The sequence below is a fragment of the Patella vulgata genome, chromosome 6, assembly GCF_932274485.2.
Source record: "Patella vulgata chromosome 6, xgPatVulg1.2, whole genome shotgun sequence".
Lineage (NCBI taxonomy): Eukaryota > Metazoa > Mollusca > Gastropoda > Patellidae > Patella > Patella vulgata.
Window position 1 is genome coordinate 46830030 of NC_065884.2, and position 113302 is coordinate 46943331.

General features: G+C 33.9%; 1 protein-coding gene across 10 annotated transcripts; it reads left to right on the forward strand.

Moving 5' to 3' along the window:
* The first annotated feature begins 34036 nt into the window (after positions 1-34036).
* Positions 34037-110966, forward strand: LOC126823496 (LIM domain only protein 3). Of its 10 annotated transcripts, none has more exons than XM_050552373.2 (6): positions 34037-34152; positions 60164-60232; positions 66633-66800; positions 103689-103908; positions 106170-106295; positions 107538-110966. In XM_050552373.2, the coding sequence occupies exons 3-6, from the start codon at positions 66641-66643 to the stop codon at positions 107734-107736; spliced, it is 705 nt and encodes a 234-aa protein (XP_050408330.1). In that variant the 5' UTR covers positions 34037-34152; positions 60164-60232; positions 66633-66640; the 3' UTR covers positions 107737-110966. The 10 variants fall into 10 exon arrangements, with proteins under 10 accessions (XP_050408330.1, XP_050408335.1, XP_050408331.1 ...); XM_050552374.2 differs by lacking the exon at positions 34037-34152 and adding an exon at positions 51028-51047; XM_050552378.2 differs by lacking the exons at positions 34037-34152; positions 66633-66800 and adding an exon at positions 40731-40749.
* The last annotated feature ends 2336 nt before the right edge of the window (positions 110967-113302 follow it).

The following is a 113302-nucleotide window of genomic DNA, read 5'->3' on the forward strand; positions in this document are numbered from 1 at the left end:
GTCATTAGATAAGAGAACACGAGGAAAATAGAAATAGTCCGTACATTCCCTTGTTCATATTCATTCTATACCTTATAAAAACATGGTAATGCACGCACTTTTTCTGTTTTTCTTTCGTGTTCTCTTATCTAGTGGCAGTCAATTTTTTTTATGAATTGTCAGATATCCTCTCACAGTCTCACACAACTTTTGGTCTTGAAAGGAATTATTAGTGAGCAGAAATTCGCCCATGTATCTGTTATCGCTCGTCACTTCAGTCAGTTATATAGAGGGGTGACTCGTGTTTTCCTTTGGCGTTCGTTATTTCCGATTCAGGAAACCTGTATTACTCAGCTATCGTAGCAATGGTCTCTGTGTTAAAATTATATTTGGAACGTGTTTAATTAGTTCTACCACATATGTGATAATGACTGACACCAATATTGTCCTTTAATTCTGGCCTCTTTGCCCACCTCCAACTTTCCCCCAAATTTTCGTTGGGCTAATGCTTTTCGCTACAGACAAGAGGAACAAATGGTCATGTCGTTGCACTAAAATTTGTATGAGGTTGACCACCAAAATTTTGAGATAAATAAACTTGAAGAAGCATACTAAAAACATGTAACTAGTTGTCGTACATATCACCGTAGCCAACCTGATAACCCCGTTATCCTTCCGCCTGTAATATGAATGTATATAATAAACTGATTCACATTCAATCGTTTTCGTTAATTTCAAAACAGTTAAAATGTATGTTCGGCAAAATACGCCGGAATTCTCAATCAAATGTCAATTAGCATCTGATTATTCCAGTCTACGCCGATAGTTTTATGGCGCATGCTCTCCAGATAAGAATATGGCGTCACCGTTGGACATGCCTTGTTGAATATGTCTAGCCTCTACTTCGAGTCCCTTGTTACAAATAACGCTGAAACGGATTATGATACACGAATCGTGTACCAACGTTAAAATGTTTATTTTGTCTTAAATACTGGAAGCCCATCTTTTCCTGGTAAGATCACACATCATTGTTGATTTAAATTGACAAATAATTCGTGTTTTCGGCGTCGAAGACCTTAGATGATACTATGTTAGAGACTTGGCTACTTTAAATCCTATTGAATACAAGCCGACCCTGGTGTTTTGATCTTGTCTCCTTTATATGTTAAAGTTACAATTAAAAATCTCCACACCGGAAATAATAACACAATAAGGCTACCTCCCAATTACCTCCCCTGTTTTCTTATTCCCCATCCCCACCATGGACTAGCTATCTTCAAACGTTTGAATTTGAAGTTGAAAATGATATTTTTGCCAATTTCTCAACTGGAAATAGTGATTTATAGGATTAATAGGATTTCTCTTTAACAAGGTAGGACTGTTTAGAGAGAGAGAGAGAGAGAGAAATATGAAATGAAATGAAATGGGGTTTAACGTCCTACTGTTCTGCTCCTATACTGGGCTAATGAAGACGGGCATACGCCATACAGTGTGATATGAGGGAAATTTTGCCCGGGCAGCGGCACTATCGCCTACTCTCATATCGAATTCCAACTGCCAGGGGATCTTTTACGTGCATTCCAATATATACACGGGACCTCGGTTTTTCGTCTCATCCGAAGGACTAGACAGCTGTTCTTGGGAAACCACGTCGGAAAATCCTCGGCCAATGCAGGGATCGAACACCCGACCTCCAGGCTAGCGAGACAGCGTCTTAACCAACTAGCCACGTGGCTCCAGAGAGAGAGAGAGAGAGAGAGAGAGAGAGAGAGAGAAATGGGGTTTAACGTCCACTCGACACAAACTAGGTCATTTCGGGACTAACATATGGTTTAATTTTATTTACATAATTCGCTTGCGCGTAGGGGTCTTTAGCAGTGGGAGGAAACCGGAGGACCCGGAGAAAACCCACGAGGCTGGACAGGCGACCCTACTCCTTGTCACGTACAACCGGGGATTCGAAACCACGCCAGTCGACTCAATGACAGACTTTTATGATACAGCGCGCGCACGCTAACCATTCAGCCATCCAACCCCCCCGACTGTTTAGATACCATCTATTTTAGGGCTTTATTTTAATACATTTTATCATAGAAATCTATGATTTTATTAAACAGTCTTTGAAGTAAGCCTAAATTGAATTTCGCAATTGTACACAGTACCGGGGGGGGGGGGGAGTATAAAAATATGGAAAATTAGAGCAACTAATTAATTTCTGCGTGGAAATACGTATGATATGCTAATGAGCCAACCCCCCTTTAAAGAGCAACAACACGTGACCGATTCCCGAAGGAATCATACGGGTACCGGTATGCTTATTAGCCAATCCAGCGTTCCGAAGTTGACATCACGTGACTGTTATCGCTCTCTTAGCACAACGAAAAAGCGCGAACTGATTTGTCTACGATATCACCTTAGGTGAAAGTGGACGTAAAACTCCAGAAACGAACGAACGAACGCGAACTGACAGCTAGATTCCAGACTATTGGCTTCAGGTAAGGACCTGTAACTTTTTTAGGTTGTTTGCGGATAAATAACTGAGAAAATTAATTATTTAATTGGAAGTGGTTTTGCTTCCGGATAGTACCTGTTGGAATCTTCGTCTTTTAAGTCAAATAATTATCATGAAAATAACGAAGCTAGCTAAATCCTACGTACGTTTGAGTTCCGTAAAAACATCGGAAGATGAAATTGAAAGTGCAAGCGAAGACCAACACTGGCTGACACGTTTCTTGACAGACTAGTGTCTGCTAGTGCTAGCATTAACCAGAAATTAGCAAACAGGAATAAATATAGTTCAAAAGAATGCCAGTCAAGCCGCCCACACGAAAAATCTGGTTAAGTCGTCCACACCCGTTGGTGGAGTCGTCCACACGACTTAGTATACTTTCTGGATATAGTAATACGTTGGTGGAGTCGTCCACACGACTAAGAAATGAAATGAAATGGAGTTTAACGTCCTACTGTTCTGCTCCTAACCTGGGCTAATGAAGACGGGCATACACCATACAGTGTGCTATGAGGGAAATTTTGCCCGGACAGCGGCACTACGGCCTACTCTTAGTCTTATATCGAATTCCAACTGCCAAGGGATCTTTTACGTGCACGCCAATGTGTACACGGGACCTCAGTTTTTCGTCCCATCCGAATGACTAGACAGCTTTCCTTGTCAGCCCCTCCGTCCTGCATCACTGACAAGGGAGAACCATGCCGGAAAATCTGGATGAACTTTCTCGTCCAATGCAGGGATCGAACACCCGACCTCCAGGCTAGCGAGCTAGCGTCTTACCCACTTAGCTCGTGATCCCCCACACGACTAAGCATAATTTCTGGATATAGTAATACGTTGGTCACCCTTTCTCCCGGCAAATAACAACAAAGTAAATCACTTTATTCAATAAATAACATATTCATAAACAAATTTAACAAATTCAATAAATAATCATTAATATAACAAATTCAATAAATAACAAATTCATAAACAAGTTCATTAATATAACAATTTCATTAATATAACAAGCCCCATGCACAAATGAATTCCTATACCGCTACCAAACGACCCACGCCCATTAAAAGCCCCGATACACTTTTTCCCCCTGTTGATACAATTCCCGTAAATGTATTTTAAATTTCTTCCTTTGTCGCCTCTTTAATTTATTCTCTAAAACCAGTCGTTGTTGTAGTTCTGCCGTTTTAGATTCACTGTGTAACAGTTTGATTAGAAGTTAAAATTGAAGGTTATTTCTCGCTGCCTAGTGGTTTATTCTCCGATCCCTCGACGCCGTTGTTGGTTCTAATTGGTTGTAAAAATACACACCAATTTTCGACGTCCCAGGAATGCACATTTCATTCGTCTGTTTCTTACGCTACAAGACCAGTAGGTTGTTTCTCCCCTTTCCATCTTACAATTATTATGACAGTGAGTTGCATTTAGCTAATCTTCAATGGGCGGCGTGTTTAAACTTCAGACAAATCGTGGCTATAATCATAACACCAAATAATAATCAATACTTTATTACAAAAACATTGATAATACTAATCAAACAAACAAAAATGCTAAAATCATAATGCCAATTAACAAACATTACAATAAACTTTATTACAAAAACATCGTTAATACTAATCAAAAATGTTACAATCATAACGTCAATTAAAAGCGAATATACTTTATATAAAAAACATCGTTAATACTAATCAATCAATCAAAAATGCTAAAACCATAACGCCAATTAACAAACAATACAAAATACAAGTATACTTCATTGCAAAAACATCGGTGAACAACAAACTAACAAAACAAACAATAACATCGGCGTTTTGAGTACGAGTAAATTGTGTACGAGTCTTATTCTTAGTTGTGGACGACATCACCAATAGTTGAGTAAAAGTAAATTGTGTACGAGTCTTATTCTTAGTTGTGGACGACTCCACCAATGGGTGTGGACGACTTTGCTTGTGGACGACTTCACCTCTTAGCACAATGGGTGATCTGCTCTAAACACGTGATCAATTCTGTCCACTGGTCGCCGTCGATACTGATTTATAGTAGAAAACACGGAGAACGCTCTAACGCCAAAAATTATCATCCAATTGTTTTAAAATTGATATATGTTGTTTATATTAGTGAGATGAAGAAGCCTATTTAATTTCAATAATTTCCGTTTATTACGTCTCGAGTTATGGCCCTTGTTTCACTTTGTTGAACCTTTGTCATGTGTACGCTCTATGCTAATGCCAAAAGTTAACATACAATCTTTATGAAATTTATATATGCAATATTTAAGTTAGTGCACAGGATTCTGACCTTCTATCCGTATATATATGCATACACCGTGTCCAACCAGACAATATATACCGGTAGTGCTCCTACGACTAGTCGGATAGCCGTAAACGGTTAGAACTGGACGGTTAAACGGTTTGAATTCAACGGTACGGTTATTCGGAGATGTCCCCCATTACATAGAGTTGTGTCTGATTATATTCCTCTTTATAACAAAACTTGCCCGTTGTAATTTTGTATTTGATGTTTGAAAATTTTAGAATGTAACAGTCGTCCAACGATGTCGACTGCTAAACAATGATACTATTAATAGCACTCGTCGTAGTCACACGGCAAAGTCAACGGACCTTGTTCGTCTTTTGCTATTGTTAATCCAATCTAAATACTTCTCGGCATTTCTAACTATATTCTACCTTGTTTATTATTTACTTCAAAACGTAACCACCATTCAAAATATAATCATAAAGGCTAGAAAATGACATTATACTAGATTCGTTACGGCATTGAACACGTTTCATATCTCGTAATTTCTCGAATGAATTCTACTTTGGTTTTCAGTTAAATTAACCAATCATAAAAATTCTACTTGCATGCGAGGAATTATTTCTTTATTGTCCAATCAATAGACACCTTCTAATTTACTTTATTCTATTCTAAGTAACATTGTGTTATCGTAATATTATCGCCGTCTGTCACGTACGAAGGGAAATTGAGTATTGTTTTGTATATTATCGTTATATTGAATTAAAAAAATGTTTCAAATGAACCAAGTTAACCAGGTAAATAAATAGCTACGGTCTTAGATAGTTTAAATTTTCATTAAAGAATTGTTCATGTCTGAAAAAATTCCTGAAATTTTTGCGCGTGTAATGCCTTTTATAAGGCGAGTATAGCGTGCGCACGAGTAATGACTCGTAGCTCCTGACAAGCTCTGTTTTATGTTTAAAATTGATACCATACGGTTAACGGTTACTAACCGGTTAATAGCTACGGATATTCGAATAACAAAAAGTCCTAACCGTAGGAGCACTATATACCGGTAATAAAAAAAGAACAGGTATGCAATGCCTGTTGAACTTGAAGACTCGATTTTACCTACTCTCGCTTCGGCTCGTTTTTTTTTCAACAATTCGTAATGTCAGGCAATCAAACCTCTGTCGATTCACTCAGATATGTTTTTTCTTCAATCTAGTCGTTTTGATTTGCATAAATACTCCCACAAACCGATATCATAGCCACTTGTTTACAATATTTACATTACTTTCGTTCATTTCCATTTTGTCACTGCCGTCATGCGCTGACGTCACACAAAAACCTAACCAACCTCTGAAATCTTGTATACTTCTGCTCAAAATGATGAATATTCACCCAAACCTAGCTGGCAGATAATGTATATGCAAACCCTCTTCTTCGATTCTAATCCCAAAAGTCAACAAAATCGCCATGCAAAAGGGGGAAAATATCTTTGGCACTTGTTTCAATGGTCTAGTCACTGCGGATTGATTTTGTGTGACGTCAGCGAAATTTACAGGCGTCATTTAAATTAGTAAGGAGAAGAATCCTATTGAATTTCCGTTTATTACTTCTAAAGTTATTGCCCTTGTTTAACTTTGTTCAACCTTGTTAATGCTCAATTGATGAAAGTTATCATCCGATATGTATGAAATTTATATGCATCATTTAAAGCCTGTCAAATTTCAACAATTTCTGTAGATTACTTCCAGAGTTGAGACCCTTGTTTCAATTTGCAGAACCTTGTGAACTCTCAAAAGACAAAAATTATAATCTGATGTGTATGGAACTGTCTTGTAAAGGCCCCCAAATTACCGACAAAGGAATAAATATACGACGACCCTTGTCAACCGCTCGGAAGATTTAGCTGCTGTGGGCGTATGTTTCGTTGCATAGCAACCTATCTTTGAACTATGGTAGCACAAATGGCTAGCACACAATGCATCCTTAAATAATGTCATTTTCGTTGATTGAACCAGAGTTGGATTAAATTTTCAACTTGATTTTCAGGTACATGTAATCCAATAGAAAGATTGTTTCATTTGAGCATGAAATGAAAGTGTATTGCAGGAATGTTGATGTCTTGACATCACAGTTGAGAAATGATGCAAAGCATCTGAAAAAAGAGTTTGAGGATGAAGAAAGAGAATTTTGAATTACTGCATTCAAAATCTCAGCCAAGGAAAAAATTAGAAGTTAAGTCTGAAAATGACAGCATGAAAATGGAACGTTCAATGTTTTCATTCGATGAGTCTGATCTTAACGAAGATATGCAATTGTCTTTAAGTCAGGCATCCACATTACTAGATGCTAGTAGTGAAGAATTGGCATCAGTAAATATTACTGAGCCTGAAAAGAAAAAAGCAAGAAAATCTTCATTAGATGAAGAAGATATTTCTAACATTACTAAATTAAATAATGTTTGTATTTTCAGTGTTAGGATGGAAGTGGAGGAAAGTATATTAGATTCAGAAAGTGAATCAGTAGTAAATGCAGGGTCCACTAATACTGGTGTGACCCAGCTAGAAAGGAAAGATGTAATTGGAAATACTTCTGGTGAGGACTTATTACAAGTTCTTATCAGCAAGGTAGAGTACAACGCAGAAATGATTCAAGGCTTGCATGCAAATCTTGAATCAAATGAAGGTAGGGATGCCATGCTTGAAATTTCTGTAGCAGGCCTCGAAGTAGAGACAAAAGCCATAAAGGATCAAAATGTTGTTCTTAAGGCTGAAAATGAAAGACTTGAGGCAAGAACACAGCTCCCAACGCCACCTGTAGGCAATGTTGGTAGCTATTTTCAAGAAATAACGCCGAAATTTAAGATGCCTGCAAGCACACATTTTGCAGGTAGACAAGTCAGTCAGTTGAGAGATGTTGTGCAGTTGCCGATTCCAAAAAAAGGCAACAATTTCTGTAGATTACTTCTAGAGTTGAGACCCTTGTTTCAATTTGTAGAACCTTGTGAACCCTCAAATGACAAAAATTATAATCTGATCTGTATGGAACTGTCTTGTAAAGGCCCCCAATTACCTACAAAGGAAAAAATATGCGACAACCCTTGTCAACCGCTCGGAAGATTTAGCTGCTGTTGGCGTGTTTTGTTGCCTGGCAACCTATCGTTGAACTTTTTTATACGCCCACATAGATATGTGGACGTATATTGCCGTCCGTCCGTCCACCGTCCACAATTTCTTGTGAACGCTCTAACGCCAAAAGTTATCATCCAATTGTTTTAAAATTGATATATGTTGTTTACATTAGTGAGATGAAGAAGCCTATTTAATTTCAATAATTTCTGTTTATTGTGTCTAGAGTTATAGCCCTTGTTTCACGTTATTGAACCTTGTGAACGCTCTAACGCCAAAAGTTACCATCCAATCTTTCTGAAATTTATATGCATTATTTAGATTAGTGAAACAAAAAAGTCTATTGAATTTCAGCAATTTCCGTTTATTAAGTCTAGAGTTATGGCCCTTGTTCCACTTTATTGATCCTTGTGAACGCTCTAACGTCAAAAGTTATCATCTGATCTTTCTGAAATTTATTTCCATTATTTAGATTACTGAAACGAAGAAGCCTATTAAATTTCAGCAATTTCCGTTTATTACATCTAGAGTTATGGCCCTTGTTTCACTTTATTGATCCTTGTGAACTCTCTAACGTCAAACGAAGAAGCCTATTGAATTTCAGCAATTTCCGTTTTTTACGTCTAGAGTTATGGCCCCTGTTTCACTTTATTGATCCTTGTGAATGCTCTAACGCAAAAAGTTATCACCCGATCTTTGTGAAATTCATATGCATGATTTAAATTAGTGAAATGAAAAAGCCTATTGCCCTTGTTTCACTTTATAAAACCTTGTTAATGCTCGATTGATGATACAGTTCCTCCCAAATTTTTTGGACCGAAATCGCCGCGACGCGGTGAAAAAAACCTCTCGGAATTCTCTTAGATTTCACGGTGAAATTTTGCTTGATTCCGCAGCGATTTTTCTCTAAGATTCGCTAGGAATTCACTGTGTTTCTCTAGGAATTCGCCGTGTTTCTCTAGGAATTCACTGTGTTTCGATAAGAATACATTGTGTTTCGATAAGAATACATTGTGTTTTGCCGTGCTTCCCGCAAGGAATTTGAGAGCCTACCTTAAGCTAGGGTCAAACTAATATTGTCTACAATAAATTAAAGGAGTTGTAATATAGTAATGCTCCCGGGAAACGTGTACATGTATAATGTACAGGCAGGTTTGAATAACAAATGAGTTAGGTAATCTCGGGAAGACATTTACCGGCATTCTGTATCGGTTAGGATTTTTTCCCCAACGCACTTTATACATACATAACGCCGGCCAAAATGTATGCAAACTATGAACAACTTACAATTTTTTAAACATATCAATTCATCTTCGTTTATAACTTAGATGTAATCCGTCAATTTGGGGCTGCTATCAAATCCAAACTTTAAATTATATACGATGAGCTTTTACACATTACTTCATTACTCGCAGCTTCGGTTAATCTATATCAATCATCCATACAGCACGTACAGTAAATCACTCCGCGGGTCGCTTAACGGTATGTTACGTGGTCAGAAACGCGCCAAAAGATTGGAACTACATGTATATTCTTACGCTGTTTTACTCGGCGAATAATATCCGCTGTTCCGCTGTGACAATATACATCTACTTTATGTCACCCAATTCATTTCGGTGGGAGCAGATATTGAATAAAGCCATTTCACACACACATACGTGTACATTACATGCGCCTCATATATTTATACAATATCCACGAGTGTGTTAATTCTCGTCTTCACCCCGTTATAATTTACTTATTTTGAGTACACTTTCTGAATGATTCCATTCTTTTGTACGTCCAACTTGTCGATTTCCTACTGCATATACATGTACCCTGCAGTCCATGCGAAATGATATTTTTTTCACTGGACATTTGGTCAGGTATTATTCCAACTATTGCTGGACCGAATGAGATTTTACTGGTCCAAAAAAGTTCATACCAAAAATATGCATAAAATAAGTAATAGTGGCCTAAAACTCGAAAAACAACAAACAGTATTTTCATTCTATTGTTACTTAATATTATCTATGATACACGTAAATCATTATTATTTTCTATCAACAATAGCTTGGACTTTTTTTATCGCGCCAATATTTACAATCGTTTTACTGTTCTATAAATAGACCGCGTAAAGAAAATATAATCCCTTAGATGACAATCGAGTCTACCAGAAGCCAATGTTATTAATACAATAAAAGGACTTTCGTTTTAGTCTGGATTAACCTAGCCTACTACTTACTAGACTAGCTCGATATGTACAAAAACAATATAGTTCACCGATGTTTTTGTAATAAAGAACAATAGTATTGTTTGTTGATTAGCGTTATGATTTTAGACAAAATGGTAAGTTCACCAATGTTTTTGTAATTAAGTAGACCCGTATTGTTTGTTAATTGACTTTATCCCATGATTTAAAAAATTGGCGATGGTTAATATTGGCTCAAAAATAATTCCTTAAATTGCGCCGGAGCCCCTTTTAGATTAATAGAATTCGCATAAAAACAACAAAGAGTGGCTACGTGCGATTTTATTCTTTGATACACGGGACATTTCTGTTATTCAAACAAATCTGCACGAGAATGATAACATCCAAGTTGACAGTTACCATTGGTTTGGGGTTCATGAAGAATAGGCTTTTCTATCGAGCCTACAGTTATTCTTTTCTAAAATAAAATGAGTGCCTTGGATTTTTGTGTGGATTTGATAGCGGTTATACTTTACTAATATTCTCTGACATCGGAGACTTGTGTCCGCGTTCATTTCATTTTTGCGGTAAGTACGAGCTTCTTATGTCTGATTTGAAAGCACTTTCGACTCCCGTTGCAAGTTCTATTTGTCACTTTTGTGACTTTCGCAGGGTACCTCTCCCACCCATATTATTTTAATACGTCATAATACATTATTATCATATACCGGTGACAGTCAAGATTTGCTAAATACTTTTCGCCAAGTAACACAGCGTAAGAATATATTAATAGTCCCTGTGTCGAACCCAACATCTCATGTTTTCGCGCGTTTCAGACCACGTGACGTACGGTTAACCGCATTGCGGAGTGATTTACATGTATGGCACTGTGATTTATGAATGGTTGATTTAGATTAACTGAAGCTGCGAGTAATGAAGTTATGTGTAAAATCTCATCGAATATAATTTAAAGTTTGGATTTGATAGCAGCCAATAAGATGAAATGATACGTTTAAAAAATTGTAAGTTATTCATTGTTTGCATACACGTACATTGTGGCACCACGTGTGTTAGAAATACGACCGTAGCTGCCTTGCCAACGGTTAACATATCTTGTATTCAACTTAAATAAATTACATTTTTCGTCATCATGCTTACATCGGGATGATATCGGCACTCAAGCGATTCACAGCGAAACACCCTAATTCACCGTGAAACACCCTATTTCGCGGTGATTTGGCTAGCTGCCGTTTCGCTAGCGATTCTCCAAGATTCCACCGTGAAATAGAGTGTTTTTCCGCTGTGTTCGGTGATTATAGTCCCAAACTCTAGCACTGTAGTGTAGTTATCATCCGATATGTATGAAATTTATATGCATCTTTTAAATTTGTGAAACAGGTCTATTGAATTTCAGCAATTTCCGTCAATAATTTCTAGAGTTATGACGATTGTGAACATTTGAATGACAAAAGTGAACATGTGATCTGTATGAAATTTATATGCATTATTTAAATTAGTAAAACGAAAAAGCCTGTCAAATATCAGCAATTTCTGTAGATTACTTCCAGAGTTGAGACCCTTGTTTCAGTTTGTAGAACCTTGTAAACCCACAAACGACAAAATTTATAATCTGATCTGTATGGAACTGTCTTGTAAAGGCCCCCAGTTACCTACAAAGAAGTAAATATGCAACAACCCTTGACGACCGCTCGGACGATTTAGCTGCTGTGGGCGTATGTTTTGTTGCCTGGCAACCTATCTTTGTTGATTGACTTGATTTTCAGGTACATGTAATCCAATAGAAAATGTAGATAAATGTAAGCTTGTAATGAGTCATTTAGATTCATTTGAATCGATGAATAAGGAAAGAAGCGAAAAACTTTGAGCTCGTATCTAGAGCTACAAGATATAGTTTGAGCAAGAGAGATCTTTCAACTGTTGAGAAAGATTGTTTCATTTGAGCATGAAATGAAAGTGTATTGCAGAAATGTTGATGTCTTGACATCACAGTTGAAAAATGATGCAAAGCATCTGGAAAAAGAGTCTGATATAATGAAGAAAGAGAATTTGGAATTACTGCATTCAAAATCTCAACCAGGGAAAAAATTAGAAGTTAAGTCTGAAAATGACAGCATGAAAATGGAACGTTCGATGTTTTTATTCGATGAGTCTGATCTTAACGAAGATACGCAATTGTCTTTAAGTCAGGCATCCACATTATTAGATGCTAGTAGTGAAGAATTGGCACCAGTAAATATTACTGAGTCTGAAAAGAAAAAAGCAAGAAAATCTTTATTAGATGAAGAAGATATTTCTAAGATTACTAAATGTAAATATAATTAAATAATGTTTATATTTTCAGTGTTAGGATGGAAGTGGAGGAAAGTATATTAGATTCAGAAAGTGAATCAGTAGTAAATGCAGGGTCCACTATAACTGGTGTGACCGAGCTAGAAAGGAAAGATGTAATTGGAAATACTTCTGGTGAGGACTTATTGCAAGTTCTTATCAGCAAGATAGAGTACAACGCAGAAATGATTCAAGGCTTGCATGCAAGTCTTGAATCAAATGAAGGTAGGGATGCCATGCTTGAAAATTATATAGCTGGCCTCGAAGTAGAGATAAAAGCCTTAAAGGATCAAAATGTTGTTCTTAAGACTCTAGATAATAAATGCAAGCTTTGTGGGAAAGTTGGTCATTTGGAAGCGTGCTGCAATGCTCGCTTTCTAAAATGCTTCATTTGTGGCAAGCATGGCCATTTCAAAGAAAGATGTACATGTAATAAAGGGGAAAACCAAACTGAAACTTCCACTGCAATTGATGAAGAAACATCAAGAGTTCTTCTGATGAATAGAAAGATGTAGAAGTATGTAGTTAAGTCCCTGAAGGGACAATATTAACCACATAGAAATGAAAACGAAAAAAATGTAGTTAAGCCCCTGAAGGGGCATTATTAACCACATAGAAATGAAAATGAAAAAAAATGCCTATTCCCTAACAACTTTAAATTTATCCAAATGGTCTTCATACATATACATATTGTTGGTTACAACTTGAATATAGCCAATCTACAATGTATAATCATAATCAGAAAGTTCTGTTTAGTTATATTATAATTTTTATACGCCCACATTTTCATGTGGACTTATATTGTCGTCATCCCTGTCCATCCGCCTGTCCGCAATTGTTTGTGAACACTTTAGAGGTCACAATTTTTATACGCCCACATTGAAATGTGGACGTATATTGCCGTCGCGTCCGTCTGTCGGTCCGCCCGTCCGTCCATCGTCCACAATTTCTTGTGAACGCTCTAACGCCAAAAGTTATCATCCAATTGTTTTAAAATTGATATATGTTGTTTACATTAGTGAGATGAAGAAGCCTATTTAATTTCAATAATTTCCGTTTATTATGTCTAGAGTTATGGCCCTTGTTTCACTTTGTTTAACCTTGTGAACACTCTAATGACACAAGTTAAACATACTGCAGGTCTTTCTTTAGGCCTGGAATGTTGTCTAAATTATTAATTGGACATTAATTAACCTATCCAGGCCATATCAACTCTAGATGGCAGCACTGGCCTGCGATCTTTAATGGATTGTAAGCCGATTTACTGCATAACTTTCCTTCTCCATTAAACGATTAAATGGATAATCGAGACTATGCTGTTTATCGTACTGACTTTAGTAATGATGACCGAGGCTTATGGGAATTTCAGTCGCTTAGTTCTCGGTTCATCGTGGATCAATTTGAATGAAATTTTCACCAAATTGCCTTTACATTATCTAGTTTTTAACTATTATAGTGAGAACTGCCAACTCGTTACCGAATCTCCCATAATGTATCTTTAACATACGATCTTTGTGAAATTTATATGCAATATTTAAGTTAGTGAAACGAAGAAGCCTATTGAATTTCAACAATTTCTGTTTATTACGTCTAGAGTTATGGCCCTTGTTTCACTTTATTGAACCTTGTGAATGCTCTAACTCCAAAAGTTATCATCCGATCTTTCCGAAATTTATATGCATTATTTAGATTAGTGAAACGAAGAAGCCTGTTGAATTTCAGCAATTTCCGTTTATTATGTCAGCAATTTCCGTTCATTACGTCTAGAGTTAAGACCCTTGTTTCACTTTATTGAACCTTGTGAACGCTCCAACGCCAAAAGTTATCACCCAATCTTTGTGAAATTTATATGCATTATTTAGATTAGTGAAACGAAGAAGCCTGTTGAATTTCAGCAATTTCCGTTTATTATGTCTAGAGTTATGGCCCCTTGTTTCACTTTATTGATCCTTGTGAATGCTCTAACGTCAAAAGTTATCACCCGATCTTTGTGAAATTCATATGCATGATTTAAATTAGTGAAACGAAAAAGCCTATTGAAATCAGCAATTTACAATAATTACTTCTCGAGTTATTGCCCTTGTTTCACTTTGTTAAACCTTGTTAATGCTCGATTGATGAAAGTTATCATCCCATATGTATGAAATTTATATGCATCATTTAAATTTGTGAAACAGGTCTATTGAATTTCAGCAATTTCCGTCAATAATTTCTAGAGTTATGGCGATTGTGAACGTTTGAACGCTCTAACGTCAAAAGTTATCACCCGATCTTTGTGAAATTCATATGCATGATTTAAATTAGTGAAACGTAAAAGCCTATTGAATTTCAGCAATTTACAATAATTACTTCTAGAGTTATTGCCCTTGTTTCACTTTGTTAAACCTTGTTAATGCTCGATTGATGAAAGTAATCATCCCATATGTATGAAATTTATATGCATCATTAAAATTTGTGAAACGGGTCTATTGAATTTCAGCAATTTCCGTCAATAATTTCTAGAGTTATGGCGATTGTGAACGATTGAATGACAAAAGTGATCATGTGATCTGTATGAAATTTATATGCTTTATTTAAGTTAGTAAAACGAAAAAGCCTGTCAAATTTCAACAATTTTTGTAGATTACTTCCAGAGTTGAGACCCTTGTTTCAGTTTTTAGAACCTTGTAAACCCTCAAACGACAAAATTTATAATCTGATCTGGATGGAACTGTCTTGTAAAGGCCCCCAATTACCTACAAAGGATTAAATATGCGACAACCCTTGTCAACCGCTCGGACGATTTAGCTGCTGTGGGCGTATGCTTTGTTGCCTGGCAACCTATCTTTATTTGATTTCAATGAAACTTGAAATATAGGTGTATCACCCTAAGATCTCGGTTCCTTTTGATATTGGCATGTATCGGACTATAACTTCATGGATTATGACCCTTGCTTGTACGAAAAATCACGTTTTTAGCTTGTGAACACTGTAGAGGTCACAATTTTTATCCAATTTGGTTTAAACTTGAAATATATGTTTATAACCCAAAGATCACAGTTCCTTTCAATATTCGTGCATATTGGACCATATCTTTCTGAATTATGGCCCCTGATTGTGGACCATATAGAGATCATAAGGATGACAGAGTTCGAATTTCGTGAAAATCGGACCAAAACTGACAAAATGACCGCCCATCATTCTCAAATAGCATAAAAAATATGGTATATCAATGTTGTGGACCCAAAAAAGGTCACAATTTTTATCCGATTTTGTCGAAACTTAAAATGTAAGTTTATAACCCAAAGATCTCAGTTCCTTTCCATATTCGCGCATATCGGACCGTATCTTCCTGAAGTATGGCCCCTGATTGTACGAAAAATCGCGTGTTTAGCTTGTGGACCCTATAAAGGTCATAATTTTTATTTGATTTAAAAAAAAACGTTTGAATAGATCACCATTACACCCTCATATCTTTCAGCTCATATCTAGAGCTACAAGATATAGTTTGAGCAAGAGAGATCTTTTAACTGTTGAGAAAGATTGTTTCATTTTAGCATGAAATAAAGTGTATTGCAGGAATGTTGATGTCTTGACATCACAGTTGAGAAATGATGCAAAGAATCTGAAAAAAGAGTTTGATAGGATGAAGAAAGAGAATTTGGAATTACTGCATTCAAAATCTCAGCCAGGGAAAAAATTAGAAGTTAAGTCTGAAAATGACAGCATGAAAATGGAACTTTCGATGTTTTCATTCGATGAGTCTGATCTTAACGAAGATACGCCATTGTCTTTAAGTCAGGCATCCACATTATTAGATGCTAGTAGTGAAGAATTGGCACCAGTAAATATTACTGAGCCTGAAAAGAAAAAAGCAAGAAAATCTTCATTAGATGAAGAAGATATTTCTAACATTACTAAATTAAATAATGTTTGTATTTTCAGTGTTAGGATGGAAGTGGAGGAAAGTATATTAGATTCAGAAAGTGAATCAGTAGTAAATGCAGGGTCCACTAATACTGGTGTGACCCAGCTAGAAAGAAAAGATGTAATTGGAAATACTTCTGGTGAGGACTTATTACAAGTTCTTATCAGCAAGGTAGAGTACAACGCAGAAATGATTCAAGGCTTGCATGCAAGTCTTGAATCAAATGAAGGTAGGGATGCCATGCTTGAAAAATATATAGCTGGCCTCGAAGTAGAGATAAAAGCCTTAAAGGATCAAAATGTTGTTCTTAAGGCTGAAAATGAAAACTTGAGGCAAGAACACAGCTCCCAACGCCACCTGTAGGCAATGTTGGTAGCTATTTTCAAGAAATAACGCAAAAATTTAAGATGCCTGCAAGCAAGCATTTTGCAGGTAGACCAAGTCAGTCAGTCGAGAGATGTTGTGCAGTTGCCAGCAAGAAGGCATGGATATTCCACAGCGCAATAGTGTACAAAATGTTATACACTTAGGTGGCAATGACATTTCAAGATGCAAGAATTAATTTGTTAAATTAGAAAGCGACAGCTATTGAATTTGCAATTGACTGGAATGGGACAAACCAAAAAGTATGTATTAAGTGTGGTAGCAAAGCACATAGATATTGCGAGCGTGCCGAGACTCTAGATAATGAATGCAAGCTTTGTGGGAAAGTTGTCATTTGGAAGCGTGCTGCAATGCTCGCTTTCTGAAATGCTTCATTTGTGGCAAGCATGGCCATTTCAAAGAAAGATGTACATGTAATAAGTGGGAAAAACAAACTGAAACTTCCACTGCAATTGATGAAGAAACATCAAGAGTTCTTCTGATGAATAGAAAGATGTAGAAGTATGTAGTTAAGTCCCCGAAGGGACAATATTAACCACATAGAAATGAAAACGAAAAAAATGTAGTTAAGCCCCTAAAGGGGCAATATTAACCACATAAAAATGAAAATAAAAAAAATGCCTATTCCCTAACAATTTTAAATTTATCCAAATGGTCTTTATTTCTAAAATACGTTACCAAATTCTATACATATTGTTGGTTACAACTTGAATATAGCCAATCTACAATGTATAATCATAATCAGAAAGTTCTGTTTAGTTATATTATAATTTTTATACGCCCACATTTTCTTGTGGACGTATATTGTCGTCGCCCCTGTCCGTCCGTCTGTCCACAATTGTTTGTGAACACTCTTAGAGATCACAATTTTCATCCGATTTCAATGAAACTTGAAATATAGGTGTATCACCCTAAGATCTCGGTTCCTTTTGATATTGGCATGTATCGGACTATAACTTCATGGATTATGGCCCTTGCTTGTACGAAAAATCACTTTTTTAGCTTGTGAACACTGTAGAGGTCACAATTTTTATCCGATTTGGTTTAAACTTGAAATATATGTTTATAACCTAAAGATCTCAGTTCCTTTCGATATTCGTGCATATTGGACCTTGTGGACCTTATAGAGGTCATAATTTTTATCCGATTTAAAAAAAAACGTTTCATTATATCACCGTTACATCCTAAGGATCACTGGGCGAATTTCGTGAAAATCGGACCAAAACTGACTGACAAAATGGTCGCCCATCATTCTCAAATAGCATAAAAATATGGTATATCAATGTTGTGGATCCAAAAAAGGTCACAATTTTTATCCGATTTTGTTGAAACTTAAAATGTAAGTTTATAACCCAAAGATCTCGGCTCCTTTTGATATTCGCACATATCGGACCGTATCTTCCTGAATTATGGCCCCTGATTGTACGAAAAATCACGTTTTTAGCTTGTGGACCCTACAGCGGTCATAATTCTTATCCAATTTAAAAAAAACTTTCTTTTGATTTTGATAAAACTTGAATTGTAAGTTTATAACCCAAAGACCTTGATTTCTTTCGATATTCACACATATCGGATAGTTACTTACTGAATTATGACCCCTGATTGTACGAAAAATCGCGTTTTTAGCTTGAGGTTCCTCTAGAATTCACAATTTTTATCTGATTTAAAAAATGTGTGAATAATCGCGGATACCTGAACTTAACTTCCTGGATTATGGCCCTGATTGTTTGAACAATGGCATTTTTATCTTGCAGATTCTCTAGAGGTCACAATTTTTTTTTTCTGATTCTAAAAACTGTTTAAATATTTCGCCATTCCACCATAATGAAGGTTGAATTCGAATTTCGGGAAAATCGAAATGAAACTGCACAACAAAATGGCCGCTCTTTGTACGCAAATTGTGTAAAACAATGCAATACGAAGGTTGTCGACCCTCTAGAGGTCACAATTTTTATCCGATTCTGATGAAACTTAAAATATATCTTTATATTCCAAAGATCTCAGTCCCTTTTGATATTTGCGCATTTCAGACCATAACTTTCTGGATTATTGCCCCTGATTGTACAAAAAATCCTGTTTGGTTTTAGCTTGTTCTCTATTCTGTTTCTTTGAAATATTAGGTATATTGTTGATGAAATATTATATTGTTAGGTTGATTGACACTGGAGGTTACACAAAGGGGTCAATTACCATTTTTATACGCCCACATTTTCATGTGGACGTATATTGTCGTCGCCCCTGTCCGCCCGTCCACAATTGTTTGTGAACACTCTACAGGTCACAATTTTTATCCAATTTCAATGAAACTTGAAATATAGGTTTATCGCCCTAAGATCTCAGTTCTTCATATATTGGCATGTATCGGACTAACTTCATGGATTATGGCCCCTGATTATACAAAAAGTCACGTTTTTAGCTTGTGATCTGATTTGGTTTAAACTTGATCTCGATTCCTTCCGATATTCGCGCATATTGGACCATAACTTCCTGAATTCTGGCTCCTGATTGTACGAAAAATCACGTTTTTATCTTGTGGACCATATAGAGGTCACAATTTTTATCCAATTTAAAAAACGTTTGAATATACCACCATTACACCCTAAGAATGGTTGTGTTCGAATTTCGTAAAAATCAGACCGAAACTGACAGACAAAATGGCCGCCCCTCGTTCACAATTAGTGTCAAATATCTTAGTTCCTTTCCATTTTCGTACATATCGAATTATGGCCCCGTGATTGTACGAAAAATCACATTTTTAGCTTGTGGTCCCTCTAGAGGTCAAAATTATCCGATTTTAAAAAAAACGTTCGTATATATCACCGTTACACCGTAATTTTGGCTGAGTATGAATTTCATAAAGATCGGACCAAAACTGCGGGACAAAATGGGCGCTCCTCGTATGCAAATAGTGTAAACATCTAGTATATCAAAGTTGTGGACCCTCTAGAGGCCACAATTTTGATCCAATTTTGATGAAACTTGAAATGCAAGTTTAATACCCAAAGATCTTGGTTCCTTTCCAATATTTGCGCATATCTGATTGTAACTTCCTGAATTATGGTCTCTGATTGTAGGAAAAAACTTATGTCCACCCCTTCTCCACTATGAGAATCCAGTGTCAATTCAAAAATATCTTAAATAAGCTTATGATTTAATGTAGCCCAGTTTTCTTAATATTACAATAATATAGTAATTTATTCTGTGCTATTTAATTGTATCTTCTAAATAGAGCTTTCTGATTTCAATTTCATAATAAGGGAACAGGCAAAAGCAATGAAAGAAACTAGCAATCTTAGCAATACTGAATGATGATGTGGTACGGGCGTAGGAGTAGGGAGCCTACAATTTTTTTTTTTTTTTTTTTTTTTTAAATTTTGAATTAAATGACCATACACCATTCACATTTTTGAAACCTCAGCTACAACACTGTTAATAGCTTTGAGTTAAGGTCATGGTAATATTTTTGTTTTGAAAACTAATTTTTTTGGCAATAAAACTACAATTTCACAGTTTGCATTAGATCCATGCACCCTTTACATTTTGGAATCTCTGCTACAAATAATGCATATGGTTATGGCTGTTTTAATATTTCTCTTTAATAGGACAAAGAAACCCACAAAATTAATCTTTTTCTTTCAGATATATTGTTTTCTACACCAGAAAAAAAGAAACTAAACTTAAAAGAACTTTTTTATACGCCCACATAGATATGTGGACGTATATTGCCGTCTCCCCCGTCCGTCCGTCCACCGTCCACAATTTCTTGTGAACGCTCTAACACCAAAAGTTATCATCCAATTGTTTTAAAATTGATATATGTTGTTTACATTAGTGAGATGAAGAAGCCTATTTAATTTCAATAATTTCCGTTAATAACGTCTAGAGTTATGGCCCTTGTTTCACGTTGTTGAACCTTGTGAACGCTCTAATGCCAAAAGTTAACATCCGATCTTTGTGAAATTTATATGCAATATTTAAATTAGGGAAACGAAGACGGCTATTGAATTTAAGCAATTTCCGTTTATTACGTCTAGAGTTATGGCCCTTGTTTCACTTTATTTAACCTTGTGAACGCTCTAACCCCAAAAGTTATCATCCTATCTTTCTGAAATTTATATGCATTATTTGAATTAGTGAAACGAAGAAGCCTATTGAATTTCAGCAATTTCTGTGTATTACGTCTAGAGTTGTGGCACTTATTGGACCTTGTGAACGCTCTAACGCCAAAAGTTATCATCTGATCATTCTGAAATTTATATGCATTATTTAAATAAGTGAAACGAAGACGCTTTTTGAATTTCAACAATTCCTGTTATTTTGTCTAGAGTTATGGCCCTTGTTTCACTTTATTGAACTTTGTGAATGCTCTAACATCAAAAGTTATTTGCCAATCTGTATGAAATTTACATGCGTCATTTAAATTAGTAAAGAGAAGAATCCTATTGAATTTCAGCAATTTCCGTTTATTACTTCTAGAGTTATTGCCCTTGTTTCACTTTGTTCAACCTTGTTAATGCTCGATTGATGAAAGTTTTCATCCGATATTTATGAAATTTATATGCATCATTTAAATTTGTGAAACGAAAAAGCCTGTCAAATTTCAACAATTTCTGTAGATTACTTCCAGAGTTGAGACCCTTGTTTCAATTTGTAGAACCTTGTGAACCCTCAAACGGCAAAAATTATAATCTGATCGGTATGGAATAGGCCCCCAATAACCTACAAAGGAATAAATATGCAACAACCCTTGTCGACCACTCGGACGATTTAGCTGCTGTGGGCGTACGTTTTGTTGCCTGGCAACCTATCTTTTTTTTCAGGTAAAGCTTACCAGCACAAGAGATTACAACCAGAACATAATTTTTACTTTAGATAGGACCAACATGTCTTCGAGATCAGACACATGCTACTTATTGACATCAGTAGGAACCCTACTTTTTAGAACCTAGTTTGTAGATATATCTAAAATCTATAAACAAACTAATCAAATCTATCTTTATTTTCTTTTGTAGATGAAAGGTTATTTAACCCACACAGCGGTCCTCTAATCAAAACTTTCTTTCAGTTCTCTAAAGATATCATTATTCCTCTGCATAATTGTTTAGACTGTTTTAACTTGGTTCATCAATACTCTGGATACCAAGTGCTAGGTTTTCACTTTCAGATACCACTGAGACTACATTTCTTATCAATGGCCAGATGATTTATTATTTTCAGATTTTTATACGCCAACATTGAAATGTGGTCGTATATTGTTGTCGCCCCCGTCCGTCTGTTGGTCCGGCTAAAGTTAATATCAGATTGACTTTAAATTTATACACAGTGTTTAAGGTCATGAGACAAAGAACCTATTGATTTTCATCGTTTTCCGATAATTACTGTCAAAGTTATGGCCCTTGATCACTTGGAAAAATCTTGTGGACGCTCTAGAGGCTAAAGTTAATATCCGATTGACTTCAAATTTATACACAGTGTTTAAGGTCATGAGACGAAGAAGCCTATTGATTTTCAGCTATTTCTGATAATTGCTGCCAGAGTTATGGCCCTTGATCACTTTGAAAGGTCATGAGACGAAGAAGCCTATTGATATTCAGCGATTTCCGATAATTACTGCCAGAGTTATGGCCCATGATCACTTTGAAAAATCTTGTGGACGATCTAGAGGCTTACGTTAATATCCGATTAACTTTAAATTGATACAGTGTCTAAGGTCTTGAGATGAACAAGTATATTGATTTTCAATGAATCTTTATGACTTAATCCATGATGTTAAAAGTTTCGTATACTAAACATTAGCATGGGGCAGAACAAATTCTAATGGTTTTCTGATAATTACTTAATGAGTTGTTACTCTTAATCAGATTTTAATGTATTATAAATGTTTCATTACCGAAAAAAGTAAAAATATGCTGCCAGAGTTATGGCCCTTGATCACTTCGAAAGGTCATGAGACGAAGAAGCCTATTGATATTCAGCGATTTCCGATAATTACTGCCAGAGTTATGGCCCATGATCACTTTGAAAAATCTTGTGGACGATCTAGAGACTAACGTTAATATCCGATTAACTTTAAATTGATACAGTGTCTAAGGTCTTGAGACGAACAAGTATATTGATTTTCAATGAATCTTTATGACTTAATCCATGATGTTAAAAGTTTCGTATACTAAACGTTAGCATGGGGCAGAACTTTATAAAAACCAAACAAATTCTAATGGTTTTCTGATAATTACTTAATGAGTTGTTACTCTTAATCAGATTTTAATGTATTATAAATGTTTCATTACCGAAAAAAGTAAAAATATGCGACAACTCTTGTTGACTGCCCGGACGATATAGCTGCTGTGGGCGTATGTTTCGTTGCCTGGCAACCTATCTTTATAACTTATTGTTCTTAATTTCCAATTCTGAGACATCTTTAAAATTTTCTACCTGGCAAGAGAAGACCTTTCGGCTCCAGTACACTACCCAGAGCAGAAAGGTCAGTAGCACAAAAGAAGATGGCTTATCTAAAAGTTATTCTACCATCACCTTTGTCAAACAGGCCTTTCTGTTAATACTTCAAAAATCAACAAACGACACAAGATCATCAAAATAATCCAATGTCAACTATTTAAGAAGGTATTTCATACAGTAAATAGTTGATTTTATGTACATAAATTTAAATTTGACTCGCAGTGGAGTAAACAATACATGGAAACTATTCCTTTTCCTAGATTATTTCAGTGAAATCAGTCCCCCCCCCCCCCCCCCCCCCGAGAGCTCAGGGACTCTACAAGACAATAAATGCTTATGGCTGGCCCTCAGATATCAGGGCTTGCCACGAAACGCGGGCAACTGCTCGCGCTCGCGCTGTGCTCGCGTAAATCTACATTTTAAGAAAACCCTGTAAAAATAATCAAAATATTGACAAGTTTATTGCCGAAACTAACCCAACAATGTCAATAACGTCATAAATTCGTCTGTCAAACTGAGATTCACCCAGCTGCACGCGGCATTTCCTCCTGAAATTTGATTGGCTAATAAAGTTACTCGCAACTTGTGTTACTAAAAATACACTTTAGACCTGAACGTCATGACTGGTTTTCCTACGAACACCAGTAACAAACACGTGATAATCGAGTCTAAAGTAAAGAATGTTTACATCCGGCATTTGGCATTCACGCTAAATGAACACGTTTCAAACTAATAATTATCGGTATTTCCTATTTTATCAGAACTTCGGTTTTTATTCCATTGTGCAGTCGTATAATTTTCAATCTAAGCGTAATAATGGCCAAAGGCAACCTGATTGCCCTATCAACATTTATTTCGTGGGGTGAAGAAATCCATACGGAAATTGGTTTTAATAAAGAAGAGTACGTATGACTGTCAAAAACAGAAAGCGATGGGCACACATGTTTACTGCAAACTTTGTGCCAGGAATAGCAATTTTCTTATGATTTTAAATTGAAACAATGTTACAAAATGTGTGCTCACGCAAACAACATTTTGCGTGAGCAATTTTTATTGCTCGCCCAAACCTAAATTTGCGTGAGCAGTCATCTGCTCGCCATCAATTTATTCGTGGCCAGCCCTGGATATTATTTGATATATTTGCATTGATGTTTTATCAGATTTTGTTTGTGTAAGATGTAGTCCTCCTAAACTTGTGTGTGCAACAACCCCACCCACCCCACAAACCAAACAACCACATGAATTTGCCATTTACCTTTATTTCAACCAATCAAATTTTTAACATTTAACTGATGTATATTTTCCTGTTTCTTTCAGAAAGTTCTGGTAACCCAATATTTTAACACACCTACATAATAATTAATCATTAATGTGTCCATTTTCTTTATTACTTATTACATGTATATTTAAAACATTTCATGTTTATTTAAATAAATTCAAAAATTTAATTAAAGATATTCTCATTTATTATTTTTACTGCAAATCCCCATTGACAATGTCTCTCTTCATCCAAATCGAAGCATGCAAACTCACCTTATAAATTACAAATCTAAATAGGCCATGTGGACTTGAAAAAAATTTTGCACAATTGAAACAAAATATTGTGACAAGGGAGAATGCACCATTTCAATTTTCAACACTGTGTAACTCTATTCAGATAGTTAAGGGGGGGGGGGCATGGTAAACACATGCTGGATCAAAAGATCTGTCATTGAGTCTGTAATTTCCTGTTTGTAGGTGATAAAAAGTACAGTTACCCGTCTAACTTGTGGATTTTATCTGTGTCCTCCAGTTAACCACCCACTGCAGAAAACCCTCGATAAGCAAATTATTGAAATAGAACCCAAAGCTACTTTGTATCTTCTGGACATTGAACCTTATATCCCGGGGAGCCACAGTGGCTGGTGGGTAATATCCTGACTCGCGAGCCTGGAGGTTGCATGTTCGGACCCTGCATTGGCTGAGAAAGTTCATTGGAATTTTCTAAGTTGGTTTCCGCTTGTCAGTCCCAGTATACATTGGCATGCACATTAAAGATACCTTGGCAGTTGGAATTCGATACAAGACTTGGCCATAGGGCCTAACTAGTTAAAGATATCTTCAGATATTTAAGACAAAATACATATTTTAACGATTTGTGTGCCAGAATGTGTTTGGGTGCCAGTTCTAATAAGGGACTCAATGAACAAGGCTAAACATAACCCAAAAGTCAATGCAATACAAATTATAGATACTTGATCAAGAAAAAGAAGATCATGCAGAATGCTAGATTGGAAACAGTCCTAAACATTTGACGTCATATGGTGGAAATGGTTAGACTTGGTCCAGGGTTAGCCCTATTAACATCTCTACACTTTGACGAAATCTGCGGATCATAACCCAAATCCACATATAACGGCATATGTTCTGAAATGTACAGGACGGTCTCCAAACTAGCGTTCTCCGAAAGCGATTCATTACGAACTCTTAGTATATATCGTCGAACATAACTTATTTGAAATTAGAGTAATAATAGAAACGATTGATTATATGCATTGCAACCCATTAGTGTCAATTTGTCGATGTAATATCAAGATTTTGCAACCTCTACAGTCACAATTTTTGTCCTTTCGATATTTGCAAGTAGTAAGTTACTGGATCATGGCCCCAATTCTCTGAAATATCTTATATCACAATTTTGATCCGATTTTGATGAAACTTGCAATACATGTTTATAACCCAAAGATCTTGGTTCCTTTCGATATTCGCGCTTATCAGATGGTAACTTCTTGAATTATGACCCTTGACATAGGCGTACGTGGCCGAACTTGTTTGGGGGGGGGGGGGGGAGCATATTTTCCCGTCCACGAGCGCCTGATGGTGGGGGTCTGGGGGGCCTCCCCCCGAAAATTTTGAAAACCAGGCGGCCGTAGACGCGATTTCCAGGCATTTCGAATACTTTCTAGTAATTTGGAGTGGATAGTAAATTATGTCAGTTGCAGCATAAAAACTGGTAAAAAGTCATCTTTAAAATACAAGCTCTATTTTACTACGAAAACAAGAACAAGTCGAACGATTTACTTTTGCCACATTTTTCATTTTAGGAGACTTCACATTTTTTATCCAGATCTCAGAAGTGCAATGCACTACTATCTATAGTTCACATAAACATGTATATATATGTTGTACTGGTTGGGGCAGTGGGGGGTATCAGTGGTATCTATCAATATCTATATCTCCTCCTCTGGCATCGACAGGTAGCATATGAAGTGTATGTATGGCTAGGGAAAGCATAAACAGAGGGTTTATACTGCTTTTCAGCTGCTCACTTCTATCACTATGGGCTCGTCCGGTGCATGGAGTTGGATGCCAGTATACAGGAACACAGTACTCAAGTACTGAGAAAGGCCATGTGTACGTGCTAGTTCTATTCAGATGGCGTAGGTGTTCATCATTGACTGGACTGCTTTCTTTCCGCTTCCATATTATTAAAAATATTCAAAACCCGACAGATGGCGCGACGCTTCCCAACAAACTGAGCATTCATTCCCGACAAGACCATAGCCTTCCCCGACAAGGCCATACCCCTACCCCCACTCCATTTTCAAAAACTCCTCGGCTAATGACCGATCTCACAATTCTGAGCTCTTTTCAGATTCCTATTTTTTTTCATGATATTTGTGCATTTCAGACCATAACTGTCTGTATTATTGCCCCTGATTGTACAAAAAATCCTGTTTGTTTTAAGCTTGTTCTCTATCCATCTCTTGCAAAATGTGGGTGTATCTTGCCTGGCAGCCGCTGGTTATAACATCTGTTTCTTTAAAATATTAGGTATATTGTTGATGAAATATTGTATTGTTAGGTTGATTCACACTGGAGGTTACACAAAGGGATCAAAGATCTTGGTTCTTTTCGATATTCGCACGTATCAGATGGTAACTGCCTGAATTATGACCCTTGATTGTACAAAAAATCACGTTTTTAGCTTGTGGTCCCTGTAGAGGTAACAATTTTTATCTGATTTAAAAAAAGTGTGAATATATCACCATTACACACTAAGATCTCGGTTCCTTTTGATAATCGTGCATATCCGAACTTAACTTCCTGGATTATGGCCCCTGATTGTTCGAAAAATTGCATTTCTAGTTTGCAGACTCTATAGGTCACAATTTTTTTTCCGATCTTAAAAACCGTTTCAATATATCACCATTCCACCATAATGAAGGTTGGAATCGAATTTCGGGAAAATCAAAAGGAAACTGCCCAACAAAATGGCCGCTCTTTGTACGCAAATTGTGTAAAAGTATGTACTACGAAGATTATGGACCCTCTAGAGGTCACAATTTTTTTATCCGATTGAGGTGAAACTTAAAACATATCATTATATCCCAATGATTTCAGTCCCTTTTGATATTTGCGCATTTCAGACCACAACTTTCTGGATTAGGCCTATTGCCCCAGATGGTACAAAAATTCCTGTTTGTTTTTAGCTTGTTCCCTATCCATCTCTTGCAAAATGCGGGCGTATACTGTCTGGCAGCCACCTGTTATACTTGAATGTACAGTCTGTACATTATAATAATGTATATTTTTGACTTTTGAAATTTATGGGAACAATCTGGCTTATTGTACCTTTAACTGTTTTAAATTGCATACGGCTTTGAGGTAAATACCTTACCCAAGGTGAAAATTAAGACTATAAACTGCTGTTTACGTAAATTGTTTCATAGTATTTAGTAATTGAACTGGGCTATACTTTTCACAATTCTATGGAATACAATTACTGAGCAACGTTTCGACTAGGCATCTTTAGTCATTATCAAGCAATGATAAAATATAAAATATGAGACAATATATAGATGTTAAAACAACACTTGGTTAAGGCTGGCCAACCAGACACCCTTCTAATTACCCTGAAGAAACCTAACTTAAAGTAGCTAAGTCTCTACCTTAATATCATCAAAAATCTTCCATTGAAAAAACAAATTATTTGACAATTCAAATCAACATTGGTCTTGTGATCGTACAGGGAAAAGATGGGCTTCTGATATCCAATATTCTAGACAAAATAAACATTTTACGAATCGTGTACCATAATGCGTTTCAGCGCCATTTGGAACAAGGGACTCAAAGAACAGGGCTAGACATATTCCACAAGTCACGTCAAATGGTGACGCTATATTCTTAACTGGAGAGCATGCACAATAAATACCATCGGTGTAGACTGGAAAAACCAGACGCTAAAGATTGCCATTCACATAAGACTTCTGGCGTATTTCGCCGAACATAACTGATTAGAAATTACAGTAAAAACAGAAACGATTAAATGTAAATCAGTTTATATACATTCATATTAATTTATTATATGCGTTGCGACCCATTTTTGTCAATTTTTAGGTTCCAAATATTAGCGAGTTAGCTCCTTTAATTTAACTGATAAATTGATAAGTAGGCCCTTCGGTGCTATACCGGCATCTCTGCCCTGCATCAAGAAAGTAAGATTGTTACATATTTACCCTGTCTTTTCTACTGCCACAACCCCATACTGATGTCTGATAAATGTAATTGACCTGCTGCTGTCAAGTATGTTACTTCTTGTTCAGTTATGCTAAGGAAAGTCAATAGCTTGAACACAAAAATTCTTTAATACCTCCTTTAATATAATCCAAAGTGATCTTGGGAATCCTTTAACTTGTAACTCAGAATAAGATTTTTTTATGTACCACTACACAGGTTATCTCCCTTCAATTGTAATCCAGAGAGAAAAATAGGTTTAACTCCACTCGACACAAACTAGGTCATTTCAGGACTAACATATGGTTCAATTATAATTCAAGAATTCGCTTGCGCATAGAGGTCTTTAGCAGTGGGAGGGACGAGATTGGAAAAATTGTAATCCAGAACAGCGACAATATTGTCATCAAGATAAAATATAATGCAGTCATATAATGTCATATAGGTATATAAATATTTGTATTGGATGATGTATACATACTCTTTAGCAGATATTATCAAATGCATCAAATATTCAAAATATCCCTAAGACACAAGTAGTGCAGATTTTCTTGAATATCACCAAAAGTTGTGTATGAGTCATATATAATAATATCAAGATTTATATAATGCATGATTACTAAACACATAGTTCCCAATTAGCTTTCAAGTATATATTTTTTTACCAGGAAATAGGCTCTAAGTGCTACCCATCTGGTTCGTTTTGGGGATGATCTTCGACAAAAAGCTAAGGCTCTGTCAATTCAAGTTAAGTTTTGTAGCCGTAAGGTTAGGGACCAACTACTTTAATATTGTGGCTCTGTGATTAATGTGCTGGCTTACTAACCAGGAGGTCGGGGGGGGGGGTTTAATCACAGTGTTTACCAAGAAAGTTCCTCTGTATATTTCAGCACGTTTTCTCCTTGTCAGTAGTGTAGAACGGAGAGCCTAATGAAAAGGGAAAAACAGTCCTGTGGCTGACAAGCGAATAACAAACGAGACCAAAGTGTACACAGTAGGGATGCTATTTTGGTGGTATATGCCGGACATTTCCTACGTATATTGTAAAACGTGGGTATAACTATTACTAATCTTGATTGTTGTTGATAATAGGAATGAATCATTAAGTGATAAGGTGATCAATCCTTGTTATATGTACACCTAGTTTAATCTGCTTTGATTATATTAACTTACTTAATCTACATGCTTTCCTTTATATATTAATCATGAAAACAATCTGTGGTTAATCCTTTGTCGAACATTTTAATCCCCTTGATGTCGGTTGACGAGACTTTGAAACTAGTCAAAGATGATTTTTTGTCGATATAGTACGTCAATTGTAGCCTACTGATACCCCTAAATTATTTCCTGTAAACATGCATTTGTTCATGGTTTGATTCAAGGTATTGACAGAGAAAAACCTTCAGGAATTTTCAAGAATGGTTCCCAGTTGTCAGTGTAGCAACTACAGGGCTGACAATACCTTTATAGATAGGATTTGCAAAGACTAGACGAAAACGTAGCAGTTCATACTCAATTCTACATTTTGCTTCTGAAAGAAAATTAACCATATGTTAGTCTCAAAATGACCAAAGCATTGTGTTAAGAGACAAGAAACCTCATTCTGTTTCATTTCAAAACTTATGCTGAAAAGAAAGCGGTTTTAATTCTAGGTCAAAGAAACATTGACTTGAAAAGGGAAACATTCACAAGAAATAAAATTAAGTGTAGAGAAAGTAAAAAAGCCAAAGAAATATGAGGACATTTATTTTCGGAAAAAACAGACCAGGATCCTAGGTTTTCTTTCCATCAAACTGTAAATAAAATGAAGTCAAGAAAAGATGAAAGAAAGTGTTGTTGCTTGCCCGTTAATGAGCATTGTACCATATGTTTCATTGATAATTCAGGCAGAAAATTGGCTATAATTAAATTGAAACAAAGACATGATGTATGCAGTAGGCCACAAGATTCTAACAATGATTAAATAGCTTCTATTTGTAGAGTTGTCTAATGAAGCTGTAAACCTTGGGTCTTCACTACAACCTGGTCTTATCTTGTAATTAGTATTAAATTCTCCAAGTAAATTACAGATTTTGATGAATCAGGAATGGATTGTGAAATCAAATGACATTAAAGAAGTCATGTAGATGTAAAAAGTTAATAAAAATAGTTGAAATCTTAAGTAAGGACAGAAGAGTTTTTACCCCCCCACATTTAATGTGGGCATATATTGTCATCACCTGGTGCCAGCTTTGTGTCAGTCAATCCACCTTTCCTCTGCAAGCACAGGGACCACAGCTTTTGTGAGATTTTTTTCAAATTTGAAAAGATTGTTGATTTCAATCTGATTAAAACACAGATCCTATTTCGTTTGGTTTTTTATAGTTCAAAATTTCGTTTCACTACACTAGGATCTGGAAAAGTTGTTATATAACCCACATTCTGGATGTTGGGATTAGCAAATGAAACGGTCAGTTACAGCGAGTTTTTGGCGTGAGGTGTATGGAACTGTGGGTAACCGACTAGAAACATCAACGCTGATTGGTTAATCAAATGTTTGACGTCATAGCGTCAAATCAGTCAGATCTCCATGTAGTAGCCTACAGGCCATCGAAAGTATAAAAAAATGAAACAAAATTATAGATCTGTATTTTAATCAGATTGTTTTGATTTGGGCCGATTGAAATTCGCAATCACAAGTCACATAGTTATCCCAGGTTTATATTTATATTTATAAAAGTGCTACACAACAGATTAGGGATATTGCTCATATGTGGTATAGGAAAAAACCCATTTCCGTTAACAATGGAATTCACTGAAAAATTGGTGGGATTGTTCATAGAGGCACAAGGTTGAAGCCTAGCTAATTCAGAATCCCCTCCACACCCCCACCCACACACACTTTCATTTACTGCAAATTTATCTTTTCCTCCACATTTTTATGCTGTATTACCTATACCCTCATTAACAAAAATTTGTAGTAGTTCAGAGGTTTTTTTATTTTTATTTTTTCAAACTTACTGAGTAGTAGGGGAAATTATTTCTAAAGTATTAATTTGGTGTCAAGCTTTATAAATGACTTGGACGACTAAGCTGCTAATGGGAATATGTTTCCTAGATTACTTTGTTAGGGTTGTTTTACCAATATTGTTGTTTTTTTGATTTTTTCCTTTAAGCTATTTCTCTGATCTTGAACATGTCTAAACCAAGATCAGTATATATAAAATACTATTTGATCATCGCAAAATTACAAAACAAGCATAATTATTTTTTTCTATATTTGTAGTATGCTGAGGGTGATGCTTAGAGTTGTGGTTCACACCCTTAAGAGTTCCTACTTTGGTTTGATTAGAGCCTACAGGTCAGGAATGACATATTTAATCATATTAAAAATATATATCAATTATTATTTGTAACATGTTATTTGATTTTAATTGGGAAGGTAGGATTCAGGGGTGAGAAATTCTGTAGAAGGTATTTTTATTCCTTTATCTGGTCTTAAAGGTATGTTATGACCCTTCAAGAGACTGTTTTATCATCTTAAAATGTCTTACCGTATTTGGAATTTTTATACGCCCTAATTGAAATGTAGTCGTATATTGTCATCGTCCCCGTTCGTCCACAATTGCTTGTGGACACGCTAGGGGAGAAAGAGAAATGGGGTTTAACATCCACTTGACACAACTCGGTCATTTCAGGATTAATATATGGTTCAATAATATTTTTTTATAATTCGCTTGCGCATAGGGGTTTTTAGCAGCAGTGGGAGAAAACCGGAGGACCTGGAGAAAACCCACGAGGTTGGGCAGACGCTGTAAAGTTAATATTTGTACACAGTGTTTAAAACCATGAGAAGAAGAAGCCGATATCCGATAATTACTGCCAGAGTTATAGCCCTTTTTCTCTTTGATTATCCTTGTTCACACTCTACACCAAAGTTATCATAGTGTTTATTGTCCTGAGACAAAGAACCTTATTGATTTTTTTTTTAACAATTTCTTATAATTAGGCCCTTGATGACTTTGAAAAATGTTGTGAATGTTTGAGACCAAAATTATTATTCGATTGACTTAAAATGAGATGAAAAAATCTGGAACAGCCAAATTCATGATGTTCAATGTTTTATATACTAAACGTTAGCATGTGGCAGAACTGGTATCCAAACAAATTATAATGATTTCTCATAATTAGGTAAATGGGCTGTTACTCTTAATCAGATTTTAGTGTGTTGTAAATGTTTTCATTACCTACCAAAGAAAAAAAAATGTGACATGCCTTGTTGACTGCTCAGACAACTTGGCAGCTCTAGGCGTAAGTTTCATTGCCTGGCAACCTATCTTTTTTTTACAATTAAAGGAAAATTCCCTGATTTCACTGGGTATCCGTTGATGCAAGTTGATCTGAGATTGCTAATCAATGCCAAAATATAAAGAATTAGCCAGTCTGAAAGCTTCAGCTCACAATATTAAACCATAGTATACAGGTCACAATTCTATGGAATACAATTACTGCTTATTACTGAGCGACGTTTCGACTAGGCTTCTGTAGTCATTATCAAGCTATGATAAAAAAATGAAAATATGACGGGACAATATATACATGTACACAACAATACTTAGTTAATGCTGACAAAACAGTTTAATATTAAACCAATATGAAAATACTGAATCTGGTTTGTACTAACATAGTGAGTTGTATTATAAATTGCCTTAGATTCTAACCATGCAAAATGTATCATTAAAATGATGATAAACACTTTTATTAAAAGTTGAGAAAAATATCAGATTGTTCTTATATATCTCAAAAATTTTAAATATGTACTATTTAATTTTGTATATAAAGACAGTGTGTGTTAATATGCAATTAAAAGTATATCCAAGTATTCTATAAAAAAAAAACTTCCATGAAAATTGGGCTGACTTGTACGAAAAGATATTATTATCATTACATATGTCTAAAAAGAACTAGAAGGTGTGGTGTGAAATCAATAGGAACTAATGTAAATTTTAAGAGGTCATAACATAAGTCAGAATTTGTCAATTTGTGTCATATTTTTTTAAATAGAAATATTTTTGATTGTGTATGGGATTAAACTCTTTAATTATAATTGATTCTGTCATGGTGGGGCTCTAAGTTGTTGAATCAAATACCATTTCAATAAAAACCTTATAAATAATGGACTTCTAAGGAGAACAGAGACATTGAAATGCTCTGACCTTCTACTTCCTAAATTTATTTTCATAGATTCAATAATGTGTTTTGGATAAAAACATGGAAGAAGACAATGTTTTGATGCCATGTCATATACATTTCAGATAAACAGTGGAATAAACTGTAATGAAACAGACAAGGTCTCCTGTCATGATGTCATAATAATGAAATTGTTGAACAAAGTGTCATCTGATACTTTAATGGGCTTACAATGTTTTTATTTGGTTGGATGACCACTGCCCAGTGTCCACTTCCTCTTGGACATTTGAACACAACACTTTATATAACAGACCTAGGATCCTCCACAAGTCAGAATGCACTTCACTGCTGACAATAATAGGTAAGTTTTCTCTTTAATATTTGCTTTAAAAGGAATTCAACATATTGTTGTGATTTTGCCCTGTACTTTCCAGATTAGATATTAAGTAAGTTTTTTGGATTTTCTTTTTGCACAATTACATTTAGTATTTAAAAATGTCAAAATTATATGCCAAAAAACAACATAATAATATAGCATTTCTTTACATAGCCAAGGGGGCTCAGTGAGTAAGACATTGGCTTGCTAACCTGGAGGTTGGTTGGCTAACCTGGCTATTGGCCGGGAAAGTTCAACAGGATTTTCCGGTGTGGATTCCCCCATGTCAGTAGTGCAGGACAGATGGCCTGGCAAGGGACAATGTTAAGTTGTTCAGATGGGATGAAAAACCTAGGTCCCATGTCATTGGCGTGCAAATAAAAGATTCCTTGGCAGTTGGAATTCTATATTAAAGCAGGCCATAGAGCCACTGTCCATCCAAATTACCCTTATAGCACACTGTATGGCGTATACCTGCCTTCATTAGCCTATTTAATTTCTACTCATTGGCATGTAGATGGTATTGGGCTTAAGGTACCGGTACTCAGAAATATGAGAAAAGAAAACATTTTAAATGTCAAACAATTGAAAAAAATATTTTATTCAAATTAAGTAGGCAGCTTACACAACAAAGTTAACAGCAATTATTTTAAAAAGCTTTATTAATTTCACTCTCTGAATGGATGTCTCTCTGACATGGATGCTTGTGGCTATCACCTCCTCTCTTTTTCTTTTACATACTCTTTCTATAACATCTAGTTGGTTTTGTGCCCTAGTTAGTTTTTTCTTTAGCATACTCCACCCAGAACATCCGATACCCCATTGTACTAGGCTTTGTGTTTGAACAAAAAACTAGGACATTGAACTCATTTGATAGCAATTCATTAAAAAAAATTAATGTGTTTCAAGGTCTTAAATAGCATTTTCTTAACATTTAAGACAAAAGGTTCTTACCGGTATTTATAATTTCAAACATGCATGCTTTCCAAGCAATTCTGATGTAATTTGTTTCAATATGTTAATTTGTCAACTGTAATTGTTTGTGGATTAAAAGCTTCTTATGTAGCCTACAATTTATTTTGGAGATAATCCTATTGTTGTCAATATGTACGTAAAGATTGTAATCTATGGATGATTTAATGTTACATACATCTGAGTAAAGGGAAGAAGGAAATGACCCATGGTTCAATACCTTCTGCTGACAGATGTTTAATCAGCCGTGAACTTCACACCATGCTTTCTTCATCTTTCCTTTCTTAATCAGTAGAGTCCAGTGATAATTAAGATAACAGAATGAAATGGAGTTTAACATCCTACTTCTCTGCACCAGCTGGATTAATGAAGATGGGCATACACTGTGCAGTGTGGTATGAGGGCAATTTAGTTCTTATAGCAACATTAATTCCTACTCTTCATCGAATCCAGACCTTCAGGGGTTTCTTTTACATTAAGATATCAGTTTTACCATGGACCTTATAATTCATTATAAGGTCCATGGTTTTACCCATCCTTAAAATTAGTAAATCCCTGTCTTATGTTTGATTTTCTCATCGGATAACTAGCTTTTATTAAAATTTGAGTCTTAAATATGAAATTAATTTTATTTAAAAGTTTTCATAATGATATATCAGAATGACATTAATCAATATTTGTCTACTTACTTACCCTATTTCCTAAAGGGACCTCTTTTGACCTAATTCTTGCCGGTTGGTTTCAAAGTGGATTTGGAACACTGGGTCTAACATGTCTTGTAGTGACAAGGAGTAGGGTTGCTGCCTAATCTCGTGGTCTCCTGCCTAATCTCGTGGTCTCCTCCCACATAATTAAGACCCCTACACATAATAAATTATTGTGCAATATGTTAGTCCCCAAATTTCCCAGTTTGTGTTGAGCGGGTGTTAAACCCCTTTTCTCTCTCTTTAAATTGTTCAAGCTAACGAATAGAATGATGAATAGTATGCATTAGCCACCCAAATTATTTCTTTGTACTCAATTTTTATTGGAAATCAGAGATATTTTACATTTTGCAGAAAGATTGGTCAACTTTTTGGCGGTTGTCAAAATGAAAGATGTTTATATATCGTGGGAAAATAGTTTGTTATTTTGAGTAAAAAGGAGGAATACATAAAGAATAGGAATCAATGTTGCAGTGTATTTTAGAGGTTACAGTGGTGTTTTGTACCCAAGTAAAGTTTAGATATGACATGTTTGTGCGGCCACACGCGATCTGTTATTATAGCTTGCGATATGTTAGTTCAGCAGTGAAGAAACCTGCTGTTAGATGGCAGAAGTAAAGATATTCCCTGCTGGAGGTACAACTCCTCTCCAATTCTATTTGCTTTTGTTTTCTTTTGTGTCTTATTATATTTTCACTCCTTATGGTGGAAATTTGATCAAAGTCACTTTTTTAAGGATAATAATGTATGATCTGGTGTAACTTTTAGTATAATTGTGCATACTTACAATTCCCCAGTGATATCAATTTACCTCATAATGTGGGATGACTGCATCCTATAATTTAACAGGTTGCAAATGTTCAGCATTTTAAATGACAATTTAGGGATTAGATTGACGCCTCAATATAAATTTATTTAGCTGCTTTGCATGATAACAAATAAAATATCATTGATTAGAAATTTTAACATTTAGTCAGGGATAAGGAATTATAAGAATATCCAGAAGCCATTTTGATTAATTTGATTATATCATTTAAAGCCTCAACATGCCAGAATCAATCTTATATATAAGCTATTTACAAGTGGTTATACAAAGGGTTATATAAACCTATTTTGACAATTCCTTTGATCTTTAGAAGTTAATCTCTTGGTATGATAATTCCAAATATGTGTATACATGGGGTCTTTATTCCCCATAACCCAGTTATTTTTATATGCCCACATTTTCATGTGGACGTATATTGTCGTCGCCCCTGTCCGTCCGTCCGTCCACAATGGTTTGTGAACAGTCTACAGGTCACAATTTTTATCCGATTTCAACGAAACATGAAATATAGGTTTATCACCCTAAGATCTCGGTTCCTGTCGATATTGGCATGTATCGGACTGTATCAGACAGAAATGTCAAATGCCGATATCGATGAAGTGACGGTCATTTGGGGTGATATTCCTTTTTAAAAGTTATATTTATATTTAGTTTGAACACTGCTGCCAACTAGACTATATTTGCATTCTATTGTTTTTTTTAAAAAAAAAAAATCTTAGGGAATATTTGTTCACGTTATTTTACCATTATTTTACAGAGAAAAGTCGTAATTTTAGTGGAACTGACTTTTCAATATTATTAATAGTAATATAATTGCCACTTTGTACAATTGTATTTCATATCATTGGAAAGAACACCACATTCTGTACATTTTTGTAACAGAGTATTTCTTTGTATAAAAAATATTTTTTTAGTTATTTGCAATTTTGTAGAGGGTATTACGATTAACAATAATCCACTAATTGGCTTAGGGAGATGGGCCCTGCTGATTTAATGAGCTTAGGGGTAGGTAGCTAATCTTTTAATTGGCTCTAGGGTTAAATGGTTAAGGTTCATTTTTTATATGTTAATGTTGCCTGTTCTTTAGAGGCCAAAGGGTATGGTGGCTTCATAAAATATTTATATAATTAAATATTAATTTCAGCAGCTTGGCGAGTTCTAGGCAACCTGTATTTTTTTCAAATTAGATCTACAATACCAGTGTATCATTGACAAGGTATTCTCAAAAAGTGACATGATATATTTATTACTAGATTCTATTACAAGACTTCTTAATGAACAAATTTTCTGAGAGCTAGATACTATGGTGAAAGTATTCACATCTTAACAACTCAGTCCTCATTAGATATCGGGAGGCAATAATCACCTATGGTGTTTGGTAGGAATTTTAGCCGAGTGATAATTAACTTGATCTGTTCACTTTCAACACATCATTAGGCACAAGTTAACCAGCCACAAAAACTTGTTAATTCTTTGACCAAAAGATGCCAATTGAAGTTGACATCTTTGAGTCAATCTGCGGGTGGATGTTTCAGCTAATTAACGCAGCCTAACTACCCATTTGAAGGTGAAGTTAGCAAGAACATTATTATTACACACACCAGACAAGATGAACTTCCATTATTGACACAGCTACCTATTCTCTTTCTTTTCTTAATTTGAAGTCGTCAGCAGCACAGGATTCCATTTTGTACAGAAATAATAAGCAAATGATTGTGACATTGTATCATTAGATGGTAATTGCCAATTAGTAGCCTAGTTCTTTTTGGTCTGTTTATAATGAGAAATTTTAATTATAATTCTATCAAAAGGTCTCATTAGTTCATGTTGAGAGAGAGAGAGAGAGAGAGATGGGGTTTAACATCCACTCGACACAAACTAGGTCATTTCGGGACTAACATATAGTTTAATTTTATTTTAATAATTCACTTGCGCATAGGGGTCTTTAGCAGTGGGAGGAAACTGGAGTACCCGAAGAAAACCAACGAGGTTGGACAGGCAACCCTAATCCTTGTCACGTACAACCGGGGATTCGAAACCACGCCAGTTGACTCAATGACAGTCCTTATGATACAGCAAGCACATGCTAACCATTCGGCCATCCAACCCCCCTTCATGTTGAGAGCAAAGCCATGATTTTGCAAGGAAAGTCTTTTATTCCAGAAACTTATCCTCTCACATCCAAATTTAGGGGCTGATGAATCCAAATCCCCTTGAATCCGCCCTTTGGAAAATGCAACTGCTTTCAACAAATGGAACAATCAGTATTACTCATCGTGTACTACCCATGTTTTTATGCTCCCACATCTAATGTTGACATTGACATATATATGTTAGTCACCTGCATCCATCTGTCTGTCCAACTTATCTTTTCAATTCTTTGGTTGAAAGGAAGAACTATATCGAAATTTGAAAGTTTTTGATAGCCGATGGCAGAGTTTCCACCTCTGTAATGTTATGAAAACTTTTGAACACGCTACAGGGCAAATGTCTTGATGGAATGTTTTAGAACTCATTGGGATTGTTTATTAGGGTATAAGGTAGAACATTAACCCTTTTTTTCTGATTTATATTCCTGGTTATATTTCGACTTTTAAAAGCTTGTGGAGACGATACAGGACAACGGTTTCAATGAAATATTTTAAGATTTGAGTGGTATTGTTCAGGTGGACCTCAATTTTCTGTTCCATCCAAACAACTAGACAGCCCAAATGCACTTAACAATCTTACTTAAAAGTCAGAAAAGTTACTTGTCATCAAATTCAGACTTTTTTTGATGAGGTCACATAGTTGATATTCTTGTAATCAAATTAGGTAGAAATGGTATCAAGTATCAAAGTTAAATCGTTGTTGAATGACTGTTGAGAGAGAGAGAGGCAGAGAACAAAAACTAGGTTCAATTTTATTTCAATAAATTGCTCAAGCATAGGGGTCTTTTGAGGAAACTAGAAGACCCAGATAAAACCAACGATGTTGGACACACAACGCTACTCCTTGTCACATACAAGCAGGGAATCAGAACCACGCCACTTGACTAAAATGACAAACCGTATGATCTAACATGCACAATCAGACCATTTGGCCACCCAAACCCCCTAATGACTGTTGATGACTAAACAATTAACACTAGATAGTCATTATTTGGCTGGATTTCACCAAAACGTCTTGGTTCATGACAGGATTTAAACACAGGACATTCTAGTCGTGAGTCCTGCACCCTAATTGCTCTAGTGTACAACAGACCCTCATTAGAAAGGTGAGTTGACAATTAGCATCTGTAAGAAATTTACTTTTACATTCTGTAAGAGATTCCTATAATAATTAATCATTTTTATACACAACAAAACTGGAGACCTACAGACTTGATAAATATATGTATCCAATTTTCATTACTAAACATTTTCCGTCACATTTTAATTAGAAAAGTCTGGGATCTAACCATATTCTGAGACTTATTAATTGTGTTGATGTAGATGAGGTTATTTTCTATGTATGTAATTGTTAGATTACCAGGACTACCTTGAATGTCTAATGATGACATTCTATCTGTGTTCTCCTTCAAGTGTACAGAATCAATCAGGCTAATTTCAGACCACACAAGCCTAGTGGCGACCATGGAGGATGAATTTCTTTCGGGATTAAGAATACTTTTCTCTTTTTCTAACTAACTGAAAAGGATGGGGAATAAATGAATGAGTTGAAAAAAGCCATTATACATATCAAGTCTTGTCTGATTTTGATGGCAATTTGGCCCGTTTCAGCTGGTAATAAATGTAGTCTAATGAAGCTGTGTGTTTTAATGAGGTGTAGCGTGTGTGTTATGTGTTACTGATACAGGAGAGAAGAGGGAGAAAGAAAGCTTGACTAATGAGAATCATTATAAACCAACCTTAGAAGACTGCAGGGAGTACTAAGGCTTGTTTCATCCAAGTCTGGTCATACTAACAACTTCTAAACATCTGGAGTTGTTCCGGAGACAATATTTCATTCAGGCAGTCGCCAAACTGGGTTTTTTTTTTTTCTAACAGTGGAATTTATGTGGAGTCAGCGTTTTTTGCCCTGTTATCTTTGTATTTTACGGTAAGACAATATTCTAATTGTACATTAAGATTTTTTTAAAAAAATACTGTTTATAGAAAATAGAGGAATGTTGACATGATCTTTATTCTATAGCATGACTTTCGTTATAAATGAAATGAAATGAAATGGAGTTTAACGTCCTACTGTTCTGCTCCTGACTGGGCTAATGAAGACGGGCATATGCCATACAGTGTGCTATGAGGGAAATTTTGCCCGGGCAGCGGCACTATAGCTGACTCTTATATCAAATTCCAATTGCAAGGGATCTTTTACATGGATGCCAATTTGTACACAGGACCTCGATTTTTCATTCCATCCAGTCGACTTGACAGCTGTCCTTGTCAGGCCCTCTGTCCTGCACCACTGACAAGGGGAAACCACTTCGGAAAGTCCTGATGAACTTTCTCGGCCTATGCGGGGATCGAACACACGACCTCCAAGCTAGCAAGTCAGCGACTTATATTAGCCACCGTGGCGCCTACTTTAGTTAGAACTCTGCCTTTCCAGTAGTGACTGGTGTAGTGCATAAAGCTGAATGATTTTAGAACATATTTTTATATCAACTTACTATATTTTTGTACACTAGTCATCACACTATATATTTATGTTCTACATTATATATAGCCCTTTTTGTACTCCCACATTATTACATATATTTTCTTATCAGTGTATCATCACATACATGATCTCTATCCCATCGAGAGAGAGAGAGAGAGAGAGAGAGAGATGGGGTTAACGTCCACTCAACACAAACTAGGTAATTTCGGGACTAACATGGTTCAATTTTATTTCAATAATTCACTTGCGTATAGGGTTCTTTAGCTGTGGGAGGAAAGCGGAGGACCCGGAGAAAACCAGGGAATTGAAACCACACCAGTTAACTCAATGACAGATCTTACGATACAGTACGCATGTTGTACCATTCGGCCATCCACCCCCCCCCCCCCCCTCCCCTATCCTATTAAGAATTGTAGGGTGAGAGAGAAAAGCTTAATGACCCCTTTCCAAAAATCACATAGTTTTATTTTATTAAATTGATGGAAGTTATCAAAAATAACATGGTTTTATTGTATTATATTGATGAACCCTATCAAAAATCACAGGGTTTTATTGTATTAGACCCCTCAAAATAATATCTGTGTTTACAGTTACTTGGCCAAAAGATAGGGTTGGTCAGTTGGATTATCCATCTTTTTCATGAAGTAGGGGAGGGGGTAAAAAAGAATAGAGCTATCTAAATTACTAACCCTATGTAATCTGGTGACTTGACTCTGAATGGAATGACTAAGTCTATTTTTTTCATTTCATATTGAATGAATGAATAAATTTTAAAAATATATACATTAAGTTTTAATGTTGAAATAATATTAATTGATATGCTAAAGAGTGTGATAAAAGAACAGGAAATAGAAATTGCTGGAGCAGACATCATGAATATAATGTGTCATTGAATCAAAACAATTACTGGTGTATAAATATAGGGGTTTTTTTATCTTTGAAGTATAAACAATTGTTCTTTAAAGCTGCTGCATGATGTATATATCTGATAATGAACTGATTATTGCAGAAATTGAGGTTTCAATGAACGTACATATATATATGCTATTTACTGTTTACATATGTCACACATGGTAGGCCAAGTGAATAATTCATACCCAAATTTGAGCCATCTTCTAAAGGTAAATTAATCTTTTCATCTCAATTGGTACAATTATGACAATATCCTATGACTGTTAAACCATTAAAACTTTTGTGTTCAAACAATCTTTCAAATACATCAACTGCATTTTTCTGATATTATTGAAATGCTATTAAATGGGAGAATGGGGAAAAACAACTGTAGTTTTTGGTTGATGCAGGTTCGACTTCAAGTCTACAAATTCCAGACTGCACCAGTGCCTGGATTAACTATGTCTGTATATTTGCAAAAGTCATAAGAGTGACCATCACAATTGTCAAAACCAACAAACATTTTTCATTCAAAATATTTTCTTTAATGAGCATTTCTACCTAGGTTGATTTGGTGTACTTTAATTAAAATGATCTACATACTTATTACATTCATTCATATATACATTTGTATCATGGGCAATTAAAAACATGAAATATTGTCTTAAATGGCAACTGTAAAACTGGAATGTGAAAATGTTGGAGAGAATTTTCTAATTGGTATGAATATAACTGTAGGGGAGGTGTCAATTTCAGAATCTTATCATCCACTCCTATCTATTGGCTGTATATAGCACTAGGCTCGGGGCAGACCCTGTCGAAAACTTGCCTTTTGAAATACCAGTAGTGTTCAGATTAGCTTGATTGTTTCTGCTTAATTAACCTATAAGACATCTACACCTGCCTTTTAATAAAATTGTATTGTATCAGTGTTTGTCTTTCAAGAGATGTCAGATCAAGAAGATGGATTTTAATGAGTTGAAAAGGGTGTTTGGGCAGGATGTAAAAACTTTGAAAGTTAATAGGATAGGATGTTCATTTTCAAAAGTTTTTCTATGATATCAGATGTACTATGATAATATTTGTAAAGGTTTATTGAGGCTTCATCATTTAAAACAATAGGAACATATGTGTAGAATGTAGTATGTTGGTGTAAGCAAATAGTTTTACATCATTAAAATAATATTTGATTTTGTTGTAGAACATTGTAATTAATGTCCAGTTTTACCATGGAGTTAAAACATGTTTATTTTAAAGACAACTTTGAAAACTTTCATTCTTAATTCCTTCGCAACTAATAATATAGCATTTGTTCCCATTAAATTAAAAGCTATGGAGAAATAAACAATGGGTTACATTCAAGAATAATGCTAGTAGCCTACCATAGCTTAAACTGTTAAAATAACTTAATTAATAGGAATATTAAAAAAAAATAACTTAATTAATAGGAATATTCAAAAATAAGTATGATCAACATCTTATTATAAATTAATGAAGACAAATTTGATGAAGTTAAAATAACTCATGCAACTAATCAGAGTAGGATCATTGACACAGCAGAATATTATCAATTTTGGTTAAAATTTACATTTTAGTTTAAATTCATTATATATGAAGTCTAAAGCCATGGTTGTAACCATAAACAAGAGTACTACTATAGTTACTACAGAGTAGGGTGGGTGACCGAATGGTCTAATGAGTGCACTTTAGATTATAAGGTCTGTCATTGAGTTATAAGTGTGGTTTCAATTCCCAGCTTGTACGTGACATAGAGTAGGGTCGAATGGTCAATCTTGTGGTTGTCCTTACACTGCTAAAGAACACTAGGCTACACACAAGCGAATTATTGAAATAAAGTTGAACCATATATTAGTCTTAAAATGACCTAGTTTATGTTGAGTGGACACTAAACCCCATTTCCCGCTCTCTCTCCCTTTAAACTGTTTATTATGTTGTAGCTAATAATTGAAAGAGAGAGAAACAGTGATAACATCACTGAATTTGATTATAGAAGGCTGTAGGGTAAACTTAAATTATATTCCAAAAATCAAAATTGCATTACAGTCTGAGCCAGTTTTCTATCCTTTTGATAGTGTTAAAACTGTTTAGTTAAGTTTTAAAACATAGGTACCCTTCCAGTAATGGCTGATGTGCAAAACTTCTGAAAGTTTGATATTTTGATTGCTGCTGGGAATTACAGAGATGAAAGAATATTTTTGGTCCAAACGTTGTCAGTCTACGATCTCCTGACAGATTTCCCAGCACGCTTAATTAGAAGGGCAAATATTGAATTAAAAATCTGCGTAATCAAGGAGAAGTTGTTATTATTGCATTTGTGTATGTAATAAACATAATTATCTTTTTAAAAAACAGACATAAGGTGGAATTGAAACACAAGTAAGTGCCAATTAACAATGTTGAGTATAGAATATACACAATGTAAACTAAAACTGTCTCCATAGCGTGTCCACAAACTAAAGAAATTATATGTATATTTTGTGATAGTTGGATTACATAGGTCAATTTGCCAAATGAAGAATAATAAATATGTCTGTTAAATCTAATTTTTGTCCTAAATGAGTTAATTTGTCGGAAACAGAAGGGCACAGGAGAATATAGTTGATTTGTACTATTTTGATGTGTATTATTGATCACCTACAGTGGACCACAAATACTTAGTTACTTTCATTTAAACTTGGATGATCTGGAGTGGGAAGGAGAGGAAAGACACTGTGTTCATCAATGAAGAAGTATTATTATACAAAGAACAAACATCTGACCAACAGATTACAAGTCATAAACAAGTCATGACATACATGTTATGTTCGAGGAAGACAGACAAACAATGAATGTGGTCTTCTCTAATACTCCTAAGTAATATGCAGCTTAACTTATTAACTTGGAGTCCCCTTAACCTGAAGTATAATGTTATAATGCTTAATATATCCAGCCAGTTGGGTTTAGTACATTGACATAAAGAATATTGTCATAGTTGAAGATAAGAATTATCAGAAACCATTACATTTTAATGGTTCTGAGTATTAGGATTTTGACTCAATGCTTTACCTAAATCTCAGAAAAGTCTGAGAATAATTTCAGAATAATTATGTATACCATCATGAATCTTTGATACATCCTCCTAGGGCCATGTGCAGAAAAATGAGTAGTATGGGGGGGGGGGCATTCCAACGTGACTGACCATCAAGCCTTGAGGGGGGTATGGGTTCTCCCCCAAGAAAAGTTTGAAGTCAACATCCTAGCATCTGAGGCCATTTTTGTAGGAAAGTTACTCTTTTAAATGTATAATCTCTCTCCTGGGTATCTCTTGTATTTGCTCCACATGAGCAAAAGGGGGTGGGGGATCTGAGTTTTAAGGTAGACATAAGCCTGGTTAATAAGTTGGAAGTTATAAAGGTATGGCATTAGTATGGCCAGATATTTGCTAGGATGAATATATTTGTATATCAAATTTGACCATATACAAATCCCACCGGTTACAAATAAATATGAGAGAGAGAATTTCAACAATTAAAGATACATTATGGGAGATTAGATAAGGAGCTGGTAGTTCTCACTACAATAGTTAAAAACTACATAATGTAAAGAGAAATTGCTGAAAATTTCAGTCAAATTGATCCACTCTGAAACGAGATTTTAGCGATTGAGTTTTTGGCCTAGCCTCGATCATCATTACTAAAGTTGGTATGATAAAAAAACATAGTCTCGATTATTCATTTCATGATTAAGTCATGAATGAAAATTGAGCAGCAAATGGGATCCTAATCCAGTAAACATCGCAGGCTAGCATTGACATCGAGAGTTGATTATGGTCTGGATAAGTTAATGTCTAATTAATTATAATTTAGATAACATTTCAGGCCTTGCATAATGTATGTTTAATTACAAACCAGAGGACTCAGAAAAAAAACATGAGGTCTGTCAGGCTACCTTACTCCATGTCATGTTCAAGCTTGGAATTGTAACTACTGTACTCGACTCAATGCCATACCTTCTGATCTAAAGCGCACAGTTAACAGGTTGTATACAGAGACTGGCCAATAAAGCTTTACCTATAGCATTCAACAGACTTGCAGAGATCTAAAGAGAGCCAAAACTAAAGCCGTTCTGGTAGGAAGAGGCGGTTACACAATAAAAACTTTCTATCTCTATTTGCATATTATTGTGACGTTGTTGTCATGACATTGTATTGAAGTTTATTTGCAACCCACACAGAAGTTTTCCATCAATCTTAGTAAAATCGAAATTAATAATGGAAAGTCGGTTGCTGCATTTATGCATTTTTCAAGTACACACAAAAATAAAATCCAGTAAATGAAGAAAAATATGTCTTTGTGTCCAATTGTTTTTAATGATTCTACCTTACGACATTGGTTGTGCATTTATCTTAATATTATGTTACCCATAATGAAATATCAAAATTTTCTTAAGTTAATTATAAAAGAAATAAGAGGATTTTTGCTTGTTATTTTCCAATTGTGAATTTTTTTTACAACATAAGAAAACTTTTTTTTTTAAATATGTCGGGCTCATATACATGGTTATATGGCTTATTTTTATGTCGTAACCACATTACCTAAATGATATATACATGTACGCATTCCCTCATTAGTTTACTTGTTGGCTATCCAATTAAGGATTTGAATATCAGCAACTTGCAGCCTAATTGCGTTCATTACACAAGAACCCAATAACAGGGAGATTTTGTAAATAAGGCTTATTTGAAGTCATAAAAAGGCTACTTTCCACTTATTGGATTTGTTTTCAAGGGTTCTTATTATAAATTGAACCAAATTATGCTTCATGTTGCAATTCTTCTTATAAATTAGCTTGGTTTTCCCCCAATTACTTGGAATAGATTCTAACAAGACCTGTCTTCTCTATAATTATCTATAGTCCATCTGATTAGTCTTTTACAAAATAATCACCAGGCATATTCAACCCATTTGTACTTATTCTTTCTTATACATTATGAATATTAATCTTGTATATGTTTATTTCTGTCCTATTTGGTCATACTGAAATATTATTTAATCATGATTTCTGAGATGCAAAGTATATTAACAGGACAGGAAGCCAGTGCATATTCAAAAATATTTATATGGATTCCAGTCTTCCATTTGACATTCCATCTTAAAGCTATTGTATTTCTCCCAAAATCGCCCTTGGTCAGGTAATGGATCAAGCAAGAACTGTTAAGCAAAGAATCAAATCTTTAACTGCAAATGAATAAAACAAAAGGAAAATCTAGTTCTGAAACAGCCTTGGAAAAGATGTAGGTGTGGGTGGCCTAGTGTTCATACGGTCTGTCATTTATTTAAATGTCATGCTTATATAGTAGAGTCTCCTAGCTAATCTCACTGGATTTTTCTGGGTTTCACTCACTTATTAAGACTCCTGGAGAATTATTAAAATAAAAGATCTAAATTTTAGTTTTGAAATAACTTAGTTTGACGGTGGATAGTTTATTTAAAGGTATTCAAAATGACCATAATGAACTTCTCCGTTGAATTAATTTTGTATTGCCTAAGGTGAAAAACTAAAATATTTTAATGTACTTTTTAGAAAGTTTTTATTATTGGTGAGAAAGGATTTTGTTTAGAAGAATAAAATCATTCTAGATTCCAATTAAAGTAATAAATGATCAAGCCATTTTGTCACTTCTGCTAAATGGAAGAGATTTCCCAAAGGATATAATCAGTGAAAATTAAGAGAATCAATCAAACCTATATTTTTTTCTTATTCTAAATCCGCCACTAGCTTTGACCTGAATACAGCACTTAATTGTATTTATAAAGTATTTCTTTATGTCTTAGGGTGCACATCCAGGTTATGAAATTAACATCTGGTTGCTTATTGAAGCTCCTGTCATCATTAGGACTTTAAACCCAATATCAGTTGATTTCTTATTGAAGCTACCAAATATACTTCCTTGGAAGGCAAGGAAAAGCCCCTGGTAGTTGGCATTTGAAAAAGTTGGCAGAAACACTGCCGTCTAGCCAGCATGGCAAAGCAAATGCCAGAGAGAGAGAGATGGGGTTTAACATCCAATCAACACAAACTGGGACTGTTTCAATAATTTGCTTGCATGTCTTTAGTAGTGAGTAGGACATTAAGCCCTATTTGATTTCATTATCTTTGGAAGTGGGAAGAAACCGAAGTACCCAAAGAAAACCTGTGAGATTGGGCAGACAACACTACTCCTTGTCATATACAGGCTTGGGATCAAAAACCATGCCATTTGACTCAATGACAGACCTTGTGATCTAAAGCACACACATTACACCACTCAATCAATCAAAACCCCCCTTTTCAGGATGCACTTGATGATCTAATTAACATATCTTCAAATGTGGGATTAATGAAAATTGAAATATTCGCAAAGAAAATATATAAAGAAAATATATTTAAAAAAATGACAAAAATGTATAAAGAAAATATTTATATATAAAGAAAATAGTTATATATAAAGAAAATATATAAAGAAAATATATTTAAAAAAATGACAAAAATGTATAAAGAAAATATTTATATATAAAGAAAATAGTTATATATAAAGAAAATATATATATACAAAGAAAATACATAAAAAAAAATATTTATAAAGAAAATGAGACAACTTGACCGAATTATCACCATTTATTGACCATTACATATAACTAGACATCTCTTTGTTCTCATGAAACTCCCTACAGAGGTTTTCTCTTTTGAACCAGGTCATCTTAATTTTACTTTTGATTATGCAGCCATAATAGGACCCTAAAACTTTGTAATGTGGGATATGTCATCCAAAGAGGGAATGTGTACTGGATACAGGAGCCAATTTTATGATTATTGTGATAACTCTCAAGTATAAGACTTGACAATCATTGGAGTGTCTGTAAAGAAAGTGACACTCAAATTTTGACAATTTGACAAATTTATCATGTCTTATTAGTGCTTGGTTGTATAATGTACAATATGTCAGTGTAAACATTATTGTCACAATGGCTGTATAAGCTTGTCGTTTTTAAACAATGGCCAAAGGCTAGTTCCACTATAGCTCTTGATCAACAGATAAACATATATATCTTTTATGAAATATTTTTCTGCCTTAATGATTTGCTACACTTCAAATATTATGATTGACATTGATTGGCAGGTAATAAGGAGGGTCAGAGGTTGATATTTATGGCAAAAGATCAAAAAGGTTTAAACCTGCAGGCATGCTGTTTAGGAGGCTGGGGTTTACCAAGTTGTTTTAAGATGTCCCAAGGGGAAGAACTCCTTGTGGATTGAAATAGGCTGGAGGGGTGATAGACCCCAGTGTTTTATGACCAGACTGTTTAAAATTTTATTGCAGTGAAGGTTGTCTGCCCCATTTAAGGATCAGTCAAGTGACAGATTTCCTACCTTTTAATGTTATTTAGAAGTGACCAATAGAATTTCAGTGACATTGAGATGCAGAAAACCTATGAAAGATGATTTATATTATTAGGATAAAGTAGTTCATTATCATGCCTGAAGGCCTGGAGTAAGTAGGCTATTTTACAATTGTCCTCATAGTGTAAAAGGATCAATGGTTACAGACTTGACACCAGTCACCAAACAAAACTATTAGGACATTCATCATTCATTTCTATTCAATTTATCATATAGTGGGCTGTACAGGTGGAACTATAGACAGTCAATATTTGGTTGTAGCAAGAAAGTTTTTGTGATAATAACTTAGAGGGGATTACACCATTGAGATTTCACAGGAACAGTAAATTATTAATTAAATCATTATGGAAGTTAAAATTGAAGGTAGGTAATTACTTTATTTTTTAAAAGTCAAGTAGCTGTCAATAAAAAATGAGTTGGTTCGGTCTTGCATGTGTACAATACACAAGGGGATGTGGTTACTATTCAGTGTACATAAATTAGAATTTAAAATGAAAAACTAATTTCCTTTTACATGACATGAATTATTTGTTTACGTTTTCAATTTATAAGGGCTTTCGTCTGCGAATAGTGGGGTTGGATGGCCAAATGGTTAGCACGTGCATGCTGTATCATAAGGTCTGTCCTAGAGTCAACTGGTGTGGTTTTGATTTCCCGGCTTGTACCTGACAAAGAGTAGGGTTGCCTGTCCAAACCTCGTGGGTTTTCTCCGGGGGTCCTCCAGTTTCCTCCCACTGCTAAAGACCCCTACGTGCAAGCGCATTATGGAAATAAAATTAAACCATGTATTAGTCCCGAAATGATCTAGTATGTGTCGAGTGGATGTTAAGCTCTCTCTCTCTCTCTCTCTCTCTCTCTCTGGAATAACTGAATTTTTTTTAATTTCTTTTTTTTTTATTTTCAATTGCATATATAATTAAAATATTTTTGTTTTTTAATTCAACTAAAAGTAACTGGTAGTAATAACACTTTCATATTCTTTCTTTTTCCTATTAAACTGAGAAATTAAAACAAACAGCTACATTACATAAATAAAAAAAATGGCTTAATCTAACCATGGAATATGATTTGCTTAATGCACTAATTATTAACAGTTGAACTTTGATTAAGACTAGAACAAGATTTTGCTTTAAGCTTCATTCTGAAGTACCCAGAATAAATAAATTTTCCAAAAGAAAGTGAGTCACTAGTTGTATTCTGTTTAGTATTGGTAGTAGTAGTGTTTATATTTATTACTATTGATTACCAATGAATCCGTCTGCCTTTATTTTGAGCAGAATTAATGAAGAGCTTACACATTTTTCTCCTCCCCCTATTAAAGAGCACAATACCCACTTGAAATGAAGCAGACGATACCGTCAACACTCAAGATGGCTTTCTAATGAAGTGATTGAAAGCTAAAAGAGCATGTAAGATAACAATCAGAGTACGCGTGGCTGAATATGTTAGCCAAACTTCTTAGAATGTGTCATTTCTTTTCAACGTCTGTCCCATTCTTTGAATTGATTCAGTAGCCATGCGAATAGATTTGCCATTAAACTCATTAACTTTGAACATTAATAGATTAAGAGATGAATATCCACCGAGGTAATTCCTTGCATTAATTGCCAGTATTGACAGTTTTATTTCATGTCTTCTCAAAACCTTTTACATGTTCACGCTCTGATTGAGAAATTAGCTGCCTTTGTCAAACAAAATCTTTTCCATTCTTGATTGGTCTTACTCGAATTTCATAAGAACTAGGCTTGTGTTAGAATTGTTTTAATCGTGGATTAAGCAGTTTATGACATGGTTCTCAAAACATGTTGGAATATAATTGTGACCTGAAGAGTTCCTTTTACATTTGACAAAAAATTATTCATAAACAGAAACAGCATTTGGTGACCATCTGGAAAGCACAATAAGGTACATTTGAAACTGTATTATAAAAATGATATCAATATTATGTTGCTTTCATTTGTCTAATGACAAAAATGTCAAAATTGATCAGGTCAGGTAGACTCAGATGATTTTTAAAATTAAGAACTAATTATTTGATGTGACGAAAAACTAAAATGGGTTAAATTTTCCTTAGATTTCAGATTAAAAGGTGTGTTATTTCATCTGTTCTGGTATAGCTCAGATTCTATATTGTGTATCTATGGAACTGTATTTATTGATACACCCACATTCTAGAATGCCTCATATTTTGTGTATGATCAGCTGGTGATCTGCTTACATTCTTTTGATTTCTGTCTTGAATAGGTGGTGATCACTGATCAAGAATAACCACTGAAATTGTTCTGTGCCTATCTAGGAAATCTCTGAAAAGATGGAGGTTTTAGTGAGCTTGCTTAAGTTTCCTATCATTAAAATTGTGAAAGTGGAATCTCTAAATGAAATAGAAGTTCAAAAATGGTTTAATTCCATTCAGTGCTTAAAAGATATGAGGGATGGAAAATTTTGCTACATTGCACATCTGCTGTATTTGAGTAAAATCTTTTGATATGGGTCTCTTTTTAAGCTGATTGAATCCAAGCCAGGAGATTATCGACCTTTGATATATTTTTTAATATTAATTAAATGTTAAATAATCAAATTATGTACATCTTAGGAATGATTAAACTTTGAAAAAATTAGATATTGTCTAGAAAATGCAATTGAAGATCAACCGCCTTAACTCTCGACCCAGCTGTAATCTGTGATCTAGAGTTTATAGAATGCCTTTACTGGGACAAAAACAGATGTGCTATTCAGTAACATTATTAAATATATAATATATAATATACAATTCAATGCAAGTTGGAATTCTTTATTGAGAAACTGTCAGTAATAATCATTTTGTTATGAAGAAAACTTACATTTTTAATTAAATGATGAGATCAGAGAACAACTAATCATAAAAAGCAAAAAAATTATCACGATATTTCATTAGAACTTACTGATGTTAAAGATTTTTTCTCTCTCAGTTATTCTAAAAGTAAGGGGATTTCTATAGGAAATGAAAGCTCTCTTTGTTAAACTGTTGTTTGAATTAGACTGATTGTCTTCTCTTACTTGGGTTTGTACTAAATATGGCAAGAGGTATAAAGATGGTAGAGATAATACAACTCTTTTCTCGTTTTAAAGTCAGGAAATTGAAATTTTTCCACTTGCCTTGCATCGAAGTTATTGGGATATGAAGCATAGATGCTTAGTTTGTTTCTCCATTTTGCCGGAAATAACATTTCCTCACTAGTTTGCATTCACTTCTGACACCATTCAGCAAGAAATAATTGAATCTTCGGCTATCATTTTTTCATCACTCGTACATCAAAGAAGTCAATTTTGTTCCGATTGTTACATATCATAAATCACATTGGGGTAGGTTAGCTTTTTTACCCGCTTTTATTAGAAAAATCCATTCTGCCATTAAAATGGTCAAATAGACAGTTGATTTACATCAATAGAATCTGATGAAGTGGGCAAGAAAAAGATGATGGATTTAATATACATATTGTTAAAGCACTTAAAGTCCGAGAACATTTCCTTTTTTCTCCTCCATCGATCTTTCATTTTTGTCATTGAAAATATTTTCGCAGACAAAAGATTTGGTTAAGATTATAAGTATAATATGTAATTTAAACTTATTGTTTTCAAATCATTTCAATTCAAATGAATGAATGAAGATCGGTGACCATTCCGGATAAATTTAAATCAAATTGTCTAGAATTTAAGGCATTGAATGCATTTGAATAACCCTTATTCTATAGCTGAAGTCAAATATCAGGTTTAGACATAGATTGAAAATAGATATGCTAGAAATAATTACTGATTCTCAAATATTATGTTTGTAAAAAATTAACATAGAAATTCAATTTCACTAATGGAATGGCGTTTAAAGTTTCACCAACATAATAATATTGAGATCATTTTGAAACTAATAATATAAGGTTATTTTCATTTTTGTTGTTACGTTTTGCATAGAAAGCCATACTTCGGTCTACTCTTCCTTGAATTCTGCCTGGTAAATGTGCACACCAATGTGCACACAGGTACACACTGCACAGTTTGACAAGTGAGATCCTTGTTTGAAAAATCATGAAGGTTCTTCTCAGCCCATGCCAAGGTTTGAACTCGAGACATTTTAATCAAGACCAGTGCGCTACTTCTTGACTATAGCAACGTATCGGTAATCCAAAGTAAGTTCTGTGCATTATGCCCATGTTCTTTTAATTTGATGCCTTAGAACAACCTGAATACTTCTACTTTTCACCACAAGATTTAGGATGAGAAATAAAGTTTAAAAGACTGCCAAGGTATGGATTGAGATTCAGAGTAAAAAAATCAACTTGTAATGTATGTGTAATGCAACATGCTCTTGGATGAGACATTCTCATGTGCCTATCCAATGTTTTGCACAGGGGGGCCATTATCAGAAAGAATTCATGGAATTCAAATAATATAAGCTTCAGCTTATTTTCAAATCCATTATATGGTCCGGTATTGTATACTCATGTGGTACTTGAAATACATGTAAAATATAATTTAAACCTGAAAGTATACAATTAATGGGCATTGAATGAATGCTGGGTGAAATGGGCAAAAGAATGTTGGACAATGTCCTCTCACACTATTAAAAACTCTGCCTAGGATCTGTTTTATATTTGGTTCATATTCTCTTTAAAACATATCAATATAAGAAAAGTATTTGACTTGGGTATCATTCATAAAGTAAGTAGGGTACATCACAATTAATATCGATGGTCATTTCTTAGTGGTCATTCTATGGTGGTATAATTGGTCAAGGTGCCTGTATAACACTGTCTGCAGGCTATATTAAATTGACCTTTATAAAGTATCATAGTTTTATTGGATTCTCTATCTATCTCATCTTTATTATTCACACATTGTTTTATAGACAATAGTCTTTTCTACTTTAGATGAGTTTGATAGATGTCCCATCATGGGGTCCCTCCACCTTATGACATGGAGCTATATTAACCTAAGGCAAAGATTTAAACTCTTAATCTTTTATAATCCCTGTACCACACCAATAAAACTTACTTAGCTTATATCTGATTTCACTAACAATAAAACTTATTATTGATATAGCCATAAACCTTAAATAAATTAAGACCCTATACCTTTGAAAGTGCAATAATATTATATTTATAATCCATTTATTACAATATCAAATATACTATCAATCCCGTAAATTGCAAAATATTGAATAAAATTCATTACTTTATTCCTTTGTATAATAGTAATGAAAATAACCCTTGTATAATAGTAATGAAAATAACCCATTTGGGCATACTTAAGAGTGCAATAATATTGAGCATTATTAATTCTGTTTATCACATTGATATACATATATATAGCAAACTATACATATTTTTATAAATATTATTTTAAGGAATGAGAAACACACAGATATATGAATGCAGTGGACTAAAGTTTTGCTTTAATATAAATCAAAGGACGTATAAATTTATTGAAAGCGATTACTGCATACACTGACTGTACCTCAGCAGAGTTTCTGAGTTAAAAATAAAGAGATTTCACATGAGTTTTTTTTTGGAGGCTTTTAATTTATAAACAGTCAATTACCATGTTGTGATATCTGTCCATTTATATGCCAATTACTGGCGGTAAATCTATCTACAAAAATAAACAGCTGGAAATAAAGATGTCTGTCGGGGTGAAATAAAAACAGTGTCATTGTCTTGGAGCAATGGCGTTCATAAACAAATTAATATAGTCTTCAGTACGATTTGATATAGCTTCTTCTATACATACACTGAATAACATATAGCACTTGTGTTTATTTTCATAATTCCTCTATTTACCAGATGGTTTCAATAGCAATCTGGTTGATTTTTGATGAGCACTAACGATTCAGTGAGGATCAGAGATACAATTATAATATTAGCAGACTGACAGACGATGTACATGCAGCGCGGTTTTTCATGAGTGGTAATTGTACATATCTCATATGAGGGTTCTTAATCAAAATGTTTTTTTAATGAGATTTTTGATATTTGATTTGGTGAATCTTTGTGAAAATGAAAGTGTTTTGGTAGCGTTTCATGGATGAAGTTGAGGTATGTTATCTGTTTTGTGTTGGTAAATCCAGTATGATAATAGTGAATATGAACAGACATCTTGGTACGAAGTTAGCAATATTAGAAAAGAAGTTTTCAATATTTGGAAGAAGTCTTCGATATTAAGAAGAAGTTTTCAATCTTTGAAAGAAGTTTGCAAATTTAGTAATAAGAAGAATTCTGCAATATCTCATGCGATAGTTTTTTATACTCCCACATGGAAATGTGGACGTATATTGTCGTTGCCCCCGTCCGTCCACAATTTCTTGGGAACGCTCTAACGCTAAAAGTTATCATCCAATTCTTTGAAATTTATATATGCCATTTACATTAGGGAGATAAAGAAGCCTATTTAATTTCAATAATTTCCGTTAATTACTTCTAGATTTAAGACCTTGTTTCACTTTGTTGCACATTGTGAATGATCTCTAACATCAAAAGTTATCTGCCCATCTGTATGAAATTTGTATGCGTCATTTAGATTAGTAAAATGAAGAATTCTATTGAATTTCAGCAATTTCCATTAATTACATCTAGGGTTATGGTCCTTGTATTACTTTGTTGAACCTTGTGAACGCTCCAACGTCAAAAGTTATCATCCGATCTTTGTGAAATTTATATGCATTATTTAAATTAGTGAAATAAAGAAGCCTATTGAATTTCAGCAATTTCTGTAAATTACTTCTAGAGTTATGACCCTTGTTTCACTTTGTTACATCTTGTGAAAGCTCGACCATCAAATGTTATCTGCCGATCTGTATGAAATTTATGTGTCATTTAAATTAGTTAAAAGAAGAATCCTATTGAATTTCAGCAATTCCTGTTTATTACATCTAGAGTTATGACCCTTGTTTCACTTTGTTGAACCTTGTGAATGCCAAAAGTTATCATCCGATCTTTGTGAAATTTATATGCATTGTTTAAATTAGTAAAATGATGAAACCTATTGAATTTTATTAATTTCCATTTATTAAGTCTAGAATTTTGGCCCCTGTTTCACTTTGCTGAACCATGTGAACACCAAAAGTTATCATCAGATCTGTATGAACTTTATATGCATCATTCAGATTAGTGAAATGACAAAGGCTATTGAATATCAGCAATTTACAATAATTACTTCTAGAGTTATGGCCCTTGTTTCCCTTTGTTCAACCTTGATAATGCTCGATTGATGACAGTTATCATCCGAAATGTATGAAATTGATATGCATCATTTAAATTTGTGAATCGGAGGTCTATTGAATTTCAGCAATTTCCGTCAATTACTTCTAGAGTTATGGCCCCTGTTTTACTTTGTAAACATTCGATTGACAAAAGTTATCTGATATGTGTGAAATTTATATGCAGTTTTTAAATTAGTAAAACAAAAAAGCCTGTCAAATATCAACCTATCTTAAAGCCATATGAGTGCTTTTACTCACACTGAAATAAAACCAGCTTCACTGTTCTGACAGCCATGGTCAGAAGTTATTGTTAATTATGCAGGCTGATATCAAATTTGAAACCTGAAATTTCTACCCCCAAAAAAAGGGGTCTGGAAGATGGCAATTTAAACCGATCTGTTTAGACAGCCAAGATAAGCTGTTTTCTCAAAGTGTGCTGAGGTTTTTAAACTGGGTTATTTGCCCCACCTTTGTATCCAGATGTCAAGGTTAATGATTGCCTGTGTTTTAAAACTGGCTTATATTAAACGTCTGAACAATATTTTAGTATTGGAACAAGTTTATAGTATTAGAAAGATTTTTGCAGTGTTATGAGAAGTTTCTGGTTCTTGTTTTACATGAGCTTTTATTGTATCTCTCCAATTTCTTTGTTACTTGAAAATGTTGATTATATGCAATAGACTCTTTTCTTCTATGTTGAGTTTTTGTTCTCAGTTTTTGTCACAAAGGTCAAAGCTTATTAAAATTCTGTAATTAGCTACAGTAATTGCTCTTTTAGACATAACTTTTTGCATATTTTTTGCCATAGAGTGTGCGCATCTATTCATTACTTTCAGGGTTTTATTATTTTGTTCTCAATTAAAAATGAATTAGACTTTATTATATGCTAATAATGAACTGGTACTGTGGTGGATTTTTTTTTGCTTTTGTTACATAATTGTTCGCAAATGTATTTTCAATTTGAAAATGGCATTTGAAAATGTCAGTATCTGCTAGTTAGCGCCACAAGTTCATGGGTCTAGATTTAATTATTTTTGATTAGATCTCATTTTGACATCATTAGAAGATAATTAGTGAAGAGGTTACATGGTAATTAATAGTTGTAGTACTTAATGAATTAGTGATAAATAAACCTGATTCAATAGTCCATAAGATCAGAGCGTGTGTTTTAATTAGTGATCATATAGGTTAATAAGCATTAAGATTAAAAAGTAATTAACAGTAATATTTATGGAGCTCTAATTAAAAACCCAAATTATGTACAAGTTATTTATGAACATGATACTTATATAGGCTAATGGATCCAGTAGTTATTCGAACTGGTTTCTTGAAATCTCAAATAGAAATTGCTTGGCACTTTGGTATTAAAAATACCATATTTCTTGTATGTTGACATAGAAATTATGGTTGTACATACATGTAATGCAACCATCATTGTTAATGCTCTGAGAGTTATTCGCACCCCAGGTGAGCTTCCTGACAAGTACAATTTTTTATATGCCAACATTGAAATCTGGTTGTATATTGTTGTCACCCCTGTCCATCATCCATTCGTCTCTTGACACTCCAGACTAAAGTTACATGTATATTTTGATTTAACTTGAAATTATACATTATGTTCATGTGAGGAAAAATCCTGTTATGGTATCTAGTTTTTACCCCACTTTTCATTAATTTGAATACATTACATGTTTATTTACTGAACACGAATACTTTTGGTTCTTTTGACCATATTATGTATGTACCCTACCCTACCCGACATATGTTGAGCGCCGATTTCACCTCATCCTTGGTATCCCCAGTGTACTTATTCCGTTCTACTCCACTATAGCCTGGGTTAATCTAAAGGGTTTCCACGATTTCAAATTTTCTGCCCAGGCCTTGATTGTAGCTAAAGTCTATGAGCCAATCAAAAACTGTTTACAAACCAGTCGTTTCACATTCATTTTTATAAGGGTAGATAACCATATTCATGTCAATTTACTGAATAATTTATTTAAATAAAGCATATATTTCTAATTCATTTATATTTAATTGTATTATCAAAATCTGTAGTATGTTTCGCGGATTTCAAATATGTATAACATCTATATGTTTGACTGTTGTTATTATTATTACTATTCGGTCTTTGTCTGAAATATTTCATTCTGTTATGTTTATTATTATTGAACTCATATTTATTGTATTGGATGTTAAATCTTTAATAAACAACAACAACAACATTCTCAATAAGTTGTCTGTGATATCACCTCGGTGGAAGTGGACGTTAAATAAAACTCCTGTCCGGTCTTCATTAATAAATTATAAAACAATTGTAATTTCTTGTTAATAAATATGCATTTAGTATAATTTAGATTTCTCTCATTTAAGTTACCTTCTGGCTAATTCCTAACCTTAGGAAGCCTTTGCGTTTTGCTTACTTTACCCGATGAGAGTTACTTCCCTTTGACAACTTCCTTTGCAATTAACAATTTATGTGATTGGTCGATAAAAATAGCACAATCATCAAGGGTGCATAACTTGAAAACATGTCCCCCACATAGATTAACCCAGGGGTTAGTGGAGGAGAATGGAATGAGACCACTGGGGATACCACGGACGATTTCACCTCGTGGACAGATTACCCCCATGCATGCACGAATCTCAGTCTAATTTCCCCGAACTAATCTGTGTGCATGGAGTTAATGGATTACCGCAATGATAATCCACCTAATCCTACTCAGTACTCACCATGGATCACTGCGTTAGTTTTATTTGTTTTAATGAATTTTGTGACCGTCATAATCAACTGGATTCAAATTCTGGGTTCTATGACAGCGGCTCCTAGTCACACCTGACACAACTCATAGACAATATTTGTGAAAAGAATTGAATTATTTCTTGGATAATTATGATAACAAAATAGCTTTTACAATTAGAAGCCTGAGAATGAAGAGAATTAAGACTTACACACCGCTGTGAAATACATTTCATTTAATCAAATATTTAATACACATTACCAAAAATCAAATTTAGGGTAGATTTCAGGGTGATAAAAGGCATTTTGTTATTAAATTTCTTTCAATTTTAATGTTGTAAAATGGACTTTTTTTTTATCCATTTTATTAATATACCCTTACAGATATATATTTTTTTTATTAACAGAGAATTAATATCCTGAAAAATTTTAATATACGACACATCCTTCATGTTAATAATAAATTCTAATATTAAAACTTTGAATTTATAATGAAATTCCAAATTTTGTTATTAAATTTTGGGTATTTTTGTATAACACAGCATATTTATATGTTGTAGGTGACTTCAGTAGTGACGAAACAGAGAATATACAAATACTTGACCTGTCACAAGTGGATAATATTTTCGGTAATGTATATTTACTGTTTTTTATTGTTTGCATATTTATTCTAGAATGTCATAATTTAAAGATGTAGTGCAGTGTTAGAATTTGTGTTTGTCACCCCGCCTTTCGAAGAAAGCAGGTGACAATTAAAATGGGTTTGTCTGTTGGTCACACTCTGCTTCTAATTCAGTTAGAGTGTTCAAACTTGATGTAGGTGTTTGTTAGGTGAATGTCGTGAGAGGGGTTCGATGAAAAGCATTTTCCACTGAGGCTAAGCACAGATAAGCAATTTTATTGGTTGATGTTATGGGACAAGTGCGATTAATGAGACTTGGTGTATAGTTTCCAATAATCCGTACTTTGACAAAGTTAATCATAAACATTTTCTGCTTAGCTAAGTATATAGCTGAAGCGTTTAATTGCTTGATGGTTTACAAAAATATAATTGTTCAATCAACTATTGGCTTGTTTGATTTGAAAATAAGCATGTTCATATAAGATGGTGTGCAAGAAATACAATCATTTCTAGTAGAAAAAAATAAAACGCGTAAAATTAGGTGTCGATACTAAAAGAAAACCCCAAATATCCTGCTCTTTCACAATAGTCTTCTAAAAAAAAATGATTTAAATCTATTATTTCATACAGAAATACCGTCTTTGATAGCTTTCCTGTCATAATTACATGAGCGTGCTTAATGATCTTTAGCAGTTAAAGACAATACCAGTATTGATAAAAGTATTACTTTTGTTTCAAGAAAACAGCAAATTTCTAACCATTTTCATTATATCCTTGTTGGTGTATCTTTCTTTAGAAACATTACAATTAAGACAGGTTAATTGGTATACATAAATACATGCTGGTGTTCTTAAGAGCAAGATAATAAATTATCTTTTTGGTTTGATTTGAATCATGATTTTCTTTAACTAACCCCTGTCTCAATCTCAAAAATAGATTTTCCGACCTGCTGTTTTATTATTAGAAGCAGACATTAGGTCGGGAGTTAATTATGGCATCATTAAAAGTGGCTTGAAGAGCAATACATGTTTCCGTCTACTGAAATAATAAATGTCAACCCAGTTTGTCACAATTATCTTTACCTTATTAAAATAATATAATACACAGATGACTTTCATAGCATGATATTTATTTAAGCAGGAAAAAATACACCAAAGATAATTCATATTGTAAATTTATAATGGATATTTAGGTAAACACAAAGTAAAATTTTATGGATACACAATTACTGAGTTTAATAGAAAGCGACGTTTCGAAGAGGATACTCTCGTCTTTATCAAGCAAATGATACACGTATGTGAATAGTAGATAATATATACAGAATATGCAACAAAAATAACAATCAAATACAATTAAAACTTAACAGTTTTGATTAGGTGGGGGGCATTTACAACTAAACCTACACAACGGAAACTCTTACAGGGATTAAAAAGGGGGGAAACCCTATTATTTATAAAGATCAATGTATTAACACTTAAATGGGAAACCAATTAACCTGAGCTATAGATAGACATTAATTTAAAGAGAAGTGAATGTATGGGAGTATGAGTGAAAAAGAGTGATCGCTGATGCAGGGGAAAAGAAAAAATAAAACATATATTAATTCAATAAACGGAAAATCCTTTGGATGAGACGAAAAACCGAGGTTACGTGTATATATTGGAATGCATGTAAAAGATCCCCTGGCAGTTGGAATTCGATATAAGAGTAGGCGATAGTGCCGCTGCCCTGGCAAAATTTCCCTTATAGCACACTGCATGGCGTATGCCCGTCTTCATTAGCCCAGTATAGGAGCAGAACAGTAGGACCTTAAACCCCATTTCATTTCATTTCATTTGTATATATTTTCCTACTATTCACATACCTGTATCATTTGCTTGATAAAGACGAGAGTATCCTCGTCGAAACGTCGCTTAGTATTAACTCAGTAATTGTGTATCCATAAAATTGTACCTTGTGTTAATATGTTCAATTACTAAATGTCAATCAAAGAAGAGATTTAGGTTATTATGTGTCAGTTGCATGAAGATACTGTGATCTAAGTTCTAGATGTATTTTGTTTAAAGAACCTGGATGATTCAGGGTAATGATGATTCTTGTAAACATTTCTCCTAGTCCTTTGCAATTATCTGAAGTTCAGTTATGCGTTTTTTTAAAAAAACACAAACCTTCAGTTTCTATGTGAGGTTGATAATAGGTTCCCAACACCAAATTCAGCACCCTTTAAAAGCCAGGATAGCCATATCTGTATTTTAGCAGAAGTTACAGTGGTAAGTGATCTTCACAATTGTCAAGTCATTCATACAAGACAATGAAATTCCTTAAATGAGTCATGTAACCCTGTTAAGCAAGTCTAACAATAATTTCCGAACTGTTTAATATTTTGATTTGACATTTTCAGACAAGGTAAATGGGCTATAGCTCTTGGGCATTTGATTTACACACCTAAAACTCACCTAATCCCACCATGTAATTTGGGACTGCCCTTTTAACTTTATTTAAATATTGTATGTCTGTACCAGTAATCCTCATACAGTGAAACTTAATTAGTGCTTCAAATTTTGTTTGGGCGAGAAATAATTAAATCTTGGATTAAAAATAATCTTTTAATTTTTATGATTTCTTAGTCGGGTACAAAATTTGTTTTTTGATAGTAAAATTTGAGTCATGTGTTGGAGCACACCAGGATCGGAACATATGCGTCTGCTAATACTTGATTTTGTATGAATACAGTATGGAAGTTATTTAGAGATCATGTGTCGTCAGGTGGTATTTGGCTTGAACATGAGAGGATCAAAGATTACAACCTTAAATCATCAATTGATTCCAGGCTTATTTTGTTACAACTTAATCAAAAAATCTAATGGCTATCACATTTTCACTTCTGCATCTCAGCTGGTTCACGTCTTATTGGGATTACCTCCCTTGGGCTTCATTCTCTCCATTGATCAAAGAAATCTATTTTGAATGGTTGTAATATCAGAGAAAATGACACATATTCTGGTTTTAATTTACTTCAATTTAACAATATAGAGATCTGCATCTAGAGGCAACGCATATGGTACGAATAGACTGCTTGCTGTCGTTGTTGTACATACTAGACTGGAGGAAAACTAATGTCATCAGATCCAGATGATGTATAATCTGCATGTTAATTTAAAGGCACAACAAGCCTACTATATCATGATGCTACATTTATGTCATTGTTTTAATCACATTGATTTGTAAAATATTGTTTATCTTTTCTCCTGGCATATCATTTTAGATATGATTTATAACTGTTACCCCAGTACCGTAATAATGATCAGGACAGTTGTTAAATTATAGTTTATTTACATCATTTACATAAAGTCTTAAACATTGAGTGGCTATCGAATACAAACAGGGTTATAAATTGCCACCAGGTTGCACTTTGAAATCATTCCTGTGTGATTGTTGTTTGACTATTGAAATGGTCCTGACAATTTATGTGACCACGAAAGTAAAATGAAATGAAATGAAATGAAATGGGGTTTAACGTCCTACTGTTTTGCTCCGAAATGGGCTAATGAAGACGGGCATATGCCAAACAGTGTGCTATGAGAGAAATTTTGCCCGAACAGTGGCACTAGGGCCTACTCTTATATCGAATTCCAACTGTCAAGGGATCTTTTACGTACACGCCAATGTGTACACAGGACCTTGGTTTTTCGTTCCATCCGAATGACTAGACAGCTGTCCTTGTCAGGCCCTCCATCCTGTATCACTGACAAGAGGGAACCACGACGGAAAATCTGGATGAACTTTCTCGACCAATGCAGGGATCGAACACACGACCTTCAGGCTAGCGAGCCAGCGTCTTACCCACTTAGCCACCGTGACCCCCGACCACCAAAGTGAAACAGCTGATCTAACTCGGTTTTAAGATTTACCAAACTTTATTGGTGAAAATAAGTGAATATAATCTTAGCTTAGTTACATTTTTTTCTTCTATGAGTAGTGGCGGGTGTTGAGTATGATGCAGTTTTTCTTGAACACCTGGTACCATTTCTAAGTTATATGAGAAGCTCATATGGTTATAACAATATTTGTTGAACTTTGATGATACCAGAAAAAAATGCCAGGTTGAGAATTGCGCACTTGAAGGTGATTACTGGCAATCCATGTCAATAACTAAATAACTTACTATAGTTCAAACACTAATCTCTCAATGTGTTTTCTTTCTCAAGCACCATGTGTCAGGTAGGGATAGCTTAACTTATCTCCCTTTGCTCTGTGAAACTAGCATCTGGGACCAACCCGTTTCATTCACACATGTTGGCAAGTAGAATTCACCAAACGATGGAATGACAGACGCACATGTAAATATGATGGGAGGATAGGTAGAATGTTAATCATTTCAAGAGTATATTATTGTCAGGTGATCAGACATTTTTAACCTGTTAGACAGTCGGGGAAAAAACACATCATTACTGATCCCTGTTTTGTAAAAAAGAACATTAAAAACACTTGCCACAGTCAAGTGTTGCTTCTTTGGTTTCCGTGTCAAAGAAATATAGACACCAACTCTTCATTATATATTGATATATGTAGGTTAGACAAAAAAGTAGTAGCCTACATAAATCAGGCATACACATCAAAGGTTATATCAGAGGAATTATTTATTTTACTAAAATTGGTAAGAATTGTTTTCAGTATCTGTTTTTCTTCAGTTTTGGTTTTTGTAATCAAGAGAGTTTCTTAAAAATGATTTTTTTGCCGTTTACTTGAATTAAAGATTAAGAAACATTTTTAATTTCAGTGTTATAAAAAGAAATGGTTGTTAATTATCTTGAAAACCAGTTCAAACGTTCTTTTAAATTTTAATTAATTTTGAAACTTTGATTTGATGGAATTACTGTAGTTCTGTTTTAGTTGGTTTTAGAATACTCTTTAATAACACGATTTTATTCGATATTTTTAGTAGTACCACTAATTACATTGAAATGAAATAAAAAAGGAACAACAACCAACATGATTTTTAATTCTAATTAACACACACAAAATATTAATTAGCATCCTATATTTAGGACTTAATTATTGAAAAATAATTAAAAGAATTTAACATTTGTGTTATTATGCAAAGTCTAGCTCTACTTGTGTCGGTTTACGTCGCCCTGAAAAAATATATCAAGTCGTTTTTTAAAATGATCGGAAATAATATTGTCTGCCATTTAAAGTGATTTCTAAAATTAAGTCACAGGTCCCTCTTAGACGAGTGGAGAAGTACTTCAGCTAATTAGATAGTTGGTGTTTTTGAATAGCTCTAACTTAGAAACTAGAAAAGTGGAAAACTCAAGTATATCATTAATTATCCTGTCAAAAGCATACGGCTCAAATGAGACTGAATAAGACCTTATCCTCTCCATATTATATGAACACTAAAGCCAATCAAGAACTTTACAGAATAATATAAGACTTTATGCTAGGTTAAACATTGAGTGAGGCTTAATTAGAAATGGGATTTATTTGTAAGTACAATGCTGATATGGATTATAATTTCCCTCCCAATCGACTGAGACAAAATTACAACACGAAATAAAGAGGCGTGTGTTTTGATCATTGCTTGGATAATTGCCTTTTCAGCTCTCAATCAAAAATCTTATTAGTGGGCCAGTTGCTTGCTTTCTACTGTAATAAGCCTCTGGTGATAATTGGCTAGTTGAATTGGTTTCCCCCAACTTATTTCTCTCAGGGTAAAGTTTAATGGAAAAGTTAACCTTACTTGAGCTGTGTGCATTAAGTGGAGTTGAAATGTGGACAGGTTTGAATCATGTTTCATCATTGTAATCAACAGTCTGTACATGTCATGTAATATATATCAGATAAAAGCCATTTCAGATTCCTCATTATTGGCCCACTCTACCTTGCCGGTTAATGGACCGAACCTAGCTCATTTTTTCACACACTATGCGATTAATTGCATGTAGGGTGAGGATTGTGTGGTGGTCCATATGTTAAGATTACCACGATTACTGATTGATTAATGATTTATACTACTTTCATTTCTGTGACTCCATAAAATATGAGGCTGACAGTTGCACTGATTAGTGTAGTTAGGTATTAATAACAAGAATCAGTTGTTTCATGTGTGGAGATTGTTTCCAGCACACTACTTCATTAAGTATTACACACTTTCAGTTTGCTTATATATACTTATACACACTGTATAGTACTCTTTCTTTCTCTTGCTCTGTAGTTTAAGACACTATATAGTTATAAAGAAAGTTATCTAGTTTTATTATTTTAATCAAAGTTGGACACTGTACGTGTGTGAGTTGTATAAATAACTTCCTGAAATTATCTGGTTCATCTCTGCCACTATAGTTTCTAGCCCAATATCACCAATTATAATCGTAACTTTTAACAACAAGTGTTTCTGTGTATAGAACTGGCCATGCAGTCGGACGGGGAGGCAATCTTGGTGAACTTGAAGAAGGAACCGGTGGATGCTGAGGATGAGGATCAAGAAACAACAGATCCACTGACAGAAGCCATGAGAGATTCCAACATTAGCACCTGCGAGGACCCTGACATGTCGGAATCCATTAATAACGGTAGGATACTATAACCTTAAATCATTCTATATAATGTGGTGTATGGGTGAACCTTTTCACTGGTTCTCTTTTCTAGGCTTTCAAGTTTATTAACAAACAACTTTACTGTGGTGGTGAGCTTATAATTTTGAAATTTATTTAAATCTTGGTCATTTTATCTTCTTTGAGTTTTACTCCATTTGTTAAATAGATTAACAAATAGCAGTTCAGTTTTAAATGTGGTAGAATTAAAATAGTTGATAAAAAAATCTGGAGTATAATCTCCACTCTGTACAACTATTTCTTAATTAGGTTCCTAATCATCAAACACAAAGTATAAAATACATGTACTTATAACCCTTTATACTAACATTTGTATTTGTTTTATTTATTTGTTTTTAGTGGTGATTGGTTCAATGATTTTTAGAATTTATCTTAACTGGTATTATTGAATATATGCCAATTACGTTAATCATTTAATTTTTGTAATTCCAAAAGTATTTATTGATTCTCACTATAACTGTAACCTATATTATGTTTGGTAAAAGGTTTAATTTTTCATGTTCATGCAATCATGGTATCTTAAAACTGTCACACATTATGTTTTTTGTCCTGAATATGTTCATGTATTTTATCACAACTCTTGTGGGCATATAATTATAATGAATAATTCGATGGATGTACATTTTGGCATATCAGTCTTATTTCACATAGAGCAAATAGTACCTAATTTATAAAAGCCCCTGTGGAATGTGTACAGTGAGACCTCATCCCCTCCCACCCCAATTCATTATATTTAACAAACACAAGTGTAGCCTAATTGTGACTGATTTTTATTTACCATGTTCAAAAAGTTTACAAACATTGCGATAAAAAAATTCTAAATGTTTAATTGAGAAAAAAGGAATTCTTAGTTTTTCTGATGAATTCCTAAATCTAGTTACATGCCAAACAACAAATTTAACACCTTTATCTGGACATTTTATCTGTGTATCCTAAACAGATGTAAGTCTATATCTTAATGTTGACAGTTCAGATTTGATTTAAAATCTTATTTCATCCAGCAGATCTTATCACAATGATTCAGTCTTCCTGGGTGGGAACATCTTAATGCCCTCTTCATGAGCATGTATATTATACACTGTGGTATTCATTTGTAGGATTTACCCGGATTTGACAGATTTCCGCAGACTAATGTCCTCTTGAGATGATACTCTAACTACTTTAAGTGGTGGAAGGTTTTAAACTGGGTTGTAAAATTGCTTGTGTTAGCTCTTTTGAATTGAAATATTGTGAAGAGCATTTAGGATTTATATATGTAAATCATTTATAAACAATTTATACTACATATACATATGGAGCTTATAGCCCATTATATATATATATAAGTAATGTTGTACGTTAATAAAACTGATCATCTATAATTTAATCCATATAGAAACATTACACTATAAATACTACTTGTATTTACGTATATAATGACTGCAGTCTAATGTATAATTAAATGTAATGGGGTTTTAAGAATCCACTCTAAAGATGAAGAGTCATGGCAATGTGGGTGGTCACATAATTTTGTCAGGACAGACATGTCCTTTTGACCTCAATTTCATCCTTTAAGTCCATGGAAGTTTTTGTTTTTTATTGAACACAATTAACCTGACTAATAGATCATTCAATATTGGCACTATGTTTGAAACCTCTCGAAAATTTCTGGGTAGGTAGTACTACAAGAACATCATTGATATATGTCTCATTTCTTTCTTTTTTTATGGAGTGTCGAGAGTTGAGGTACATTATGTAGGTAGATAATCTGAGGTGATTTAAGTATTATAGGTTGTTATTTATTATGGAACGGGAGCCGCGGTGGCTTACTGTGTGAGGCTCTGGCTCGCTAACTATGAGGTGCCCAGTTTGCTCCCGGTTTTGGCTGAGAAAGTTCCTTAGATGTGCTTTTCCCTTGTCAGTGGTGCAGTATGAAGGGCCTGACAAGGACAGTGTCTAGTTGTTTGAATGGGACGAAAAACCGAGGTCCTGAGTACACATTGGTATGCACGTAAAAGAACCCTTGGCAGTTGTAATTCGAAATAAATGTAGGCAGTAGCGCTGCTGTTCGGGCAAAATTTACCTCGTAGCACACTGTATAGCCATTTTAACCCATTCAGTACAGAAAGGTAGGATGTTAAACTCCATTTCATTTCTTTACTAACAGGAGTAACAGGGTAACAATAATTTGTAAGACAGATGTGGCACATACATTAATAGAAGGCCATTATTTTTTTAAAATAAATGTATTTAGAAATCAAGTGCTCCCTCCCATCCTCTCTGATTCAGCAACTGAACCTATACACATAGATTTGTGAAACCTTGCAAATGGAGGAAGCTTACCTTGTTTATGAATCATAATATAAATTTGGTATTTATTTATGACATAAATATTTGATCAGGAAATGAATGGTAAAATAAACCAGTTTATGCCAAGCATGGAGACCCACTTAGATGTCAAACCCCAGAGACAGTTAATGAAACCAAGTGACCTTTTAAATTTCAAAATCACTGGATACAAATTGCCTGATAATAATTTTAAATTAGTCATCACCATGTGGCAGGAAAGTTGAACTGAGGTGGTATTATAGTGAAAAAAAGGCCAGAAAATTATACTACCAGTAACCTCTGTCACTGCCTGTCACTCTCCAATCTCTATTTCCATCCTAAATTGGGCAATTTATTCACAAAATAACTTCAGTTTATACATGCCTGAAGGGTCATTTTTACACTTGCACATTTTTTTAGTTTTCCACAGACTCTGACATAGTTCATGGTTTTGTTTTAATATCAAATAGAAAGGTTTTGATGGTGGTTGATCAAGTATTAAGTCATGATGGCTTCTAGGGTTATTTAGTTGAAGTTAATTATATAGTAAATAAGACTATCAATGCCCAGCAGATACTTTAATTAAAATCATGCTTGAATTGTCAATAGTATAATATTAATTTGTACAAATCATTAATGCTTTTGAACTTAATTAGAAATGAGACCATTTTGAATATAAAAAGCTAATGGAATATAACAACCACCAGAATAAAGAATCCAAATGATATTTTTGTTTTCCATGCCATGAAGGCACAATAACCTAATTAACAACTGATAGTTAATGTTATTCAGTTATTGCAACAGCTGACAAACTCAAGATGTAGATGAGAAGGCCTGTCATCTATGCAAATCATGGGTTTGATACAATGCTTGTATATGACAATGCAGTGGTTTGTCTAACCTTCTGAATCATCTGTTGATCCAGGTTATTGGAATAAGAATATACTATATATGAGTCCTGAAATGATTTAGATTGTGTTCAGTGGACATCAAACCTCATTTCTCTCAATCTCTGATGAACTCAATCTCTTATTTTTACTCTACAAAATTATGTGGGTGCTATTGGAACAGAGTGGTATGTGTAGAAACAAACATTTGAAATTGATACATTAGTTTGAAAAGACTGTAAGAGACTGTATTTATTAGTGCACTAGGATATATGTACTTTAAATGTACATATTTTTTAAAGATTATCAGTATTTTAAATGAGAGAGAAAATACTATTAGGTATTAAATAGCAGTGTTTCAAATCAATATGTTAAATTATTGATTGAGGGGTTTGGTGGTTGAGTTATCTGATGTGTGCACTTTATATCATAAGGTTTGTGATTGGGTCAAGTGGCATGGTTTTGATTCTAAGATTAGCCTGATTGGTGCTGAAAAGTAGAACATTAAACCCCATTTCTCTCTCTCAATTATTGATTAGGAAAGCAAAGTTTGTGGATAATTTTGATAGTCATGAATATATAGGGGTAGGGGCAGGGAGAGATAGATAATGGTAATCTGAGATCTCTCTCTTTGTCCCATCAACCTGACCACAACCACATGGGGATGAATTAAAATGTACATGTACATATTTTTTGAAGAAATACCATGTGTATGAAAACAGTAAATTAATCAACTTTCAAACATATCGTATTGATTAGGAAAACAAAGCTTGGGGACAGTTAGTCATGATCATATAATAAAAAAAGAGAATAGAAATAAAGGTTTTTGATTGACATTTGATATAGCCTTTCAAAGTGTATTTAAGATGAGCTGCGATCGGCAGGAATAACATTACCTAATAATTGACAGCTTAACTTAACTCAACAGCCATTCCGCATGTTTCACACTGTCGAGATGTGACTTTTGTTGTTTTTATTCTCGTAGAACTCATGGCTTTTAAACAATTTTAGTCTTTCAACATGGCTGAAGTGGGCAAAAATCGAAAAGCAGACATTGAATTTTATTCCTCTTTGCTACGTAATTTCCTTGAAAATCACCAACTCCATAAATCACACATTACTTTCTCTTCAAATATTTTCTCGACTAACACCATCTTTTGTCACGATTCTGTCAAGTGCAAATGGTAAATGAATTTGTTTCATCGACATTTAGAACCAAATGAAGATGACACACCGTTACTTGACTTCTTCGCAAACAACTTGAAAACATCACCAACTGTTTTTTTCTCACATCGTTGTCATAAGCATGCAGACATAATCAAACAGATAGCACTATATATCATTGTGAAAATGGTATGGAGAAGACAAAGTGTCAATATCATTTTCTATGGTTTTCTTTAAGTCGTTTACCTTTAAAGTCGACAATTTTCAGTTGTGTAAATAAAAAGTAGAGAAGTACATGTATAAACTTGTGTTCAGTACATTCAAAAGGACAAGAACACTGTCTCTAGCTTCACAGACAGCAGAGACAGTTGTATCTTGTAATGTGAAGTCTTAAGTGGTACATGTCATTGAATACTGTGTTAAACAAGCAGATCATTTTAAAAGTGCAGTCAAAGAAGGTTGTAGCAGTTTCAATAACAATGTATTCTTACAGTCTTTGAAAATTGAAAAAAATGGCAATGAGAACTTTTAAGGAAAAATTTCTGCTGTCAGTATGATTTAACACTCTGTATCAATTTTTTAAAATCACACTGTTTTTGTATACCTTTAAACAGCTCAAGCATAATTTTAATGGTCAAAGAGGCTCCACTACTTAGCCCCTATGGTAATCGCAAATGGGCTACTAGCTGACTCTGTTAATGAATGTTTCTCTGAAGTCTAGTCTTGAACATGGCTATTTGGAATGAAAACATCTTTTTCAAAGGAAGTAACTCAACATGACGACATTACATCACTTTCGATAAGTTTCACTTGCAGGAGTTAGAATGTAAAATAATGTACAAATCTTTCAATTTTAAAAAGATAGCTTTTCAACCTTTGAATAAAATAGGATATATATACAATGACAAAGGTGTTGTATGATTTGTAATGTAATTTTTGACAGCTTCCCGTCTTCATTAGTCCAGTCAGAGCAGAACAGTAGGACATTAAACCCCATTTCATTTCATTTCAATAACTCCTTGAACACAGAAAAATGTCACATGATTAATCGATCTCCTAAATTGTATAGTATAACTAAGAAAAACATATCTTGTAATTCTATTGACCAATGATTTTCTAATATTAATTATGATCTTTGTACTTGCATTGTAAATAAATTTTTTTGAATCAATGCGCTTAAGCATGCCATACCAATGTATTGGTGTAGTTCTCTTGGTCAACTGAGAAATCTGGAGACCAATGTTCCCATTATACTATTAGCTGAGAGAGTGTGGACAGAGTATACTTATTCTTATTGGATCACTTGATATCACTTCTCATTTATCTAAGGAGTTCATGTCTAACAATTTTTGCTGTTGATGATATTCCTACAAGGTGGCTGATTTAGGACACACAAAAAAAAAAAAAAATCTCAAGTGCTCAACTTAGCACTCAAGATATATTTTTTCTTTTGCATGAAAAATGGGGAGCCCACATTTGGTATTTTAAAAATTTGTTCTGATTATACTGATGAGGAAGCTTTTAATGTTGTCTCAACTCATTAGAGGGAAATAATAATTCACTAAGATTACCATGAAATGATATGCTTTCATCTGTTAAATAGCTTATTCTCTGATTATAACCTGTATTTGGTAGCAACTTATTCTCCGGTCTTCATAGTCACACAACAACTTCCTTTTAAGTTTTTAGCTCTCCATAAATATAGTGTTATTTGATATTATCAGTGTGTCTTTCTGGTCTGAAAAACAAGTTTAAAGCCTAATTGTAAGTATTGGAGGAGAAGTAATATCTTTCTGACATAAAATGTATATATATCATAACATTAATTGGTCTCACGCAGGAGTTTCCATGCGTGCCTGTCAAATGGCATGAGCTGTATTTAATGTAAAGCCTCTTGCGAGTGCTAGATCCTTTTATATAACTAACAAAACCAGACAAGCGATCAGCTAATATCCATTATTTGTTTGAAATTGTCCTCTCTTTTCCATCTGTTTTCTGTATTCATGCCATATTCCCCTGTGTATATTGTCACTAGAGAGTGCTATTACTCTCAAATGAGATTCCACTTCTTATATTTGTTGCAAATTAGGCAAGCTGTACCTTTTCACTATTGACAGTTCCGACCATTAGCCGGAGTAAAAAGATCACCATTTCACTTGAAACTGCTTCTTTTGCCATCCAAATGATGCGTTAGACACTGAAACAGATTGCCTTGCAGTGTTTAACACTGTTATTTGCCAGGGCCTGTCTTAAACTTGCAAATTAATGTGGCAATGTTTGTCAATTACTATATTTTAGTGAAAAAGAATTCCCCAACTAGCTCATTTTTCTTGATCATAGACATAAGATAGGACCATACATCTTCATTTTGTAATTTGTTTTGACAGGGGTAATAGATTTTGAAAACAAACTAATTACTATTGTAAGTGATGCTTGGAAGACAATCAATTTTGTGGATGGTTACAATGCTAGAATCTGTTAGTCTGCTTATATTCAGCCACCAGTAGGAGGCCAAGTGATGTTTTTATGAAAGTTCAGTATCAGAAGATAACATCTCTGCATCTAAAAAAGAGAAGAAAGTAAAAAAAATAAAATAAGCGTGCAGATGAAGGAGGGTTAAATTTATAAAAACAAAATCCATAAAAAATCTCTTCATTTTTTCCCTACGCAAAACATTTATGGAGTTGAGTCATGTTTTTGAAATATATACTTTAAACTTTTTATAAAACAATACTTCTAGTTTTATCATGAAGCCTAATATGTTATTTCCTATACAAACAGTTTATGCTCAAATCTAAATTTGACGCTGTTGAAAGCAAATTTAATATCTCTTTAATAGAATGTTGGGAAAGTAGTGGGTTTCTAAAAAATTTATTTATATGAAGAAATTTACTTTAATAAAGAGACCACATAGAAACTTATTTTAATGTGGACCACATAGAAACAAGTTTTTAAAAAGATGCCATTAAGCAAATTAATGGGTTTAGGGTTAAACTTTTATGGTTATTTTGAAGTGTAGGATATAATTTGGCTATCTTAGCTATCTATGCTTTAATCTTCAAATTCCAGCTCCCAAGACATTTAGGATATTCTGTTATATCCTGTTTAATATATAGTTATTATTTCTTAAGAAAGATGAGTGTCCATAATGCATGTGCTTTTGATCGTAAGGTCTGTCATGGATGCAAATGTTATGTTATAAGAAGTAGGCTTGCCTGCCTAATCTCCTGGGGTTTCTCTATGTTCCACAAAAGTCGATCATCATCAATATTTTTATTGGTTACCATCTAATGTAAGGTTATATTACTTCTCAAACATCACAAAACTTATAAATAGAAAATGGCTTTAAAGATCTTTGTGAAATGTCCCTTCAGACATTGTTCGAAGACAAGACAAATAGAAACTAGAAAATGTCATTGGACAAACTGGAGACTAAAAATGTCGGACAAATAGAAACCCAAATTGTCCTAGATCAAATGACATCAAATCATTGGCTGTCTAGGTGGATTGATATTTAAACCCTGATTACACTATAAAAATGGAATGATACTCAATGGAAAAGCTCCACAAAATATTCAATAGTGTTAATAAGTCAAACTGTACTCAGTACTGCCCACTGAAGAGAACTCCTCTCAGTCTGGAATCTAGTACAGTTCAATTAAATTTAGGTAAGGTAGTGTCAGTACAAATTAATATTTCAGGGAAGAGTTACACACAGCCTGTTCTCGCTCTGATAGTGTAAATGGGTACAAATTCTTAAATTTTGTCAGGGCCGTAAGACCTAGTACAGTACGCTTTATCAAGGTCAGGTGTAAATTGGTTTTGAGGGTAGAGCATATTCGTAGATGTTATTGTCTCTTATGTACATTATTTACAGTGTAACATATTGCTAACAGATTCTCAACATGCAGTTAATACTGATATTGCATTTGCTGCCATTTTTTGTCTCTTCACATTAAATTTCCTCTCTTAGCCATTATGTTTGAGTGACATTTTAGCTCTCTCTGATCTATACATATTTGATTTCCATTCAAGCTTCTGCCAAAAAGCTTATATTAAGTCAGCGATTACTAAGAAGCTCAGCTACACCAGGCGATTCTATAATTGAGGATTTTGCACGTAATCTCTTTCATGTGAACAGTATGCTTTTCTAGTGACGTTGTAGCCAAGTAATAATGAAACTAATAGTTGAAGCACGACTCAAAAAGCTAATAGCCATCCTACTAATTGGGTCCTTAGAGGTATTGCAAATTGGTAGAAAATTACCTTGGATAATTACTTCACTTTTGATCATTTTCAGCCAATTTTCTAAGATTTTACTGCGATCGTTGACAAGTAATTTTCTACTGGCCATTATCTGCTTATCTGCTCATTATCTCAAGGTGTTCAGATGGTAGTAGAAAGTTTTACATGGTTTAAGGTCATATTACGCCATTGGTAGATTTTTATTCTAATGTTACATATTAGATTTTATGTGCCAAATTATCTGACACATTCAAACCTTTAAGATAAGAAATAAATGGCCGTTGCTAACCATAGACTTACAATAATTTTATTCATTACTCCTGTTTTATAGAATAATTTTATTTAATACTTGAATTTTGTGCAATAATTTTATTTAATACATGTATTTTTTTTTGTAATTTTATTTAATGCTTATATTTTTTGTGGTGTGTGAATTTTTTTTCTTCACTTCTGTGATATGGGATTTAAAAACATAGCTTCATCACATAGTGATTAAATCATTCTGAAAGTAAAAACTTTTGCTGTCAGTGCTGTAATGCCCATCTATCTTTAAATATTTTACTATGCAGAAATAACAATGCCAGCAAATGCCAATGTTTAAGATCTGTGAGCATTGTTCACTAGTGATAGCTGTTCTGAGAATGCTGTTTAAGTTAACCAAGAAATGAAATGTATTCATAGTTGCAAATTTATATGGCAAAATTCTTTTTATTGTCCTTTAAGATAACTCTACTTATACACCATTCGGTGCCACCTGATTTCATTGACCAGAATTTTACACCCTCTATGAACTACACATTTGTGGCAAGTATGTTTAGTTTGTGCGTCTGCTAGTCGAACATCAAATCAATCTAACGATGTACATACTGTGTGACATGGTAATTTCAAAGCTATTAGGTAATCTCGATAGGAAAATTGTTTTATCTCTAATATTTTCAAAGAAATCAGAACTTTTTCTCCTTAATAAAAATGGATAAAATCTTCTAGTGAGATATGTCATTCCATTATAAGGGATTATTATAAAAGCGAGAATTGCCAGGTGCTTCATAAAATTGTGCTCCAGGATGTTACTATATTGATAATTTCTAAATTGAAAGAAAAATTTCCATTAAACATCATGAATATTTCAACTTTCATTAAATGATAAGATTTTTGCTCACTTGTATTTTAAAAACTTAAAAGGTGTTTTTTCATTAATTTACAAGATTACATAATTTGAATAATGTATGATGTACATCACTCCGTTTAACAAAATGAAATGCAACAATTAAATCTCAAAGTGTGACGAATTTATTCCCTCATGGTACAGATATAGTTAAAAGGGGGCAAAGCTCTAATAACGATAATAGGCAAGGAATTTCTCATTAATACAAAGTATTTAATTGGCCAGTTATATGTTTAGCCATATCGTTTGGATGTTATTTTATGCTAGGTCATTAGTGTATTGTATTGGGGAAACTTTAACCATCCATTATGATTTGTGAGAGACAAAGGGTTTTGAGGGTCATTAATTTCTCTCTCAATAATGAGGCTTAAGTTTACATTGGTTATAACCAATCATACACAAGGCCATGATGGATTTGTGATGGTTTCTGGTTTCAAATAGAAATGGTGCTTGAAACAAAAAAAAAAACCAAAAAAAACCCAACAAATATCAGAAACCCATCAATTCTTGCTAAGTAACCTGCCCACTCTGGGTATCTGATAGCAAATACATTTGATTTTTCCAATTGACTTTTTGTAGGAAAGCAAAGGAATTGAATTAGGCAGATGTTCACGGTTATTATTGAAATTGGCAGCAGGCGTTAAATGAATTAAAACTACACAAAGTAAACTAGGTCCTAATTGTGTATAGATATTAAAACTTGAGATAATAAAGAGAGAAAACTCACCGTTTTCACTGTAAATTCTAAACATCAATTATATCAGAATGTCAAGAAATAGCCTATTTTAAACCATGTCCGAAAGTTAAAGCTCAAAATATGGAGCCGATTGGAAATGAATGTCAAGAAATAGCCTATTTTAAACCATGTCCGAAAGTTAAAGCTCAAAATATGGAGCCGATTGGAAATGAATTCTGAAACAGATCATAGGGACTAGGGAGTAAGCGCTTGGAGTGCTGATTCCTATTTTTTTATTGAGTGACCTGATGCATTCGACTGAATGCATTCGACCTTCCATACAGAATTAATCAGTTTTATTCATTGAACTATATCAGGGATTTCCCTGTTGAAGGGACATGATTTATATTATTGTAGCAAATTAAAAAATTGTGTTACTTCAGTAGTATCGTGGAAATACACTGTAAAAGTACATGAAAATTACGTATTAAAAGTATAAGAATCATGCATACTTAACTGATGATAATCTGTTTGTCATACCGGAAAGTGGGCACAGAGTGGCTTAATGGTCTAACGTGTGCACTGTAGATCAGTTGGTCTAACACTGAGTCCAATAGCACGGTTTCAATTCCCAGCTTGCATGTGACAAGTAAAAGGCATGCCTGTCCAACCTCATGTTTTTTCTTTGGGTCCTATGGTTCTTCCCACTGTTAAAGACCCCTTCACGTAAAACGAATTAAGGAAGTAAAATTGAACCACTTGTTAGTCCTGAAATTACAGTTTGTGTCGAGTGGACGTTAAACCAGATTTCCCTCTGTCTCTTCGAAAAAATCATGGCATGGGCCAATCAGTGGTGGCACCTTTTGGGCCTGACAAAGAAACTGTGCCTAGTTATTCAGATGGGGCAAAATTGTCAACCCGCCTACATATAGGTATGCACGTAAAGAACCCTTGCTTGTTGGATTTTGTTGAAGAGGATTCAGACACACTTTGGACACTTTGAAATGGAAAATATCAAATGATAGTCTCTAAATAACTGAATTACTATATCTGTAAATTGTTTAAATCCAATCTATTTCATTACATTTTTGAGAAACATGGCTCTGCATACTTTTTCTAACCATCGGGAAATTAGAAAGCATGTGAAACGTTAATTATTGCTTTAGCTTGGCCAAGTTTTTTTCACAGAACAACACATGACACAAATATTTTATACTACACAGAGTTTTAGGCCTTTATAAATCTAATTAAAATGTAAAAGGAAACAGAATACAGAATAAAAACAATAAAATAAATTGGACTGGGAAGTTTTGCTTGTCTTAATTGGTAATTAAATTCAAGGATCATTTTAACTGAAAGGTTTTGCTGTATCTCTTTTTATAACCAGGTTCTATATTTTTGATGCGATGCTGCTATTGTAATGATAAGAGAATTAGAAATCATCTTGATCTTTCAAATTTTCCGCCTCATCACACTTATCATACTATCAAGATTGTGTGAAATCAATAAAGGAGCCTCCGTAAAACGAATATGTTGACAATATGGCCTAATTGGGAGATGGAGTTGAACAGATTACAGACACCAATTTCATGGATAATTGGTGTCATCAGCGCAATTGACATCTCCTTATTCAAAAACAATAAATCACGGCTTTGTATTAATCCAAAGTGCCAATCGTAGCAGAAAAGCAAATGTAACATATTGGAACAGACCTAGGATATAGCCTAAATTCAACACGACCACACTTCATAAAGCGAAAACTCATTTTATTCTTGGCTTCGGTAAATAGGATTTGACAGTAGCCTCAATTACCCAAATGAAAAAGAGTAATATAATCTTACTTGATGTTATTTCTTATGATTGCATGAATAATTTATTTGTCAGTGTAAAGCTGAGTTTATGGGGCTAGCTTCGGCACCCATGGTTCTCCTGAGACTTAGACTCTACTACACAATTCCTTTTAGTCTCGTGTTCAAATAAGTTATTAAATGAAAACATTGGCTCTTGAAATGACTCAACAGGACTACTGTAATTACTTAGCTTACAGTTTAATGAAAAAGGAGAAAAAAATGAAGAAGCAACTGCGTTTGGTGGAGATGAATTCATCATTTAAAATGAAAACTCTTTCGTCCCATAGCTATGGCTTTTTGGAAGTTTTATTGTAAAGAGCTACGTTATATGTTATTAGTAATATTATATCATAATTCCCAGGCGGTCTATTAAAAACATCCATCACATACCAAATTTTTATTTACGACAATCCAGAGCAAAGTTCACGAAGTTTGCATTAATTTGTGTAATAGTGTATGACTGTATTTTCTGTTTAATGGGATTGTTTTGAATTAATAGAAATAAAAATAACCCTAGTTTTAGGAAATTTTTAACCTCGTTGACAAGAATATGACAAGATATCAGCTTAATGCACTAATGGACCGGCCAATATTTCATCAAGCAGTGGTCTACAATGGCCCTAAAACAAACATTGTTGTCACGCATATGTCGTTTTTTTCTTCAAAGTCAAAATAAGAAGAAAGTCCCTAGAGGTCTTTCGTTAAATTCCACCATGACAGTTGTCAATTGAATTTGAAAATTTGCGAAACATTATGGAAAGGTTATTTTTTTTATAAAATAATGAATGTCACTGGTATTATTTGGTGTATGTTAAAAGTTAAATGTGTGTTGTGGCATATCAATGTAACATAATATTATTTTAAGAGAACTTAATGTGTCTAATGTTAAATGTAGCCATTATCAACATTTACATCTTCCAGTGTACAGGGAATTAAAGTAGAAGCCATCTTTAATGTTAGAAACGATATTACGAGTTGCTTAAGAATTCTGTGTTGTGCCAACCTAAAGCATAAATTATAACACTAAGATGAAGATAATAATGATAATTTCCTTATTTTATTTCTTGCACAGGGTTATGGTTATGGCAATGTTTATTTAAGCATACACCTAAACAAGAGTTGTATACAAAGCGAAATACAGTGGCATCTATACTATTCAAAAAAAGTAGGGGATATTTGATTTTTAAGTGTTATTAAAGTCACCTAATGAAACTGACGAAGAAACAAATGACAAAATGAAATGAAGTTCACATTCATCGATTTATTCCAAATGATCGTTAGACTAAGTAAGGCACAGACTGACCATTATAAGGGTAAAATGATACCCGGGGTCAAACAGCAAAGTTACCACAGCATCACAACCAAGTCAGTAACGGGTAAATCCTCCTCTGTTTGCCAAACAAGCATTGATCCGACGTGGCATACTCCTAATGAGACGTCTAAGGTCATTTTGGTCCAGATTGTCCCTTTCCTGTTTTTACGCAGCAGCAAGTTCTTGGACATTGGCAGGACGTTGTTGACGTTGACGTAACCTCTGTCCAAGCATGTCCCAGACATGCTCGATGGGGGAGAGGTCGGGACTCAGTGCTGGCCAAGGTAATGTGGTGATGTTCTGTTATTGGAGGTAACCTGTAACGATCCTGGCCCTGGGACATCTTGCATTGTCATCCTGGAAGATGAAACGGCGGCCATGACGTCGTGCGAACGGCACAACATGGACTGCCAAGATGTTGTCCCGGTAGTACTGGCCTGTAACACGCCCTGCAACAACATGTAAAGCCGTTCTTCCAGCAACAGTGATGCCTCCCCACACCATAACAGAACCACCCCCAAATCGATCATGTCTGATGACGTTAACGTCTTGGAAGCGCTCGTTTCGACGACGCCACACCCTCCTACGTCTGTCCAAAAAATCAACAGTGAACCTTGACTCATCTGAAAACATCACATTGCTCCAGCGTCGATTATCCCAGTGTTGACGATCCCTACACCAACGACGTCTTGCCTGAATGTGATGATCTCTCAAACAAGGGATCACGCGAGGACGTCGGGCGCGAAGGTGACCCCTATGCAGTCGATTCCGAATCGTCTGGCCACTCACTCTCACACCAGTGTCTGTTTGAAGACGAGCGCTGATCTGATTTGCTGTGATGACACGATTTCTCAAGGCCAAGGTACGGATAAATCGATCCTGGGCTTGAGTTGTCGCCCTTGGTCGACCTGAGCGTGGTCTGTCCTGTACAGATTGTGTATCACGGTATCTGGACCATAGCCTGCTTATGACAGACTGAGAAACATTCATCGTCTGCGCCACAACCGCCTGTGTTGTGCCGATCTGTAGCATGCCAAGGGCACGTAACCTTTCATTTTGGGTAAGCCGACGCATATCAAAATTTGTTTTCTGGTCACTAAAACAATTAAACTGATGTTTCCACCCTGGAATTCAATGCCACAATGACTGTAACATTCAAAGTCAGAGTCGTGCAAATCTTGGGTTGGACCCCTATGATGATCCCAAGCATCACCTGCATTCCATGCGGTAGCTATTGGTGCGTTTGGGCGTCACATGTAACTGGAAATGTTTCTTCTGTTAGGTTCTATAGTGACTTTTTTCGTAGTCATTTGCATATTTTAGTATTATGCCCCCAAAATCAAATATCCCCTACTTTTTTTGAATAGTATATCAAAGACTTAAACAAACCATCTCCACTATAAAAGCATGTATTTGAAAATATATTTAAAACTATATTTCTATTTACCTGATTGATATTGGGTGTTTTACCATTCTGCAGATCGGAAAATAATCTACCACGGTAATCATGATATATATTACCAGGAGTTAATACATTAATCAAATTTTTTAAAATGATTAATTTAATCAATGAATGCTGTATGATCAGAAAGAAAATGACAAGTTGAAATGTAATTTAATAGATGGGATTAGTTTTAGGAATGATGTTGATACACAACTCGGTTCTTTATAAGATTTTATTAAATCAGTTACATGGTTTGATTGGATTGATTACTCTATAACCTTCTTGAATTTCGGCCTGAATACTTTTAATTGAATTTTATCAAAAAAAACACACTTGTGCAACCTTAATCTAAAACTTGGCAGATTTCTTTTGGAATCAACGGAGAGAAAGATCCTTGCATGCTGTTTTCTTTCCATAATTTAAGTAGGTTGCTCTATTTAGTTACCAATTGCTTATAAATTCTGCTCAGACACATGGGATAACAGACATTAAATAGGAAAAGATTGGCAAGTACAGTAATGGACGGGTAGATTTTCTTTTTATAAGCTGCTGTAATGAAGTCATCAGCTATTTAATCCACAAAAATTTCATAGTGTATTATCACCGTCATGCCGTTAACAAGACAAGTTCACCAACAGTCAAATCGAAACACCATTTTCAACATTCACGTACGTTTGGCATGAGATGGACACAATTTCTGGTTAGCATGCAACATTGCTCCATTCTATTATCTTCTGAAAAAAACCAAACGGAACTGGCTATAACCATATAAGGAAATAGACATATAGATTTAATTTCCTCTAATTTTTTCCCTCTATCCATGTTCTGATTGCTTTGGCCCTTAGTTACAGCTAACGATTACTGTAATTTCATTACTGCTTTTGATTGATGGTTATAATTAAACAGCAAGACTAGCCCTCCGTGGATAATACCAAATCACTTTGAAATGAAAGGATATTAAAGCTCCAAAGCAGTATGGATTCTTGTGGCCAAATCACTTGTATTCACAAGCCATCATATTACCCATTGTCAACAAAATGTGCATGTAGAAGGTAATGGATCTCTAGGAAATAAATTAAAACTTGTCACTCTGTTAAGCCATGTATTTTCACATAAAGCACAAACCCAATTCACAAGTAAATTACTTTGATTTCATCTGTGGAGTGCGGAAGGGCTTTGCACATGTAATTACAAAGACTCACTATGAATAAGGTTTCATTTGGATGAAAGAAGTCGATGAAGAGAGAAGCTAGAGCAGGCTTGCTTTCTAACACAAGATGGTTATGGCAGATTAAAACAACCGTGGAGTTGGTGTTTATATACAGAGCTAGCAACAAGAATGGTGGCAACATAGTGGCTGCATGCCGTCTGTAAGAAACATTTCACGGTCTGGCAAGTGGATTACTTACAATTTCAAAAACAAGGGGGAAAAAATTGATTTCTTTCAGGTCTATGTGTGTCTGTGAAGTCTGTGTTTTCTCCAGGAATAGTGCTAAAAGTAAATATGTGGAACTCTTCATAAGATTACATTTCTTTTTAGAAGCCTTTTTCTATGGTTTCTTGTTGACAGCGGAAAATTAATTTGTCAGAGAAATTAGACATTTGCCTGTCATAGCTGAAGTAATAGAAAAAGTAATCAACTACATTCATATAAGGCCTCTTTTGTAAACTCTGGACATTTTTGAGAAGTTTTACTTTCTTATTAAAAAAAAAAAAACAAGATGAGATAGCCATATATAAATTTATGATCAGTGTGAATTATATAAAAAAGTGTAGATGGTTTATCAAACTGTAACATTTTTTTTTTCGAGTGTGACTACGTAGTAATACGTGGGGGTCTATATCTACAATTGTATTGATCTGTAGTAAATGACAGTTAATTGGCCAATGATATTTGTGAGTTTTACCAGTTACAACACACATAAATTTGTATTGTGTTAAAACCGTGGAACAGTCCATTCAAATCTATACATCTTCGATTAAGTTTACGGCAACTTGACAACTTGAATTGTCTTAGCTGTGGTCTTTGAATTGTACCAGTTGATTTCTTATTGTTGATTGATAAACTTCACAGGTGAGTTGAGATTATTTTAACTTATCTTAATTCATAATGTCTCTCTCTATAAGTAATGAGTAGGGGTGGGGCAATTATTCTTAGCAGTGGATTAGACCATTCTATGGCTCTTAGAACGTTGTCAAGGAGAGGGACAAAACTTGATTGCAGAAAGATAGAAATCTAGATTGTCTCTGGTTTAAATACATTTATAACACGCATGGGAAAAATGCCTGTTGGACTCGCCAACCAACTCTAGCTTCTTAGACATTTAGATAGAACAAAAAAAGCAAATGGCCATGCTGGTAAAATCATTTTTAATAGTGATTTAAAGAAAGGAATAGTATTTAACACCATGCCAACACTATACTTATGGCTAATTTGGTTTCTGAGGTAAAATTTTCCCGGTCAGCAGTCCCATTCAAATAACAAGCAACATTTTGATTGTTATGTGGGAACCAGGCATGAAAATCCGGAGAATCTATCTTCAAGACCAATGCCAGGATTCGAACCTAGGACATTCTAGTTGAGAGTCCAGTACCCTGACCACTTGACTACTGCAGATTCCCTGAATACCGCAGGCCCCCAAGCATTTAAAGATTTAAAGAAGAGATTGTGGAAACTCATCAGCTGTTGAAACAAGAAGCCCCCCACCAACACACCCTGCACCCCATTCCCACACAAACTCACGCACAAACTCAAAAAGACTTGCATTATAGTCATAGGAAAAAGGAATAGTCAAGATGACCAGTAACTTGCAATCTGATTAAAACACAGATCCTATTTCGTTTCTTTTTTTATAGTTCATATAGTTTCGTTTTACTTGTCTTTGCTACTCTAGGATTTGGAAGAGTTGTTATATAACCCGCGTTCTGGTTGATGTGAGGGATTAGCCAATGAAATGGACTGTTGGTTGCGGCGAGTTCTTAGCGTGATGGAACTGTGGGTATCCTAGTAGAAACATCAAAGCTGATTGATTAATGAAAAGTTTTGACGTCGCTCGTATGACCCGTGACACAACCCCCCCCACAAACACACACACATACACACACACACACACTACAACTTACTTATCAGATCTTCATACAGTGGAGGCCATCAAAAGTATAAAAAACAAAATAAAATGTAGAACGAAATATTTTAATCAGATTGAGTAATTTGTTGATAATATTTTTAGCCTCATTCTATTCAATTATACAGTTCTCTTGCACTGTCTAGTTTTAGTTTCATAATGATTCAGTTATAGTGGATGGGTTATTAATTGTTCTATGTTTGTGCACATTGTTATGAAAGATTTAGAACTATTCTTTATGAAAGAGAGATGATAAATGTAAGCAGGTATCATAATCTATTAATCTTTTCAAATTTCTGTCAGTCTTTATGCAATTTAACTTGTATTTCAATAAATCATCAGTTATTTTTTGGTCAATATCTTTTTGAGTGCAGTGAATATTGCTCTTCCCAGTGCCTCATACTGATGATAGCCAGCCACAGGGTTATTGAAATTTATTCCACAGAAATTATTTTTATATATTTAATGCTGCCTATAGTAACTGCTAGACAGACAGACAGGATCTTTCTTAATAATACTGCGGCTTAGTATACAGGCCAATTTAATCCAGTTTTAACAACCACGTAAAAAGTCCATTGATCTCCATACCATATATCTGTTGTGAAAGGATGGTTGAACAGTGGATTAACTTAAAAACTCTTAATGGAATCTAAAGGACAAAACATCTTTCAATAAATCCATTTAGATAATTTTTAATGAACAAGTATATCAATCCATTATTTTTCTGCTACAAAACAATCAACATAACATCTTGATCTGAATGTAATATGAACTGTAAGATTTAGATAAAGAAATGACTTCTCTCCTTTCTATAATGGTTTCAAACTAGATACTGAAAATGAATATATTGAAAAATGAAAATATCAAAAATTCCAGTCAAATCACATTATTCTGAGAAAAGTTATGAATGTTTGATGTTTTGACAAGAATGACGTAGTCTCGATTGTCATTGCTATGATAATAAACAATGTCTTGATTTTCCATTTTAACGTTAACTGAATAATAGTGCAGGGGTTGTAATCAACTTAATATCCCAGCCAGCCAGAAAAAAAATACCTACATTGTGCAGATTTAGCTCTTACATAATGCATCTGTAATGTTTCTTATTCTTTTATGAAATCTGTCAGTCAGGGAACTGGTCTTCTGACAAGAATGTGCCAGTTTCTCACTTGTCAGGGTTATGGCACAGTGTTGCCTAGTTATTTGGATAAGTCATTAAAACATGGTCCACCAATGTATACATTGACATGTGTCTTACAAAAACGAAAACATTGATAGTTTGAATTTTTCAAGCTGTTTCTCGCTTGTCAGAAGTAGTACCCAGTGTTGCCTAGTCATTTGGATAAGACATAAAAGAATGGCCCACCCCTAAACACACTGACATGCATGTTAAAAACATGTTTGATGGTTGGAATTTAGATGATGAACATGAAAGTTTCAAAATAACCAAAATATTGTGTTTTGGGGCACTAATTTTCATTTCATTTTAGGAATTCTGATAATCATAGGCATGTGAAGCAGACTATCTGAAAGACATACCATGTTTAATCTCGCACATATTTTAGTACACACATACAAAACTTTTCTACAATCCTGTGTACAACTCATCCAAAAGTTTAGACCTTGACATGATTAAAATTGCTTGAGTCATTCTGATCTTGTGCACATTCAGTACTTAAAGCAATACATAGTGATGGTCTTGTACATAAGGCAAGATGTGCATACTCTTTTACGTAACTAACAATTTTTTTATTTTCTTGTATCTTAACATGTGTAATGTAAAAGATCAGCTACATCTGTTAAAAAAGTAAATTACACACATTTTCAAGCATTCTAATTTTCTCGCTTTTTCCTACACTGTAATTGTTTGCTTAACTTTTTGTTTAGTTTACATTGGTACCAAAGTTTAATTATTGGCATTCATGTACGATCATGTTTGTAATCATGTGTTTTTTTTTGACAAGATTTGTGCTGGATCTGAATATTAATTATTTAATGACATGAAGTTTTTGATGGATATAATTGGATAAGGATATTAATGAAAGGAATTATGATGGATTATTCTTTGGGGTGGTTAAATAATCATGATACGTAATATAATTAATTGCACAGAATGAATATAAAGCACCTAATTTCCTCCAAAAGATTATTTTATTCTTTCGTGTGGTTGATTTCTTTTTACAAAACTAATCGTTATTAATGACAATTCCAACTTCACACTTGCAACAACAAATTAGATTTTTTATTTTACTATTAATGTAAATAATTTCGCTAGAGTCCCATAATAGATTTAGAAATGCAAAAATTGTGTTTGATGAAAAAGTTTTCTCTTGTGCCTCCTGATTGATAGCTGAGTAGTATTGACATGGCATAGTGCCTTCGCATGTATAGGGACTACGAGTTAATTACTGACATGAATTCAACATTTTGGGTGATGGATTTTATATTTTACTAATGTTCATATCTCCTAAAATCAATTTACCAAATTGAAATATCTGATAGTGTATGGATTAGTAATTTTCTTATTGCCCTTCGTAAAAGCTTTGACGAATAAGAATAATATTTGTCATTATCTTTTTCTCAAAACTGTTCAGACGCGATTCTGAATTTTGACTGAATCACAGAGAAAATTTGTTGACACAAAGTCTTGCTGCATTGTGCTGTAAAACAAGAAAAAATCTAATCTGGCAGGAAAATCTAATTAAGATAAACGAATGAATCTAATGAGCAAATATCATATAGCGTGATAACACCTCTTGAACATTTCATTAAAATCGTAATCATTGCTTTACCCTGGGGTCAAACTTTATAAAAAAAATATGGCTGAAAAGAAACTTAGTAACAGCCAATTTCCTGATGAATTCTTAAGCCTTTCTTTAAATATTTTTGCCAAAAATCCTTATCTTTAAGACAATGGCGGGGGAAAATCTGAAGAGTTAACAAATGGGGTACAAAAGACAGCAAGGAAAAATAAAAGTATAATATCCTTCTATGTCTGAGAATTGATCCATTCACAAACAATATGAGAATATGATCATGGTAGCATTAATAACATGTCAACAGGCAAGCTTTTGACTCGATTAATTCTTTCATTTACTTTGTCAATCTGTTCTCATATTGAATAATCGGCCTTAATGACAAACTTTTATTTTCATCATGTTGGGGGCATTTTAATTTCCTTCTAATTAGAGACAAATAACATGGTAAATATTGACAAAGTATTAAAAACAGTCTGCCGTCAATTGCCTACCAAATGACATTTTCATTATCTAGTGTTCATGTGCGTAGAGAAATAGATTGGATGTATATAGCCAACAGATTGTTCGCATTGCAATTAGCTTTTCTCAGAAGCTGGATATATTTTATCAGTCGTGATTGACATTTTATTTAGCATTAAATAGTGCTAATTATCTTCAACCTGAGCTGCCTAGTAATTCATGTCTGCTGAATTTACATTCTGTTTATAATGAGGCAAATAGCTGAAGCTTGTCAATTAAAAAATACACACCCATAATTGATTTTCATTAAAACGTTTAAAATTGATTAGGCTATTAGGAGAGTATTCTCTTTATATTTTTATAAGATGATATTAAAGAAAACCAACTTGGCATTCATTGATCTGGGGAGAAAAATTGCGTTACAATACAATATGGATAGGGTATGCATATAGGCTCTAAGTTGGGTCAATTTTGCCAGTCAATGGCCAGTTGAGAAATATACCTGTCAGTTAATTTGAATATCGGGATTTCTAATATCACTATCAATAAATTAAAATTAGGATACTTAAAATACAAAACAAACAATTTTTATTGTTTATTTCTTAATTCAAGAAATGAAAAGTCATATTCCTAGAACAGATTAGGATACTTAAAATACAAAACAAACAATTTTTATTGTTTATTTCTTAATTCAAGAAATGAAAAGTCATATTCCTAGAACAGATTTTAGGATTTGAATGGTTAAAATCATCAAGAGAAATGTCAGGAAAGGGCATGATACCACAAAGGTGTAACATCTTAGATATCTTTGTAGCAGACAATGGTTACAAGATTTGCAGAAGTTTATTTGGCTATGTGAAAACAATTATCATAATTATAAAGGTCGAATAAAAAACCAGTTCAGGTAAATGTATAGGAACACTGCCTTCTGAGAGAATCAGGTGTTTAAAATCTGAAGTTCTTCATGTCATGAAATAACCTGACATTTGTATTTGACACATTCTGAATGAAAATAGTAAAACCAGGAATGTGAGATATTATACAGAGTGTAATTTTAAGAAAAAAAAAATTTTGTTACCACCATTGGTATAAATAATATAATGAATTAAGATATTATTAACAAAAGTTCACGAGTTGCCAAAATAGGTGCCAGGATTCCTACATTTTTTCTTCTACAAGACAATGACTTGGTTGTTTATTTTCTCAAATAGACGATTCAAAACACAATCAGAGAATTCCACATGAAGAGAAGATATAAGCACCATTGACACATAGCTAGAATTCCAAATGGTTTTTGCAGTAAAGCACTCAAGAAATGAATTATATTAGAAGCATTTTATCTGTCATCTTGGGGGCTTCGTATGTATTTTAACCTCTATTATATGCAAGTTAGAAATATTTCTGAAATTAAATATTATCAGTCGTAAGAAATCAAAAGTTTGAAATGATACCTAGCAGCTAAAGTGTTCTATTGTTTTTTAATGATGTCTGTTCTCAGGGCGATAATATCAACTCGTCCATTGTTCTTTGTTTTAAATAAAGGTGGCTGTTTATACAAGTTTTAACCACAATAATGATCTGAGGGCTGATAAAGGCTGCAATAGTAATTGGTAATTGATACATCAAACATGAAATAAAGCGTACAATATTTATCTACATATATTTTATTCTTGACTCGGATCTTGTGTCAATATTTTCTTTTACTTTTGTTATAAATATATAAATTGGCCTATATCTGTATACATGTATATGCCAGTTTGTGGCCCAAAGACAATTGAGTCATTCTTCAATGCTTTGATTAAAAAGATGTTTTTTATGGGGGAAACAATTTAATAATGATGATAGTGCATAGTGTGATTTAATTAAGTGAATAGAAGAAGTGGTAGTTAGTCCTATCTGTGATCAAAATGTTAGGTGTGCCCTTCATGTTACTGGGAGAGTGTGGAAGGTTGGTGGGGTGACCAAGTCGTCTAATGTGTGAACTTTATAACCCGTTCAGACGCTTAAGTTGAACTGGTTTAAAAGCCCTGGGGATCGTTAAACTAGTTTAACTTTGTCATCTGAATGCAAATGTGGGGCAAATAAACCAGTTTAAAAAACCCAGCTCGCGACCCGTCTTTGAGAAGGCTTTTTATTTTAAACTGGTTCATCTTGGCCGTCTGAATGGGTTGGCTTAAAAACCCTGTTTCCAGCTCGCTTTGAGCATGCGCAGTATGTAGTAAGTTACATTCCTAGGAAAATGGCGGTGTAATGAGTGCCAGTGTTATCGAAAGCATGCCAGAACCGAATAAAGAATATGAAACTACCCATGCATACTTAACTCTAACCTCTGACCAAAGAGGTCAGAATAGTTAAACTGGTTTGGTTTATAGTACGTGTGAACGCAACACGACCCTGTCTTAAAAACCCCAGCGATTTTGAACTGGTTTAAAATAAGCATCTGAACAGTATATTAGATAGTTGTTTCAGTCCTGTATATGATGAATAGGGTTTCCTGCTTAACTTTTTTTCTATGTTCTTTGTTTGGCTCTATTAAAAACTTCTACACATACAAGCAAATTATTGGAATAAAGATATACAATATGTTAGTCTCAAAATGGACGCGTTCGAGCTGAGTGGTCAATAAACTCCATTTGTATCTCTTTCACTTATGTTGAAGCTTACACATGACGCTATCCTTATGAAATATTTTCTCACAAGTTTTCATTTCTCTTTAGAATTACTTAAAACATAAATATGTAAAAAAAAATGCTTTTCTGCTTATCAAGGTTTTTGTTGACAACATCAAAATACTTCACTGATTATCTCAAATAAATCTCCTCCTTTATTAGTATAACAAGATGTAAAATTTTATTTGACTTAGAGTGTACTGAAAGGATTTGGGTACTTTTATTTCGGACATCCTTGTCTTATGTGACAGTCAGTAACTAACTGTAATAAATAGGACTTTTAAATCCTAATGTGTTTTATGTGGTTTACATTAAGTACTGGTACAGTGTTTCATTATCACAAGATGATAGAAGATCATGATTCACACATTTATGAAATGTTATAAACATCCTTTTAAATTCTATAAATATTATGGATTACAAATTTTAATCAGATTATTTCTGTAAAATAAAAACATTTTCAACCATTGCTCAATTATGCTTTGCCTAATCTTTGTGAAACACCTCATTCCAGTTTATAATGAGCAGTTTTTATTTGTACTTTTGTATTCTGAGTCAAATCAAGTTATTTGTGGAATTTTCTTTATGGGTTAATCAAGTGGCTCAATTTGTGTGTGTGTGTGTGTGTGTGAGAGAGAGAGAGAGAGAGAGAGAGAGAGAGAGAGAGTTTAACATCCACTGGACACAAACTAAGTCATTTTAGGACTAACATATGGTTCAAATTTTTAAAAATAATTTGCTTATGCTAGGGGTCTTTAGCAGTAGGAGGCGGAGAACCAACAATAATTGACAAGGTTGGGCAGAAGACCCTACTAATTATCACGTACAAGCAGGGAAGCAATACCATGCCACTTTCCACATACCTCAATGACAGACCTTATCATATAAAGCACACACGCTGAACAATTCAATGAAGCCAACCCCCTAGTTCAATATTGTGGATTAAGTGTAGAGCATTAATACAGTTGGAATTGCTATTTATTAATATTAAGATCTATATTTAATTTATAGATTTCAAATTTTTACAGTTTGTCATTTAAGTGGTAAGAACACATCAAGCCACAGACATATAAATTTTGTCAAGTATCATCTGCCCTGAAACCTCCAGTGGTCCAATAAAGAGGGATTATCAAATTTATTAAGAAAATAAGTGTTATTAGTTTTAGAACAATATCGTATTAAGAATAAACTTACCTTACATTCACCTTTTTATTGAAACTTGAAATTTCCACAAAAAGTATGGTAATAAAATGAGCATGCTCTAAGCTTGCTGTAGACAGCACTTTTAAAGCAGACCTGTTGAGACGGCAAAGATAAACCAGTTTACAAAAAAAGACTTTCAGAAGCAGAAGTTTATAAACTTACTTGTTTATTTACTCCATCTTTCTGTTCAGATTACAAAATTAAACTAGCTTAATGATCGCCGGCATTTTTAAACCAGCTTGACTTAAATGTCTGAATGCCATATTCGAACTAAGTCCTTTAAGTTGAGTGTTGTAAAAGGTATATATATATAATATTTAATGGGATATAAGAAGACGTTGTTGTTAATGGATACTATTAGAGACAGACCAGCTTCTTGTGTGAGATAATTTATTTGAGGCCATTGCCTAATTGGATAGTGTAATAGACAGGGTGCGATATAAGTGGATTGTGATAGTGTTTGCTGACTGAGTAGAAACACTCACTATTATTAAGTAATTTCTCCCAAGGGTTGCCTTTCCTCATATCTTGCTTTTGACAGAAACTAATGGAAAAACTTGGCCACAGCATCAATTTTCTTCCATTCAGGCCAATATCTATTAAACGTTTGAAGTCGGCCGGCTGAGAATTACACGGAAAGTGCCTCGAAGACACCTTCAGCGTGGTTGGTTATTGTCCTTTTTGTTACAGCTCATGCATGTCAAACCCGTCATTCATTGGAAAGTGATGGAAAATATAAAGCAGTTATGACTTTCATTCAGACAGTATTGATTGAGTCTTTATTACCAGAAACACAAAAATTCCATCATTCTGGCCTCTATTGGACAAATAGATTTAATTCATACACACATGCTCTGTAGGGTGTCATAAAATGATTTGATAGCGAGATTCTATTAAGCTACAATTACACTTTCATTTAATACATAGTCCATCTTATTCCACGCTTGTTTATTCAAATATGAAAACTGCACCAAGGGGTTTTTAGATGGGTTTCAGCCGTAATAACATGTGACAGCGATTGCACCTTATGATTAACTCGTGGCCTCCTAATGAAAAATTCTGATTAAATTCACTCAACTCAAACAGTTTGATTTCATGTGCGGCTTCGGGTGTATCTCCTACATTGCTGTGATTCTTCCAATGACACTGTTTGTTAATCTTTGCTGGGATTTAATCAGCGTTTTTCAATTCATTTTCCGAACGTGTCTGCTTTCAGACCTGATAATTTTAAAGGGGAATTGATATATATACCGTATATACTGTAAAAGGTAGGTGAATTTCAGACACCATTTTTGGTGTATTTTAATTTTATCAAGACACAATCAAAGAATAAATTAGGTATGTCACAGAGAAGACAAATAAATATCTCTGTTATTGATCGTGTCTGCCTTTTTTCCAAAAAATCTATTGTATACATTTTATAGAGAATTTTGCAAAATGAACAGCCAACTGTCTGTGAAAAGAAAAGTATATCGTTTGTAAAACCTTGTACTGTATTTGACTATTAACCAAGTGGTTGTAAATAGTAATGTGTAATGGATATGTGTAATGGCAATGTAAAGGACTAATTACAGTTTGTAGTAATGGACATGTAAAGAGTAATGGTCAGTTACAATTCAGTTACATTTAAATTACATATTATTGCTAATATCCATATTTTCAACCACAATGAACCTCAAATTTCAACATCAAAGAAGTCAATTATACACAAATCCAATACATTTAAATATAAAAGACAATGAGATAATCATATTGACTATACAGTAAATCTTGATCTCAAGGTAACATCCTTTTATCATTACACAATATAAAAAAAAATTCTTACATTTTGTTTTACATTCATGTGTAACAATTTCCAAGATAGGCCTGCTATGTCGATAGTTTAATTTTCGTCAAATGTTAATAAATTCTGCTTGCTTTTTCTACTAAAATCATTTATTGTCGTCTGTTTTATTAAAATAGTTAAAATGGTAACAGCATGGTATTATTAAATAAAACTTGTTCAAATCATATATGTTTATCATATATTTATTTATGTAACATAAACTTAATTTAAAAATACAAAGCTTGTTGCGATACCACCTTGGTGGAAACGGACGTTAAATAAACCTATTTCACACACACATAAAGCTTTGTTCAATTTGCGGAATCAGTTTTTAGGTTCTACATTCATGGTTGAATAAAAAAAGTACAATATTATTATACATGTCTACTGTAATTAAACAATGTTGGATACAGAGAGAAAAATGGGCTTTAACCCCAAATTAGGTCATTTTGGGACTTACATGGTACAATTTGATTTCAATAATTTGCATGAACATGTAGGGGTCTTTAGCAGTGGGTGGAAGCCTGAGGTCCTGCAGAAAACAAACAAGCTCTTGAAATAAATTAAAGCAGAAACTAACTAATCCGTTATTATTGGTTATTAGTATGATGATCATTGATTAATTAAATAGAGATTTTAATATAAATTAACAAGAGTAATTTAATCATATATGATATATATCTTATCATTTCCTGAGTTGGGGAAAGTCTGACTTGATAATGCAATTCCTCTTATTAGACTAATCTTAGGTAGTAATAAAATATAACTAATAGCGTGCTGTGGGAGGATTAGTTTTTAGTTATCAAAAGCAAGCTAATGGTACAGGTGTTACCAACTAGCAGATGATTTCGGATACTGATAGAACCTGACGTTGCCAGAAATCACACTGCAAATTATTATTTTTGATTTATTTAATCCATGTTGCGAGGCCGAATGCTAAGTGGTACACTGTGTACTCCATTCCATTAATTCGAAAAGATGAACGCACTTAAAGCCATAACTTGGTTAAGGGCTTACACCTAAATGCTGAGATTGTGTCAGGGCCAATTACTTAATGGCTGACACCAAAAATGAATTACTTCTGCTTTTAAATGCTTTGTGTGGATTTATTTAGTATTGACCAAAAGTCAGATCCACTTATTTCCATGCCAAACAATTTTCTTAAATAAATGAAAAATCAACTTGAATCACTTCAATAAGATCCTAAACTTATTTCTTGCATTAGCAGCCCAAGCAATTTAGGTACTTGATTTGACTGTTTTGATAAACTGATTGTAAGTGAAGTCATTGTTAGCAGGAAATTGAGAAATGGGTATACGTATTGGCTCGGCAGTAAGGAGAAAAAGAAGTTATGATCAAAGTGCTTCCTTTTTGTTTGGAAATTGCAAAATCCTGTAGGTCTATGAAAGCTAATTAAAAAAAGGAAAAGTGATATTAAAAAGCTTATGTTGTTGCTGAGTGAATCATTCAATTAAAAGCTGTTCTATGTCTGAACGCTCCGTTGTCTCGATGCGTGCTTGCTTTAATTAGCACATGAAATAGTAGTATAATTTCCTATGTAAAGATTTCTCATGTCGCCATATGAAAAGTTTGTGTTGGCGAAAGCAGTTAGGAAACTACAAGTAGCACGTACAGGCTTTTACTATTAGCCGCCATTATTCATGTGTTTCATTACAAAGAAAACCAGTTAGGTTCTATTGACACTTTTCATCATTAGAAGCTTTTAAACCCAAAATTTTCACCCTCGCCTTTGGAACCTTAACGAGCAAAGTGGCTTATTGATTCGGTCTTGGTAAAAAGTCATTTTCACTAATTGGACTCCATTAGTTTTTAAAGGTGTAATGAAATAGATGCAGTTACATTTCAACCATGCTAGAGGAGACACATAGTATGGATTTCAGATTTTGATTTAGAAAGTAGTTCTGGTTTAGTGTTCATTACCATCAGACATTCTACAATTTGTTTTATAAAGTGGATACATATAGCAGAAATATAGTTCTATAAGTATAATGCAACAACCAGTTAACAACAATAACACAGGTAATTGTCTTATTTCATATCAGCGATGGAGTTTCTAATTGTGCTTGGCACTAGCATAATACAGTTGAGTCTCAAAGGCAAAAGGCGCTGAAAAAAAGTGTAAGATTTTACTCTTTGGATTCTAATAATAGTACGTCGGGGTGCTCTGGTTTCCATTTAATGCAATGTCAAAAAATCACAACTCTAAAATATAAATAATGGGCATGTAAAAAAAAGAACCCCTGACTTTTTAAGAAAAATAAAATCGAAGAAAGGCATTGGAGCAAACTTCTTGAACATTTCATTGCACACATGACTTAACGATAGACATAAATAAATTACCATATGATTGTCTCAGAAGAGCCAAAGAATTGTGTTGAAGAGACATTCAACCCCATTTTCATTCTATTCACTATTAATATTAATAATTAATATGTTTGTAGATATGTATAATCATAAAATATTAAGGTATTTGATAAAAGCTACTAATGACAGCCATATTGGAATTAGTACTGCCAAAGGCTACAAAAAAGCATGTTCGAAACTAATCAAGTTGCGATATCCTTTTCATTTCTTTGTCCACATTGTCATTATTATTACATTATCATATTGAACTGCCGATTTAGCTTTTAATAATTGATTATAAGAAACGAAAATGAAATCAAATTCTGCAAAAAAGGATATCGAAAAATGATTGAAAATTATCTAAAACCACCTGCAACATAATAATGCTCCATTAAGAATATTTTTCATAACGTCACTCTTAGGGAAGAGTGTAATTGTTATCATTAACTAAGAGTTAATACAAGAAACGGTGTTTATGAGGTTTTTAATAATTAATGAACACACAAGATTTAGGGTGATTTTTCTCATACGAAAACCATATTAAGTGGTACCTGTTAATGTAAAAATGCTTCATATAGGTTTGGGTTGAAATAGTTTTGTGTGAGCTTTTTAGAAAGCAAAGTTCTGACTTCATTTATAATGCAAACACACTAATGTAAAGCCGTAGGGCAGTTTAAAAGTTATTCTAAGTAGCCAGTTGTAAAGTGCTTTTATGCTTTTAACTGTATCTTTGGCTGTTAGCATTTGATACTGTGAGTGAAGTGGTAATGATGTATCCATTAACAAGCTGCTGGCAATGCAAACACCATCAGAACACAACCTTAATTTGTTTGCTTGATTAGTTAATTGAGAGAGAATATGTCTGCCCTTCTGTTTAGAAGTCAATCATTTCTACTTTCTGTAGTTGATATGCAAGCATGACTCGCTGAATCTTGGAGGGAAGCTAATTAAAAGACGCTTGTGTATTGGGATCAAGGGATTGATTTAACCACAAACATCTTGTTTCGTTGATTAAAAGGATATACTGGCGATTGGATTCAATATTTGTGTATATTTAGATAGATACCAGTAGGTAAGTTGAAAATACATGACTGCTTACTTCAGTATTAGACATCTATTTTATTGTTTTGTTTACGTCTAATGTCACATTGATGTCCTCGAGGGAAATTAGAATTACTTGTTTAATACTACGCCACTTTAAATAATGATTTGATGTTATATAAAATGATGTTATATAAATTACAAGTTTCATCAATAAGTAAGCTTTTGTGAATTGGGTTTAGTTATCTGATTCCGCAAGTAAGATTGTAGTTCAGAATTTATGTGTTCTACTGCTGCACTTGTTATGGTATGAGTGAACAAGTAAAAAGTACGTACAGTTGTGTCCTTATTTGTTGCATCTTTGCTGCTTTGACCCTGTAGGGTTCAGCTCTATCATTCTAACAAACATTTATTTTGATCATCTAAGAATGATTCCCAGCCAATTTCAAACAAATCTACTCAGCCATTCTGAAGAAGAAGTTTGAAGATCACTTAAAATTGCCTCTGCTCACCACCTATATGCTGGAAAACAACTTCATTTGAACAAATCTCAATAAACAAAGGTGATAACATACCTTACAAACATCGTTGAATTCAATCATCTATTTTACCAGAAAAAACTGAAGATGACAGTCATATGTGCTAAAAATTAGGGGGTAGGTGGGCGATTGACTTAACGTCTGCACTTCAGATCATTAGATGTGATATCTATGGAAGTTATGGATTTGATCCCAGGCAATTCATAAGGTCGTCACCAAGCGTTATGGGTTTTTAAGATTTCATCCCAGGCAATTCATAAGGTCGTCACCAAGAGTTATGGGTTTTTACCAGAAAAAACTGAAGATGACAGTCATATGTGCTAAAAATTAGGGGGTAGGTAGGCGATTGACCTAACGTCTGCACTTCAGATCATTAGATGTGATATCTATGGAAGTTATGGATTTGATCCCAGGCAATTCATAAGGTCGTCACCAAGCGTTACGGGTTTTTAAGATTTCATCCCAGGCAATTCATAAGGTCGTCACCAAGAGTTATGGGTTTTTCAGCCCCCCCCCCCACCCTGGCATGCAAGCCAACTATTTAATATTATACTATATGTTAATCCTACAATGACCATGTTAGTGTTGTATTGACAAAGAAACTATGTATATTGGTTTACATTTGATGCGGTTTATTTGATGGTAACCAGATTTAGGTATAAAGTAAGTGATTGTGAGTTGTATGACTGGAATGAAATAAAACTATTTATTTATCAGGTACACAAGATAACTGTAATCTACTTGTACTGTATTTTATCAATGCACAGTCATTTACTGGCCCAATTTATTAGAATCTCATTCAGGTTAATTGCCAAAAACATGTGTGGTCCAGATGGGATGGTCACATTACCTCCCTTGGGCCTGTCCAAATTTAAGTAGCCTCGTGTATTCTTGACTAAACATTTTCTTAACTGTTGATAAAAAAACGTTTTAAGTTATTCTTAGCACATTTGAATGAAAATGGTCATTTCGCACAGTTTATTGATGGCTTCTGGCAGCTAATTAGCAGCAATAAGAATCCAGAAAATAAGTAATGAGATTCTATACCAACAGCAACAGAAATGAGTTGACTTGTATTAGTCATGTAAAATCTTTTAATATGATTTTTTTTTTCTGATTCATTAATATCAGTGGTTTTGAGGAATTATTTTACAGCAGTTTAGAATTGACATGGGAACAATGAATTGCAGATGTATTGAACAAAGAGATAAATGTAATGAAAATTGTTGTAAAGCCTGCAAATGGGATGGAATGAAAATTCTATCTGTCCATATTGCTCCACACATATCATATCTGGGCATTGTTTTATATATTACCAGATCTGGTAGTGTATTTATGTGGGGAACCATGACTTTGGGCTTTCCCTTCCTTCTTTGAGTTACCGGAAACACTCAGTGACAAAAATAATTAACCAGGAAACTGAATCTTTATTTTTTAAGGCCTCCCCCCTCTCCTGGCTGCGAACTGACAGCATTCTTTTGTAGGCTTACACCGTGTTTTCTCCAGTTATTTCACTCTGCATAAGATTTCTGTGTGAAAGTGAATAATTGAAATAAATGAAATGGAGTTTAAAGTCTTACTGTTCTGCTTCTGCAAGACTATACTAATGAAGACAGGCTTAGGCCATACAGTGTACTATGAGGAAAATTGTGCCTGGACAATGGCACTACAACCTCTCGTCGAATTCCAACTGACAAGCTTTTTTTACGTGCTACCAATGTGTAGGCCTACACTGGACCTCGGGAATATATGCTGTCCCTTGCCAGCCCTCTGTCCTGCACTTGTGGACAGTAATTCCCTTCTTACTGGAATCTTACTAATGTGGAGATCAAAAAATTGGATGCATTTTGGGTTAGAATTCTTCAGGATAACAGACAGAGTAACAGAACTACAGAAACCTATGGCAAACTATCACTGATCGTGTGGTGCACATTCACCACAAACTTTTCTATCAACTGTTTACAAGTTTTTGTTTAATAATCTGCCTACATGTTTCATAAAAAACAGATTATAAACACCATTCCATTAGTGCATCGCATACATAAACTTTTGACGGTCAAAGTCTGTAACATTGAGCTGGATTCTATCAAGGGAAGATATATCTGCTGCATTCATTGTCTCTTAATGCTACAAATGTTAAGTAGATGCATGCAGCTTTATGATCCTGTATTCTATTTCCTCTCAAGATTTACTACCCACCCAAAAAAACACTCATGCTTAACTAGTTAGTCCGGGTGGTATTCATCAAATATTGATAAAATAATAAGGAAAACTTAGTATGAAAATTAATAACTGACATGAGAAAGAATAAATAAAAGTATAATTATAGCCCTCTATTAAAACAAGATTGTGATATTGGAAATAAGCTCACAAATTACTCTGACAGATTCTAATTTCCTGGACTAAATTACATTGGTATGTTTTCATTGCAAATTGTATGAGCCGGAGTTGCTATAATTTGATATTGGCCACATGTTGCGTTAGATTTGTATATATATGTATGGTAGGAATATGGGAAAGGAGAAATTAATTAGAAACAGTAATTAATTAGTTTAGACTAAATGTTTACATAAGATGATACAGACAGATTTAAACCGTTTCCACAGAAAATTGCTACCTAATGGTATATTAAATTTTGTTTATAAATTACTAGGTTGGGATATTAACAAGGACCTCTAAATTTACCATCTTAAATATGATGATTAAACTCATATGCTCGTGTCAAATCAAATTATCCTTACTTTTGGAGTGGAGGCAGCAGTAGTCGAGAAGAGCCATAAGGATTTTTCAAGTCAGTTCTGACTTGTCATGGGAAAACGTCTACAGGGATGAAAAGAAAAGTGTGCCCTTAATATTTCTACTGTTTAGTGTACACATGGGCATGCATGTAAAAGAACCTTTGACAGGTGAAATTGGTCTGCGATATCACTATTGTGAAAGCAGACATTAGTCAACAGAAATACTACTATTACTGAAATTAGAAAAAAAAGAGTAGGATGAAATGCCACTGCCTGTAAACCCCCCCCCCACACACACACACACATATTGCACACAGTAACCATAGAAATGAATTTCATTATATTTGATCTCAAAATGACTGAGGTATTGTGTTGACGAGTCTTTAAACCACCATTTTTCATGATAAGCTATCTTATTTCTTCAAGCATTGTTTAAAGCAGACATATTTGGGTTAAATTTTGTGACAGAATGAAACCAGGATTTCTGGAGCCAAGAAGCCACTGTTAATTTCAACAGACAAAAATCTTTAAAAATCTACCAGTTGGGCAATAACTTCTTTAGGTTTCACTATATAAAAAAGTTTTCCGGGATATGCATTTAAGACCCTATATGGTTAGAAGCACAAAAAAAATACCTGGAGGACCCAGAGAAAACCCATGGGGTTGACCCTACTCCTTGTCAAAAACAAGCCAGGAATCGAAAACCATGCTACTTGACTCCGTGACAGACCTTGTGATTTAGGGCGCACAAGTTGGACTATCAGACCACCCAAACCCTCTAGTGACAATTAGTACTTTTGCACTAAAAATGTTGGATTGCTGCCCCTCCACCTAATCCCCCCTCAAACTTTGCACCTGTGGCCAGTCATGAACATGGACTGAAGTAGTTAGTTCATGGTGCTACTATAATCTGATATAAGATAGTTTTAAATCATGAACTACTAGTGCTGTGTATACTAATTATGATGTACTAGCCTATTACTTTCAATGTAAATATATACATACACAGTTTGTGCTACCAAATTACACATAATTTGATGATGTCATCCATTTATGTTATCAAGTGTAATATGTACACTGAGCAGATGTAGAATTTTTTTTTAGAGATATGTTTATAAACTACAGTTATAATCCATAGAGTTTTGTTGCATATACTTAATTAAAATAAAATCTACACTAATGAAGTTACTTCTAAACCTGACATTTGTGTTTTCTGAAATTAATTTTACTAATAAAATCCTCATCACTATGTGAAATAAAATATTATCTTATTTTCCAAGCAACACCAAAAGTTAAGGATGATTATTTGAATAAAAGAGATGGATTTAAAAAGATGTTATCAGATATATTTTCATATAATTAATTCAAAAGCCAAAGTAGCTTGAATGTAATGATTTTTACAAAGTCTTGAATCCAATTTAGACGATCCACATATGGAGTGCAAGAGAACACATTCGGGGGTGTCATACCTCACCATTGCATTTTGAATGGAATTTTTCCCCAACTTGCAGTACATCAAGTGTCAAATAGAATAATTTTTCAATAACAAGGGCAACTTCAGTATATTAAAGGACAATGTTGGTGTCAGTCATTATAAAATATGTGATAGAGCTCGTTAAATACATCCCAAATATAATTTTAACACAGAGATCATTGCTACGGGAGATGTGTAACAAGCACGTGAAGAAACGGGAAGTGACCTCAACATGACAAACACGAGTTGTCCTTCTATATAACTGACTGAAGTAACAAGCGTTAACGATGAGAGGATATCTGACAATTCAAAAAATTATCATTGAAATGAAATTCGACCGTTTGTCTGTTACCGCTCGTTACTTCAGTCTATTATATAGAAGGATAACTCGTGTTTGTCATGTTTGGCATCACTTCCCGTTTCTTCACGTGCTTGTTACACATCTCCCGTAGCAATGATCTCTGTGTTAAAATTATATTTGGAATGTATTTAACCAGTTCTATCACATATGTAATAATGACTGATTCCAATATTGTCCTTTAAATGATAAACTCTAATTTCAATGTCATCCATGTCAATGAGTTTATGTAATACTAAAAAAAGAGATCATTTGCACGGTAAATATTAATCAATATTTGTACCCATATTTATATTTGAAAATATAATGTAAATAGCTGGCAATGTGGTTAGTTCTAGCTTAACGTTTTACCTATATTGATGTTTGCTAAATCACATATTGAATTTTAATTAACTTCCAATCTTATCTCTTTATGTATGGTAAACAATTACTTCAAATATTAAATGATATATGAAATTTTATTTATTCGTTTTCCTTTTTGAAGTTTATCTGTTTCGGGTTGATTATATACAACAAATTTATTGTATATATATATAGACTCAGTCAAGTGATTCAAATGCAACAGCAGTCCTCTGTCTACATGAACATGCATAATTTATCTTTACTTTCTATTATTTTATGGCTGTTTTAATTGAAATGCAAATTTATGGTTCTTCTAGACATAAATACAATGACCATTTTCATTTTAATGCAGTATTATATATCTATAGGTTGTAGTTATTAACAAGAAAATGAATATTATCTAGATTATGCATGTTGTATCTGGCTGTTTCATGCTTATCAGTTCAAATTTTCTATGTTAATTTCATTATGTGGAAAGTCAATATATTTAAATTCTATTATCTCAGGCATTTAATTATAGAATTAACAATAGGCTATATCATATTCATGTTATATTTGTGGTTGAGTGAGTCTGCACAGTTCAAATCACATGTGTGGTTTTATTTGATTTCATTATTTCTGTTTGTATACAAGGTAATAAATTGACTGTATATACATGTTATTTTTAAAGTGTGAATAAACATTAAAACAAGCGGTAAATTGAACGCAGTAATATCACAACATGTGTGATTTTTGAAGTGTATTAAAATTTTATATGCAATGCATGACTTCACAGATAAACTCTTGCAGTATTCCCTCCTTACATTTTAATTTCAATTTTCATTTGTGTTATTGATGTCATTTTGAAAAGTGAGATGGCTGTGGACGGCATATGTAAATGGCTTGCTCTATTTATTCCAGGACCGATGCAGATTTCCCAGGAACCCACCGGTATGACTACCCAACAAGAATGTGCTGGTTGTCAGAAACCTATCACAGACAAACACCTTCTTAAGGCACTTGACCAATATTGGCATGAAGATTGCTTAAAATGTTCCTGTTGTGATTGTCGATTAGGTGAAGTCGGTTCCACTCTGTTCACAAAAGCTAATCTTCTGTTGTGTAGACGAGATTATCTACGGTAAGTTTCGTATTAACAAATTAAAGAGAAGAAAATGAAAAGAGATTTCTAATTAACATTTGGTTTTGAAAAGAAAGTTTGGAATATAATTAAAAACCCTGATATACATATGCAGGATGTTGGCAAAAAGAGGACCATGACATTTTTGGCGAGTATTAATACAGAAAATAAATTCAGGATTCTGCACTTTCAGTGTTCTTTTAAACTGAATTAGTATACAAACTGACTTTCACTTAATCTTTTTGATTAAGCATTAAGCATAATAGAAATAGCATGTTAGATCAAACCAATAATGTTGTTTTTACTGACATCAAAGCGGTTTAGCTCCTATTATAGTCTGAAAAAAAAAAGCACTGTTGGTTATAGTCTGAAAAAAAAAAGCATAGTTAGTTATAGTCTGAAGAAAAAAAACATAGTCTGTAAAAGTAAGAAAAAAGTGAATAATGATGTCAGAATGTCCCCTTGCCAGTGAATTCTTAGACATTTAGCAGTTATCTTGAAATTTCAGGATATCTTTCATGAGACAAATGTCTGGAAAGATATAAATTGAATTCATAAGTTTAGATTTTATTATATAGAAGACGGATTTGAGAATTGTCTTTCAATCTAATTTTACTTTAATGAAATAATCGAAAAAGAAAGGACCATTATTAACTTTTTGTTCAGTCTTTGAAACAAATTTATAATGTCTTTCCATCAAGATCAAAATAAATATTAGTGGAAGTTGAATAACGATAATTGTCCTGTTTTTTCTACCATTCTTCATCTGTGACATTTAAAATTTAAATTTATTTTTTGGGGTGTTTTCTAATTATATTAACACAAAACCATTCTATGAAAATTTACATGATATATGCAGGGTATTAGTAACAGGAGTAGAATTTAAATTGTCCCTTTATGATCCTTTAAAATAACTAATTGTGTTACACATGATACCATAGAAATATAAAATACCTTGTGTCTATTTTATCCTTTGAAAGCTGTTTCTTCCCAATATTTTGTCACATCCAATATTTAAAAAATAATAATATTGATATAAACATGTAATTCAGTGCCAATGACATTTGGCAATGACATTGCCGTATGATGAAACATTTTGAAATGACCATATACGTATATTGTCGTCGCCCCCTGTTCGTCTGTCCACAATTTGTTTGTGTACACTCTACAGGTCACAATTCTTATCCAATTTTGATGAAACTTAAAATATATGTTTTTATCCCAGAGGTCTTGGTTCCTTTCGATATTCGCGCATATTGGACCATAACTTTCTGGATTATTATGGCCCCTGATTGTCTGCAAAAAAATCATGTTTTTAGCTTGTGGACCTGCTAGAGGTCACAATTTTTGTCTGATTTTGATGAAACTTAAAATATATGTTTATATCCTGAACATCTTGGTTCCTGTTGATATTCATGCATATCGGACCGTAACTTCCTGGATTATGGCTCCCATTGTGTGAAATATCGCTTTTTCTTTTTTTTTAGTTTTGTTCTCTGTCCATCTCTTGCAAAATGTGGACGTATCTTGCATAGCAACCTCTGGTTATGAATTGAATTAAAGATGCATAAATAGCTGGCTGTTCTTGCTTCCATGTTCAAAAATAGATAATGAAAAATGAATATATTGAAAATTTCGATCAAATTACTTTATTCTGAGCGGAATTATAGTGTTTAAACTTTTTACAAGAGAGTCTCATTATATCACATACCTCTGCTACGATAATTACAAAAAGTCATGATTAACATTTTATGATTGAATTATTAAATGTCGATTGGGTTCTAATCTATTCAAAAGCATAAAGAGCTGGCTGTTCTTGCTTCCATGTTCAAAAATAGATAATGAAAAATGAATATATTGAAAATTTCGATCAAATTACTTTATTCTGCGGAGCTGACAAGGAGAGTGTGACTAGTAGTTTGAATGGGATTGAAAACTGTTGGAAATCAAAGAAAACTAGGTGGATATATGGGCAAAATGCTCCTGTCTTACATTGCACACATAATAATATAAATTTTAGCTACCATAAGCTATTTTATTTTAAAAATAAGTTGCAAGATTTAAATATCAGGAAGTCTTAAATTAAATAAAAACCATAGTTATGAGCTCAGGTTCTGATAACTACAAATTACCATGTCATAATTACAGTAAGCCCCTCTTCCCCCACCACAGGACCATGATGAATGATTATTATTGTTATTCACATGCTGTATATTGGAGAAGAAAATAACTGATTATATGAATTTTCTATATTTCTTCAGGTTATTTGGAACAACAGGATATTGTTCGGCTTGTTCTAAGATGATTCCAGCTTTTGAAATGGTAATGAGAGCTAAAAGTAATGTTTATCACTTGGAATGTTTTGCTTGTCAACAGTGTAATCATAGGTAAAAATAAAATATTTCTTCCATGATAATTATTATCTTTGAAGGAAGATGATATTGAACTTCCAGGTTTTTAAATCATATGTCATTTTTAACCAAGTCAGTGATTTTAAACATGAATATATGGCTTCAAAACAAGATCAAATGCGCAAATTTAAGTTAACCATTTATCATGTGGACTGCTCAAAATTACTGCTGCCTCTACCGCTCCAAACCCACACAAGTCACAGGAATATCTGTAAACTATTTAAGAAGCATCCAAAAGAAAGTATACACACTAAAAGTATGACTAAGTTTTGTTTAGATTAAAAACATTTGATAAAGCATTACTGAGTTTGTCTCTTGCGACCAAACTCAACATTTCTAAGCAAAATAAAAATGTGAAACAAATTGACATTCTACCCTAATACCGTAGACCATGGAAAAACGACTTTGGTTGATGCAGCACAAAATGCACAGTGTATACTTTCTTTTGGACGTTAGTATAGTTCCATGACGCAGACAGTTTTTGGCGATCTAGAGAGCAGTAGTTTTGAAAACGAGCAAGAAAACTGAATGCAAGGAACATCCCCTTTCTCTTATTTTATGAGGGAACTAAATGGTTAAATGAAGTTTTATTTGTACAAATGCAAATCAAATACATTTGTCAGATTTAATGCAGATTTTTGCTACATTCGTTAAATTCTGTTGCTTGATGGCATGGATATAAATTAGTCATAATTAAACTGATTTAAACACCCTGGCAGTTGTTAAACCAGCTCTACTTTGTTGTCTGAATGCAAAGGTGGAGCAAATAAACCAGTTTAAAACCCCCAGCTTTCTTATACCTTTTTTGGGCAAACAGAGTAAGTTATCTTCATGGCAAAATGACCACATTTGCCCATGTGAATTTAACTCTAAACTTTAACTGACGAGGTCAAAATAGTTTGTTTAAAGTACATGTGAACCCATCCCTACCAGGTAAATGAAAAATAACAATTCCAGTATAAATAAAATTGAATCAAATATTTGAGAAACAGACCAGTAAAATATTAAAACAAAGATTGTAAATTTCAGTAAAAGGTTAAAAATTAAATAATAAAGTAATATAACAAAGATATCTTGAAATAATTACTGGATGATATGGGGTATTTTAAAATATCTATTGAATTACAATTGCCCCCAGGGATTTTATTATTCTAGCTCGTAATTTGATTTTAAGCCCATTTCAATAACCAAGGTTTGTCTCTATTTTATCTATTCCAGATTTTGTGTTGGAGACAGATTCTTTTTGTGTGACAACAAAATATTGTGTGAATATGACTATGAAGAACGAATGGTGTTCGCGAATATGACCAATATTAATTATGGCTATAACGCATTGAACCAAATAAAGAGACAGACGCAGAGTTTGAGTGACGATGTGTCGAGTGGCTACGGAAGTCCGAGCCCCTGTTCACTTTAGAAAACAGTTATATTATGTTTTATTTCTTTGGGATTTCTTCATCCATTGATGTTGCAGCATCGTTTCCATTGTTACGTTTACATGTGTTTGGGAGTGACGGAGCGAGCGTGCTGGGATGAAACCAAGTGATTTATTGTAGAAAAGGCTTTAATTGGTTGGGATTGTGACACAAAGATTTAGTGAATGTAACTCAAGAGGACAGTTAGTGTCATCAGCTGTGTCTTACAGTTTTTGTGTGACAAGTTATTTCCCTTGAAAGAATTTTTTGTGCCATATAAAATGAACATTGTGATGGTTGTGTCATGAGGGGAATACTGTTTTTCTAGTCTAAAGAAACTAGTCTCATTTAAATGAATATGAATGGATGATTTATTTAACTTAGTTTACAGCCGAACACTGACTTAAAGAAAGACCATTGATTGTGATCAGTTACTACCATTTCACTCAAGGATGTCATGGAAGCTCATAGTTTTATTTCTGTAGTATAGAATTATTTTATTTAAAAATATAAATGCGTTGCAAATTGGTTGAATATTTTCTATATTCACATGTCAATAGAAAGATGTATTTTCAGTTGAAGAATCATCAGTGGCTTGAAAGATGAAGTAATTGAACTAATGGTTGATAACATATAGGATCAAAGAACGCTGTAATTCATCAACCATTCTATTTAGTGCTCGGCTGAAAACTGACTAAAATACCTTTCAAAAACAAATCCTTTAAAAAATCCAAATATTTGAGAGACAAAAGAAAAGTGAGAAATTCCAGGAAAATTTATAAATTTTGATCTTAGTCTTGAATGTAAATTACAAACTTGTGAACAGTTTTGTAACTATTTAAACTTAAAAGGTTTTCTTTTTTGAGGGTATCTTAGTGAAGTTTGGTTGATATTTCAGTGTGATTTAACTCTTATCTTGTTACCGGTAATTAAATTTCAAGTGTTGAATCACACTGTTATTAATATTTGTTGTATATTTTAAATCAAGTATCCAGTCTACAAGTTGTTGTTAATGATTTGTTTTAGTTTAATCACATATTAAGTTATATAAGTTCCAGGTTAATTCTATATTTATTTATATAAGTTCCAGTTTTATTTATCAATTTATGCTTATAAAAAGAAATTCATTTCACTTAAGATTAATTTTTGTAACATAAAATAATCTAGGCTTGAATATGTATTAGGTCTCTCATTTTGATCAAAATTTTTACAGGCATTGAAATTGATAAATTATCTATCAATCAATCTATACATGCCATAAGGAATTAGAATTTGTATAGAATTTTTCTGGGTAAAAATCATCAAACATTGATCAGAAATTGAGAAATGTTTTTGATAATTGGTGAACTAGAATGTCTTTTGATACATCTGGGATAAAGATTCAAATAGCATTACTGTAACAAAATCACAAATACTCGTGACTAGCTCTGACCCAAGGAGGAGAACATGGGTCCAAAAATCAAAATAAATTCTACATAAATTTAACTTTTGCTGTATTCAAAGACCTTTACATTAATATGTGATATATGCATTTATTTTCCAAATGACTGGGATATTTATCTGGTGTCCAAAATATTGTTAATTTCCAGATAGAAGAGATTAAAGATTACTGAAACAAACCAAGCAAAACAAATTTTATGCTGATGTGAGTTTTTGGGGAAATACAAAAAAAGATGTGTTTGAAAACCCAAAAATAGTTATGTTTGATATCCTATTTAAACTAAGGATGTGGCAACATGTGTTCGAATTAGCCAGTGCTGGTTACAATTAGACTGTATAATATTTTATAACATAGATGAAATTGGAAATAAGTGCTGTTTGTGATGTACAATCACTAGAGTAGAACCGTTCACAATAATAGATGCATTCGGATATGCATGTAAAGCCTGTCCACACCATTAATTATAGCAATCTGTCGGTTAAATCAATTCAACTTGTCATGGATGGTATATCATGCACAAAAAAATTTCATATCATCTTCATGGTTAAAAGATAATGGTGAAGTGTTCGCCCATATTACACAATATTAATCAAAGGATTAAACAATCAGAGTTTTATGATTAACCGCATGCCAGTAGCACACATGTGGCCAACTAACTGTCAAGGACAACCTACCAGGCTTTATAAAATGCTACAGACCAATGATTATTCATTAACAAATAAGCCATAGTGTTTGCAATCTATCTTGGCTATCTAGGGGTGGGGGTGGGGGGTTGTTCATGGAGTTATTTATATATATGAAGGGGAAATTCTCTCATTATTTTCAAAGTGCCCTTTTAATTTATAGTAAGAGAGTTGCCTGTTAATTATTGCACTATAAAGTTATGTATGTATAAATTGTGTTATATAAACTAGAATATACATGTTTATGTTATATGTGCTTTCAGTATTATGTCTAAATGTTTAATGCATTTTCATGTACATGTAGCACATTAATTAGGGGTAACATTGTTTAACAAAATTGCATAATTTGTTATTCGCCCATCAAACATGAAGAATAATCATTCTTTTGTCACTGAAATCAAACTATTACTTTTCAAAAAAAGTAATTAGCCATTTCATGTTTAAATTTAATAAGTAGCTGTTAATGTATTAAGATCAGATTCTATAATGTTAGAATTCTTTCTGTAGCATATTTTCAGTAAGGATTTTACTCCTTTAAACAGGGTAAGGAGTCCAATTATACAGCAACTAGTTGAAGAAAAAAACCAAACTATTTTTGAGCCAAATCTTTTTCAAAATTAGAGAGGAATACATGGTACTTAATAAACAGATTTTGACCATGCAAAAGACAAGATTATTTTTCAGTCAACTAGAAGGGACAGGTTTCACAGGAAACTAAGGAACATCACCTGTTCGTTTCATAAAGATTTATAATTGAAAACTGTTTTAATTTCCAAAAATAACTAGAAATTCATATTTCAAGTTCACTGAAATCAGTTTTGAGGAAAGTCTGTTTTTTAGTATTCAAAAATCTCAAAATCATAGTTGTCTTGTATTAATACAAACGATTCATAAAATCGGTATTGCAGCATTATATAGTCTTACTTCAACAAATTAAAAATAGTTTCCATTACTCTGCAGATCAAATGTATATAATACATGTAAACTATTAATGATGGCACATTGTTGTATAAAAAGAATATCATTTGTTTTAAAAGTATATTATTTGTAATTTATAAAGTGTATTATATATTATAATTATAATAAATTTTCTCTTTTTTTTTCCTGACTGATGATATTTGTTCAATTATTCTTTAAGTCCATCAGTCTAAAAGGCTTATGTCAGTCAATGAGTCATAGCCTGTCTTCCGTTTGTCCACCCCTCTTATGTATTTCAACCACATTTAGTATGGATGTCATTTGGGTGGTATTTGTTCAGGGTTGTTGCATGGTGCCTTACACATATTACAACCATATTTGGTACCTGTAAGTGCTTATAAACACATTGTAGGGACACCTTAATTGGGCAGATTTAGACATTTTCAACTTACAACCAAATGTTGTAAGACGTATGCTGTTTGGGAGGTATTTATTTGGATTTGCTCATATGCAATTAGAAATCTGTGAGTGGCGAGTAGCCGTCCCGGAATTTGAATAGCAAATTTAGATATTTGTGATTCCAAGTAGATCACCATCATTGTATAAACGGAAAAACTATTCGGGTCCTTATAAAAATATGTAGGCCTACACTCAAATCCGAGTGAAAACTATTTTCAAATCACCAAAACGAAATTCGATCCTTTATGTAACAGATTAGGATCCCACTATTGTTCAATTTAGTAAGCCCTCCCAAGAGAAATGGCATCTATTATCCTATTTGGAAATAGCCCATGCCGTACACTCTCCAAAATGAAATGAAATGAAATGGGGTTTAACGTCCTACTGTTCTGCTCGAAACTGGGCTAATGAAGACGGACATACGCCATACAGTGTGCTATGAGGGGAAATTTTGCCCGGACAGCAGCACTACAGCCTACTCTTATATCGAATTGCAACTGTCAAGGGATCTTTTACGTGCACGCCAATGGCAATGTATACAAATGACTAGACAGCTGTCCTTGCCAGGCCCTCCATCCTGCATCACTGACAAGGGGGAACCACACCGGTAAATCTGGATGAACTTTCTCAGCCAATGCAGGAATTGAACACCCGACCTCCAGGCTAGCGAGCCAGCGTCTTACACTCTCCGAAAAAGGGAAAAATCCAATCACATCATTTAGAAGGCTGATATGCGAGTAGAAATGTTACGATACAAATAATTGGGCTTTTCACTGATCCCGACAGAGACATAAATGATATGTCACGTTGGAACTTTCGCAACAAATGGCTATAAAATTTCATAAGATTTAGTCCAGAAGGGTCCCCACATTCTTCATATTTATATTTTGCTCACATGCAGTTAATCGGGAGGATTGGGGGCACACTAGATTAATCCCTCTTGGGCTCTTGTTTGGTTAGAATATGTGCTATTATATATACTGAATACAGTATTAAGTTCAATCATGAATAAGGACTTGAAGAAAGCAGGGGACTATTAAAATGGGTTTGTCCATCTGTCCGCCTCCGTCACACTTTTTGGGACACAATAACTCTCCTAATTGAGCTAGAATTTTCACACTTGGTGTAGGTGTTTATTAGGTGAATGCCTTGAAGGAGTTCGAAGATGAGCATTTTCTGCTTAGGGTAAGCAGAGATGAGCAATTTGATTGGTTGATGCTTTAAGAGTTGATTACTTTAGTTCTAATTAAGTGAGAGTGATCAAACTTGGTGTATAGTTTCATAATCAACATTTTCTGCTCTGGGTAAGCAGAGCTATAAGCAATTTGATTGGTCGAGACTTTGGAACACGATAATTCTCTTTCTTATTGAGCAAAAATATTCATTCTTGGTGTAGGTGTTTATTAGGTGAATGCCTTGATGTAGTTTGAAGATGAGAATTTTCTGCTATGGGTAAGCAGAGATTAAGTGAGAGTGACAAAATGTGGTGTATAGTTTCATCACATCAATACTTTGACTAAGTTCGATAATGAACATTTTCTGCTGAGGGTAAGCAGAGCGATAAGCAATTTAATTGGTTGAGACTTTGAAACATAATAACTCTCCTAATTAAGGTAGAATGTTCACACTTGGTGTAGGTGTTCATTAGGTGAATGCCTTGATGGAGTTTGATAATGAACATTGTCTTCTTAGGTAAGCAGAGTTAAGGGATTTGATTGCTTGATGCTTTTGGGCACAACAACTTTGGTTATAATTAAGTGAGAGCTATGAAACTCTGATTTTAGATTCATTATATCATTATCTTGACTAAGTTTGATGAGAATTTTCTGCTTAAGCTAAGGAGCAATAAGCAATTTGATTGGTCAAGTCTTTGGAACATAACAACTCTGCTGGTAGAATGTTTAAACTAAAGCTAATATAAACAGAGCTAAGAAATTTCTTTGACTTTGTTTCTATCTGATAGAGAGTGATGAAACTTAGTGTATAGTTGATAATTAGTTTGATTGCTAGATACTTTTGAAAACGATAAACGTGCAATTAATATGTGTCGATCTATTTATTTCGGGA

Bases quoted from the DNA above. Each gene is read 5' to 3' on its own strand.
- LOC126823496 (XM_050552371.1), top strand. From the start codon at position 65,950: ATGGAAAAGTTAACCTTACTTGAGCTGTGTGCATTAAGTGGAGTTGAA. The intron at 66,801-103,688 runs GTAGGATACTAT...TATTTATTCCAG, and splicing joins GTCGGAATCCATTAATAACG to GACCGATGCAGATTTCCCAG. The intron at 103,909-106,169 runs GTAAGTTTCGTA...ATATTTCTTCAG, and splicing joins TGTAGACGAGATTATCTACG to GTTATTTGGAACAACAGGAT.